Source organism: Camelina sativa, chromosome 8, assembly GCF_030686135.1.
Source record: "Camelina sativa cultivar CO46 ecotype springtype chromosome 8, ASM3068613v1".
In the NCBI taxonomy this organism is placed as follows: domain Eukaryota; kingdom Viridiplantae; phylum Streptophyta; class Magnoliopsida; order Brassicales; family Brassicaceae; genus Camelina; species Camelina sativa.
Genome location: NC_141887.1, coordinates 12,349,360 through 12,493,538, shown reverse-complemented (window position 1 = coordinate 12,493,538; position 144,179 = coordinate 12,349,360). Strand labels below are relative to the sequence as shown.

General features: G+C 39.3%; 5 protein-coding genes, 2 long non-coding RNA genes, 7 other non-coding genes and 2 pseudogenes across 18 annotated transcripts; 6 read left to right on the top strand and 10 right to left on the bottom strand.

The window, feature by feature from the left end:
• Positions 1-2,895: 2,895 nt before the first annotated feature.
• LOC147940003 (small nucleolar RNA R71) lies at positions 2,896-3,002 on the top strand. The gene has a single exon (XR_015564788.1). It is a non-coding gene; the product is annotated as a small nucleolar RNA R71 (small nucleolar RNA).
• A 9,289-nt stretch (positions 3,003-12,291) lies between these two features.
• LOC147940002 (small nucleolar RNA R71) lies at positions 12,292-12,398 on the bottom strand. The gene has a single exon (XR_015564820.1). It is a non-coding gene; the product is annotated as a small nucleolar RNA R71 (small nucleolar RNA).
• A 6,869-nt stretch (positions 12,399-19,267) lies between these two features.
• LOC147940001 (small nucleolar RNA R71) lies at positions 19,268-19,374 on the bottom strand. Its single transcript, XR_015564817.1, has one exon. It is a non-coding gene; the product is annotated as a small nucleolar RNA R71 (small nucleolar RNA).
• A 26,739-nt stretch (positions 19,375-46,113) lies between these two features.
• Positions 46,114-46,680, bottom strand: LOC147940000 (uncharacterized). The gene has a single exon (XM_087461106.1). The coding sequence runs from the start codon at positions 46,678-46,680 to the stop codon at positions 46,114-46,116; it is 567 nt and encodes a 188-aa protein (XP_087317232.1).
• Positions 46,681-60,946: 14,266 nt separating this feature from the next.
• On the top strand, positions 60,947-62,736 carry LOC104707126 (uncharacterized). Of its 2 annotated transcripts, none has more exons than XR_754557.3 (5): positions 60,947-61,426; positions 61,543-61,733; positions 62,029-62,158; positions 62,294-62,347; positions 62,466-62,736. It is a non-coding gene; the product is annotated as an uncharacterized LOC104707126 (long non-coding RNA). The 2 variants fall into 2 exon arrangements; XR_754558.3 differs by having other exon boundaries at positions 60,978-61,426; positions 61,865-62,158.
• Positions 62,737-70,117: 7,381 nt separating this feature from the next.
• LOC147939999 (uncharacterized) lies at positions 70,118-72,577 on the bottom strand (annotated as a pseudogene).
• An 8,773-nt stretch (positions 72,578-81,350) lies between these two features.
• On the top strand, positions 81,351-83,344 carry LOC104707125 (basic leucine zipper 63). The gene is made up of 6 exons (XM_010423403.3): positions 81,351-81,776; positions 82,022-82,127; positions 82,321-82,432; positions 82,519-82,594; positions 82,677-82,802; positions 82,880-83,344. The coding sequence occupies exons 1-6, from the start codon at positions 81,489-81,491 to the stop codon at positions 83,150-83,152; spliced, it is 981 nt and encodes a 326-aa protein (XP_010421705.1). The 5' UTR covers positions 81,351-81,488; the 3' UTR covers positions 83,153-83,344.
• Positions 83,345-89,420: 6,076 nt separating this feature from the next.
• LOC104707124 (sec-independent protein translocase protein TATA, chloroplastic) lies at positions 89,421-90,948 on the top strand. The gene is made up of 2 exons (XM_010423401.3): positions 89,421-89,833; positions 90,641-90,948. The coding sequence occupies exons 1-2, from the start codon at positions 89,528-89,530 to the stop codon at positions 90,773-90,775; spliced, it is 441 nt and encodes a 146-aa protein (XP_010421703.1). The 5' UTR covers positions 89,421-89,527; the 3' UTR covers positions 90,776-90,948.
• Positions 90,912-94,592, bottom strand: LOC104707123 (uncharacterized). Its single transcript, XM_010423400.3, has 3 exons — positions 92,361-94,592; positions 91,761-92,213; positions 90,912-91,581 (listed from the first exon to the last, which is right to left on the bottom strand). Exons 1-3 carry the CDS (start codon positions 94,209-94,211, stop codon positions 91,129-91,131), a joined length of 2,757 nt encoding a protein of 918 aa, XP_010421702.1. The 5' UTR covers positions 94,212-94,592; the 3' UTR covers positions 90,912-91,128.
• A 2,641-nt stretch (positions 94,593-97,233) lies between these two features.
• Positions 97,234-98,734, bottom strand: LOC104707122 (uncharacterized). Of its 2 annotated transcripts, none has more exons than XR_754556.3 (3): positions 98,317-98,734; positions 98,107-98,222; positions 97,234-97,728 (listed from the first exon to the last, which is right to left on the bottom strand). It is a non-coding gene; the product is annotated as an uncharacterized LOC104707122 (long non-coding RNA). The 2 variants fall into 2 exon arrangements; XR_015564041.1 differs by having other exon boundaries at positions 98,084-98,222; positions 98,317-98,683.
• A 4,681-nt stretch (positions 98,735-103,415) lies between these two features.
• Positions 103,416-104,711, bottom strand: LOC147939998 (uncharacterized). Of its 2 annotated transcripts, none has more exons than XM_087462200.1 (2): positions 103,866-104,711; positions 103,416-103,759 (listed from the first exon to the last, which is right to left on the bottom strand). In XM_087462200.1, exons 1-2 carry the CDS (start codon positions 104,365-104,367, stop codon positions 103,680-103,682), a joined length of 582 nt encoding a protein of 193 aa, XP_087318326.1. In that variant the 5' UTR covers positions 104,368-104,711; the 3' UTR covers positions 103,416-103,679. The 2 variants fall into 2 exon arrangements, with proteins under 2 accessions (XP_087318326.1, XP_087318325.1); XM_087462199.1 differs by having other exon boundaries at positions 103,848-104,703.
• A 405-nt stretch (positions 104,712-105,116) lies between these two features.
• Positions 105,117-108,306, top strand: LOC104707121 (receptor-like protein kinase ANXUR2 pseudogene; annotated as a pseudogene). The gene is made up of 2 exons (XR_015564040.1): positions 105,117-105,376; positions 105,481-108,306. The product of XR_015564040.1 is annotated as a receptor-like protein kinase ANXUR2 pseudogene (transcript).
• A 6,405-nt stretch (positions 108,307-114,711) lies between these two features.
• LOC147939997 (small nucleolar RNA R71) lies at positions 114,712-114,818 on the bottom strand. The gene has a single exon (XR_015564858.1). It is a non-coding gene; the product is annotated as a small nucleolar RNA R71 (small nucleolar RNA).
• Positions 114,819-130,704: 15,886 nt separating this feature from the next.
• Positions 130,705-130,811, top strand: LOC147939996 (small nucleolar RNA R71). Its single transcript, XR_015564946.1, has one exon. It is a non-coding gene; the product is annotated as a small nucleolar RNA R71 (small nucleolar RNA).
• Positions 130,812-134,413: 3,602 nt separating this feature from the next.
• On the bottom strand, positions 134,414-134,520 carry LOC147939995 (small nucleolar RNA R71). Its single transcript, XR_015564803.1, has one exon. It is a non-coding gene; the product is annotated as a small nucleolar RNA R71 (small nucleolar RNA).
• A 3,749-nt stretch (positions 134,521-138,269) lies between these two features.
• On the bottom strand, positions 138,270-138,376 carry LOC147939994 (small nucleolar RNA R71). Its single transcript, XR_015564836.1, has one exon. It is a non-coding gene; the product is annotated as a small nucleolar RNA R71 (small nucleolar RNA).
• Positions 138,377-144,179: the final 5,803 nt, after the last annotated feature.

Genomic DNA, 144,179 nt, shown 5'->3' with positions numbered 1-144,179 from the left:
TTTGTCTCCTCACATCTCTTTAAAACTCTGCATAGATTAGTAAGACAAGAAGAAAAGGAATCTCCATAGACAGAGAAGTCATCCATAAAAACTTCAACCACATCCTCAATAAGATCAGAGAAGATTGACATCATGCACCTTTGAAAGGTAGCTGGAGCATTACATAATCCAAATGGCATCCCCCTATATGCAAAGGTACCATATGGACATGTGAATGTTGTCTTCTCTTGATCATTGGGATGAATAGGAATTTGGAAAAATCCAGAATATCCATCCAAGAAACAGTAATGAGTATGATTGGCTAATCTTTCCAACATTTGATCAATAAATGGAAGAGGAAAATGATCTTTCCTAGTAGCAGATTTAAGCTTCCTATAGTCAATGCACATTCTATGTCCTGTTATGGTTCTAGTGGGAATTAACTCATCATGATCATTCTTTACTACAGTGATTCCTCCTTTTTTAGGGACACAGTGGGCTGGTGAGACCCAAGTACTATCAGAGATAGGATAGATCACACCAGCTCCAAGCAATTTTAGAATCTCCTTTTTGACTACTTCCTTTAGGTTGGGATTAAGCCTTCTTTGAGGTTCAATACTAGAGTAGGATTCATTTTCAAGGTGGATTCTATGCATGCAGAGACTAGGTGAAATTCCTTTAATGTCATCCAAAGTATAACCAATAGCTTTTCTAAATTTCCTTAGCTCAACAACTAGCAAATCAAGCTCTTTCCTACTCAAGTTAGCATTTACTATCACAGGATAAGTAGAGTTCTCACCTAAAAAGACGTACCTTAGCCCAGAAGGGAGAGGTTTTAGCTCTACTTTTGGTGCGTTCAGTTCAGACCAGTCGTCTGTGTGGGATTCGGCAGTGCACTCGGTCGAGTAGTGTTGGCGCTCGGCCGAGTGTGTGCTCGAGTGGGTGGTCGAGCTATCCGTATCTGCTGTTTGAACTGCCCAAACTTCCTCTCTTAATGCTGGTAACCCCTCAAAAACCTATGGATGGTGTGATTCTTCACAGGAGTCCAATATATCTTCATAGGCCTTAGTTTCTTCATGGATAAACCCTTCCTCTCCACTTTTGGTCAAAACAGTTCTAAGGTGATCTTGTTCTGCTAGCTCTTCCATCAATTCTCTTGATAAGTTGTCCAACTCTTCAACCCAAAAGACTTGTCCTCCAATTGTTGGTTTCTTCATAGCCTCTACAATGTCAAATGTCATTTTGAGGTCTTCTCCCAAGTTGAGATCAATCTTCCCTTGTCTCACATCAATTATTGCTCCTGCTGTAGCTAGGAAAGGTCTCCCCAAGATCAAAGGATCTTTTGGTTCTTCATCCATTTCCAAGACTACAAAGTCTGTTGGGACTTCCACTGCTCCAACTCTAACTGGTAGATCTTCCAAAACACCATGTGGTAATCTTATTGATCTATCAGCTAGGATTAGGGAGATGTTGCATGGCTTATACCTTGTAAACCCTAGGCGCTTAGCAACTGATAGAGGCATTAGGCTTACTGAGGCTCCCAAATCACAAAGGCATCTATTGAAGGTTAAGGGCCCTATAGAGCAAGGTAGAGTAAAGGAACCAGGATCTCTTAGCTTTTGAGGGTTCACTTGCTTTTGGATTATGGCACTACACTCATGGCTGAGAATCACCATCCCTTGAACTTCCTTGATCCTTTCCATCACAGCATCTTTCAAGAATTTTTGGTAAGGAGGAATCATCACAAAGGCATCTATTAGAGGCATCTTAAGCTCGATCTCTCTAACTTGTTTGTTAAACAATGCCTTGTATTTTTCAACCATCTGTTTCTTAAATCTTCCTGGGAAAGGTAGTGGAGGCTTGTAAGGAGGAGGAATGAACCGGACTTCTTTTTCTTTGGAGGTAACTGGATTGATTTTCTCCTGAGAATCAGCTCGATCGGGTACTCGACCACCTACTCGGTCGAGTGAGTGGTCGAGTGGTACATCGAATTCAATGGTGTGTTCATCCTGAGTTTCTTCCTGTTGGAAACCCTCCCCTTCCTGAATTCCACTGTCCTCAGTGTTGGGATGTGCTCCTAGCCATGTTGGTAAGATTCTTCCACTGCGAAGATCGATAGCATTGGCAAATTCAGTAGTTTGTACAATGGCTGTGCCCTTGTGGTGGTCATTCTTTGAGGCAGAAGCGTGGTGGTTCTCCATAGTCGCAATCCTGGATGTCGGTGTGTCAAACTTGGCATGAAGTTCACTGTAAATATCATATATCCTCTTGTTCAGCTCAGCAATCCTGTTTGTTGTCTCAATCTTGCCTTGTGTTTGTCCAATCAACAACTGTTGCATCACTGCTCTTAAGTCTTGGTCCTGGCCTTGGTTAGTCGGAAACCCTGGTGGGGGACACAATTGGGGCTGGAACACTTGGTGTTGTTGCTTGGGGATGTAGTTTTGTTGCTGTTGAGGTTGTTGAGGTGGATAGACCTGGTCTTGAGGGTTAGCCACATTGGTGCTCCTATAAGAGAGATTGTTGTTTTTGAAACCTCCTTGGTTGTAGCCTTTGAATCCTCCCTGGTTTTGCATGTAGCACAACTCAGCAAATTCAGACTCCCCCTCTTGAACTGGAGCTTCCTCTTCACCAATGAAGTGAATGGACATGGACTGGCTGAGGAGTATCTTGTCAAGCTTCTCATTGACCATCTTCAAATCCTTCTTATACTTGTCCTCTTGATCAGTTGAGGAGCTCTTTATGGTCCTATCATAATCCTCATTATAATTGCCATCAGATTGAGCAAGATTCTCAACTAATTCCCATCCTTCTTCCATATTCTTGTTGAGGAAGTTGCCATTAGAGGCTGTGTCAAGAAGCATTCTTATCTTGGGAAGCACTCCTCTATACAAGGTGCTTAGAAGTGACTCATTGCTGAAGCCATGGTGAGGACACTGAGTTTGGAATCCTTTAAACCTCTCCCAAGCTTCACAAAAGCTCTCATTATTCCTTTGAGCAAACCCAGAAATCTCATTCCTCAGCCTAGCAGTCCTTGCATTGGAGAAGAACTTGGCCAGAAAAGCTTTCTTGCATGCATCCCATGTGGTGATAGCTCCAGTAGGAAGAGTCTTCTCCCAAAGTTGAGCTTTGTCTCCAAGAGAAAATGGGAAGAGCCTTAATTTGAATCCATCTTCACTCACTCCATTGATCTTAGTGAGTCCACATATTCTGTCAAACTCATCAAGGTGATCTAGTGGATCCTCCATTGGCAACCCATGAAACTTGTTGGCTTGTATCATTGAGATCAATCCACTCTTGATCTCAAAGTTATTGTTTGCTATTGAAGGTGGCACAATTCCAGCCCTTTGGTTGTGGGTATTGGGTGCATCTCCTGCACCAATGTGCCTTGGTCTTTGCTCATGGATAGCTTGTTGCTCCATGATGTCTTGACCTTGTTGTTGTTGAACTACTCTTCCTTGCTTATGTCTCAAACCCTTTTGTAGCCTGTGGATGTTGTCAATAGGCTGTTGAAGACTGTCTTTGCCTTTTGACCTTGTGTGCATCAACAAACTCTACTACAGACTCGAACAGGTACACGGTCTAGCGTAGGCTCGAGTGGGTGGTCGAGTCGACTGGGAAGTAATGGCTAATTGTATCCGGCTTCTGGCTCGATCAAGTGCTCGATCACAGCTCGGTCAAGTGGTGGTCGAGTAGGTGGTCGAGTGGGTACCTGAAACACAAAACAACCAAGCAAAGGAAGATTTGAGTTCAGTAACTTCACAAGTGTTTAAACAAACTTAATCTTAGACTAATAATGATCCTAAATGTCACAAAACACACTCAAATGGGCAACGGCGCCAAATTGAAACTGACTTTCTTTGTGGTGTGTGAATGAATGATGTATGGAATGATGATGTATGGAATGAATAGAAGTCAGGGTGTTTCAATTCCCCTTATGCAGTTGCAGTATAAGAGGTGTCAATCCTATCTGAGTGATTGTGAATAATTAAGATGTGCATATGAGTCTAAGTCAAGCCAATTGTAAAGATTGTTTGTCACTAACAATCTTAAAATGAGATATGAAATGCAGAAAGTAAAAACAACTAGAACAAGATACTAAATGCAAACAGAACAGACAAATTAAAGCTATAATGAAACTAGAACAGAGATAGACACTATGCTAATGAACTAATGCAAGACAAGTAATGATCAGGAAACTAAATGAATGCAATGGAAATGAAACAGGAATGAAACAAGACAATCACAAATCAAAAACACCAGTTCTAGGGATGAACTCGAGCAACACTCGACCGAGTGTACGTCGAGTACGTGGTCGAGCTAGACTTAAACGTGAAAACAGAGCAACACAAGAAAAACAGAGCAATGCAAAAACTAATCAAACAACAAGCAAGCAATGATATTTAGACTAAGATTTCAATAAACAAAGAAGGCCTTGAGGAGGGATTCATGGGCTGAGCTAATCATTGTGGTTATCTAACTTGGTCAACAAATCTCAAGCAAACTTTGAGCTGATCTCTAGACATACTATTCTAAGACATGTTTAATCCACTCTCATAGCAAGAAACAATCAAACCTTTGCATTTCTAGACTTGTTCTCACAAAGTAAAGAATCTACACAAGCAGGCATTAAGCAATACATCTCAAACCAAACAAGACTTCTAATCTCTTAGCAAGCCTAATGGTAAGCTGTAGATCTAGCCTTATCTATGCTCCTTAGACATTGGTGTGATGCTAAGATGCTTGAAATCAAACCCTACCTTCTCAGATATAGGATCAGCATTAAGATCATCTAGCCTAGAAGAGATCTACAACAATCAAGCTTGACCAAATCAAACAAACCACAAGATCAACCCAGCCTAACCCATCCTCAAGGTCCTAAGCAAACTACTCACAAGAACACATGGTGAAATATGTCAAAAACCCAGAAAATAATGAAACTTGCATCATTAGAAAGATGAAACAGAGATCTACAATGTTGATGAAGAAATAAAACTCGAAATCTTAATATTTTGAAAGTTATAAAATACAAAAAGTCAAAGTAGTCAACGGCTCGGTCGAGTGGCTGGTCGAGCTGGCTTCTCTCGTTCATTTTCCACTCGGTTGAGTCCTCCTCAGCACACGGTCGAGTGGTGGTCGAGTGGTGCGGTCGAGTTGGACTCCGGACCTTGATTCTACAGCCTTAACTCTCTTGTTTTCTCCTGAGGATTGCTTCACTTCTCCTCAGCATTGCTTCCATGCTCCTTAAGCTCCAAAATCACCTGTTTATGCATGAAAAGATGCAAATGCAATGAAACTATACTCTAATGCATGATTAGTCCTAAAGCTACACAATAATGGCCTAAATGGATAGCAAAAGATGCAAAAGTTGTGAATAAACTAAGGGAAAACAAGGTAAAATATATGAACATCAAGTAACGTCTAGCTCGCTACTAGGGTGACCGCTTCAAGACGTTGTAGCTTGTTGTTGGCTCATGCTGGTTACCTTTGTGGTTTCAGCATGGGAAGTAGTTGGAATGGAACAGATTATCCAGGGCCCAGAGGTAAAAGAGTCTAGGGTAGTCGAGTAAATTCCTTGATTATTCTAGTCGTCTTTGTGATGTATAGGTGAAAGAGTCTAGAGTATTCAAGTTACCCTTGTTGTATTCTAGTCGTCTTTGTTTGTCGCATAGGAGTAAAGAGTCTAGGTTAATCGAGTCGAGTCTTGATTGAACTAACCCTCTTTGCTTGGTTGTTTGTTGATTGCTTACGCTATTGTTTCTGTTGCGTAGCTTTGATTGCTTGCCTTGCTTGTTTTCCTTGCTTGTTTGGGTAGTCGGGGTGGGGAATCGTAAAAGAATGTTTAGGAAAGGGGTACCCAGGCTCACTGAGTAATCTTAGATTACTCATGATAATTATTTGTCTTGCAGGAAGTCTAGGAAGAGTCTAGAGCTGGAGCAAACTTTAGGGTACCAAATAGGAATTTTCTGTGTTTTTGTAAAACCCTATATTTTCCTGAGATGTATTCTATGAAAATAGCCGACTATTTATGTATATTGCTTTGATAACTTATTTTCCTATGTAATAATTTATTAAAGTAATATATTCGGTTTTGGGGAAACATGACAAGTTGCATTTGATACATTGGCCTTGTCCGGGCCAACACAACGCGCCAGGACCGCGAGGGTTGCAAAGCCTAAGTGAACCTCGGTCACGGGCGGAGTCGCGTCCAGGAAGGACTGGTCGGGAAGCTGCAGCTTCCGTCCCTCGGCCAGACCACCCGGCTGCGGTTCCCATACGTGACGTTCCCGCGGCTGTACGTGTCCTCGTCCGGGGCATAGGACGGTTTGGGGGCGTTACAACGGTGGTATCAGAGCGGTGTTTTGAACCCGCGGGTACTTGTGCTTTTCGATGTTTTATCGAGTAAACGCGTCGCAAAAACACAATTAGATTCTGGTTCTTTGCTTGTCTATTTTTGAGTGTAAACCTTAGAATGGACTAGTAACTTACCTACCCTTGTGTGTGTTTAGATGTCTTCAGGTGAATCAGGTTGCAGGGATGGTTAAGGAGGAGGGTGGCCGAGACATCGGGATGGTTCAGGAGGAGGGTGGCCGAGACATGGGGTCACGAGAATCATAACGGTTATTTGTCGACCGAATCAGAGAGCAGTCACGAGCCGATCGATCCAGATACTTAGAGTGTTGACGGACTACTGGACAAGAATGATGCTAACACGTCTATTGAGACCGATCCATCTGAATGCCTAGAAGGGTCGGAGGAGGTGGAAGTGGATCAGGATGACCAGACAGTGGTGTTGGAGATTGGAGAGCTGAGTCGTATCCAAGTTAGGATGGACGCGCAAGGAAACTTTCAAACTGTTCAGTTTGGAGACCATGGAGGAGAAGATGTCGAGATCACAGATAAGTTGTAACATCTTCTGTTGGACCTTGTAGAGGATCAGATTAACGGTGCCAATGCCTTGGACTACATGAGAGAACACCCGGAGGTGATTGATAAAATTCTCAACTTTCTGATCGAGGTATATCCAACAAACGAAGCTGGTGGTGACGAAGTGACACTGGAGGAAGCTGATGGAGTTGGTGGTGATGGAGTGGTACCGGAGACCGAGAATGAAAGACACTCAAGCGATGGGGACTCTAGGTCCTATGAACTAACGTCGTTGGAGGATGAACACGTAGAAGTGATTGAAGTGTAATCGGAGGAAGAACAAGTGGAGGTGATCGTGGTGTCATTAGATGATGAGGATGGCATACCAACCCTAGTGATCGAGCTGAGGAGTAACTAAGACTATGTGCCGCAAGACCCAATACCGAAAGCCGAACCAACCATGGAGCTAAGGGAAAATGCTAGTCCAATACGCTGTTCAGACCAAGTTGTGCTGGAGCTAAGCAGTTCAGACCGAGTTGTGCCGGAGCTAAGCAGTCCGATTCGAGCCATACCATTGCGGATGGTGTTGCCGCAGCCAGAAACCGATCAAGAGGAAGGAGGGTTGCCGAGTTATGGAAGGTGGGATACAAGGACGTTTGAGGCGGAACTAAGCAATGAGACGTCGTTAAATCGCTTAAGGGAGATGGAGGAACTACCAAGAAATCCGATGGCGGAGAGGATCGATGAGATAGTTGAGTTAAGGAAGTTGAACCGAGAGTACACAAGGTTTGAAGAAGGAGAAAGCAGTACTAAGAAGCTAAGGACGACCGACCAAGAGGAGCTGTCTAGAGTGCAGCCGGACGCGCAGTCCGTGACTCTGCAACCAAGAGGCCGACTAAGGACCAGGGCCACTACTCGGAAGAGGGTGACTTACCCTGATCGCGTTCAAATCAGGAACCAATACTACTGTGACGTGTGTGAAGGAGTAGGACATTGAACTAAGGATTGTTGGAGAACGTCGCTACGACAAATGTTATCCCCTGAGCATGTTGTGTGCATTGAGTGTGGGACGCGTGGGCACTTTGCCTACCATTGTCCAAACCAAGTTGTCCAAGCAGAAACGAATCCGCTAGACCAAGTCGTGCGTGCGGGAGAGAACCCATCAGGTCAAGATGTTCGAGCCGAGAACGAGTCTAACCAAACCGGAACCTCATCGTCTACTGCCCCAACCTCAACCGTGCCTCCCACTGAACCGCAACCTGAGGAGCTGGCCATGATGTGTGTGTGCACTTGTGAGGAGTGTAGGAGCCGCCAAAACCAATAGGATAGTTGGGGAAAAGAGAAGTTTTCTTTTTGGGCTAAGTGTAAGGGTCGGATAGGTTTTTCCTTTGTGTAATCCGCTAGACTTAACCTTTAGTTGTGTTGTTGTCTAGGATCTGAACCCTGTAAAGTAGAAGGCTAGGTGGAGGAAGAGCTCATCTATTTTTCCCTTTGAGGTGTGAAATATTTGTGTAATCTCTAGCCGCGGATATCTACTTGTTTGTGTGTTGCTTGCTAATCTTGCTTCTTCAATTGCTTGCTTTGATTGTTTTAGCATCTTGTAGGTTTGCATAGGTAATTATTCGTAATTAGCTTGCAATGGATTAACGTAAGACACCAAAGACTAAGCGCGATCAGACAAGTGAAGGAGTTCGAAGAAGATTCAACAGAGGAGAGGCGCGTCGATTTAGTTTGAGAGGGAGCAGTAATAAAAAAAAAAAAGGATTAGGGCAAATCCTTAGAAAAATTGAGCAAACAAAGGGCGAGATCAATCAAAAAGGAGCTTTGCAAATCAATCAATAGTAGCAAAGTGAATTGCGAAGAAAACCCAACAAATTGCGAGCAAGAGAGTGCAAGAAGATAATGCATGGCCAAAGAAAATCCACTAAGTGCGGACAAGGAGGGTGCAAGAAAATAATGGTTGGCAAGGAAGATAAAGCATTTGTATGCTATGTGACCAAACCAGTGAGGTTCTATTGGACCAAACTAGTTAGGTGGACGAAGGAGAAGACGAAATATGGAGAATGACCAAGGAGATCGTAAATGGAGCCAAACGATGAAGAAGAAGAAGTCGTTGATTTCTACCAAGATCATTTGACCAAGTCCATGATTAAGTTAAATCAAGGACATGGAAGTTATAAAATGAGGAGATGGAGACCAAGTAGACCGAAGTAGTCAATTTATCGGACAAGGACATAGAAGTTGAAGGAGCCGGAGAAGTAAAGTTGTATGGAGTGCGGAGCCAGTAAATCAGAGAATGCCAGATTGCATGTTGAACGTACCAAGTAGTCAAAGTAAACCAAGTTTTACGACAAAGAGAAGAAGTCAAGATCAAGCTGAAGAAAGAAAAGGATGGAGACCAGGAGTCTAAGGAAGTAGACGAGTCGCGGTACAACAAGAGAGCAATCTTAGTACCAAAGAAGCTAGAATGTGGAGAGCCAAGCAAATGCTGGAGATGAAGAAGCCTTCCATTAAGCGCTAGCCTTTTTAGAGCGCTAGTCAATGGCGGAAAATGATCAAGTACATGACACAGTGAGCAGAAGCCAAGGAAGTCGACGAAGTCAAATAGCGGTATGAGAAGTAACAAATACTGGTAGCAAGTCAAGGAAATTATTAAAGACCAAAGAAAGGAGAGGAAGTTCAAGTTTTCCCGGAGCATTACCGCGAAAGGAATGATATAACGGTGATAATGATGGTAGTAAGATGAAGCGCAGATGACAAGAAGCATCAGCACCATATCAAGAGGAAGAGAAGAATCCAGAATTCGAGGACGAATTCTTATAAGGGGGGGGGGAGAATGTAATGACCCTCACTAAGAGTAAAAATCCAAATAAAAATTTTGGAGAAAAAGACCCGGAAAAGACTTAGCAAGAAGGAGAAGAGAAAAAAAAGAAGAACGACCGAAGGAAGTCCGAAGAAAAATCATGAAGTTAGAAGATGTGCAATGGCCGGTGGTCAAGAGGCTAAGTCCAATAGGAAGTCGAAGAAGAAGAATGGCCAAGTCAAAACAACAAAAAGGCCAAGGTATGGATGGCACACACATATACAAACGGAGACGGTACGTACGGATGTACATGGACAGAGACGGTACGGACAAACGTATATGATCAGAGACAGTACGGACAGACGTACATGATCGAAGACGGTACAGACATATCGGACATACACGGACAGAGATGGTACGCATAGATCAGATGTGCACGGACAAAGACATCGCGGACCGAGTAAATACGAAAAGGAAGGACACATGCGGTATGGAGACAGCACGGAATGGGAAGTTGCAGTACTGACGGGAGAGTTGCGGTACTAATGGGAAGTTGCAGTACGGACAGAGACGTAGCGGACGAGACGAAGAATTAGCGGACGTAGCGGACAAGGCGCACGACAAATGCGGTACTTGCACGGAACCACGGAACCGACCAGACATCATTGCGGAATTTGCGGAGCGGTTGTCTAGCGGCTCAAAAGATAATTTATCTCATGAAATCAACCAATAGAATTTCATGCAATCTTGAAGAGTAATCATTGTGTTGTTGAAAACAGAAAGAGGAAACATAATCATTATTTCCTAAGGAGTTGGCCAATGAGATTTCATGCACCAAAAGTGGGAGAGAAGAGAAGATTTTCTATTAGGAATCAACAATTCCGAACTCATGCAAGAGGAAAGGAGATTCCTTGGGTTAGAAGTGACTTGCGCGCCAAGTGTTCGCCCAAAAGGAGTTGAGAGAAATCAACCGTGTGCTAGCCATGCATTGGCGAGTAGCACTGCCCAAATTATCTGTAAAAGGAAGCCATCCCTTCTCATTTTGCTCATTCTCAGCTCAAGAGAGAAAAACCACAAAAACTCTCTAAGTGTTGCTCTCTCAAGAAGAAGGAAGCCGCCAGAGCTCTGGACGCGCAGGAACACTGTCCGGACGCCGAGGAGAGACGCAGTTGGAAGCTATTGGACGCGAGAAGGAAGTTGTCTTATCTGTGGTGCCGTGAATTCCGATCATCAATCTGCTGAATCGCTGTGAGTTCTGTGGTAGTTTTGTGTGGGGTGCTGTATGGATCCTATGGACCATGTACGTACCCATTGCTTGCTGCATTTAGACTAGGTTAATGCTAGAACTAGTTAGATGTTGCATGTGTAATATGGTAGGATTCATGCTAGATTCTTGTTAATCACATAGAATTTTGCTAGGAATCACCATGCATGTTGAGAATTGGAGAATTGAGCCGCATATTTTCATGATGAATTTGATGCATTTTAGCAAATTTGGCTTGCTTAAAATTTGGACCATGGACTTGCATGCATGATTAAATAGGTAGATTTTTATTTGCAATTTTAACTTGCTTAAAAATCGAATAGGGAGGTTGCATGCATGTAGAACAATCTAGGGTGCTTGAATTTTATTTCTTGCTGCTTGTTGATTTTTGTGTGATTTTCTTGCTTGCTTGCTTGATTTCTTGCTTGAATTGCTTGTGTTGTAGTACTAATCTCTTAGCATATTTATTAACTCTTTGAGTTGTAGTACTTGTCTTAGCTAGTCTCTTGAATTATATTAGTTATTATTCTCGAGTCGTAGCTAGGATAGAGTAGTCAATCTTCTGTTTCCAAGTGTAGTTTGGTTGTCTCGCGAGAGTTCTCAATGACCACTCGTGCGGGACAAAGTCACGTCTAGCTCGCTACTAGGGTGACCGCTACAAGACGTTGTAGCTTGTTGTTGGCTCATGCTGATTACCTTTGTGGTTTCAGCATGGGAAGTAGTTGGAATGTAACATATTATCGAGGGCCCATAAGTAAAAGAGTCTAGGGTAGTCGAATAAATTCCTTGATTATTCTAGTCGTCTTTGTGATGTATAGGTGAAAGAATCTAGAGTATTCAAGTTACCTTTGTTGTATTCTAGTCATCTTTGTTTGTCGCGTAGGAGAAAAAAGTCCAAAGGCCTATTGACAACATCCACATGCTACAAAAGGATTTGAGACATAAGCAAAGAAGAGTAGTTCAAGAACAAGAAGAACAAGTAGTCATGGAGCAGCAAGATCACCATGATCATAGACCTAGACACATTGGTGCTGGGGATGCACCTAATACACACAACAAAAGAGCAGGTATTGTGCCTCCTGCTGTGGCCAATAATAATTATGAAATAAAGAGTGGATTGATCTCCATGATACAAGCCAACAAATTTCATGGGTTGCCAATGGAGGATCCTCTAAATCACCTTGATAAGTTTGACAGAATATGTGGACTCACAAAAATCAATGGAGTAAGTGAAGATGGCTTCAAGTTAAGGCTATTCCCATTTTCCCTTGGAGACAATGCTCATCTATGGGAGAAGACTCTTCCTACTGGAGCTATAACCACATGGGATGCATGCAAGAAAACTTTTCTGGCCAAGTTCTTCTCCAATGCAAGGACTGCTAGGTTGAGGAATGAAATTTCTGGGTTTGCTCAAAGGAATAATGAGAGCTTTTGTGAAGCTTGGGAGAGGTTTAAAGGATTCCAAACTCAGTGTCCTCACCATGGCTTCAGCAATGAGTCCCTTCTAAGCACTTTGTATAGAGGAGTGCTTCCCAAGATAAGAATGCTTCTTGATACAGCTTCAAATGGCAACTTCCTCAACAAGAATGTGGAAGAAGGATGGGAATTGGTTGAGAACCTTGCTCAGTCAGATGATAATTATAATGAAGATTATGATAGAACCATAAGGATCCCCTCCACTGATCAAGAGGACAAATACAAGCATGATTTAAAGATGGTCAATGAGAAGCTTGACAAGATTCTCCTAAGCCAGTCAAAAACCATTCACTTCATTGGTGAAGAAGAAGCTCCAGTCCAAGAAGGAGATAGGGAGTTTCATGAGTTGTGTTATATGCAGAACCAAGGCGGAGGATACAAAGGCTACAACCAAGGAGGAGGATTCAAGCAGAACAACCTCTCTTATAGGAGCACCAATGTAGCCAACCCTCAAGACCAAGTCTATCCACCTCCTCAGCCTCAACAACAGAACAACTATGCACCCAAGCAGCAGCAACAAGTGTTCCAGCCCCAATTGTGTCCCCCACCAGGGTTTCAGACTAACCAAGGCCAGGAACAAGACCTAAGAGCAATGATACAACAGCTGTTGATTGGGCAAACCAATGGGAAGATTGAGGCAGCAAACAGAATTGCTGAGCTGAACAAGAGGATAGATGATATTTACAGTGAACTTCATGCCAAGTTTGACACACTGACATCCAGGATTGTGACTATGGAGAATCAACAAGCTTCTGTCTCAAAGCATGACCATCACAAGGGCAAAGCTATTGTGCAAACTACTGAATTTGCCAATGCTATCAATCTTCGCAGTGGAAGAGTCTTACCAACACGGTTAGGAGCACATCCCAACATTGAGGACAGTGGAATTCAGGAAGGGGAGGGTTTCCAACAAGAAGAGACTCAGAATGAAAACACCGTTGAATTCGACGCACCACTCGACCACTCACTCGACCGAGTAGGTGGTCGAGTACCCGATCGAGCTGCTTCTCAGGAGAAAATCAATCCAGTTACCTCCAAAGATAAAGAAGTCTGGTTCATTCCTCCTCCTTACAAGCCTCCACTACCTTTCCCAGGAAGGTTTAAGAAACAGATGGTTGAAAAATACAAGGCATTGTTTGACAAACAAGTTAGAGAGATTGAGCTTAGGATGCCTCTAATAGATGCCTTTGTGATGATCCCTCCTTACCAAAAATTCTTGAAAGATGCTGTGATGGAAAGGATCAATGAAGTTCAAGGGATGGTGATTCTCAGCCATGAGTGTAGTGCCATAATCCAAAAGCACGTGAACCCTCAAAAGCTAAGAGATCCTGGTTCCTTTACTCTACCTTGCTCTATAGGGCCCTTAACCTTCAATATATGCCTTTGTGAGTTGGGAGCCTCAGTAAGCCTAATGCCTCTATCAGTTGCTAAGCGCCTAGGGTTTACAAGGTATAAGCCATACAACATCTCCCTGATCTTAGCTGATAGATCAATAAGATTACCACATGGTGTTTTGGAAGATCTACCAGTTAGAGTTGGAGCAGTGGAAGTCCCAACAGACTTTGTAGTCTTGGAAATGGATGAAGAACCAAAAGATCCTTTGATCTTGGGGAGACCTTTCCTGGCTACAGTAGGAGCAATAATTGATGTGAGACAAGGGAAGATTGATCTCAACTTGGGAGAAGACCTCAAAATGACATTTGACATTGTAAAGGCTATGAAGAAACCAACAATTGGAGGACAAGTCTTTTGGGTTGAAGAGTTGGACAAATTATCAGGAGAATTGATGGAAGAGCTAGCAGAACAAGATCACTTTAGAACTGTTTTGACCAAAAGTGGAGAGGAAGGGTTCATCCATAAAGAAAACAAGGCCTATGAAGATATATTGGACTCCTGTGGAGAATCACACCATCCAGAGGTTTTTGAGGGGTTACCAGCATTAAGAGAGGAAGTCTGGTCAGTTCAAACAACAATTACGGATAGCTCAACCACCTACTCGAGCATACACTCGACCGAGCACCAAGACTACTCGACTGAGTGCATTGCCGAGTCCTCCACAGACGACTGGTCTGAACTGAATGCACCAAAAGTAGAGCTAAAACCTCTCTCATCTGGGCTAAGGTACATCTTTTTAGGTGAGAACTCTACTTATCCTGTGATAGTAAATGCTAACTTGGGTAGGGAAGAGCTTGATTTGCTAGTTGTTGAGCTAAGGAATTTTAGAAAAGCTATTGGTTATACTTTGGATGACATTAAAGGAATTTTACCTAGTCTCTGCATGCATAGAATCCACCATGAAAATGAATCCTACTCTAGTATTGAACCTCAAAGAAGGCTTAATCCCAACCTAAAGGGAGTAGTCAAAAATAAGATTCTAAAATTGCTTGAAGCTGGTGTGATCTATCCTATTTCTGATAGTACTTGGGTCTCACCAGTCCACTATGTCCCTAAAAAAGGAGGAATCACTGTAGTAAAAAATGATCGTGATGAGTTAATTCCCACTAGAACCATAACAGGACATAGAATGTGCATTGACTATAGGAAGCTTAATTCTGCTACTAGGAAAGATCATTTTCCTCTTCCATTTATTGATCAAATGATGGAAAGATTAGCCAATCATACCCATTACTGTTTTTTAGATGGATATTCTGGATTTTTCCAAATTCCTATTCATCCCAATGATCAAGAGAAGACAACATTCACATGTCCATATGGTACCTTTGCATATAGGAGGATGCCATTTGGATTATGTAATGCTCCAGCTACCTTTCAAAGGTGCATGATGTCAATCTTCTCTGATCTTATTGAGGATGTGGTTGAAGTTTTTATGGATGACTTCTCTGTCTATGGAGATTCCTTTTCTTCTTGTCTTACTAATCTATGCAGGGTTTTAAAGAGATGTGAGGAGACAAATCTAGTCTTGAATTGGGAAAAGTGTCACTTCATGGTTGAAGAAGGGATAGTTCTTGGTCATAAGATTTCAGAGAAGGGTATTGAAGTTGACAAAGCAAAAATTGAAGTCATGGTTCAACTTCAACCACCAAAAACAGTCAAGGACATAAGAAGCTTTCTTGGTCATGCTGGATTTTATAGAAGGTTCATCAAGGATTTCTCAAAGATAGCTAGGCCATTGACAAGGTTGCTTTGCAAGGAGACTGAGTTCAACTTTGATGAAGATTGCTTGAAGGCTTTCAAGGAGATCAAGGCTGCTTTGATATCAGCCCCAATAGTCTAAGCTCCAAACTGGGATCTTCCATTTGAGATTATGTGTGATGCTTCAGATTTTGTAGTAGGAGCAATTCTGGGACAGAAGAAAGATAAGAAGCTGCATGTTATTCACTATGCAAGCAGGACCTTGGATGAAACTCAAGAAAGATATTCAACAACAGAGAAAGAGCTTTTAGCAGTGGTCTTTGCCTTTGAAAAATTCAAAAGTTACTTACTAGGGTCCAAGGTAATTGTGTATACCGATCATGCTGCTTTGAGGCACATCTACTCAAAGAAGGATACAAAACCAAGGTTGTTGAGATGGATTCTGCTTCTCCAAGAGTTTGACATGGAAATAGTTGATAAGAAAGGGATAGAGAATGGAGTAGCTGATCATTTGTCCAGAATAAGGATAGAGGAGGAGATTCCAATCGATGATTCAATGCCTGAGGAGAAGCTGATGCAAATAGGGACAACTCGGCCTCCAACTCGACCGCCTACTCGAGCATGCACTCGGCCGAGTATGTTTGGGCACACGATCGAGCAGGATGAGATGGAGGAGTGGATGGCACTTGAAAGTGAAGATCTACCTTGGTATGCTGACATAGTCAATTACAAGGTGTGTGAAGCCCAGCAGATATGGACCCTTATAAGAAGAAAAAGCTCCTCGAGGACATCAATGGGTACTATTGGGATGAACCTTACTTATACAAAAAGGGATCAGATGGGTTGTTTCGGAGGTGCATAGCAGAAAATGAAGTTGAAGGAGTGCTAGGGCATTGTCATGGTTCTACTTATGGAGGCTATTTTGCAACTTTCAAGACAGCCCAGAAAGTCTTACAAGCTGGTCTATGGTGGCCTACACTATTCAAGGACACTCACAAGTTCATCACAAAGTGTGATGCTTGCCAGAGAATGGGAAATATCACAAGAAGGAATGAGATGCCCCAAAACCCAATTCTTGAAGTTGAGATATTTGATGTGTGGGGAATTGATTTCATGGGACCTTTTAATCCTCCTTCAAATGGGAATGTCTACATATTAGTGGCAGTGGAATATGTCTCCAAGTGGGTAGATGATGTTCATATATTTTACCTTGTTTTCCCTTAGTTTATTCACAACTTTTGCATCTTTTGCTATCCATTTAGGCCATTATTGTGTAGCTTTAGGACTAATCATGCATTAGAGTATAGTTGCATTCCATTTGCATCTTTTCATGCATAAACAGGTGATTTTGGAGCTTAAGGAGCATGGAAGCAATGCTGAGGAGAAATGAAGCAATCCTGAGGAGAAAACAAGAGAGTTAAGGCTGTAGAATCAAGGTCCGGAGTCCAACTCGACCGCACCACTCGACCACCACTCGACCGTGTGCTGAGAAGGACTCGACCGAGTGGAGAATGCACGAGAGAAGCCAGCTCGACCAGCCACTCGACCGAGCACTGGTCGAGTTGACCGAGCCGTTGACTGCTTTGACTTTTTGTATTTTTAGGGCTTCCACCTCACCTCCTATATAAGGCCCTCGTACCTGCAGCCACCAAAGAGTCCAGCTTTTGAGAGAGTCTAAAACCTAGTTTTTACCTTTTTTAGATTTATTCCTTTTGCACTTCTTTTATTTTAGATTTTGTACTTGTTTAAGAAAGAAAGACTAGATTCTTGTATTTTGTTTGTTTCATAACTTTCAAAATATTAAGATTTCGTGTTTTATTTCTTCATAAATATTGTAGATCTCTGTTTCATCTCTCTAATGATGCAAGTTTCATTATTTTTTGGGTTTTTGACTTATTTCACCATGTGTTCTTGTGAGTAGTTTGCTTAGGACCTTGAGGATGGGTTAGGCTGGGTTGATCTTGTGGTTTATTTGATTTGGTCAAGATTGATTGTTGTAGATCTTTTCTAGGCTAGATGATCTTAATGCTGATCCTATATCTGAGAAGGTAGGGTTTGATTTCAAGCATCTTAGCATCACACCAATGTTTAAGGAGCATAGATAAGGCTAGATCTAGAGCTTACCATTAGGCTTGCTAAGAGATTAGAGGTCTTGTTTGGTTTGAGATGTATTGCTTAATGCCTGCTTGTGTAGATTCTTTACTTTGTGAGAACAAGTCTAGAAATGCATAGGTTTGATTGTTTCTTGCCATGAGAGTGGATTAAACATGTCTTAGAATAGTATGTCTAGAGATCAGCTTCAAGTTTGCTTGAGATTTGTTGACCAAGTTAGATAACCACAATGATTAGCTCAGCCCATGAATCCCTCCTCAAGGCCTTCTTTGTTTATTAATATCTTAGTCTAAATATCATTGCTTGCTTGTTGTTTGATTAGTTTTTGCATTGCTCTGTTTTTCTTGTGTTGCTCTGTTTTCACGTTTAGGCTAGCTCGACCCTGTACTCGACCTACACTCGGTCGAGTGCTGCTCGAGTTCGTCCCCAGAACTTGTGTTTATGATTTGTGACTGTCTTGTTTCATTCCTGTTTCATTTCCATTGCATTCACTTAGTTTTCTGTTCATTACTTGTCTTGCATTAGTTCATCAGCATAGTGTCTATTTCTGTTCTAGTTTCATTATAGCTTTAATTTGTCTGTTCTGTTTGTATTTAGTATCTTGTTCTAGTTGGTTTTACTTTCTGCATTTCATATCTCATTATAGGATTGTTAGTGACAAACAATCTTTACAATTGGCTTGACTTAGACTCATATGCACATCTTAATTGTTCACAATCACTCAGATAGGATTGACACCTCTTATACTGCAACTGCATAAGGGGAATTGAAACACCCTGACTTCTATTCATTCCATACATCATCATTCCATACATCATCATTCCATACATCATTCATTCACCACACCACAAAAAGAAAGTCAGTTTCAATTTGGCGTCGTTGCCCATTTGAGTGTGTTTTGTGACATTTAGGATCATTATTAGTCTAAGATTAAGTTCGTTTAAACACTTGTGAAGTTACTGAACTCGAATCTTCCTTTGCTTGGCTGTTTTGTGTTTCAGGTACCCACTCGACCACCTACTCGACCGAGCTGTGATCGAGCACTTGATCGAGCCAGAAGCCGGATCTAAATAGCCATTACTTCCGAGTCGACTCGACCACCCACTCGAGCCTGCGCTCGACCGTGTACCTGTTCGAGTCTGTAGTAGAGTTTGTTGATGCACACAAGGTCCAAAGGCAAATACATTCTTCAACAGCCTATTGACAACATCCACAGGCTACAAAAGGGTTTGAGACATAAGCAAAGGAGAGTAGTTCACCAACAACAAGGTCAAGACATCATGGAGCAACAAGCTATCCATGAGCAAAGACCAAGGCACATTGGTGCAGGAGATGCACCCAATACCCACAACCAAAGGGCTGGAATTGTGCCACCTTCAGTAGCAAACAATAACTTTGAGATCAAGAGTGGATTGATCTCAATGATACAAGCCAACAAATTTCATGGGTTGCCAATGGAGGATCCACTAGATCACATTGATGAGTTTGACAGAATATGTGGACTCACAAAGATCAATGGAGTGAGTGAAGATAGATTCAAATTAAGGCTCTTCCCATTTTCTCTTGGAGACAAAGCTCACCTTTGGGAGAAGACTCTTCCTACTGGAGCTATCAACACATGGGATGCATGCAAGAAAGCTTTTCTGGCCAAGTTCTTCTCCAATGCAAGGACTGCTAGGTTGAGGAATGAAATTTCTGGGTTTGCTCAAAGGAATAATGAGAGCTTTTGTGAAGCTTGGGAGAGGTTTAAAGGATTCCAGACTCAGTGTCCTCACCATGGCTTCAGCAATGAGTCACTTCTAAGCACCTTGTATAGAGGAGTGCTTCCCAAGATAAGAATGCTTCTTGATACAGCCTCTAATGGCAACTTCCTCAACAAGAATGTGGAAGAAGGATGGGAATTAGTTGAGAATCTTGCTCAATCTGATGTCAATTATAATGAGGATTATGATAGGACCATAAGGGGCTCCTCAACTGATCAAGGGGACAAGTATAAGAAGGATTTGAAGATGGTCAATGAGAAGCTTGACAAGATACTCCTCAGCCAGTCCAAGTCCATTCACTTCATTGGTGAAGAAGAAGCTCCAGCTCAAGAGGGGGAGCCTGAATTTGCTGAGTTGTGCTACATGCAAAACCAGGGAGGATTCAAAGGCTACAACCAAGGAGGTTTCAAAAACAACAATCTCTCTTATAGAAGCACCAATGTGGCCAACCCTCAAGACCAAGTCTATCCACCTCCTCAACCTCAACAACAGCACCAAAACTACATCCCCAAGCAACAACATCAAGTGTTCCAGCCCCAATTGTGTCCCCCACCAGGGTTTCAGACTAACCAAGGCCAGGAACAAGACTTAAGAGCAATGATGCAACAGTTGTTGATTGGGCAAACACAAGGCAAGATTGAGGAAGCCAAACAGTTTGTTGAGTTGAATCAAAGGCTCACATCACAGTACAATGATCTGAACATGAAGTTTGAAGGTCTCAACTCCAGAGTGAAGTATATGGAGAGCAACATTGTCTCTACTTCAGCTCCTAAACCCAACCAACTCCCTGGAAAAGCTGTTGAAAATCCAAGGGAGTTCACTGCAAAAGCCATTCATATCTCTGATGAGGAAGTCACTGAGGACAGTGAAGTCCAAGTTTGGGGGAATTCATTAGTTACTGAAGCCCCAAGTGACGTTTGTGCAAAGCAACTGGAGTCCGTTATTGCACTCGACCAAGTACTCGAACAGCCACTCGACCGAGTGCATGCTCGAGTGGTCGATCGAGTTGCAGACTCAGAAGCTGTCAAGCCTGCTAAGTACATTCCTCCTGCTTACAAGCCACCTCTTCCTTTCCCAGGACGTTTCAAAGCACAAAAGATTAAGGAGCTTAAGGAAATCATTGAGAGAAAGGAGATGATGGCTAAGCAACAAGAAGAAGAGAGGGTTTTAAAGGAAGAAGCTGTGGTTGAGGAAGTGTTGGCCATACAAGAGATCACCATTGCTTACCAAGAAGAAGAGAGAGGACCTGCCTTGGAACAGTATGATCCATATCCTCTCTACAAAGATTTTTTGCTTGATTTGTCAAAGAAGAAGGCTGAAGCTCAAGATGAGAAGGATCTTGAGGACCTTGGAGGAGTTATCATTCCAATCAAGCTTAAGGATCCAGGACCATTCTATCTGCCTTGCACACTTAGCTATCTCCACTACAACCAATGCCTTTGTGATTTAGGAGCTTCAACAAGTGTGATGCCATACTCCATAGCACAAAAGCTTGGGAGAACTGATTTCAAATCCACCAACCTTCATATATGTCTAGCTGATGGGTCAAACAAGGAGATAGTTGGAAGGTTGGAGAATGTCCCAGTCAAGATAGGGAAGGCAAGGGTTCACACTGATTTTGTGGTGTTGGAGATGGACAAGGAACCTGAAGATCCAATCATTCTTGGAAGGCCATTCTTAGCAACTGTTGGAGCAGTTATTGATGTCAAAGAGGGTCTTGTGACCTTGAACATTGCTGAAGATATAGCCATGAAGTTTAACATCTATAACCCAACCAACCTTCCTACCATTGATGATCAACCTTTTACTATCAAGGACAAAGGAGGTCAAGAAGGTTCAAGTGGTGAAGCAACTCCAAAGGCTAAGATCTCCTCTCAAGATGATTCTGTGGAAAAGCTTAAGAGGTCAGTTCAAGAGTTGACTAGTATGGTTGAGGATCTTCAAGTTAAGCTGAACAAGAGGTCCTTAAGGAAAGCAAGACCAAGGCTCAAAATCAAGAAGAAATATGGTTTGTGTGTTAAGGGTGAGGAGATCAAGGATCAACTTCACAGTGATCAAGAGGTTCCAGGGAGGATTTCATCACCTCCTTGGTATCTAAACCAAGTCTAAAAAGGACACCAAAGTCAAGCTTAGTGACTTTAAACAAGCTCACTAGGGAAGAAGTCCCTAAGGTATCCTTTGTAAATATGGTTTATTTTCCTTGTAGTTTTGATGTGTTTTCTTTTATGTTTGTGTTGGACAGGCCTTTAGGTGAAAATATAGTTGGGTAAGGAGTGATTTAGACTTGGAGAAGGAGACTCGCAGGCCCACTCGACCTGCCCACGAGAGGTACTCGACCGAGCTAGAAAGAAATTAAAGCCCATTTGATCTTCAAATCGCTAGAACGATCAAGTGGAGGGAGGAACAAGAAGAAAAATTTTGAAATTTCAAAATTTGGTCAAGGTGCTCGACCGTGTACAGTCGAGTGTGGGGTAGAGTGGCAGCAAAAAGCAGGTCAAAGATTCCCATTTCAAATTTGAATGGTATGGACGCTCCACCCTTGTCTCTTTGTCCCCTTAGCTTCTCTATATAGACCTAGCATGAGATTATACCTCTCACATTCTCTCATTTGCTCAAAACAATTGAATTCAAGTTTTAAAGTCTCTCTCATAGCTTATCTTTTGCTCAAGCTTAGTTCTTTCAAGTTTTTGGGTCACTAACCTATTAACTTTGAGCTTTGAGTCTATTCCCTTCAGTTCTTTTTGAAAAAATGTCTTCAAGAATCACTAGGAAGTCTCAACAAACCGCTGCAACCTCCATGGAACGTCATGATGCTAGCCTTGAATCAAGAGGAGAAGCTGGAAGGGCCACTCGACGCCCCACTCGATCATGCACTCGACCGAGTGGCCGTTCGAGCAGCCGGTCGAGCCAGATGTCGTGTCCAAGGAGAGAGTCAGTTGAGGAAGATCCTGAGAGGACTGAAAGTGAAGAAGAAAGGGAGCCAACTCTTAGTGATTTCATGAGGAGAAACAAGGCCAAAGGGAAGAGGCCAGCAGTTGAGGTTGAACAAGAGGAGAGTGAGAATGAGAGTGAGGAAGAAAGTGAAAAAGAAGAGATAGAGGATGATGGAGAAGCTGAGTCTTGTGGGTTGTCAAAGAGGCAACTTTATGATGCTTTCATGAGAATGGAGTTCTTAGGGACCAGATATCCACACAAGGAAACCATGGAGAAGCTAGCCATTGGTGAAGATGTGGAGTATCTCTTTGAGAAGAGCAACCTAACCAAGTTTATGGGGCTTTGCATGGAGGGCTACAAAGAAGAGAGTTGTGAGTTTCTAGCCACAGTCAAGTTGCACACATATGCAAGGAAGGATGCTGAGTTTGGAGCTGGTCACATTGCTTTCACAATCAAGGGGAAAAGGTATGAACTTTCAATGAAAAGATAGCCAATGTGTTTGGTTTTGAGGTTGGGAGCAATAGGAGTTTGATGATTCCAAGAGAAGAGCTCTATGCTGTGTGGGAAACCATTGGGGACAACAAATACTACTCATCCTCCAATTCCAAGAGTTCAAGGATAAGGAGCCCAGTCCTAAGGTACTTCCACAAAGCTCTTGCCAACACCTTCTTTGCTAGGAAGGAAACTGGGAACATTAATGAGGGGGAGCTAAAGATGATTGATTTGGCTCTCAATGGAGTCATTTTTCAAGCAAGAAATGGTACCATCATTCTTGGGAGCACTGTGGAGACTGACCTAGCAATGGTGCTCATTGACCACATGATTTACTTGAGAAGTTGGGTAGGCAAGCTGGAGAATAAAGGATCAAGAGGAGCACTAACCATTGGAGGCATCATTACTCCAATCCTACAAGCTGCTAAGGTTCCACTTAGAGGAGAAAGGGTTTCACCAAGATGGATTGACTCTAACTACCTCACCTCTACTCTCATCCTAGCCAAGGAGATGCATCAAGGGAATCACAATTTCAACTTTGAACTTCCAACACTTGTGAAAAAGCAACTGATTTTGCCTAACCAAGAGCTCACCACCATTCAAGAAGGAGCCAACATTGACTTTTGGCCAGCTGAGGAGCATTTGTTTGATGGGATAGTTCAACCTAGAGTTGATGAAGCTGGAGATGTGCAAATGGCTGATGGGGAGGAGCAATTTTACTTTGAGGATTATGAGCTCAACCCAAGAGATAGTAGAGGAGTGAGGGAGGCTACCAAGAGATTAACTCTTTTGCAAAAATGGAACAAATGGCATGGGAAGAGGTTTGATAAGCTGAAGAAGAAGGTGACCAACATGGCTAAGTCTATCAAGGGCTTAAAGAAGGAGATTGCTGAGTTGAAGAGTGGGAATTCTTCACCTACACCATCAAGCCCTTTGAGGAGGAGTAGCTCAACTAGAGCACTTTCTAGAGTTGCGAACCCTGTGGAACCAGCTAGGGCTTCAATGTATGAGCCAAATCAGAGGAAGAGGAGCTCAAGTACCCGAGAACAACCATTTTCAAGATACTCGACCGGGTCACTCGAGCACCCACTCGACCGAGCACCTCTACTGCACTCGGCCGAGTTCCAGCCCAGATCACCCTATGGCTTCCCACCTCCAGCTGCTTATCCAGGATATCCAGGTTACCCTCCCATCCCACCCCAGTACTTCATGGATCCAGCACTCTACCAGCAGTTCTACCAGCAGCAAGGTCAGAATTTTGACACTCGTGGTCCAGCTCGACCCCCCCCCCCCCACTCGAGCACGTACTCGACCGAGTCCCGGTCGATTCCCATCGTCGAGCTGCCCCAATCTCCACCTCCAAGCCATCAACAAGACCCCAACTACTCCTATGACAACATGCAGATGGATGTGGACGACTACTTCCACAATCCCTAAGGTACCACTATCACCTTCACTTGTAGATATCATTGCATTTGACATTGTGTTTTGTGATTTGTTTTTAATCTTGAATCCTCAATCAAATTTCTTTCACACACGGACAGTGTGATTTAAGTTTGGGGGAGGGTTTGAGATAGCATTTGATATTGTGTTTTGTGATTCTTATTTCAAATTTTTAGCATCACCATGTTAATACTTGCATAACATCTAAGGCATAGAAAAACCCTAAAAATTTGAAAATTTTTACAAAAAATCTTTATAAAAAAGAGTGTTCATGTAGTTTGCACTGCACATTAGGATCTTGTTTAGCATGTTTCATGTAGGATTGTATAGTATTTGCATTAGGGATCTATGATGAGTATTCCCTTGTTAGCTTGTTTATTCACTAGACTAGGATCAATGCCCAAGTTAATAGTACTTTGATGCTAGTTGAGTGGTTAGAAGCATAAGATTGAACCAAGCCTTGAATTCCTACATTGCATTTGGTCTAAATTGAAGGATGTTGAGATTTGAAACCATTTCCTATTTATAAGAACCTAATATTGACTTTCAATTATCAATGTGTGCATTGTTTTAAACTCATGGATACCATATACATATTTGGATCATCTTCTTCCTTTTTACCACTCTTGTTGATCCAAGTAGCTGATTTCCTCATTAAGAATCAGTTCCCCTACCCCTAAACCAAACCTTCTTACAAGCCATGTTTATTCTTGTGTGTGTGAGGCCTATTTTTGGGATTGAGCTTGGTAGAAAGTGTTAGGTTTGAACTGACAAGAGTAAAACCTTGTGTAGTTCTAGTTTGCATTTTTCAAACTAGATAGGACTAGGTGGTTCACTTGTTGGGTTTGGGACTTGGCTGTTATGAAAAGAAAAGAGGAAAAGAGAAAGAAAAGGTTAGAGTCTTTAGGAGGGGAATATTTTTAAGTAAAATCAAAGTCTAGTGAAAGAATGGGAAGTATGATATTGTGTAAAGATGGTTTCAATCAAAGAAAATAAAGAAAGAAAAAGAAGAGTATAGCAAAATGCTTTTATGTCTTATGAATAAGAAGAAAAGAAAACCATAGCAAATAAGTAAGAATCTCCCATTTCACTAGAAAGATCAAATAAGAAACCTCTTCTAAGACTTTAAAATCAAAAGAGAAAAGGGTGAAAGAGAAGAGAAGAAGTTAAAGGGAAGCACTAGGATCAATTGGGTTTAGATTGATAGGATAAACACTTTGGGTGCCTTTGGGTAGACAAGGTTTTGTTCTTGTATGTGTCTAAGTGTTCTTACCTTTAGCATTCTTCTAAAGCTCAATCCATCATTGTCTCTAAATCTTTTACTACCAAGCCAAATGAGTTTAAGCATTGCATATAATTGATTCATGTTCTTGATTAATGAATGTTAAAGGAAATGGGTGATTTGAATACATGTGGACATCTAAGGCTCAAATCAGTAAAGGATGTGATATGCTTGTCTAAAATCTTTAAGTACAGCTCATTCAACTTGCATCATAGTACTAGTAACTTGGACATTGATTCTAGATGGTCTATTTGCAAGCTTTAGGAGCTGAGATCCCACTTTCAAACCTCACCTACCTTCTTATGTCTTGTTCATTTGCTTGAGGGCAAGCAAAGACTAAGTTTGGGGGTGTTGATGTTCATATATTTTACCTTGTTTTCCCTTAGTTTATTCACAACTTTTGCATCTTTTGCTATCAATTTAGGCCATCATTGTGTAGCTTTAGGACTAATCATGCATTAGAGTATAGTTGCATTGCATTTGCATCTTTTCATGCATAAACAGGTGATTTTGGAGCTTAAGGAGCATGGAAGCAATGCCGAGGAGAAGTGAAGCAATCCTGAGGAGAAAACAAGAGAGTTAAGGTTGTAGAATCAAGGTCCGGAGTCCAACTCGACCGCACCACTCGACCACCACTCGACCGTGTGCTGAGAAGGACTCGACCGAGTGGAGAATGCACGAGAGAAGCCAGCTCGACCAGCCACTCGACCGAGCACTGGTCGAGTTGACCGAGCCGTTGACTGCTTTGACTTTTTGTATTTTTAGGGCTTCCACCTCACCTCCTATATAAGGCCCTTGTACCTGCAGCCACCAAAGAGTCCAGCTTTTGAGAGAGTCTAAAACCTAGTTTTTACCTTTTTTAGATTTATTTCTTTTGCACTTTCTTTTATTTTAGATTTTGTACTTGTTTAAGAAAGAAAGACTAGATTCTTGTATTTTGTTTGTTTCATAACTTTCAAAATATTAAGATTTCGAGTTTTATTTCTTCATCAATATTGTAGATCTCTGTTTCATCTCTCTAATGATGCAAGTTTCATTATTTTCTGGATTTTTGACTTATTTCACCATGTGTTCTTGTGAGTAGTTTGCTTAGGACCTTGAGGATGGGTTAGGCTAGGTTGATCTTGTGGTTTATTTGATTTGGTCAAGCTTGATTGTTGTAGATCTCTTCTAGGCTAGATGATCTTAATGCTGATCCTATATCTGAGAAGGTAGGGTTTGATTTTAAGCATCTTAGCATCACACCAATGTTTAAGGAGCATAGATAAGACTAGATCTAGAGCGTACCATTAGGCTTGCTAAGAGATTAGAGGTCTTGTTTGGTTTGAGATGTATTGCTTAATGCCTGCTTGTGTAGATTCTTTATTTTGTGAGAACAAGTCTAGAAATGCATAGGTTTGATTGTTTCTTGCCATGAGAGTGGATTAAACATGTCTTAGAATAGTATTTCTAGAGATCAGCTCAAAGTTTGCTTGAGATTTGTTGACCAAGTTAGATAACCACAATGATTAGCTCAGCCCATGAATCCCTCCTCAAGGCCTTCTTTGTTTATTAATATCTTAGTCTAAATATCATTGCTTGCTTGTTGTTTGATTAGTTTTTGCATTGCTCTGTTTTTCTTGTGTTGCTCTGTTTTCACGTTTAGGCTAGCTCGACCTTGTACTCGACCTACACTCGGTCGAGTGCTGCTCGAGTTCGTCCCCAGAACTTGTGTTTATGATGTGTGACTGTCTTGTTTCATTCCTGTTTCATTTCCATTGCATTCACTTAGTTTTTTGTTCATTACTTGTCTTGCATTAGTTCATCAGCATAGTGTCTATTTCTGTTCTAGTTTCATTATAGCTTTAATTTGTCTGTTCTGTTTGCATTTAGTATCTTGTTCTAGTTGGTTTTACTTTCTGCATTTCATATCTCATTATAGGATTGTTAGTGACAAACAATCTTTACAATTGGCTTGACTTAGACTCATATGCACATCTTAATTATTCACAATCACTCAGATAGGATTGACACCTCTTATATTGCAACTGCATAAGGGGAATTGAAACACCCTGACTTCTATTCATTCCATACATCATCATTCCATACATCATTCATTCACCACACCACAAAAAGAAAGTCAGTTTCAGTAGAGGTTATTGCCAGCCCTACTAATGATCACAAAGTGGTACTTAAACTTTTTAAGACCATAATCTTCCCAAGGTATGGAATTCCAAGGGCTGTGATTAGTGATGGAGGAACACACTTCATCAACAAGATCTTTGAAGGAATGCTAAGGAAGTATGGAGTTAAACACAAGGTGTCTACAGCCTACCACCCCTAAACAAGTGGACAAGTTGAAGTGTCAAACAAACAAATCAAGGCCATTCTATCAAGAATAGTAGGAGCAACAAGAAAGGATTGGTCTAGTAAACTTGATGAAACACTTTGGGCCTATAGAACAGCTTTCAAGACACCTATAGGAAGAACCCCATTCCAACTGGTCTATGGCAAGTCTTGCCATCTCCCAGTTGAAGTTGAGTACAAAGTCCTATGGGCAATCAAACTTTTGAACTTGGATCTAGAGACAGCACAAGCTAAGAGAAGCCTTGAATTGCATGAGCTTGAGGAAATCAGATTGGAAGCTTATGAAAACTCCAAAATCTACAAGGAAAGAACTAAAGCCTTCCATGATAAGAAGATTCTCATCAAAGATCTACAGGCTGGAGACCAAGCTTTGGTTTACAATTCAAGACTCAAGTTATTCCCTGGGAAGTTGAAAAGTAGATGGGGAGGCCCTTTTGAGATAAAGGAGATCCTACCATTTGGAGCTGTCACACTTCTCAACAAGGATGGTAGTGAGTTCATAGTCAATGGTCAGAGAGTTAAGAAGTATTTGGGAGAAAAGGAAACACCTGAGAAGTGCACAATGCTTCTCCAGGATGCTCCTCAAGCCTAAAAAGGCATCAAAGTTCAAGCTTAGTGACTTTAAACAAGCTCACTAGGGAGGAAGTCCCTAAGGTATCCCTGTACATAATGATTAGAATTTTGTTATTTTGATATTTGTTTTGGTGTTTTCATGGTCAGGGAAGCAAGGGAGTTTAATTGGAAGAAAAAAAGGAGATTCGCGGTCCAGCTCGACCCCCACTCGAGCACGTACTCGACCAAGTCCCGGTCGATTCCCATCGTCGAGCTGCCCCAATCTCCACCTCCAAGTCATCAACAAGACCCCAATTACACCTTTGACAACATGCAAGAAGATGTGGACAGTTTATTCTCCAATCCTTGAGGTACTACTATCACCTTCCTTTGTAAATACCATAGCATTTGATGTTGTGTTTTGTTTTGTTTTTGATTTTGAATCCTCTTACAAATTTCTTTCACACAGAGGACTGTGTGATTTAAGTTTGGGGGAGGGTTTGAGATAGCATTTGATGTTGTGTTTTGTTTTCTTATTTCAAGTTTTTAGCATCATCATGTTAATACTTGCATAGCATCTAAGGCATAGAAAAACACTAAAAATTTGAAATTTTTTGCAAAAATCTTTATAAAAAAAGAGTGTTCATGTAGTTTGCATTGCATAATAGCATCTTGTTTAGCATGTTTCATGTAAGATTGTATAATATTTGCATTAGGGATCTATGATGAGTTTTGCCTTGTTAGTTTGCTTGATTCACTAGACTAGGATCAAGACCCAAGTTAATAATACTTTGATGCTAGTTGAGTGGTTAGAAGCATAAGATTGAACCAAGCCTTGAATTCCTGCATTGCATTTGGTCTAAGTTGAAGCATGTTGTGATTTGACACCATTTCCTACTTATAAGAACTTAATATTGACTGTTAAATATCAATGTGTGCATTGCTTTAAACTCATGGATATCATATACATATTTGGATCATCTTTCTCCTCTTTACCACTCTTGTTGATCCAAGTAGCTGATTGAATCATTAAAATCAGTTTCAAATACCCTTAACCAACCCTTCTTTCAAGCCATGTTTATTCTTGAGTGTGTGAGGCCTTTTTGGGATTGAGCTTGGTAGAAAGTGTTAGGTTTGAACTGACAAGAATAATGCCTTGTGTAGTTCTAGTTTGCATTTTCCAAACTAGATAGGACTAGGTGGTTCACTTGTTGGGTTTGGGACTTGGCTGTTATGAAAAGAAAAGAGGAAAAGAGAAAGAAAAGGTTAGCGTCTTTAGGAGGGGAATATTTTTAAGTAAAATCAAAGTCTAGTGAAAGAATGGGAAGTATGATATTGTGTAAAGATGGTTTCAATCAAAAAAAATAAAGAAAGAAAAAGAAGAGTATAGCAAAATGCTTTTATGTCTTAAGAATAAGAAGAAAAGAAAACCATAGCAAATAAGTAAGAATCTCCCATTTCACTAGAAAGATCAAATAAGAAACCTCTCCTAAGACTTTAAAATCAAAAGAGAAAAGGGTGAAAGAGAAGAGAAGAAGTTAAAGGGAAGCACTAGGATCAATTGGGTTTAGATTGATAGGATAAACACTTTGGGTGCCTTTGGGTAGACAAGGTTTTGTTCTTGTATGTGTCTAAGTGTTCTTACCTTTAGCATTCTTCTAAAGCTCAATCCATTTTGATGAGAGAACCTTGATATTGATAAGCTCCACTCTAAAGAGAGACCATCATTGTCTCTAAATCTTTTACTACCAAGCCAAATGAGTTTAAGCATTGCATATAATTGATTCATGTTCTTGATTAATGAATGTTAAAGGAAATGGGTGATTTGAATACATGTGGACATCTAAGGCTCAAATCAGTAAAGGATGTGATATGCTTGTCTAAAATCTTTAAGTACAGCTCATTCAACTTGCATCATAGTACTAGTAACTTGGACATTGATTCTAGATGGTATATTTGCAAGCTTTAGGAGCTGAGATCCCACTTTCAAACCTCACCTACCTTCTTATGTCTTGTTCATTTGCTTGAGAGCAAGCAAAGACTAAGTTTGGGGGTGTTGATGTTCATATATTTTACCCTGTTTTCCCTTAATATATTCACATCTTTTGCATCTTTTGCTATCCATTTTGACCATTATTGCATAGCTTTAGGACTGTTCTTGCATTAGAGTTTAGTTGCATTGCATTTGCATCTTTTCATGCATAAACAGGTGATTTTGGAGCTTAAGGAGCATGGAAGCAATCATGAGGAGAAAGCAAGAGAGCTAAGGCTGGAGAACCAAGGTCCGGAGTCCAACTCGACTGCCCACTCGACCAGACACTCGACCGTGTGCTAAGAGAGACTCGGCCGAGTGGGAGGAGCACAAGAGGAGCCAACTCGACCGGTCACTCGACCGAGCACCAGGTCGAGTTGGTCGAGCCGCCTGGCTATTTTGTCTTTTAGCGTTTTTAGGGCTTCCACTACTTTTTCTATATAAGGGCTTGTACCTGCAGCCACCAAAAGGGCCCAGCTTTTTAGAGAGTCAAAAACCTAGTTTTTACCTTTTTTAGAATTATTCCTTTTGCACTTTTATTTTCTTAGATCTTGTACTTCTTTTAAAGGAGAAAAAGACTAAATTTTTCAATATTGTTGGTTTCATAACTTTCTTAATATTGAGAATTTAAGTTTGGTTCTTTCTTCAATATTGTAGATCTTTGATTTATCTTTCTAGTGATGCAAGTTTCAATATTTTCTGGGTTTATGACTTTATTGTTCATCATGTATGCTTGTGAGTAGTTGCTTAGGATCTTGAGGATGGGTTAGGCTGGATTGTGTTTGAGGTTTGTTTGATTTGGTCAAGCTTGATTGTTGTAGATCTCTTCTAGGCTAGATGTTCTTAATGTTGATCCTATATCTGAGAGGGTAGGATCTGATTTCAAGCCTCTTAGCATCACACCAATGTCTGAGGAGCATAGATAAGGCTAGATCTAGAGACTATCATTCGGCTTGCTAAGAGATTAGAAGTCTTGTTTGATTTTTGACATATTTCTTAATGCCTGCTTGTGTAGATTCTTTACTTTGTGAGAACAAGTCTAGAGATGCATGAGTTTGATTGTTTCTTGCCATGAGAGTGGATTAAACATGTCTTAGAAATATATGTCTAGAGATTAGCTCAAGTTGTTTGAGATTTGTTGACCAAGTTAGATGATCTCAATCATAGTCCAGCCCATGAATCCCTCCTCAAGACCTTCCTTGTTTATTGATTTCTTAGCTTACATCCTGTTGTTTGATCGTTGTTTGATTTGCTTTTGGTATTGCTCTGTTTTTCTTGTGTTGCTCTGTTTTGCGTATTTGTCCAGCTCGACCCTGCACTCGATCAGCACTCGATCGAGTGCTTGCTCGAGTTCCAACCCAGAACTTGTGTTTATGATTTGTGTTTGTCCTGTTTCACTCTAGTTGCATTTCTGTTGCATTCATTTAGTATCTTGTTCATTACTTACCTTGCATTAGTTCAATACTTGCATTTCCATAGTTTTTATTTCTGTTTGTCATAATCATTCTGTTCCATTTACATTTAGCTCCTAGTTCTTGTAGTTTTACTTTTTGCACTTTCCATTTCATCATAGGATTGTTAGTGACAAACAACCATTACATCTGGCTTGACTTAGACTCATATGCACATCTTGATTGTTCACAAACACTCAGATTGGATTGACACCTCTTATACTACAACTGCATAAGGGGAATTGAAACACCCTGCCATCCATTCATTCATAAGTCATCATTCCATACATCATCCACAACCACAAAAATAATGTGTTTCAGTTCATGATCCTCATTTATCTCAAGTGCTACCTTGTATGCAAATATTTCATCGATGTCGACATCTTTTCGGTTCCATTTTATTCCAGACATGATATAATTGATTGAGATCTCATTATTATCAACACCTTCAGGTCCTTGAGACTTATCTATAGAAGAAGGGGTCATATGGCCTTTTTAGGAGATGCATAGCAGAAAGTGAAGTAGAAGGAGTTCTAAAGCACTGTCATGGTTCAACTTATGGAGGCCATTTTGCAACATTCAAAACTGCCCAAAAAGTTATACAAGCAGGATTATGGTGGCCAACTCTATTCAAAGACACTCACAAGTTCATTACAAGCTGTGATGCTTGCCAAAGGATGAGAAATATTACAAGAAGGAATGAGATGCCCCAAAACCCAATTCTGGAAGTTGAGATATTTGATGTTTGGAGAATTGACTTCATGGGTCCTTTTAACCCACCATCAAATGGCAATGTTTACATATTGGTAGCTGTGGACTATGTCTCCAAGTGGGTTGAAGCTATTGCAAGCCCCACCAATGATCACATGGTGGTCCTTAAGCTTTTTAAAACAATAATCTTCCCAAGATATGGAGTTCCAAGGACTATGATCAGTGATGGAGGAACTCATTTCATTAACAAGGTTTTTGAGGGAATGTTGAAGAAGTATGAAGTTAAACACAAGGTATCTACAGCTTATCACCCTCAAACAAGTGGGCAAGTGGAGGTCTCAAACAAGCAGATCAAAGCAATTCTATCAAGGATAGTGGGAGCAACAAGGAAAGATTGGTCTAGCAAACTTGATGAAACACTTTGGGCCTATAGAACAGCTTTTAAGACTCCAATAGGAAGAACACCATTTCAACTTGTTTATGGAAAATCTTTCCATCTTCCTGTTGAAGTTGAGTATAAAGCTCTTTCGGCAATCAAACTTTTGAATCTTGATTTAGAGACAGCCCAAGGCAAGAGAAGCCTTGATCTGCATGAACTTGAAGAGATAAGACTAGAAGCTTATGAGAGATCCAAAATCTATAAAGAGAGAACAAAAGCCTTCCATGACAAGAAGATTCTGGTTAAAGACCTCACTGCTGGAGATCAAGTTCTAATTTTCAACTCAAGGCTTAAGTTGTTCCCGGGAAAGTTAAAAAGCAGATGGGGAGGCCCTTTTGAAGTGAAAGAGGTTTTACCATTTGGGGCAGTGACACTTCTCAACAAGGATGGTAGTGAATTCACAATCAATGGACAGAGAGTCAAGAAATAATGGCCAGAGGAGAAACATGAGGTAGCTGAGCTATGTTATATCCAGAACCAAGGAGGTTTCAAGCCCTACAACCAGTTCAATCCCAACAATCTATCTTATAGAAGTACAAATGTGGCCAATCCATAGGACCAAGTCTATCCACCACAACAAGCACAGCAACAGCACAATTATGTGCCTAAACAGCAGAATCAAGGTTACCAGGATCCAATGTGTCCCCCATCAGGGTTTCAGACCGCCCAAGCCCAGGAACAAGACTCAAGAACATTAATGCAGCAGTTGTTGCTTAATCAAGCCACTGGTCAGATGGAGACCTCCAAGAAGTTTGCTGAGATCCACCAGAGGATAGATTCCACTTATAATGATCTAAACATCAAGTTTGAAAGCCATAACTCAAAGGTTAAATTCATGGAGAGCAATATGGTTGTACTGCAGCTCCAAAGCCTAATCAACTGCCTGAAAAAGCAATTCAAAACCCAAGGGAGTTCACTGCCAAGGCTATCTATGTAAAAGAGGATGATGTCACTGAGGACAGTGAGGTTCAAGATGGAGAGGGTATTCAACAAGTTTCAGCTTAGAATGAAGTAGGAACCCAATCAGAGAAGGCACTCGACAGTGCACTCGACCCAGCACACGATCGAGCACTCGATCAAGTGACTGATCGAGTCACTGGTCGAGTAGAACCCATCGAGTCTGTTGAACCTACCAAGTACATTCCTCCAGCTTACAAACCGCCTTTGCCATTCCCAGGACGTTTTAAAGAACAAATGATTAGGCAGCTCAAAGAAAAGATTGAGAAGCAGGAGTTGATGGCCATTCAACATAAAGTGACTGTTGAGAAGAAGAAAGAGGACAGAGGCCCAACTTTGGAGCATTATGAACCATATCCACTCTATAAGGGCATGTTACTTAACTTATCAAAGCAGAAGGCCAAGAATCAGGCCAAGAAGGATCTAGAGGACATGGAAACAGTTGTTGTTTCAACAAAGCTTGAAGATCCAGGCCCATTCAACCTGCCATGTTGACTAAACTATATGCACTTCAACAAGTGTTTATGTGACCTTGGAGCTTCTCTAAGTGTTATCCCCTTCTCAATAGCACACAAACTAGGATATGAAGAGTTCAAGCCAAGCAACCTCTACATTAGTCTTTCTGATGGCTCTAGAAGGGATTTGATGGGTAAACTGGAAAGCTTTCCAGTGAAGATAGGTGAGGCAAGGATACCAACTGACTTCATCATCATTGATATGGAACAGGAGCCTGATGATCCTATCATCCTTGGAAGACGATTCTTAGCCACAGCTGGAGCAGTGATAGATGTTAGAAAAGGTATAATCAGTCTGGACATTGCTGATGGGTTGACTATGAAGTTTGACATCAAGAATGCAGCAAACCAACCCACCATTAGAGGCCAACCTTTTGTTATAGAGGATAAAGCTGATGCTGAATCACTGAAGGAAGACAGGGACTGTAAGATAAAGGTTTCATACAATGAGGTAGCTGTTCAAGACCTCAAGGATTTTGTTCAAGGGTTGACTAGTTTGGTGAAGGATCTCCAAGTAAAGCTCAACAAGAAGTCTGTAAAGAAGGGAAGGCCAAGGATTAAGATCAAGAATAAACAAGTTTCAAGTGTGAAGACTGTTGTGACCAAAAACAAGAACCATGGTGACCAATTTGAACCAGGGGGACCTCATCACCTCTCTAGTCACCAACCCAAGCCTAAAGAGGAATCAAAAGTCAAGCTCAGTGACTTTAAACAAGCTCACTAGGGAGGAAGTCCCTAAGGTATCTTTGTATATAAGTTTAATTTCCTTGTGTTTTTGATGTTTTTCTTTTATGTTTGTTTTAGGTAGGCTTTTACATGAGGCTTATAAATGGATTTAAGTGAGTTTGGACTCATGGAGAAGGAGTTTCAAGGCCACTCGACCAGCCCACTAAGGAGAACACGATCGAGTGCCCAATCGAGCCCAAGCCCACTCGATTCACTCTCTTTGCCCACTCGATCGAATGGAGGGAGAAAAGATTTTGAAATTCAAACTTGGTCGACCACTCGACCACGTGGGGTCGAGCATGTGCTAAGGTGAGTCAAAGATTCCAATTTTGAATTTGAAAGGTATACACGCTCCACCCTTGTCTCTTTGTCCCCTCCACCTCTTTATAAGCACACAAAATCGCCCCTAGCTCTCCACACTCTCTCATTTGCATAAAAATTTCAAATTCTTGTTAGAAATTTCTTTTAGAAGCTCAAAGCTCAGTTCTTTCTATCTTGTTGGTTTACTAACCTATTGATTTTAAGCTTTGAGTTTATTCTTACAAGTTACTTTTGAAATGGCTTCCAAGAAGAGTGGTGATGCACAAGAACGAGCTGCTACTCGCTGAGAAGCTGCTAAGCTTGTAGCTGCAAGTTTCCCTGAATTCCAAAAGGTGACATATGTTCTAAGAGAAACCGGTGAAAGCACTCGACCAGGCACTCGACCACGCACACGGTCGAGTGGTCGGTCGAGTGGCTCGTCGAGTAGGAGAATGCGGCAGAACCAACCTGAGGAAGAAGATTGGGTCATGAGTGAGGAGGAGGGCGAGTTGGTGTTCAATTTTTCTGAGCATATGAGGAATATTTCAAGAGGAAAGAGGCCAGCTGAGGAACCCCACAAGTTGAGGAGCCACATCAAGAAGAGAGTGATGAAGAAGAGATAGAAGAATATTTTGGGAAGTTTTCCACAAGCGAACTCTATGAAGCCTTCATGAGCATGAAGTTCCAAGGGACAAGATATCCACACAAGGAGACTATGGTGGAACTTGGTATAGCTGAAGATGTGGAGCTTCTTTTCAGCAATTGCAACTTAACCAAATTCATGGAGATGCACATGGAAGGTTACAAAGAGATGAGCTATGAATTCTTAGCAACTCTCCAAAAGCATAGCTATGAAGACTAAATGGAGCAAGAAGAGGGGCCAGGATACATCAATTTCTCCATCAAGGGCAGGAGTTATGAGCTTTCTATTGCAGAGATTGCTGAACTTTTTGGGTTTGACATGGGAGCTGGTAACCATATTTACATCCCAAAAGAAGAACTGCAATCTGTATGGCAAACCATTGGAGAAGATAGGCCATATTCCTCCTCTAATACCAAGAGTTCCAAGATTAGAAGCCCAGTCTTAAGGTACTTCCACAAGGCTTTGGCAAATACTCTCTTTGCTAGAAAAGAGACTGGCAATTTGAATGAGGGAGAGCTGAAGATGATAGATGTAGCACTTTACAGCATCATCACAACAGCAAGAGATGGGACCATCATTCTTGGGAATAATGTGGAAACAAACCTTTCTAAGATCCTCATTGACCAATTGATCAACTACAGAAGTTGGGTCAGCAAGTTTCACAAGAGGGGCTCAACTGGAGTCCTAACCATTGGAGGCATCATTACTCCAATCCTTAAAGCTGCTAATGTCCCACTTAGAGGTGAAAAGACCAAGTCAAGATGGATTGACATCCCATATCTCACCTCTACTCTCATTCTTCCCAAGGAGAAGCATCATGGGATGTACCTGTTCAATTTTGATCACCCAATAATAGTAGGCAAAGCCCAATTTGTGCTGCCAAACCAAGGAGCTACATCAATATTTTAACTCTCTGCCTTTCCTTCATTTTTTCTGTATTTTTAATCTCTTCTGTAGTATTCATCATGCTCGGTTTTACTCTGAACTCACTCTATTTACTGCTACTTTCACTTTTCTTTTTTTGTTGCCCATACTCCCTTCTGTAGATTCCTAAACACTAGAAAACCAAAAACAAAAATTAAAAAAAACAACAAAGATCCTAAAAATATTTATAGTGATACCTTTGGGACTTCCTCCCAAGTGAGCTTTTTAAAGTCCTCAGTGTTGTAAACTAGAGAAATCGAAGGAGGTTTTTTCTTTTCTTATTAATGAATCAATCGAATGTTACATATATATATAGGGCATAGACAAACCCTTAGTACAAACCGACTTAGAAAAGGAAATAGGTAAAAGGCCTTCGGTCATGGGCCGTAAACACTAGGACATACATGGGCCGTGTATGGGCCGTGTATGGGCCGGTTATGGAAATCCACCATCCATGTTTTACAACACTCCCCCTTGGAAGACATAACCGTGCAAATGCTAGGAAGGATCTCTGTAATGTGCTTGGGGGTGCTGCCTTGTTAAAACCTTACCAGGAAAACCCACTGGGACAAAACCATGGTGAAGGAAAAAAGAGTACAGCAGCATTACTCCCCCTGTTCCAAGCATCCCAAGAAGTCCTTAAGTCTTCTTATTTTAGTCCTTAAGTCTTCGCATTCCAATCTGGTGCGTGAGCTTCTTGAATGTTGATGTCGGTGGTGACTTGGTGAAGAGATCGGCTGAATTGTCGCAAGACGGAACTTGTACCACTCGAACTTCTCCGGCCTTTTGTAGTTCATGTGTGAAGAAGAACTTGGGTAGGATATGCTTTGTCTGATCTCCCTTGATATAACCTTCCTTGAGCTGTGCGATGAAGGCCGTATTGTCTTCATATATAATAGTCGCTTCCTCGTCATCGGCCATTCCACAATCTGATCGGATGTGTTAGAGTCATCGACCTCAACCACACACACTCTCGGCTGGCTTCATGCATAGCTAGGATTTCGACCGCAATGGTATATTTCATCGAACGCCATGAAATTATTGTACCACCGTGTGTAAACACGTAGCCGGTTTGAGACCTTGCATTATGTGGATCTGATAGATAACCTACATCAGCATAACCAACTAAACCTTCTTTGTTATAGTTAGTATAATATAAACCCAAATCTAACGTTCCTTGTAGGTAACATAATACATGCTTAATACCGTCCCAGTGCCTTTGGGTTGGACAAGAGCTAAATCTAACATAATACATATCTGGTCTAGTGTGGCTAGCCAAGAACATTAACGCTCCTATAGCACTGAGGTATGGCACTTCTGGACCGAGAATCTCTTCATCGTCCTTCTTTGGACCGAATGGATCATTATAAAAATCAAGGCTTCTTACAACCATTGGGCTAGTCAATGGGTGAGCTTGGTCCATATTAAACCTCTTGAGTACCTTTTCAGTATATGCCATTTGATGCACAAGGATTTTATCATTTATGTACTCAAGCTGCAACCCCAAACAGAACTTAGTCTTACCTAGGTCTTTCATATCAAACTCTTTCTTGAGATATTCAACTATTTGGGCGATTTCCCAGAGGTTCGTAGGATATTCAAATCATCCACATATACTGCTATGATCACAAACCCTTTGTTTGCAAACTTCTTTATAAAAATACATGGACTGATGGGTCATTCTTATACCCCTCTTTGGCTAGGTACTCACTTAGTCGGATGCCAAGCCGGTCATGCCATAAAGTGCATTGTTCATTGAACATTTTATTCATTGCCAAATTAGCCTTTATCATATTAATCTTAGCATGGTAAAAACCAGTAAATAATGCGGGTATTGTCTCTAGGATTTTCTTAGATCCTTGGGTGATTTCAATAATGCATAGGAACTCTTGGTTTTTTTCACCCTGAGTTTCAACATGTAGACCATTCAAATGAATGTCTTTTAGACTTAATAAGCTCCTTTTGAGCTGGATGAATATAAGGCATCACTTAGTTCAAGATGTGTGCCTGGACGTAGCCTTCAATTTAACTTGCTATACCCGCTATTGTGCTAATATTGGCATTTTTCAAAAATGAGATTACGCAAAATATCTCTTATCATTCAAAATTGCGTGGCTTGATCCACTATCCACCACAATTATATTCTTGTCCTCAGCCATTTCTCAATATGGACAAGAATTTATGTTTTAGCCATAAAAGCATAACAAATGCATATTTAAAGGTAATAATATTATTGAATTTAAACCAAAACAATAATCCAAAATCATAAGCCAATCAAATGCAAAGCATAAAACATAAAATTAAATCAAGACCACATCTGAGTTTAATTATCCTTTCTCGAGCAATCTGAAGTTTCATAATCCAATAGGTCATCCTTCTCATGGTTGAAATCACCTTCACCATCGAGATGAACCAGGTTAGCTTCTGGATTCGTTTTCAAATTCTCTTGATAGAGATCAACAAGGTGCTTAGGAGTTCTGCATGTCTTTGTCCAGTGGTTATCCATACCACATCTATGGCAAGTGGACTTGGTCTTATGTTGCGGTTTAAATATATCGCGACCTCTACCCCGACCTCGGCCAAAGCCGAATCGGTTTCCACGGCCTTGACCACCAAAATTGTGTCCTTGGTAACTCCCACGACCAGGACCACCACGTCCACTTCTCCCACGGCCACGACCACACTTGTCCCTATGGACATAGTTAGACTCTTTAGTCTCTTTCGGCTATTTAGGCTCTTTGGGATTTTCTTTGCCATGTCAACCTTGTGAGCTTCCGTTAATGGAGCTGTACCCGGAGGTCTCAAAGCACTATTCATCATCAATAGCTCATTGTTCTGCTCAGCAAGCAACAAACAAGAGATGAGGCTTGCAAACGTCTTAAACCCCTTTTCAAGATACTGTTGTTGAAGCAGTACGTTATTGGAGTGAAAGGTAGAGAATGTCTTCTCTAGCAAGTCCTCCTCAGTCACCTCGGTACCACATAACTTTAGGATTGAGACTATATTAAATAGCTCTGGGTTATACTCATCCACGGATTTAAAATCCTGGATCCTTAAGTTTTTCCAATCAAATTGAGCCTTTGGTAGGAACACCGTCTTTTGGTGTTGATGTTCATATATTTTACCTTGTTTTCCCTTAGTTTATTCACAACTTTTGCATCTTTTGCTATCCATTTAGGCCATTATTGTGTAGCTTTAGGACTAATCATGCATTAGAGTATAGTTGCATTGCATTTGCATCTTTTCATGCATAAACAGGTGATTTTGGAGCTTAAGGAGCATGGAAGCAATGCTGAGGAGAAGTGAAGCAATCCTGAGGAGAAAATAAGAGAGTTAAGGCTGAAGAATCAAGGTCCGGAGTCCAACTCGACCGCACACTCGACCAGACACTCGACCGTGTGCTGAGAAGGACTCGACCGAGTGGAGAATGCACGAGAGAAGCCAGCTCGACCAACCACTCGACCGAGCACTGGTCGAGTTGACCGAGCCGTTGACTGCTTTGACTTTTTGTATTTTTAGGGCTTCCACCTCATCTCCTATATAAGGCCCTTGTACCTGCAGCCACCAAAGAGTCCAGCTTTTTAGAGAGTCTAAAACCTAGTTTTTACCTTTTTTAGATTTATTCCTTTTGCACTTTCTTTTATTTTAGATTTTGTACTTGTTTAAGAAAGAAAGACTAGATTCTTGTATTTTGTTGGTTTCATAACTTTCAAGATATTAAGATTTCGAGTTTTATTTCTTCATCAATATTGTAGATCTCTGTTTCATCTTTCTAATGATGCAAGTTTCAATATTTTCTGGGTTTTTGACTTATTTCACCATGTGTTCTTGTGAGTAGTTTGTTTAGGACCTTGAGGATGGGTTAGGCTGGGTTGATCTTGTGGTTTATTTGATTTGGTCAAGCTTGATTGTTGTAGATCTCTTCTAGGCTAGATGTTCTTAATGCTGATCCTATATCTGAGAAGGTAGGGTTTGATTTCAAGCATCTTAGCATCACACCAATGTCTAAGGAGCATAGATAAGGCTAGATCTAGAGCTTACCATTAGGCTTGCTAAGAGATTAGAGGTCTTGTTTGGTTTGAGATGTATTGCTTAATGCCTGCTTGTATAGATTCTTTACTTTGTGAGAACAAGTCTAGAAATGCATAGGTTTGATTGTTTCTTGCCATGAGAGTGGATTAAACATGTCTTAGAATAGTATGTCTAGAGATTAGCTCAAAGTTTGCTTGAGATTTGTTGACCAAGTTAGATAACCACAATGATTAGTTCAGCCCATGAATCCCTCCTCAAGGCCTTCTTTGTTTATTAATATCTTAGTCTAAATATCATTGCTTGCTTGTTGTTTGATTCGTTTTTGCATTGCTCTGTTTTTATTGTGTTGCTCTGTTTTCACGTTTAGTCTAGCTCGACCTTGTACTCGACCTACACTCGGTCGAGTGCTGCTCGAGTTCGTCCCCAGAACTTGTGTTTATGATTTGTGATTGTCTTGTTTCATTCCTGTTTCATTTCTATTGCATTCACTTAGTTTTCTGTTCATTACTTGTCTTGCATTAGTTCATCAGCATAGTGTCTATTTCTGTTCTAGTTTCATTATAGCTTTAATTTGTCTGTTCTGTTTGCATTTAGTATCTTGTTCTAGTTGGTTTTACTTTCTGCATTTCATATCTCATTATAGGATTGTTAGTGACAAACAATCTTTACAATTGGCTTGACTTAGACTCATATGCACATCTTGATTGTTCACAAACACTCAGATTGGATTGACACCTCTTATACTACAATTGCATAAGGGGAATTAAAACACCCTGACATCCATTCATTCCATACATCATCATTCACCCAACCACAAAAAAGAGTCAGTTTCAGGTGTCCGTATCTGTTTTTCAACGCTGTCCAAAGGTCAAGAGGATCTTCAATAGTGAGGTACAGGTTTTTGAGACTCTCAGCAAGGTGATGGCGAATATGCATTATTGCCTTGTATTTGTTCTTTACAGAACATTCGTTATCATCCTCAATGCACTCACAAAGATCCTTTGATTTAGATTGATCTTAGTGTCCAATGCCCATTGCAAGTAATTATCTCCAGAAACATTAAGGGCAGCATGGGAGAGGTTGTTGAGCTTTGCCATCTATAAAATAGAAAAACATGCATCCGATTAGCATGCGGTATTTAAGACCGAACCATGCAACAATTTAGGTCATGCGGTATTTGAGACCGAACCATGCCAATCACTTAGGGTCATGCGGTATTTGAGACCGAACCATGCCATGCTTATTTATACTCAAATTTTTGTGGTTTAACATGCATGAAAATACAATCCTAGACAAATTCTAGTATGAACAGGAAATATGCACAAATTTCAGGTTTTAACAATTTTCCTTTTTCTTAGATAAAATTTCCTTTTATTAAATTTTCCTTTTTCTTTAAACAGGAAAATGAAAAATTATAGGGAGATAATAATTCTGTAGGATTTCCGATTTTAAGATCTAATTTTAGGGTTTTGATTTTAAACAAAACAGCCAAGAACAATCGGATTAATATTTTCGATTTTAGGTTTCTAGTTCTAAGGTTTTCATGCAACAAGCAAACAATCAATATCAACCAAATTTTAAACATATCATAATTAGTGTAATTGCAAACAATCTAAGCAATCCTAAACCTCAAACAATCACATTTTAAAGTTTTAGGGTTTTAGGATTTCAAAGCTTAGGGTTTTGTTTGTTGATTGTTTACTTGTAGATTTTAGGGTTCTTATAGGATTTAAGTCCAGATTCGATACATGTATTCTTATAAGGTTTGATTATTTACCTTACACCGTTTGGGGTTGACTGGAATTGATCCGGGCGCTAAAGACCTCGGAGCTAAAGACGTTGTTGCATGGAGATTCATGGAGTGTAGTAGGTTTTACACAGTGACCTAGTTCAACGTTGCTTATGCTTCTTTTACGACAAGATATCCTTCTGCTGCCAAGTATCTTGAAGAATCTACCGAGAAAGAAAGATGGGCAAGATGTTGAAGAATCTACACAAGCACTTGTGTTAAATCGATGAACAGCGTATTTAAAGATGCAAGGAGGTACTTCTTAATACCCATGCTTGATGCAATACTTAAAAAATCTCTAAATGGTTTAATGATCATCAGACTATAACGGATTGGTACACCATTTACAATGAACCATGCTTCCTTCTTTTTTTCTATTTATGCCATTCGAAGAAGGAGCATCCACATTCCCATAAGCTTGTGGTTTGGGTCACTTGGCATGTGTAAAATTTGCTTGAATTGTGGATGCTTCTCAAACAAATCCCTCTCATAAATAGTCAATGGATGCTTCAAGCCTTCTAGGATTGTCAAAGTTTCATAAATATGACACATTGTTGATAGCTTGATTTTCTTGTTGTACTCACTAGGAGTGAAGTGCATTTCTAAAGGTTACATCGTTTCTGTTTCCTCCTCTGATTCCTACAACAAAACCAGTTTTACTTAGTTATACCAGTTTTATACAAACAAATTGTACCCATTTCTCCTAGTTTTACACCCACTAGTTGTACAAGTTCTGTTAGTTTTACAAACACTAGTTGTACCAAGTGTTACCAGTATTACACAGACTAGTTCTGCCAGTTTTACCTATATTTCAAAAATCCTATTCAATTCCAAATGACAAATCCTAGTACTTACACTTGAATCAATGTGGTCACTTCCACTTGTACGCCTTGTCGAGTCAGTTTCCGAGTCCGAACTTCCTTCAATATCTTCTTCTCCTTCTACGTCTTCTCCTTCTCCGTCTTCTTCTCCTTCTCCGTCTTCTTCTCCTTCTCTGTCTCCTTCTCCTTCTCCATCATCTTGTTCTTCTCCATTACTTGAATCCATAGAAGTGGATCCCTCGTTATCTACTCCTTTTTCTCCTTCTTCTTCTACTTTTTCTCCTTCTTCACTCATAACAATGGTTGGTTCCGGAACAGGAATAATTTGCCCAAAGATCGAATCTCTCTCTCCTCCTATTGCCGCCGACATCGAACCCGAATCTCCTTCTTTTTCCTGATTTGCGTTAGTTGCTTCTTTACCCACCAGAATTGTAGGTTCTAGAACCCCTCTTTCTTCTTCCACCGGAATAGTTTGTCCCAGATTCGAATATGTCCCACTCTTCTTCTTCAAACGAAAGCTACTTCTCGGCAAACCGCCTCTTGTTTTCACCATCTTTTTAATCGCTTTATCTCGTGATTGAAAGATGAAAACCCTAGTTCTACTTAGTTTCATCCAAATTGATTGATTTGCTCGAAGAAATAGAGAGGAGATAGCAGTTTTTTTTAATATAAAGTGTGAGTACAGTTTAATTTTTTTAGCTTTTTTTTTAAATTATTTCCGGGTTGTGGATTAGATCCGACTAGGGTTTGGTCGGGTGGATACTACCTAGGTTTTCTATGTAATTATCTTAATTATTCGAGAAGAACACTGTAAAACACCATCTTTCGATTTTTAAAAAAATCAAAAAGAAATTCGATTAAATAGAGGGAGTTTTGAAATTGTCAGAATTCTTTTAGGGACTTTTGAGATGAAAACTCATATCCAAATTCAGCAACCGGATAGCACAAAGCGCCTTGTACTCAACCTCCACAGGGAGGTGACATGCCTTACCATAGACAAACTGAAATGGTGTTCTCCCTATTGGCGTCTTGAATGCTGTTTTGTACGCCAAAGAGTCTCATCCAACTTGATAGATCAGTCTTTCTTCAAAACCCCAACAATCCTTGACAGAATACCCTTCATTTGTTTGTTCGAAACTTCAAACTGTCCGCTGGTCTGAGGGTGATAAACAGTAGACACCTTGTGCTTGACGCAATACTTTCTCAGCATACTCTCGAACACTTTGTTGATGAAATGAGTTCCACCATCACTTATCACTACTCAGGGTATCCCATACCTTGGAAAAATTATACTTTTGAACAACATCAGAACAATCTTGTGATTGTTGGTAGGACTGGCAATGACTTCAGCCCACTTAGAAATGTAATCAACTGCTACCAGAATGTAGACATTACCATTGGATGGGAGGGTTGAAAGGTCCCATGAAGTCCATACCCCAAACATCAAATATTTCCACTTCCAGGTTCGGATTTTGGAGCATCTCATTCCTTCTTGTGATTTTTCCCATCCATTGACAAACGTCACACCTGGTGATGAAACTATGATCGTCCTTGAACAAAGTTGGCCACCAAAGAACCGCATGAAGAACCTTTTGAGCTGTCTTGAATGTGGCAAAGTGGCCTCCATAGGTGGAGCCATGACAGTGCTAAAGCACTCCCTGGACTTCCCCGTCGGTTATGCATCTTATGAACAGACCATCATAAGATCTTTTGTACAGATAGAGCTCATCCCATATGTAGTGGTTGACTTCTCTGAAAAACCTTTTCTTTCTGTAAGGATCCATGTCATCAGGAACTTCGCAAGAAAACTTGTAATTCACAAAATCCGCATACCATGGCGCAGTCTCTGAAGTGATCACCATACATTTGAGTTTGAGGTTGTCAACCCTTGTATCATGTGGCCGGGGTGCAACTCGAGCTGGGTGTCGTCGTCGATTGAGCGGGACGTCGGTGAATTGAGTCGGGTATTGACGTCGCTCGGGTGGGAGATCTCACGTTCTGAAGTCTCTACCTCAACTACACATACCTCCCCCCCCCCCCCCCGTCTTAGGCAATTCCTCAAACTCTTCTAATCTGTCTATTTCTCTATGGGAATCAAGCAAGCACTTGTAACAACTGGTCTCCTCATGAAAGAACCCTTCTTCTCCATCCTTGGTCAAAGCGGTCTTGAGATGGTCCTCCTCAGCTAATTCCTCTAACAACTCATCAGCCAACTGATCCATCTCTTCAATATAGAACACTTGTTCTCCTATTGTTGGTTTCTTCAAGGTGTCCTTGATGTCAAACTTCATAGTGAAGTTGTTGCCCAGATTAAGATCAATCTTGTTCTGACATCAATGATGGCTCCAGCAGTCGCCATGAATGGTCTTCCTAATATCGAGGTTCTTTTGGTTCTTCATCCATCTCTAGAACCACAAAGTCGTTTGGCACTTCCACGGCTCTAATCCTGACAGGTAAATCTTTTAACATACCATGTGGAAGTCTCACTGATCTATCTGCAAGGATGAGGGATATGTTGCAACCTTTAAACCTTGTAAAACCCAACTGCTTAGCCACAAAGAGTGGCATAAGATTAACTGAAGCGCCAAGATCACATAGACACCTATCAAAAGACATAGATCCAAGAGAGCATGGTAGAGTGAATGATCCAGGATCTTTGAGCTTCTTGGGTACAATCTTCTTCTGAATGATTCCACTGCATTCGAGACTTATTACCACCATGCCTTGAACTTCTTTTGATCTCTCCATCACCAAGTCTTTTTTGAGGAATTTTTGGTAGTGATGAACAAGTGCGAATGCATCTAGCAATGGCATTCTCAGAAACTTGCCTCCCGCAACTTTGACAACTCCCGCTCGCTCGCTGGGATCTCCTCTGATATTATCGCTCTTTCCGTACTCCAGAGTAATGAAGCTATGGGTAGCTCCAGAATTGATCATAAAATGGGACCTAAACCCGCCCACCAACAAGGTCCCTGATGTGATTCTCCCAAGGAATCAACGCTCAAAGGTAGGTAGACTAATAATCCTAGAACTTCGATGGCTCGTGAAGATGGATGATAAAGCGTGAGACGAATCTTGAAAATCCCTGTGCCCTAGACTCTCTTATAACGACTCTTCAAACCTCAGCTAATGAATGGAAACATCAAGTGCTGTGGAATCACTTGATATACCGAAAACTCTTTGATGTAACCCACCAAGGAGAAAGAACAAGTTCAAAAAGAAACAAACGAGTTTACCACTCTCAAATAAAAGATAAAAGATTTCTTGGATTGATTAAATGATTTTTTTCAAATGAGATTACAAGTGTTTATAAAGAGATAGAAAACTTGGTCACAAAGCCAAATATTAATTATTCTTGAAACTAAAACAAAATAAAGATAGATAGTTGAATAAAGACCCAACTATTGGTGCATGTATCCTTGCCAAGGTGAGTTGAACTCTATTTTCATCACTCCTCTTTGACCACAAAATATTGTGATTATTTTGGGTTTTCTTAGGCTTATATTAGGCTCAAAGTAGGCTGGACTTGATAGACATCATCCCCAATAGAATTTCCCATGTTCTCTTTGGCCATAAGCTCTTGAATTGACCCATTAAGTGTTTCCTTGATCTTCTCTCTTTTTGACTCTTTGGTCCACCTTGCTGATAAGAAACAACATGGGCTGTACCAATTATTCACCTTAGGATTAGTAGAAATAACTCATGGTTGCCATACATAATTCTGGAAGCACCTGAACCAATTGGACCTAAAGCTCTTTAGGTGAATAACTAGATTGACCTCCTTTGGCAAATGAAGCGTAACTTTGTGGTTTGTTGGCCAAATCTTGTGTTCTTGGGCTTGCTTGAAATATAAGAGATCCATTGACATCCTCCAACATATTTCGTGTCGAAATTATTGCTGAGCTGGTCTGTGTAATACGATCTTTGGCTTAGACGTGAAACTGGAACTGGGATAGATTTACTGACTTGAAATATTCATATCTTTCACATATGAACTGATCTTAATGTGATTCCAAATCTCAGTGGTTCTGGAATGGATTAAGATTCTATAACAGTTTGTTTTATAGCTTGAGTCCTTCTGACTTGGTCGTAATACTTCGTTGAATGCTCGTAGGTCCAAATCGCGTAGCCATGAGTTCACCTGATTTGTAAAATGAATAACTCCTTCATCCAAACTCTGATTAGACTGATTCCACTTCGAGATATGCTCTAGATGAAATAAGAATGTATCCCTAATATTCGTTTGGCTGGAAGAATCGATCTTTGACTTCGTTCGTGTTAAAGAAGACTCAAGAATCTTCTTGGATGGTCTCATGATCATATCAGTCCCTATACAAACCTTATGTGCTAAGAACCTAATACTTTATTAAAGGTAAAACATAAAATCTGAACCTACTTAAATTCACAAGGTCTGGGTACCAAAAATTATATGTGTGATCGCCCTAGCATTGGTTCCACCAGTCTCCACTGTCGTGTACACCAGCGGCGCCTGCTCAATATGTGCCACCTACTGCACTCCAAGCTGCACCGCTACTACCGCCATATGTTGTAACTGTGGACACTTGGGCTTGATATGCCCAGGCTTCCTACAGTGATACCAAACACGAACCTGTGCAGGCTTGCCGCCCTTGCCAGAACCTCCATGATTGTGCCCGGATGTCCTCCTCAATCTCTGCCCTAGTCTCAACCAGCTTGGCACTCGTAACATAACTAAGCCATCTGCAGTGGACTTTCAAATCCTCACAAAGGGCCCTCATGAATCTCCTGATTTGAGCCTCCTCAGACTCCATCGCCCGACCTCCATAATTCAGAAGTCGACTGAACTCCACGTCCAGCTCTCGCACTGACCAAGTCCCTTGCGATAACTGAAGGAACTGCCCCTCCAGCCGGTCTAGTGCCTCACGGGGAAAATACTTGCGGTTGAACTCCTCTACGAAGTCAGCCCAAGTTATCTCCCTCTGCACCCTCCTGGCAGCCACTGATCTCCACCACAAGTGAGCATCACCAATCAGGTTGTGGACCCCTATGTCCACCCAGAACTCCTGAGGACATCTAAGAAACTGGAAGTTACGTTCCACTCTCGCCCTCCACGCATCTGCAATGGTAGGGTCTCAACCACTCGAAAACCGCTCAGTACCAATGTTACCCATCTCTCTCAGCATACTAACATAACGAGAATGAGCTCCTACATCCGTAGCTACTGGCTGCTGCACCTCCGCCGCCACTGGCGGTACTACCTGAGCCTGCATCATTACCACTGCCAGCAACCGCTCCAACACCTGTGCCAACGAGTCCGCAAGATCAATACCTCCCCCAGGGGCTCCATCTGCTGGGACTCCTACACCCGGAACCCTAGCATCACCGGCCAACATGACACCGACACTGCCCGCACTGACTCTCTCAGCGCCTAAGGTCCTATCGGTACCACCATCGACCACACTCATGGACCCCTCATGGAAGCATTGTGATTCGCTGACGCCCTCAGCTGTCACACTCTGGTCCATGGTATCACTAATCGTTGGGCCTCTGCCCCTACCACGACCACTCTGCGTCCACAACCACGAACATAAACAGCACCCTCTCTAACCATCTGCACAACCATGAACAGAAGGCTAAGCAAACATTCTAAACCGAACAAAAAAACATAACTCACTGTGGAATCACACTGTTAGCTCGAAGAGGATATTCTAGGACTCCATGCCACACACAATTGACTAACTCACATAATCATTCATAGCATGCAATCCCAACATCAACAACAGAAACCTAGTGAACTCTAACCTAGAACCGTAAGGGCTCTAATACCAAAATGAAATGACCCGACCCATTTTTTAAATTTAATAATAATAATTCAACTAGTGGTCCTATACCCACTAGCCGCCTAACCACAATCAAGCCAACAGCCGAAAACCCCCAACAAATACCATTAAACCAATAACCTATAATTAATAAACCAATAATTCAATAACAATAACAAACCACCAACAAAATCATAAAACATCAAACAAGCAACCTAGCAATGTTCTAATGACCCAACTCTAACAACCTAACAGAAGTCAGACTTCATTAATGAGCCACTAGAACATCCTCCTCTTTATCGCCTTGATTGCACGATCACACTTTGCTTTTACCTGCACTACAACACATATGAGATGCGTGAGTATTTTATAAACACTCAGTGAGGCAATCCTCCCATCGACAGGGCTATACACACAAGCAATTGAGATATCTTTACCATCAAACAACAATCAGCAACAAACAACAAACCAGGAAAACTGCATCGACCAACACCAACTGGGGTTGCATCGACCGACGCAAGCCTGCATCGACCGATGCAAGATCACCTGCATCGACCGACACCAACACTGCATCGACCAATGCATGCTCGACATTGCACGAAATCCCTAATTGCATCGATCTACGCCTCCACATGGCATCGACCGATGCACCTAGGTCAAATCGTGTCGTCCTCGCAGTGCATCGACCGACGCACATGCCGAGCATCATCTTCCTAGAAGCTCCTCGCTGGATCTTTGTCCCTAAACCACCAAAACACAATCCAATGCCACAAAAAAGCCTCTCAAATCCTCAAGTGACCCGTGACCCAATAACATTCTAACAAGCCAAGGAATCAACCACATAGCACATAATACACGAAAATCAAAGAAAATCTCAAGCTTAGATAAGCCATGGTCATGCACTCACCTTGCCAAAGAAGCTCCGACAACGATCCTAGCTACATATCTACACTCCTAGCAAGCTCCTACAACTCCTAGCAAGCTCCTACAACGATCCCAGCTACAGATCTCCTTAGGAACAGCCACAAATCCCTAAAACTCTCAAGAACAGTTAAGAATTTCTTCCTCTCTCCTCTCTTTCTCGAAAACGGCCAAACTCGGCCAAACTAACGAGTTTCTATTTTTATTCACAACCCTAAGGGTTTTCCTAACCCAAAACGTAACGTTTAACTTAACTCGCTTCGCGATAAACCAACCTTGCATTAACCGATGCAACACCTGCATCGATCGATGCACATCACAAAGCAGGATTCCGGTTTTTGGATGTTACAACTCCAGCCTGTACCACTGCCACTGCCATCTGCTGCAACTTGGGACATCAGGGCTTGATGTCGCTTGTCTCCCTAAAGTGGTAGCACACTCAGGTATTCACCCGATGCTTCATCACCGCCCGCTGCTCACTCCTCTGCAGACAGTTGACCATATTGTGGTCCATGCTACCGCACCTGTAGCATCCTGTACCACTCGGTCTTTGAATAGCCTCTCACTTCCTCTTTGTTCCCTTCACGAGCTTGCTGCACTTGCCAGAACCACCATGATGTTGGATCTTCTTCGGCTGAACTGCTGGACTGACTACCATCACATGAGATCTCATGTCCTCCTTAATCTCTGGTCTTGTGGCATAACTCCGCCCTCTACAGTGGACCCTTAAGCCATCTTGAAGCGCCCTCATGAACCTCCGAACCTGCGACTCCTCACACTCCACCGCCCGACCCCCATACACCAAAAGTCGACTGAACTCCATGTCCAGGTCAGGAACTGACTGAGTCCCCTGGTTGTCTATTGCCTCCATCTGGTCTATTGCCTCACGAGGAAAATACTTTCTGTTAAACTCCTCCATGAAATCAACCATAGTCATGTCCCTTTGCATCCTCCTGGTAGCCACTGACCTCCACCACACATAAGTGTCATCCGTGAACCCCTATGGCCACCTAATGCTCCTCAGGACACCTAAGACCATCATTAGCGGGCGTTTCTCAAGCCGTTGCTCAACTAAATTGTTTTATTTAAAATTAATAAAATAATATAAGAAGGAGAGAGAAACACAAAGAACGGTTCTCTAAATCCTCCCGGTAGAAACGATTCTCTACTTAATTCTACACATGTCACTTTTCTATTAGATTACACAATAAAATATTAATTTTTTTTTTTTTTTGAGAAATAGGGAAGGCAACGGCCGCTAATGATGCTCTAAGAGAATGGAACAATAGGGTCGGTACCACCCGAGAACTGAGCCATATCGATCCTACGTATCTCCCCCAGCATACTGATGTACTTAGAATGAGCTTCTAGTCCTACACACCTCTACCACTGCTGGCGGTGCTACCAAGGCCTGCAGAAGGCAACAACCGCTAATGATTCTCTAACACCTGCACCAATAAGTCTCCAATGCTGTCATCACTATCGGCCATCCCGACAATGACACCACCCCCACCGCCCCCACCGGCTCCATCAGTACCACTACTGGCCACAACCCCTGATCCCTCCTAAAACGCATGCGACTCACCGACGCCCTCAGCCATCATGATGTAGTACTTTTTTTTCAATTAAATTATCAGTCCACAATTTGCATTAATCTACTTACTAAGAATGCACAAAGATGCTCAATCTAAACTTAAACAGGAATAGGTTCTTTTGTAACAATCTTAACTAACAAACTGATTAACAAGACAATTCAGACAATGCAAACTCAAAGAAATAGAACACAACTAGAAACAAATTTAAATCAAGATTAAACAGGTGAACCTTGGGCAAGGTAATTGACTTGGGAGATAGCTAACCAATCCGAGATGTCTAAGCAACAATCAAGAATAATCCTATGGCTAAGAACACTTATGCAAATCTATCCATTTCCATGATAAAGATCCTATGCTAATCAAGTGATAATCAACAATTTCCAAAGGCAATCACAAGGTAAGCATGCATTATAAACAAGTCCAAATATCAATAAACACCCTAATCATCAATTTCCATTGGCTAGGAATGCAAAGCTCTTGAATAGTTTGGTTCAGGAATTTCATCAAACACCTTATAGGCATGGAAATCCTAATGCCTAGATTCAAGCTTGATCAAGGCTATCTAGCATTATTAACACTAAATAAGATAGGAAACACATAAATAAAGCCCTAGACATCAAAGATCAATCATCTATCTCCCTAATCTACCTAGCCCAAAGTTCTAAGGATCTACTCACTCATCATCATGATCACACATAGGAAAGAGTTTGATCTTTGTGAAATCATAACAAGAGATTATAGATTAGGAGAAATAAAGGAAAACTTGATATTAAAAAACTTAGAAGCACTTAATCATTCAACAAACCAAGAGTAGAAAAGCTTAAGAACCCTAAAAGCTGCTAAAACAAGAGATAAAACAAAGATAAGATGAAGGATAAGTCTCTCCTTAATAGGGTTAATGTATTTATAGGAAAATAGAAGGGAACCCGGGTCAACCCAAAACAGACCGGGTCAAAGCTAAAATAAGTGTGGACTGAGGCGGCTGTGGGATGGTCTTGGCCGATTGGTGAGGCCACTTGGCTCCATCGGCAATGACTTCGCCTATGGTGGTGGCCGCAGGTAGCTCCTGTCTGTGGCGTGGAGAGTTCAATCGGCCGACTCTTGGCCAATGGCCTTGACCGACGGCTTCAATCGGCCATCATTTGGCTGCTTCTCTTGACCGCTGGTGTCTCCTGTTCGTGGTCCAAGTGAGTTCAATCGGTTGGCTTTTGGCCGATGGTGGTGCTCGATGGTGTCCCACGGCCATGATTTGGCCGATGGTCTTGGCCGAGTGTGGCTCCTTTCTTCACTTTGGCTGTATATACGTTCACTCAAACATGTATTACTCTTTACACGCACATCTGATTGGCCTGAAATCACCTCCATTGCAAAGATTAATCAATTTAAAATTAACTTAGATGAAGAACTTTGGAACTAAATCCCAAGGAAAGGTCTTCATACAAGTCGATCTTTGAGGGACTGCAGACTGGTTCCAAATCATCAATCATCTTGTGTGCATCCAAAAGTGTGTCTTCCAGTATATTGCTAATTATTGACTTATTTGGATCCAAAGCACACTTTCCTTGTACATCTCTACTCCAACATCTCAGATAACAAACTTGATGCAAAATGCAACCTAGACAACTTAAATGCTCATGAATATGCACAAAACAATGAAGAATTATGCTCTAAAATTACATAAAAACACAAGATATCACATCACACTCCGATCCACTGTCTCACTAGCAACTGGGCCTCTTCCCCTACCATGAACACAACCGCGTCCACGACCACGACCTTTGCAACTTACCGTGGAATCTAATTGAAGCCTCGAAGATGATGTTCTAAGACCCCATGCCACACACAATTGACTAAATCTTATAACCAACTCAAGCATGCAATCACAAACATCAACAGCACAAGCTACAATGAATCCTAAACCTACAAACGTAAGAGCTCTGATACCAAAACGAAACAAGGACCATATGTTGTCGTTGGACAAAATAATGTATTCGCCACTTCCCTCCTATATTCTAAGTAACCTTTGACAATTTGTTGACCAATTTGTACATTTTTATCCCTCAAAAATAATAAATAAATTATTGAAAAAAAGAATAGAAAAAACATGTTGATCCCACAAACTCCAATCGGGACCCTATCCCACCAGAATCTTCGAGATCCTCTCCTCCACGGTTTCCCTCTTCCCACTCTTCCATTCCACTTTATTGGACTCCATTCGAGCTCAGATCCTATCCCGAAAGCAGAAGATTGAAGCTGAGGTGATTTATTATCCTTTTTCTTTCCATTATACTCGTTTATAGTATATAAGAAGTTGTTGTTGTTGTTGGGTTGTTCGTCCTTAATTTAAAAACCAATGCAATTAGGGTAAATTGTAGATATTTAATATTTACCTTGAATGCTCATTGGATTTATTCTCATTTTTAGTAATAGTCGATATGGGTCGGATTTTGTTGAAACTACGTGAATTTATATAGTTCAGTCGAACTGAATCATAAGGATTTTGTCCGAAATTAGTAGTGTCGATGTAGTACAGTTGGTAGATTTGGCATTACTATTAAGGGTACAACTTTTACTACTTGGTACAACTTGTATGACTAGGTACACCAGATACAACTTGGACAACTTGGTAATGCTATTTATATGACAGAGATTATAATGTGATTTTTTAATTGTATTTCAGGTGACAATGAATAATAATCGTCGGATAATCATTGTTGATGATCATGGGGGACATTATGCAACAACCGGAAATGAACTAAGATGGAAATCAAGAGGAAAAGTTCATCAATCTCTTAGAATGTAGACATCTATTGAGGAGGTCACTTATTCTGCATTGGTGAACAAAATATGCAGAAAGGCGAGGGTTGATGAAGATATGATTGAGCTGAAATTGAGCTACGTTCCAGAATTAGTGGATCCTAAGAAACCGATATATATACATGATGATGAAGATGTGATGTGTTATTTGTAAATGAATCAAGATCAATTCCAAGTTTTACATGTAGAACTCGTGAATGATGTTGAAATAATTCAGGAGCATGAGCAAAGTCGAGGAAGTGTAGGTTGTGCACTTAATGAGGAGTTGATTTCAAGTAGTACAGCGACAGATGGAAACATGATTTATGAAGGTGAGTCTTCTGAACGTCATGAGCTGGTGGATAATAGTGATGGGAGAGATGGGAAAATGACTCATTATGAAGAACGAGCAATAGTAGATAACAATGATATGCTTGAAGATGTTGAGGTCACACCAGTTGTAAATCGTGAATGCGATGATGGTATGAATTTGACTTTACGTCAAGAATTTGAAAGCAAGCAAGAAATTAAGGATTTAGTTGAAAAAGCTTTACATAAGAACTGTTTTGAGTTCTGTATTGTGAAATCGGATACTATGTTGTTTGTGGTTAAGTGTTGTGAGTTTAAAAAGGGTTGCAAGTGATCGTTAAGAGCTGCAAGGAATTGGAATTCAGACAGTTGTTTGGTTAGAACTTACAACAAGATGCATACATAAATGCGGTCAGATACAAGTACAATTTATTTTGTTGAATTGGATGAAGCTCGAAGGTTTAAGTACTTGTTCTTCGCCTTGGGAGCGTGCACTGAAGGCTTCAAAGCTATAAGAAAGGTGATCATTGTTGATACAACGAGTATTAAAAATGGATATGGTGGAGTACCACTCGTGGCTTCAGCTCAAGATATGGATCATCACCATTATCCAATTACATTTGGTGTAGTTGATGGTTAGAAAGATACAAGTTGGAATTGGTTTTTTAGGAAGTTGAAAATAGTTGTACCAGATTGTCCTGAACTGGTCTTCTGTTCTGATAGAAATTCCAGCCTAATAAAGTCAATAAGTACGGTCTACCCATTGGCTCACCATGGGTATTGTATTCATCACTTGTCCCACAGTGTTAAACTAAGCTACCAAATGAGCAGAAACTAGTCCCTTTTGTTAAGTCATTGATGCACACAAGGTGTTCAGAAGCAAAGCTCTTACCGGTTACTGAACTAAACAGCTATTTTCTGGAATATAGTGTGACTGGAGTTGATGGTAGTAGTTATGTGGTTGATCTGAGAAGTAAAACTTGCTACTGCAAACAATTTGATATTGACAAGTATTTGTTTGTTCATGTTATTGCTGCTGCCATGGAAGCAGCAAGGAACGCAGGAAATGAGATCCAATTGCATAAGTTGTGCAGTAAGTATTATTGGATGGAGTAGTGGGCATTAGGGTATTCATGACAATATATTCAGTTCCTATTATGTCAATGTAGATGGTTCCTGATGATGTATGTGCTAAGATTGTTCTTCCTAAGTTTTATGTCATAAAACGAAGAAGAAAACCAACAAAAATGATTCAATCAACCGGAGAACATGGACGCAGGAAAAAGAAAAATTTGAAGAGGAGTTGGTTTGATAGTGAAGGTTCAGGGGCATAATTGTTTCTTTTATGTAGTATCTTGTTTGGATAACTAAGTAAACCTTGTTTTCTTTATGGTACAACTTGAACAAATTGAATTTGTTATCTGTTATATTAACATGTGGTGATTTGTTTATGAATTAGTAGCAAATATAATATAAACTTTACTTAAAAAAACAGAATTTTTAGTTGATACATATATTTTTTTAAAAAATAAGTACATTTTTGCGTAAATTAAATAATTTAAAATTTATTATAGAATTCATTGTAATTAAAAAAACTATCAACAAAAATAATATAATAAAAATACATAGTTAATTGTACTTTAAAAAATTATTATAGAACTCATTGTATTTTAGATTTATCATTAAACACCTTATACTTTAAAGGTTACTTTGTCATTGTTAACTACATATAATTACAAAAGGTAAGAAAATAATTTTTTAAAAACATATGATTGCATGTACATGTGCAAAATGTACCGTAACTAACTAAAACCATGTTTGCAACTAAATTATTTAGTTTTAAACATGGTATAACTTAAGTATTTAAAAAAAAAATCAAAAGTCTACAACTTGCCACGATGGGTACAATTTCAGAACTAGGAACAACTTGTGCATTTTGACGGCTACACATGTACAATTTGGCGGCTGGCAGGAACACATGAGGATCATGTATTTGTTGTGTGAAATCAAATTTTTAAATTTTGAAAATTTTCAGTTGTGCAACTGAAGGGAGAAAGAAAAAGGAAAAAATCTCCCATCCTATTTTATAAAAAAGAATCCAAACGGATAACAAATTAAAAAAAAATCCTCTCATCCACTCTCCTAGTTTTAGGGTTTGCAATTTCTCGGGACCTTGGTCATCAAATTATTTTGAAATGAGTTGCGACTCTGGAGCATCGGGGATCTCATGTGGTAATTCCTCTAACCGAGTAAGGTTCTTGGCATTCAAAAAAAGTCACTTCAAATTTGACTAGGGATGATAACCAGAGAACGCTCTCCATCTCGCTCGACAATTGTTGAGATAATCTCTCGATCGACTCTCAACCTCTACCGTCTCTATTACTGTTGTGCGTATGCAGCACAGAGAAGGGTAAACACATTCTAAATTTTCTTGGATTATCAATTTTTCCAATTAATTCACAAACATGTGTTTTTGCAATTTCTAAATGTAGCTCGTGAACGATACCCATGTCTTTAAATGGGTTGATGAAGCATTGATGGATAAGGTAGAACAATTGGATTTTCAAGTGGGTGTTCTCGAAGAAGAAGTTAACATGATGAAGTTGGACAGGATGAGACATATGAAGGAAATTAGGAAAATGTGTCTATTCGTTTTATGTGATGTCTGCTAATTATAGGTTTTGGAATATGGTATAACTAAGTAAAACTTGTTCTTTGTACTGGTACAACTAAGTGAAAACTTTTTTGTGCACTATCTGGTTGTAATTTGTATCTTTGCCTATTGTTAGTATAAACTCTTAATTTAATAATTTCTTAAACACAACATAAAACGACATAAACACACACATGAACAAAGAGTTAACATATAAAATAACTCAAAGTTATACCGACCAAGTTGTACTTAACAAATATAGTTGTAACAAGTTTAACATTCCGAGTACTTAACAAAAGAGTTCAGATAAATTGACTCAATACAGCTTAATTTTTGCAACTCTTCAGCCTTGTGACAACGGGACTCCTCATGACCATGGTAGATCTCTTCCCCTTCTTGTTTATATTCTTCACCTTTTTAACTTGTTGAGCCTCTGCTGCAACGTCTTCTCCATGTGTTTCTCCTTCTCTTGTTTTCTTTTTTCTCTTGTATCTCACTAGACCTTTCACGCTTCCTTCAGCCTTTTGTTCCTTATCACCCAGTTCCTTCTTAGCTTTCTGCTTCTCAACATTCTCCTTCTCCGCCTGTTCTTTAACAGCTTGTTCCTTATCAACCAGTTCCTTCTTAGCTTTCTCTTTCTCAACATTCTCCTTCTCCGCTTGTTCTTTCTCAGCTTGTTCCTTATCGGCCTGCTCCTTATCGCCCTTTTCCTTCTCAGCTAGTTCCTCCGCAACTTCCTCATTATCCACTTGTTGGTCCTCATCATTCTCCTTCTCAGGTTGCTCATTCTCAACATTCTCAAAGATAGGTTGCTCCTTCTCAATTTCCTCATTTTCAACATTCTTAAAGATAGGTTGCGCCTTCTCAATTTGCTCATTCTCAGCATTCTCATGATAATGGTCTTCATTCTCAACATTCTCCTGATAATGGACTTCATTCTAAACATTCTCAAAGATAGGTTGTTCAACCGGATTCCCAAGTTGTCCCTTCTCAGACCCTAGTTATTCTTTCTCAGACCCAAGTTGTAGCATCTCACTCTCAGGTTGTACCTTATCCTTCACATATAATTGAACAGATTTGACCATAGCATCAAGGACATCAAATTTGTCAATGATATCCTTAAACCCTTTGTTCACTCGATCATCAAGTAGAAACAAGCTTACTGCAAGTTGTAACAAATTTTCCGGAGCCACATCATCCAGATTCACATTCTCCGGATTCACATCATCTTGATCCACATCAACATCATCCTGACCAACATCATCAAGATCCACATCATCCTAATCAACATCATCAGGCTCCACATCAGCATGATCCACATCATCATGATCCACATCACTTACTCGGGCCGCTATATCTAGGTTGTAAAGCTCTTCGAACCATATTGGCTTCCCTTTTTCAACTAAACGCTTGGTCCAACCATCAGCAACGAGATCATCCTCATCATTCCATCCAACATCTTCATCCATGATACAACCTAAAAGGTGTACCTCCCGAGTAGTTGGAGCTATGATAATATGAATTTCCTGGGAGTCAAAGAAATATATAGAAACACAATTTCAATCAACTCCATTGATACAAAAATAATGAATATGATAGAATTTACTTTATCATGGTTTCTAACCTTAGTTGTTCCAATTTGATCATAAATTTCCTTCAAAGAAAAACCTTTCTTTTTTTACTTGGTTTATACTTCATCTTGCACATCCGAGGAAAATTACGATGTGCATTACTAACAACTTCCCGAAAATTTTTCCTTAAAACAGGAATTGCTTCAAATATTCAATACTTAGTTGGATCACCCAGTTATACCAAGTTATACATTTAAAAATCTAATATGTACTGCCAAAGGAATTATGAAACTAGGAAAGACCCATTGTGTACCCACATCTCCACCAAAATGGCCCATCAAATGAAAGATTTCTTTCATGTTCTCATCAAACGCCAATCGACCCCAAGGGAAGGTTTTACACATATCAAGATCATCCACGGCTCTAAGAAAGAAAGGCTCCACAGAGGTTGCTTTCCTCCCTCCCTTTTTCTTCCCTATGATGATGCTACATAAGAAATACAATATTGTCATCTTCAAACGATATGTAGAAAGTTTCCTCATGGATAGTAGCTTTGCTTTGATATCCAACCTCAAAGTACCTCCCAACAAAGTTTAAAGTGTCAAACCTTCCTTTAAACATGGATACTTATGAAAATATAACCCATAAATGATTGACATTCCTCTGAGAGAATGCCGGATGGGTACACCATTGTCCATGAACCAACATTCATTTTTCTTCTCCAAACGCCCCATGCGAAGCAAGAGCATCTACATAGTATTGGATTCTTTGGTCATATGGAAGAAATGTTTGAACTATGAGTGCAATAGGAAGCAATCCAACTTGTCTTGTTGAAGATGACTTCCCTATAATTTCACCGCCATTGAAATATAACACTTTCCAGACAACTTGAAAGGCTTCCTATACTCGGCATACTCAAACTACATATTCAGAGGTTACATTACTTCGACATCATCCTCATATTCGTGTAAAACACCTATCTAGTTATACCAAGTTTTACTAAGTTATGCTTTTAAAAAACAAATTTCATAAAAAACAGTTATACTAGTTTCTACTTAATTGTTCAAAGTTTAGATACATACTGATGAATCCCTATCATTTGACTCAGTTTTATCTGAATCACCTTCTGAATCATCTCCACGAGTCTCTTCTTCTTCTACGATTTTATCTGTTTGATTCGATGGTCCAACAAAGCTTGGGTTCTTTGTACGCACCATTGCGATTCTTGCATAGACAAACAAAGAGAACAAAACCAATTAACATTTCCACTCAAATTCTAACCTACTTACCCAACATTCAATTCCATAACAAAATCAACAAAATCAATTTACCCATCATTCAATTGTATTCAACATTAAACTGAAAAAAACACAAACAAATTTCGACTTACCAAGACTCGAGTTATCACTACAACAAATATGAGCATTGATTGCAGAAAAGCATAGCGCAGTTTTCGGAAATGCTATCGTTGATAAAATTCTAAAAATAAATCTACGTAATAGCACTTTTTAAACGCTACACCTCAAAATAGATAAGCGGGAACCAAAAATCATTCTTTCCGCCAACACTTGGTAAAACTTGACTAAAAAGTAGTCTTTCTCCCACTTCACTTAGAAAATGTAGGCTCGAAAAAGAAAAAAGAAATATATTTCTCTTTCACAATCCATAACCCTAAAAAATCTAAATCTTATTTTCTCTTCTTCTCTTCTCTTCTTCATCCTCTTGACTCTTCACACCTTCTTCTTCTTTCTCCCTAGGGTTAAGAGTAATGAGAAGCTATGATTTTGGCTAAGCAGCCATGAGTGAGTTGAGAGAGAACGAATTGAAGTTGTGATGAAGTGTTTGAGCTTGTCGACGATGGTGGTAAAGGTTGGGTACGATCGACCGTACAAAGAGTGCCAACGAGTGTCGTGGAGGCTAGAGAGGCAGAGTAATCGTTGTGGGGAAAAGGTGGAGGAGGGAAAGGTGCGGTGCGACAGATTAAGATCTCGTGACTCTTCAAGGCATGGCAGAGGCGTCTCTTTCTATTAATATCGCCGAGTAAGTTTATGAAAGGGGATCTAGGGTTTTTATTTTAATTTTGGTTGATTGGAGTTTTAATTTTTTTTTTGTTCTTCCTTCACTCTCTCTCGATGTCGTTCTCGTAATCTCCGAAGGCGAAAGGAGCAGGTCTCGATCTCATTCGTTTGATTTTAGCTGCACCAGATGGGTCGATCCAAGTCTTTACGACGCCTGGGATACAAGCAAGCTCAGAATCGCCAGAAATCTAAACTACCCATCGTTCACCGTGGGAAGAAAAACCGGAGATGAAAATTACAGAGCAAGACTTCTTTCTTTTTCCTGATTGGTATGTTTCTGGAATTTTTGTTTTAAAAAAAAAACTGATGTTTCTTTGAATCTGGTTCAACATCCATGAATTTTGTTTGCGTTTGGGTAACCTTTTCCCTATAATTGATTTTTGACAATGTTGCTTTGCAGGCTTTGTATCATCTTTCTCGGTTTCAGTGTGTTCTTTGTTTGTGTTCTGTGTTGCGCTGGCTTGTGTTATTGGACTTGCTGTTTGCTGTTGTCTTCCATGTATAATTGCAATTATTTATGCTGTTGTCTTCCATGTATAATTGCAATTATTTATGCTTTTGCAGACCAGGGAAGATTGAAGAGATAGAGCTTCCTACTCCTAAAGTGGATGTGGTTATTTCTGAATGGATGGGTTACTTTTTTTTGTTTGTAAACATGTTGGACAGTGTCTTATACGCTCGTAATAAATGGCTTGTAAGTTTTACAGCTCCACTTTGTTACACGAGATTCTTACTTACCAAAACCAATTGTCAACAATTAATTATTGCAAGTTAATGTCATTGTTGTAATAACCATGAAAACTTCTTGGTCCTTTGCTTTTATGGATAGGTTGATGGTGGAGTTGTGATACCAGACAAAGCCTCCTTGCATCTTACGAGATAGGTTTGTGTTGTTGATTCCAATTGTCGCAGACGCAGATGGCTAACCTTCTATGAATTTGTGTACCCTTGTTTTTGTTTCTCTCGCTTTACTCATTATAAGACTCCGATTGAATTTGCAGGAAGGGTATCAGATTTGTGGAATAAAGAATTTGCAGATCTCTCAAGGTTCCATTGGTTTGCTGATTTTGGTGTTTCTATGGTTTTTGTTTCTTTGAAGGTATAAAGTGGTACCTAATGACACTTTGAAGGTTTAAAATGTGATTTTGCCTTAAATGTTTGGTATTTAGTTGGTTCAAAGAGAATCAATATGTAAACATAAAACTTAGTAAATCTTTGCATATGCAATCAATTGATGACTGGACCACATAATAAATTACATAATATTGTTTATTCTTTACCTTATTTATTTGTCACACCAACATTCACATGGATGATATTAGTGGTATGATAACACATTGTTTTTGTTTTCCTCTATTCCGTATCTTGGATCTATTTGTCCAAAGAACATAACAATAACATAAAAAGATACCATATTCCAAGAGTTCTTGTGATTTGGTACAAGAATCTAATATTTTAATTATGAAACTTTACTATATCAAATTATCAATGGCTTCGTTTGATGGTTAAATGGTTCAAAGGCAAAATGACCTTCAATGGATCATAGAAGGATCAACATTTTGACAATTTGTTTGTTTTGTTTTTATGGCTCTTACTACTTTTCTAAAATTAATATTTTTAGGGTATGATAGTTTTAAAAAAAAAGTAAATGTTAAATATTCATTAACATAATATGAGTATTTATACATGATAAAATTTCCTTATGTGATAGAACTATATCACATATTAATATTCTAAATATATATTCTAATATATCTTAATACCCTCTCCCAAGTTGGTGATCCGGAATTCTGAACACCGACTTGGACAATAAGTTCGCAAACACCAAAAAAAATAAGTTTAGTATGTATAGAAGATAGAAAATCAGTGGCTTGTCAAGCGGCTACAGATTAGAAGAAGTATAGTGGCGTCTTGTGGCTCTCTTGGAAAACAACGGTAACAGCGGCTTGTAGAAACGGTAGAAGATAGACGTGCGGCGGCTTGGTTTAATATAAAATTGATAAAATCTTTAGAAAATAGTAGAAGATAGCGGAAGCAACACCGACTAGTGCAACGGCGATGAGTAGGTGTAACATCCGCAAACCAAATTTGGTGATTTGGGGACGGTGTCGATCGACACCATGGGAAGTGTCGATCGACAGCAGCTTTTCTGGTTCACTGGGTTGTTTTAATTCGTCGTTTTGGTTTGGTTTGACTCAATTGCAGCTCCTAACCGATGTATATAAGGGAAAACTCGACCTAGATTGTGGAAAGAGGTTGTTTTGGCCGTTCTAAAGAGAAAAGAGAGAGGAAAGAGTGTTCTTGAAGGGATTTGGAGATTCTAAGCTGTTTTGGTGAGATCTGTCCCTGTGGAGTGGAGATCTGGTGCTAAGAACGAAGGGGAAGCTTTCTAAGGTGTTGGATTCGTTAGTTTGGGTCAGAAACTTTCTGCAGAAGATGTGAGTGCATGACCATGGCTGATCTAAGCCTGAGGATCCTTTGTTTTGCTTGTTTTGTGGTTGTTTGTGTTGTATTCTTGTGTCTTTGTGGTTGGATGTTGGTTAACATGAGTTTCCAAGAGTTTTAGGTGAGTTTCGGACTATTTGGAGGATTTGGGAAGCAGATCTTCGACTTTCGGCTTCGTGCAGAACGCGTTGCAGAGTCGGTGTCGGTCGACACCAATCTATTCAGCAGTGGCTGACATTCGTTTTTTCTGGTTTGTTTGTGTTTGGTTGTTATTTGTTAAACATTGGTATCTCAGCTGCTTGTGTGTATAGCCCAGTAGATGGGAGGATTGCCTCACTAAGTATTTGTGATAATACTTACGCATCTCAATTGTTGTTTGTGGCGTACAGGTATGTGACGTGTAATCATGGCGATGAGGAAGAGGATGATCTAAGGTCTCGGTTGTGTGTTGTTGGATATATTGTCTATGTTGGAACCTTGGTTAGATTTATGTTAGGTTGTTGGATAGAATGGTTAGGAATGTTGTTGTATTGATGTTTTATTGGTTTTGTATTATTGGTATGTTTTCTGTTGTGCTTAATAGTTATTGCTGGTTTAATGATGAGTTGTGGTTTAGGTTGGTTTAATTAAGTAGTATGGGATTCTTAATTATATATTGTATTTATTATTTTAAAAAAACTGGTCGGGTTGTTTCAGTTTGGTATCCTGTTGCTGGATGCATGATGTTGTGTGATGGAATTGAGTATGAGTAGTTAGTCAATTTGTTTGTGGTATGGAGTCCTAGCATCATCTTCTTCGAGCCTTCAATGAGATTCCACGGTAAGTTGTTTTACGTGTTGTTAGTTGTGTAGTGTTTTTTAGCTTCTGTGCGGGAAGTGCAGTTGGCTATTGACAAGTTGTTCGAAAGTGGTGGATCGCACCTGTATCAAGAAATACCGTTGGCGGTGATTTGTGAAAGTGGATGTCTTGGAAATGGATTTTCGAGAAGTTAAGATGGAGATTTATTATGGACTTTTGTGTCATGTGGAAAAAGAAATAGCTCGGGGGTTCTATAAAAGGAAAGTTGCGATAAATAGGAAGTTTCTAAAAATAAAAAGTTTCTATAAATGGAAAGTTCTATGAATAATTAGGACTTGTCTATTTTTAAAAAGGGGATGTGAAATGCCGGAGTGGCGGAAATGTTTAGAGGTTGACCTGAGGAGTGGTCACAGCTAAGATGATCAGTTCTCAAGGATTTTTGTTTTGATTGGTGGTGTCACGGTGTTAAGAGAATATGAGGGTTCTAAAAAAAGAAAGTTTTATGAATAGTTAAAGCTTACCTATTTATGGAAAGTGCGATTGCAAAAAAATAGAAAGTTTTATGAATAGTTAGAACTTGTCTATTTTTGGAAAGGGTGTGTGTGAACACCAAAGTGTCTGGGATGTTTGTAGTGAGGCATGGGCTTGGCCATGGCAGTGGTGTTTTTCTGGGAGAGAGTATGGTGTTGGTAGGACATTGAGATGTTCTACGTGGATCACGGGGGTGGTCCCGGTTGGTGAAATGCTTATAGACGTTATGACCGTTTGTTATAGGGACGGGGGTCCTGAACAACTCATGAGGAGGTGGGGGTTCTCCTGGAGGACGGGGGGTTCTCTAGATACTGATAGCTCGAGGGACTGCGGTCCTGAGGGTGGCAGAGGAGATAGGGATTCTCCTGAGGAGATGGGGGTTCTCCTGGTACCGAGATCTCGAGGGTGACGACCTGAGGGTGAGAAAGTATGGCTCAAAGACGGGGGGTCTAAGATTGTGATCGGTATGGCTTGAAGGTTGCGACCTAAGAGCAGATGAATTGGAGGCAAAAGTGTCAAGGACGTGGGGATAAGTTTGGTGACCGGATGCGGGTTTAGGAGATTGATGGGGGTTCAATCTCAGATTTCCTGTTGTGATCGGATGCGGATCTCGAGGTTGATGGGGGTTCAATCTCGGGGTTTCTATGTGTTGACCGGAGGGTCAGGTTTATGCTGGTCGGGAGGGCCAGAGTTGTGATTATTGGGAGAGTCTAGTTTGAGTTGACCAGTAGATTTTGGTTTGTATTGACCAGTGGGGTCAGGGTGGTTTGGACCAGTGGTGTCCTGGTTATGGTAGACTGGATGGTTGAGTGGTGCAAACCGTTGCGACGGTGGTTGGGTCAGTTTTGCGGTCGAGTAGCAGTGTTTTGCAGATTCGAGGATGAATCTTTTATTGGTGAGGGAGAATTGTAACATCCGCAAACCAAATTTAGTGATTTGGGGATTGGTGTCGATCGACACCATGGGAAGTGACGATCGACATCAGCTTTTCTGGTTCGACTAGGTTGTTTTAATTCTTCATTTTGGTTCAGTTTGATTCAATTGAAGCTCCTAACCGATGTATATAAGGGAAAACTCGACCAAGGTCGTGGAAAGAGGTTGATTTGGCCGCTCTAAAGAGAAAATAGGGAGGAGAGAGTGTTCTTGAGGGGATTTGGAGATTCTAAGCTGTTTTGATGAGATATGTCCCTGTGGAGTGAAGATCTGGTGCTAAGAACGAATGGAAAGCATTCTAAGGTGTTTGATTCGTCAGTTTGGGTCAGAAACTTCCTGTAGAAGAGGTGAGTGCATGACCATGGCTGATCTAAGCCTGAGGATCCTTTGTTTTGCTTGTTTTGTGGTTGTTTGTGTTGTATTCTTGTGTCTTTGTGGTTGGATGTTGGTTTACATGAGTTTCCAAGAGTTTTAGGTGAGTTTCGGACTATTTGGAGGATTTGGGAAGCAGATCTTCGACTTTCGGCTTCGTGCAGAACGCGTTGCAGAGTCGGTGTCGGTCGACACCAATCTGTTCAGCAGTGGCTGACCTTCGTTTTTTCTGGTTTGTTTGTGTTTGGTTGTTATTTGTTAAACATTGGTATCTCAGTTGCTTGTGTGTATAGCCCAGTAGATGGGAGGATTGCCTCACTAAGTATTTGTGATAATACTTACGCATCTCAATTGTTGTTTGTGGCGTACAGGTATGTGACGTGTAATCATGGCGATGAGGAAGAGGATGATCTAAGGTCTCGGTTGTGTGTTGTTGGATATATTGTCTATGTTGGAACCTTGTTTAGAGTTATGTTAGGTTGTTGGATAGAATGGTTAGGAATGTTGTTGTATTGATGTTTATTGGTTTTGTATTATTGGTATGTTTTCCGATGTGCTTAATAGTTATTGCTGGTTTAATGATGAGTCGTGGTTTGGGTTGGTTTAATTAAGTAGTATGCGATGCTTAATTATATATTGTATTTATTATTTTAAAAAAAACGGGTCGGGTTGTTTCATTAGGTTAATGATTTTAGAATAAAGATGGCGGTTGCTGAAGCCAAGCAATGACGACCGGTAGAAAAGAAATTAGGTGACAAGAGTTTTCTGCTCTCCTACCATGATATAATTTACAAAGGCTTGATTTATTCATTAACATAATATGAGTATTTATACATCATGAGATTTCCTTATGTGAGAGAACCATATCACAAATCAATATTCTAATTATATATTATAACTAGTCACTGAGTATAATTTTTATTATTAATGCGAACCGTTGAGTATAGTTATAATTACTCAATATTAAAAGTATAAATATATATATATATGACAAATTTGTTTTATTAAGCGATATATAACTTATCTATGTCCTTTAACATTTTTTCACAATTAATTCTTTACTTTTTTCTGGTATACAGTTGTCATCTCTTGCATCTACTTTCTTCTCAAATTCTATTATCTCACTTATAATATATTAATTATGAAAACATATCATAACTATTTTCATCTTTTTCATCTTCTTATACTTTTGTTTTTATCAGTTGAGTGATCATTACTTACTAACGTAGACGTAAGAAGATCTTAGAGAATATACCCACTCTTTATCACAAAGTTTCTTTGACAATGTTGTACTACACGTAAATTTTGCTTCGTAGTAATGAATCCCATAATTGGACTCGTTTTTATCCATAAACTTCATATTATGAGATCAAATATTATATTTTATCTTAACTATTTGACAAAAGAAAAATTATGTTCACATATATAATTTTTTCTACTTAAAATAGTCTATTATATTTGTATATAATGTTCTTTTATTTGATTCTCCTAAATCTACAAACTCATAAAATTACTCTTAATTTTAAATATTTTTATTTATCCAAAAATAGAATTCATTTTCAATTTTAAATAAAATTCTACAATCTACCACTAATATTGTAATTGATTTTATTACAAATAGCTTTATTAAATTTCTTCTTAGTATTTTTTTACTTCGTTTTTGGTGTGTGTGATGTTCATAATCAGTTTTCTTTAATATGTTTTATTTCAAGTAACCTTATACATTTCTCTTAAATATATATATATTATTTTAAATTTTGAGCACTTGATTAATATTTTCTCATTTTTTAGATATACCTTCATTTAACAAATTTCACCATTTTTCAATTTTGAAACCGATAAATCACATAGATCACTCAAACTATATCAATTATTTTTTATATTATTTAAAATTTTAAATAATGATACTGTAACATTCGTGTACCAAATTGTGGGTTTTTGGGATAGGTGTCGATCGACACCAAGGGTAATGTCAATCGACACCAGCAATTTCTGGTTCGACCAGATTGTTTTAATTTTAAATCTTCAAATTGCAGCTGTTTGGTTTAAGTGGAACCCCAAACCATGGTATTTATGTGAGAAGTCGACCTGAGAGTTTCGGGAAAGCCACTTTTAGCTGTTCCAGAGAGAACAGGGAGAGAACAGCGAGAAGAGAGAGTGTTCTTGGGAGATTTTGGAGATTCTAGGCTTGTTTGGTGAGATCTGTTCCTATGGAGTGGAGATCTTGTGCTAGGAGCGAAGGAGAAGCCTTCTAAGGTGTTGGATTCGTCAGTTTGGGTCAGAAACTTCCTGCAAAAGAGGTGAGTGCATGACCATGGCTGATCTAAGCCTGAGTTTTCCTTTGTCTTGCTTGTTATGTGTTGTTTGTAGTGTTTTCTTGCTTGTTATGGTTGTTATGGGGTTCCTACGGTTTCATATGGCTTTTGGTTGAGTTTTGGATGGATTGGAGGTGAAGAGTGAAACGACCGCACCCGGATTTCTAATCCTTGGACAGGTTCCACGGAAAACGATCTCACCGGAACTCCATAATTCCAACGAGACAATCGGCGTAGAAATCGCTTCTTACAAAAACTTCCACCAATATGGGCTAGTTCCAACTAACCCATGCTCCGCATCCACAAAACACAGTCATACAAACGTACTTCAACACCCCAAGCACGCATCAGAGTCATTCGACATCCAACCGGCAAACCATTTGACTCCACCTTCCGAGCAAGCTTTGCTTATTCACGTATCACCAAACACCACCTCATCTAGTTACTGAGTCGCACAACAACCATCCCTAGCGACCGAGTAACAAGAGAGGTGGACTGGAATACTTTATTCCATCCATCCAAGAAAACCCTTTTCCGATGAAACCTTTGATTCACCATCTTAGCTTACCCCGCACTCATGAGCTATAACTTGGTTCTCCAACCACCATGACCTAACAACATAAGCCATAAAAGCTCCTGCAAGGTTCCAGCTCATATTGGGCTTGTTGACTCATCCAACAATACAATTTACAACATTATATACAATACAAAACCTCAATATCAACACTCGACTAAAATACAAGCTAACCGTTAGAAACGCAATCCCACCGTGGGATAAGTAGCAGTGGCGGATCTAGGAATTATTTTTACTGGGGTCAAAAACATAACTAAATTTTTTTTTCAAACATAAATACAAAAACATCTTACAAACCCACTCTACGAGTTTTCGTATCCTGAAATCTCTTCATCACATTTTCATTTGTAATAGATAAAAGTACATCTTTTTCAATGAAACCAACTAAACAATCATTCAAAATTGATCTCCAATCTGATTACACCGATGAGTCTTCACAATCTTCATCGCTGAAAAACATCTCTCAATAGTTGCAGTAGCAACCGACAAAATCAAAACCAACTTCAACAGCTTATACACCAATGGATGTGACATATTTTTTCAAGTTTCCACCAACATACGAGCAAGTTCTCCAACAGACTTCAAATGAGTAAATCTTTCATCATTTCGAACATTGTCAATGTAGATATCTAATTCTTGTTCAAGAGTTATGTACTCACCATGAGTAAAATCGTCTGGATAGAACTTAGATAACCTCATCAATGTATTCAAGCACTTCGACAATAGATGAGAATAGCTCAATCAAACGCAATAGAGTATTATAACGTTAATTCCAGCGGGTATTCCCTGGTCTATTAAGAGACACCTCTTGATTCAACCCTGTTCCAGTACTGATTTTCACCATTATTGATTCCTTCTTCAATCTTTTTCCTATAACTCTCTCGGATCATATCATTCCTCTTGCATAAAGCTCCCACCACATTTACCAACAAAGAAATCATATCAAAAAAATCTCCAACATCAAAATGTTTCTTTGCTACTCCCACAACTAATTGAAGTTGGTAAACAAAACAATGAACATAGGAAGCTGATGGGGTTTCCTTAGAAATTAATGCCCTTAGCCCGTTAAACTCATCTCTCATATTGCTAGCCCCATCATAACCTTGTCCTCTCACCTTTTTTATGCTCAATCCATATTTTGCAAACAAAGAATCAATCGCTGCTTTTATAGATGATGAAGTTGTATCACTCACATGCGTAATACTCATGAATCTTTCTTTGATCATCCCTCATCTATCAACAAAACGAAACACCACTGCCATTTGTTCTTTATCTGAAACATCCACTGATTCATCCACCAATAAGCCAAAAACATCATGACCCATTTCTTCAATAACAGATTTAACTAGCCCTTCTACAAAACAGTTCACTATATCTTTCTGAATCGTTGGACACATCATTTGATTATTCCCATGAGCATTTTCTAAAACAACCTTACTCACATCTTCGTTTTGTTCAGCAATGAATTTCAAGAGCTCCACAAAATTTCCTCTATTAACAGACTTTTCTGACTCATCATGACCACGAAAAGGTAGCCCTTATTGCAACAAGTATCTAGAAACATCAATTGAAGCATTCAACCGAACTCGATACTCATTCTTCGTAATATCAGCTTGCTTTTGAAAAGCATGTTTGATGGATTGACCTTGGTTCATAAAGTTTTCACACTTCGTTACTGCTTTTTTATGAAAGCCACATACATCATGCTCTGAAACTCTATAAAACTTATTCCAATAAGTAAAACCAACAGTGCTCCATGCTTCATTTTTTCCACCTTTACTAGCATTATCTCTAAACAAATAACAACATAGACAAAAAGCTGCTTCTTTCTTCACACTATACTCTAACCAGTTTTGAAACATATCAAACCAAGCAACGTTAAAATGCCTCATTACACCTCCTATGTCTTTTTGTTAAAAATTATGACCTCGGGGTTGGCAAGGACCTCTAAACCAAATATTTATGAATTACCTCATCTCTTTGATTTGGATGATAATCTTCTATTCTTTTTCGGTCAGCAGGATCCCATGGCAGATCGTATAAATTACTGCAAGATGGAGATGGATCTTTCCTTTTCAAAAACTTTCTCATTGTTTCCTGCATTTTCCTGAAATTAAAACAATTTCCACATGGATCCCGTCTTAACAAGTGTCCAGCTTCTACATTGTCGCTCTGGCCAGGTGTACGATTTAAAACGCGTTCCACATGGATGCAGCGGTGAAATAATCCGCACAAAAAAGCCGAGCCCAGTCTCGCATTGAGCTAGCAGGCGGTCAAGTTTGAATAAGCCAAGTTCTTACTTGCACACTCTTGCCGACCTCGGGGCACCCACAGGGTAAGCCGGACACCAGGGCCGCACCTAAAAGGTACGACGAGCTCATCTCAACTACCAACCTAAAACTTGGTATTCGAAACACGTAACAGGGTAAGCCGAGAGACGTCTCGCCCCGTAAAATACATCTCGAAACCAAGCAAAAAGCCGAGCAAGTCTCGCACTAGCTTGAGGGCGCCTGGACTAATAAGCCAAACTCCGGCTTGCAAGTTCTTGCCAACCCTAAACACCCACAGGATAAGCCGGACACAAAAGCCGCACCTAAAGATATGACGAGTCTGTCTCGCCTACCACTTTACTTTGGTAAAGCACAAAACCGAGTTCCATATGAAACATAAGCTCGCTCCCTCACGGCAACGTCCTCGCGCTTAACGCTCTCGCTCAACGCACTCGCGTTCAACACCTTCGCTCAACGCTCACGCTAGGCAACGTTCTCATGCTTGAGGACGCTCTCACGCTCGACAACGCTCTCTCGCTCGACGACGCTCTCTCGCTCAACGCCCTTGCGTTCGACACCCTCACACTCAACTCCCTTGCGTTCAATGCCTTTGCTCAACGCTCACGCTCGACGCCCTCACACTCAATACTCTCGCGCTTAATGCCCTAACGTTTGAAGCCCTCGCGCTCAACACCCTCGCGCTCGCCTACCTCACGCTTGACGCTCTCACACTTGACGCTCTCACGCTCGCCGCTCACACACGCTTTCGCGCTAGCTACCCTCACGCTCGACACCCTCACGCTCGACTCGCTCGCGCTCGTCGCACTCACGTTCGACGCTCTTGCGCTTGCCTCCCTTGTGTTTGCCACTCTCATTCATGGTGGCGACCTCTATTCTTGTTTTCAGTGAAGACCTACTCTCTTATTCTCGGTGGAGACCTCTACTCTCGATGGCAACATCCACTTTTCTACCTGGTGCAGACCTGCATTCTCAAGTTTGGTGTCGATCTCCACTCTCCAGCTTGGCGCTGACCTCACAACCTTCTCCCGCACTATCACAAGTGCCGAACTCAAATTGACGATCAAACCTCTTCTTGCCGCTCCCATGAGAGGACGTGGGATGCGAGCGCACAACAAAAACACCAATATTAGGAGCTGACCTCGGAGCTCGCTCCGATGGTAGGACAAGCGCCGACCTGGAATGAGGATTTCTGTCCGGGGCATCGCGCAGCGTTTCGCCGACCTCAATCCGCCGACCTCAGCTCCACCTTCCTCGCGAGAACAAACCTCAGCACTCATCAATCCTTAAGGGTCGACCTCTCTTCACCTCTCGACCCCGTTCGACGACAACGATCTCACTCTCGCCGACCTCAGTCTCATTCTCGGTGGAAACCTCAATCTCACTCTCGGTGGCGACCTCAATCTCACTCTCGGTGGCGATCTCAATCTTGACGACGACGATCTCAACCTCGACGACAATGATCTCCCTTTAAGCCGAGCTCAATCTCACTCGCGGCGCCGATCTCAATCTCACTCTCAGCGCCGAACTCAATCTCACTCTCGGTGGCGACCTCAATCTCACTCTCTCGCTCGCCGACCTCAATCTCGGAGACCTCAAACTCATTCGCCGACCTCAATCTCACTCTCGGTGGCGATCTCAATCTTGACGACGACGATCTCAACCTCGACGACAATGATCTCCCTTTAAGCCAAGCTCAATCTTACTCTCGGCGCCGACCTCAATCTCACTCTCGGCGCCGAACTCAATCTCACTCTCGGTGGCGACCTCAATCTTACTCGCCGATCTCAACCTCAACCTTGACGATGACGATCTCACTCTCGCCAACCTCAATCTCACTCTCGGCGCCGAACTCAATCTCACTCTCGGTGGCGACCTCAATCTCTCTCTCGCTCGCCGACCTCAATCTCGGAGACCTCAAACTCATTCGTCGACCTCAATCTCAAGCTCGCCAACCTCAATCTCAAGCTCGCCGACCTCAATATCAAGCTCGCCGACCTCGCTCAATTTCTTTGATCCTTGGTTACCAACTATGTGCGGCAACTCCGTCCTCAACCATTGCAGATCCATTATCATCACTACACTCTGTAAAAACGTGCTCAAGGGGCATAACATCTAGATGAGATCCACGCTCAACGCTCCACGCGCCAGGCGCCACGCTCCGCAAAGACGTGCTCAAGCTTCGCGCTACAGAACAACACACTCAACGCATACAACATCAGAACGAACTCCGAGCTCAACAAAAACTACCGCTTTAACCATCACCGCACAAAGTTAGATCTTCTTGAAGCAGTCTGGAACGCCTAATGCCGAGCAGGCATATGTTAAGACTCAAAGTACGCCCGCCGATCGCAGAAATACCTCGCTCGCCGGACTAAGGGGGGGACTATTGTTGGATATGGGCTTTGCCCCATATGCCAACTCGGCCCAACAAAGACTCACCAGAGATAGAAGGAAATTGGCCAATCTCGGAGGGTAATCTCGGCATTTCGCGTTGGGAACCCTAGGGAACCTTAGTTCTACACTCGCCTATAAATAACATCATACATTTATTGAGAGGAGGATCCTGACCCGCGGACAATACCTACAGAGCAATACTTTGCATCGAAAACTGCTATTGTCTTTCGTATAATTCGTTCTTGCTTTCAGTTCGTCACTTTAAGCTTACTAGTTCGTTTGTGGACTAACAAGCTCTAATCCGACTTGTTTTAAGTGACGATCTCACGTTCTCCCTGATTAATAAAAGAACTTGCTAACTCTTTCCCACAAAATCTTTATTTGTTTAAACTGTGTAAACCCCGGTACAAACAAACACGAACACAAAAACAACTCCATGGAGAAGGAGATGCTTACATGTATACATATACACGGCTCACCCCTCTCCTCCTTACATCATCACCAAACCAAGCTCTCCGCCTTTTATCTCTTTACCCAAACATTGATTGGGAAAACAGCCTATTCCCCCACAAACTATGTTACTTTATGGCATTCATACATGAAATTTTTACGTATGCCTATAACAACATAAACTTACGTAAAATTTGAATTTCATACACGAAATAAACAAATCCGGCGTAAACCCACAAATTTTCAAACGCCGTTAATGTTCCGTCAAAAATATGCTGACTAAGTGCCACATGGACATAAAAAAAAAATTTGACATAAATCTTACCTGGTCTAGGTTCGAACCAGCAACATTAAGATGACACAAACAAAAGTAAAACCAACTGGGCTACCGATAACTATTGTTGGTAGATATCGAATATATGGAAAATAACAAAACTAAAAAAAAAACTCATCTGCTTTCTTCGACCTCTACATCTCTTAGTCATTCCCACCACCATTCATTCAACCCTAACTGGAGAAATTAACGAGAAACTGAGAGATTATTCTCTCAATCAAATTTGAATATCAATTTTTGTTTTTATTTTCTTTTTCCAAAATCTAGTTGATACAAATTTTATATGATGAACCAAAGAAATTTCAGTTCCAGATCCAATTCCAATCCATTGTATTTGATTAGAAGATCGAAGAGAAGAAAGTAAAGAGAGTGAAAAAGGGTTTTCTCGCATTGTTTCGATCCTAGATCAGTCACAGAGAAATCTAATAAACATCAAATCTCATAGATCTAAATCAAAGAATGAGTTCATCAACAGATTCTGACGAGGGTTTGCTCTTTCTTGTCCGAAATCGTTTCCTCGAGGTAAATCTATCGATCTTAAGTTCTCAACATAGATGTTAGTGTGAGCTTCAATGACTTTAAAATAACATACTAATTATTTGGAAATTTTTGTCTATATAATTTATTTCTTCGGGGTAACATCGTATGTTGGGGTGACTCATTCGGTTTGATGTATGCAGTTATTTCCATAACAGCGAGGGTTCGAGTTCACGATAGATTGATTTGTTTTCTGAATTTTTTACTTTATTTTGTCGTATTATCCACGTGGCATCTTAGTCATCATATTGCTAATCGAACACTAACAGCGTTTGGAGATTTGTGGATTTAGGCCGAATTTGTTTAATTCATGAAATTCAAATTTTATTCAAATTTATGTTGTTATAAGCACACGTAAAAGTTTTGTGTATGAATCCGATAAAGTAACATAGTTTGTGGAGTAATAGGCCGTTTTCCCAACATTGATTCAACATAAGCCAACACATTCACTGACTATTACAAACACGAGCCAACCACAACAACAACGGTGATGGAAATTAGAACAATCATGACAAGCACTTTCTCTCTCCCTTACGATTACATAATCACTTTAATAACCGGTTCTAAATCAAATAAACAAATCCACGCAACCAAGAAAATACGATCCTCTTCACATGACTACCAAACTCACAAATCAACGACTCACATAACACCAACATACACAAGAGTTAAGGGGTAGGCGATACCTTCTCAACAACACCGGTTTGTCCTCCGGTGAAGACGTGACACGTGAAGACACAGGCTGTGCACAACGAGAATCTCGCGGTTCACAAACAGCGGCAACCAACACGAACAACATAACATGGCTTGATCCCTCTCTTCCTCTCACGCCAACACCACCTTGCCCCTGATCGCTTCTCTCATGACCCCCACCGTAGCTCTTACTCTAACACCAAACCGAACTCATCCCCTCTGTTCCTCATACCACCACCAAGCTTCTCTCTCTCCTATCATCTCTCTGGTGGCAACGACTATTGACCCCAGATGAATAGAAAACCCGAGACATAGAGTGTTTTTCTTTTTTAAAGGAACAATAGGGTTTTTTCTTGGTTTAATCCGAAATTAGCTAAACCAACAATTAATAAAACCAATAATTAATTCGACCCCCATTTATTGGTTTAATTAATTAATCAACCAACATAATAAACCAATTCATATTAAATCGGCTTCACTCTCATTCCTGACATAAACTCAAATCTTCTATTATTGTGGAGCACCGGTGTTACAAAGAGAAACGAGATTTGACTATCGGCTTCAAATAGATCGCGACTGCGGAGTTAGTGTCGATCGATACCAGGTGGGTATCGGTCGACACCAAAGAGTAGTATCGATCGACACTGAGAGATAGTGTCGGTCAACACTTGGCTACTGTCGGTCGACACCACCCTTTTTAGCGAGCATATTATACTTGTTTTCCTGGTTTGTTGTGTTTGCTTGATGATTGTTTGACATTGGAATCTCAGTTGCTTGTGTGTATAGCCCAGTAGATGGGAGGATTGTCTCACTGAATGTTTATGACAGTACTCATGCATCTCAATTTGTGTTTGTGGTGCAGGTAAAGGCAAAGTGTAATCGTGGAATCAAGGCAATGAAGAGGAGGATGTTCTAGTGGCTCGATTGGTTGTTGTCTAGTTTGTGTAGGTTGCTAGAGTTGAGTCCCTAGAATGTTGTCTAGGATTGCTGGTTCTTTGATTTATGCTTGATTGGTTTATTGGTTTAATTGTTATTGAATTAATTCTGAATATTTGGCTATTGGTTATTTCATTGGTTTAATGGTATCGTTTATGTTATCTGTTGTTGTTTGTTTGGGGTTAGGTTGTTTGTGAGTATGGGACACTAGATTATTATTTATTATTATGAAAAGAAAAAACGGGTCGGGTCATTTCAAATATGCACCAAATTCTTATGCTTTTAATCGGTAACATAAATTTATAATTTAACACTAACAAACATAGTCTCAAGTTTTAAATACATATATATATATATATATATATGTATATATATTCATTATAATATACTATAATTGAAAATAATAATATACATCAAGAGTTCATGTTACAGACTTTAATCGATAACATGAATTTATAATTTAACACCAAGATTTGAATAACCTCTTGATTTGAAAAATCTTTAAAATCTTTGTGTTTGTTTAAAAAAAAAACTCTTATTTTTTTTATCCTAATAATTGTAACTATTGAAAGTAATCGTTGTTCCATTAAATATATGATAGCTTTATTTTCCCATTTTCTAGCTTTTTACAAATATTTACACTATTACTATATGTTATGATAACTTGTAGTTATATGTAAATTCATCGTATTAAGTGTGTATTATTATTTTCTTTGGCAACAAATGTGTGTGCCATTTGAAAATGAAAAAAATACAATTTGGTAATGATATATTATTATAGCCGTTATTGAATCGAAACTGCATTAGAAGAAGATTAGAAAGAAAATAACTGATTCAAATCAAAGAAGACTGTATTGGATCGTTGTACTTATCTCCGGAACAAGAAGATGACAAAACCCTTGGCCGATGAAGTTCGAAGAAATCCGACTGTAACGCCCCAACCGCCACCTCTTAATAGGCCCCATGTCCAATCCGAGTCCATGGGCCCACTTTCCTTAATGGGCCTCATGTCCTCTCACTAGGCCCGTGAGCCCATCTATATCCGACGGCCGGTTTGCTAAGTTCGGGAGTCTTTAAAGAATTGTTATCGTCCCTACAAATCACCACATGGTATTTCTCTGTGTTTTAGTTATTTTCTGGATTCATGCGACTTAGATTGTTTTACAAGCATGCAATCCATTTAAACCACTTAAGCATATTAATGCAACAAGTTTGATTACGAATGCAATCCATTTTAAGCGATTTAACTCATTTAAATCCTTTAAGTTCAATTAAGCATGCAAGCTAACCTCATCCGATTTTACGCAATGAAAATTGCTAACAAACCTCGCAATTTAATCATGCATGCAACCGGTTTTAAGCAAGAGATATTGCTAGTAGATTCGCTAAATCTCAACATGCATGCAATCCTCTTAACCAACTTTTAAGCGTTCTAATTTTACTTAAAATGCATAAATAAGCTATAATCCAAACGAATCACATCCCAAAAACACTAACTAGGAAGCCCAATGTAAATCATAGCGGAGACTTTAAATCAATTTTTTTTATTTAGCGTGCCTTGGTTTTTATCTTTTTAGCCCAAAGTAAACATGATCTCCTTGTTAGTGCAGTGGATCTAATGAAAGAGTTTCATGTTATAACAGCAAAAACCTCTTTCTACTCTTGTTGTGGACTACCTAGTGGATAAAATTGCATGTATATATTACAGATGGTTCAGCCATGTTAACTTATAAATCCTTGTTTTTGAAAGAACTAATATGCTCAAATTGTAATATCCTAATAGTACTAATAGTCTTGCGGTTGTAATAATTTAGGGATCGAATCCACAGAGACTCTAGATGCACAAAATAGACTTAATGATCTTTCAATTATGCTAAACAGAAATTGTAATTTAAATAGCAATGCAAAAACGAGTTTTAGAATTTCAGACATAATAAAAGCTAGGTCTAATGATCTAAGGAAATTGTGGAATATCAAATCAATCAATCAGGATTTAATCAATTAAACCCATTCTTGAACTATAAACAGAATGGCAAAGTAAATCAGTTCTCACTGCAAATATTATATAAATTCCAAAATCAGAAAATCAAATCTCTTTGCAAATTCTAATAATCAAGTCAGCCTTAAAGTTCAAGTTTAGTTTGTTCACAAAATTACAAAATTACAAAATCAAATCTCTTTGTAAAAATCAATTTTATTTATCTAAGGTTTTTGTCAGGAAAATCAATTATATTCTCATATGAATTTATTTTTCTATGTTATTAATTCTAGGTGATCAATCATGAATTAAACAGTGTAAACAACCAAAGATGAAGAACACAGAAGAATATGAATTCAGAGAAGCTTCCTAATCTAATAAACCATATAATCACTAATGAGAATCCTTAAACCTAATAACTGAATTACTCAGACATCAGTGCAAAAACACATATCAAAATCGAATAAATTGTATTAAGAAATAGAATAGAGAAGTAAGGGAGTTCGGAATCTCTCTCAACAGGGTTGAGTTCTGAATTGTCACTCCAAAAGCTCTCTGGATCTCTTTCCCTCAAAAGTTTGCAGGAAAATAAAGCTTGAGGGTTTCTAAGACCCTAAAATCCTATATATATCTCTAAAACACGACACAAGCTTAATATTACAAACAAGGAAAACTTTGGGGCAGCTTTGCAAAACTTCAGAACTTTAGAAACTCGGACTTGTCTTGATGTGCATAGTGCTTCGATCGATGCCAACAACCACATCGATCGATGTAGTCTTCTTAACTCGTTTCCAAACTTCACATCTTCAGTCTCAATGCTCGAATATGCTCCAAATCTTTCTATTTTGCTTCATTATGTTCACATCCGTGTCAATAGATACATGATCCTACAAAGACTCAAAAGCAACCTTAAAAACAAATCAAAAGACTCAAAAATTACACTTATATCATGATTAAAAATCGTAAAAACAAGACGAGATCAAGTAGATTACACTTATATCATGATTAAAAATCGTAAAAACAAGACGAGATCAAGTAGATTACACTTATATCATGATATATCAGGAACCTTTTCCCAAAAAGTAGATTACTTGAAAGACGAGATCAAGTCTTCTTTTCTAAAAGAGAGACAAACAATTCAAGTCACGTGGACAACTATAATTGCATAAATAGTTTTTGCTTGTGTTATTCGTCAGACGTATATGAGAGACTATAAACAAAAAAACGTTACATTGTTTATGTCTTAGGCTAGCAGAGAGAATATGAGGAGTTTAAAGTTAGGATCAACGTTCTTGTCGCTAAAGCATACAAACTGCTTGGTGATGGCTGGACAATGGAGGATTTTTCATCTCTGTCTGGTATTACCAATTATATCCATAATATTGTTTTTGGCCGACAATAAAGATAGAGAAACATACACTTGCAAGTGTTATTTTTTTTCGTGAAAAGAGATTTCGGTATTCTGTATGCAAACCTGAAACTAAAAGGACCCACGATAATATGCAACTTGAACTTTTGAGAGATTCTTATCCAAAATTGATAAGTTTAGTACATTTCCCTAATCTAACTTCACATATAAAAGATTATATATTATGTTTCTCTCGGATTTATCCTCGTTTATAAAATGCAAATAGAATATTATTAAATGGATCCACGAAATGAAGTAAGTTAATGAAAACAATACAAACCAAATGGAAATGAGAAGTGTTGTATTTGGATATACTATATGTATTATATTATGTTGTAAATATTGTAGCGACAAAATATATATATATATACCTTTTGCCTTTTGCCAAAAATTTCAAAAATTTTTGCCACGTCAGTCTGACTTGGATTTGACCCGAAAAGCATTGGACAACTTGTTATTTTATCCAATAAGGCAAAAACAATATTATTATTATTACGTGTAGTTTGGTGGTAGCATCAACAATATTACTTTAAGCTCCTCATAGTCTCCTGCTTCCATTAACTTATACCAATATTTGTTTCTATAAAGAGAAGCCCCACGCCATCCGCTTCCAAACGAGGAAACATATTTTTATTCGAAATGATTTTTTTTTTTAAATTGTGTAAACTATAAGGAAGTGAATTTTTTGATAATGAGATTATATTTAAAATAATCTTAGTTATAATCAGTTGTTATTTGTTGACCTTGTTAACTAAAAGAGAGAAAATATGACTTAAAACAGAATTAATCAAAAGGTTTAGATGTGAATAACCTGATAATTATTCTTGTTGGGGGCTTGGGTGTAATAACCTGATAATTAAATATCTTACAAAAGAAAAAAGAATTAAAAAAGAACATATGTTAAAATGAAAAGACTGCCCAATCGGATAAGAAGAAACTGTAAGGACTAAAGGAGAACTTGAATTGAAACCAAAAGAAGAAATTTAAAAAAAAAAAAAAAAACTAAATAAAGAAAAAACAACAAACTACAAAAATATGGAAAAAGATTTCTCAATCGAAGAAATCTCCGGTGACCATCATCGGTCTGCGGTGGATGGAACGACGGTGATGAATCGCAGTGCCTCCGAATGGGCATTCCATCGTTTCATTCAAGAATCCTCCGCCGCCGCAGCCGCAGGCGACGCTAATGCCGGAGAAACATCTGCGACGGCGTCTGGTGTTTCCGTCTCTTCTCCTCCGAATGTTCCGGTAGATTCAGAGGAATACAGAGCGTTTCTGAAGAGTAAACTCAATCTAGCTTGTGCTGCTGTCGCCAAGAAAAGGGTACAGCTCACGCTTCATTTTTAGTATCTTCAGAGTTTAGATAACTCACTTGAGCATTAAAAAAAATAATCAAATCTTTTGTTCTGTCGAATCGATCCACATGGTTTGGGATTAAGTTGATGAGTTCTTCCAAACTCAGAACACTAAGCTTGTTTTGTTCTTTTTGAATTGGGATATGGTTTGAGTTTATGAGCCTTATCTTCTCTCTCAAGTGATTTTGTGGTGTTATTATTGAAACTTGATAGGGATCTTTCATCAAGCCTCAGGATACTACTTCTGGTAGATCTGACGATGGAGGAGGAGCATATACAACTAATACATCAGAACAAGGCTCTCTAGCTTCTTCCAAAGGTTTTACTTACTATGCTCTCATGGTTTTTGAATTTGGTTACTCTCGTTTGCTTCTTATGTAGTTTTAGAAGCAATGACGTGAGTTGATTCTTGTACCTCTATGAGGAGCCTTTTTAAGATATGTTTTGTTTGTTTTCAAGATTCTTGTAAAAATGCTAACGGACTAAACTGTATGGTTTTTCTCATTTGTCAGTTTCACCAATGATGAGCAGTGCTATAACAAGTGGATCTGAGCTCTCTGGTGGTGAAGAAGAAGCTGATGGTGAAACTAATATGAACCCTACAAATGTTAAACGCGTCAAAAGGTAATATATTTACATCCTTTCTTGTCTTTAAACATCCACTGAGAAGACAAAATCTTGATTAGAACATAAACATCTGTTTGTTACAGGATGCTCTCTAACAGGGAATCAGCTAGACGGTCCAGAAAAAGAAAGCAAGCACACTTGAGTGAGCTAGAGACACAAGTATGTTAATCTCGCCGGCCTTCTTATTCTTTCTCCTTATACCTTATTTAGCTCACTTGTTACAATCTCCATCTCGTTTTAGGTTTCACAGCTGCGTGTAGAGAATTCAAAGCTCATGAAAGGTCTCACTGATGTAACTCAAACATTCAATGACGCAGCTGTAGAAAACAGAGTTTTGAAAGCCAATATCGAGACCTTACGTGCAAAGGTAATATCCATTTTCTTCTCTCTACGGAAACTCCGCTTATACAAGACTGTTGAAAACATGTTTATATTTTTTTAAAGGTGAAAATGGCTGAGGAGATAGTGAAGAGACTCACAGGTTTCAACCCAATGTTCCACACTATGCCTCAGATTGTAACAACTGTCTCCCTTCCTTCAGAGACATCAACTTCTCCAGATACAACAAGCAGCCATTTGACCGCGCCAGAGATCGTCAGCTCGGGCAACAAAAGCAAGGCTTTGATCGGGTGCAAGATGAACAGAACAGCTTCCATGCGTAGGGTTGAGAGCTTGGAACATTTGCAGAAACGTATTCGAAGCGTTGGGGATCAGTAGCTACTAAGAAGAATCTTGATTTGTAACATTATCAAGAGAGATATTGAGACAAAATGAAATGTTATATGTTTTGTAAAGAATTGTTTTCAGATTTTTTAACTACTCATTCTTCTTGTTTTAACCCATTTCTTCGTTGAGTGTTTGTGTTGAACTTCTAATTTTTTTTCATTTGCAAGTATATTACTTTGTAAATTTAGTTACCTTTTCTAATTTCTGTTAAGATTTATAAGAATATCCTACTAATAATAATATGGTACCATAAATAATAATAATATAACCTATGTGGTTAATACTTACATCACAACTTTTGATTAAGATATAACAAAAAAAAAAAATCTCGATAAGAGTATTATTATTATCAATTATGATATCATGGTTAATCAGATAAGAGAATATGCATGTATTCTTTAATTCAAATTTTAAATTATGTTGTTATTTATTTTCTTGGTTATAAATCTTATACGATTAATTTTAATCAAAGTTAAACATTTTTTTTTGATGAAATGTGTAATTTATATATAGTAAACGTGGCTATACATTGTGTGGGGAAGACTCAAACAGTTCAGCCAAAACAGAGCAGCCTAGAACGGAGGTTTACAAAGAAAGTAAAACTGAAACAGCTTAAGAACATATCATTGTTGCAGCTCGTCCCAGCGAACTTGCAGGCCATGAAGCTTCGATGTTGGTGGTATCTTTAGAGAAGTGATACGGTCGGTAATGGCTTTGGTAATAGTGCCAACCAAAACGGTTGTTGTGTGAAATCCTTGGCCATGATCCCGTTCATTACTCTCTATCCAAACCATGTAGGGAGTAGTTTGGAAAACCATACGGAGCAGTGTCATGTCTTTATAGCTGTAACGGTTTGAGCACAATGAAGCTAAGGTTCTTGACCAGTCCGGGCTGAGCTGGCGGCGTAGCAACCGATGGGTGAGCTCGGACCAGATGGTGAAAGAAAAAGGGCAAGCGAAAAATAGAATATCAAAGTTAAATATTCCATCTGCTATACAGATTAATTAAAATTTATAGCAGATTAAACATTTTACTTTGGTTAAAACTGAGCGTATAAGATTTAGAACCTACAAAAATAAATTTATCATAATTTGAACCAAAAAAATACATAAAATACTCACATTTGAATGAATTCACCAAAATTGTGGGAATATTGTCTTTAAAAGTGAAGAATCTTGACTTCGATATGCCACACATATTTGAAAGGCTTGAGGTCTTTTAATGGTAAGTAAGAAATGTGAACAACAAACATTTTTATTTAGTGAACTAATTTTGTTATTTATGTAAAAGATTATGAATCGTAACTAATATTTTTTTAAAATTTACAGGCATATAGAGTCGATTTTTAAAGTTTACAATCCATATAATATCTTGCTGATCAAGTAAATAACATATATCACTATTTATGAAGTAGTTATTAGTAAAACTATTTTCATCTCCTTTCTGAAATTAATCTAGTAATCTTCTACTATTAGATCAAATAGATGTCACTGTTTTGGAATATTCTTCCATTTGTGCTTAAAGATAAATTGTGAGTTATATGAATCATGACTTGGTTGTTTTTTTTGTAAAGATTTTTCGATAAGGTTTGAAGGTTTGTTCAATTTTAATGTAACTTGTTTTGCATAAGTTAAAAAAAAAATGAAGATGGGATTAAAATTTTATTGGAATTCTATTGATATATTGATGATTTTTTTTGGGGATATTTATTGATTTGGGTCTTTTTTGGACCAAATTTTTTAAATTAGGACTTCTTATCTAGACTCTCAAATATATGGTTTAGATAAAATTTCAGTTTTACCTTCTCTGTCTTTTCCTTCCTTTCTCTTCAGGACACAACAATAATATTTTTTTCTGTCGTCGTTGTTTCTTCGTTTCTTCTTCTGACCAAAACCATGGCTTCTCACCTTCCCATCAACACCATCTCCGCTACTTCCAACATCAATTATTTGGCCTCCAAAATACAAAACCCCTTTCAACCAAAATTATGGCTTCTCTGATTCAATAAATCCAAAACCATGGCTTCTCTGATCCATTAAACACAAAACGTCTCTCAATCTCTATTTTGTTTTGCATGAAGAAAGTTAAACCCTAAGGAGATACTATCTAGTGAACACAAGGGTTTCAAATCATAAATACTACACCAATCAAAATTCCTCTTCGATTTTTATGAACCAAATGAAGAAACAACCGAGAAGGAAGGAGATAATCGGACCTCACCATTCACATCGGTTGGTAGGCGGGAGAGAAAAAGTCGTGAAATAGAGAGAATTGTTTACAAAGGTAATTTTGTCTTTTTATAAATATTAAAATGTCTAATTCTGTGAGTCTTGGACGATTAGTCCTAAACTCATAATAATCTAAGAAAAAACCTTAATTCTGTAATTGATCCTTTCTTTTTGCCATCTTTTTAATCCATTACACACGATATTTGTAATGTAATCCCATTATCTATTGGTCTTTGTTTTCTTTTTTTTCAATTCGATTTATTGAATGGTTGTTATCATATAATTAGGGATGTCAAGTTGGGTAAACCAACCCAAACCAACCCAAACCAACCCATAACCATAGAGATTTAGTATTTAATGGATAATGAGTCAACTCAACTCATTAAGCAAATGGTTTGGATCAACCCACAACTCATTTAGCTCAATGGATTAATGGGTTAAATGAGTTGATCCATTTTATATCATAATCAGAAATTTAGACCTTGTGTAATTTTATAAAGTCATCAAAGCTTGTGTAATTTTACACATAAACTGTTAATGATAAACATGATAAATGTCTCTAATTATTCAAATTTTGACAACCAGAAATTTTAAACAATAATAATCCAGAAAACAACACCACCAACTTCCTTAATCTTCTTCTAAGCTGTCTTCTAAGCTGTCTTCCTTAATCTCATGATTGGTTCCACTCAGTCGTTAATAATACCTGCAACAAGAACAAAAGAACTCCATATATTAGCCCTAAATCTATAATCTTGAGGTACTTTAAACTAATCACATTGTCACTCTCGACTCGATCCAAGACCAAAACTTCAAGAACGGGATAGCTTGACGTATAATCAGCTTGAAGTATAATCAAAAAACCAAATTAGAGACAAAACAACGATACTTTAGCTTTCAATCTATATAAGCAAGAAGAAGACAAATGGCAGCATCTTAAGAATCTCACAAGTAACATATGGAAAAAATCAGCACCATATAAGCTCACTTATGTACCTCTCTAAAGAATGTTATAGGCTGTTGACCATCTTAAGAATCTCACAAGCACCTAATAGAAACTAATCCATATACCAAAACCCAGTTCACATAATCTCACCAAACAAAAAGAGGGATAACTGCGAGAGATAATTGAGAGATCAAATATCAATACATTCACATGATATGTAACTTTCACCTATGAATGATGGCGGTTTTAGACTCTGGTCCTGTAGGGCAGGAAGTATCCACAGAATTTGGATCCGATCGAATAAGAACTGTCTCGTCATTGTCATCTACAATTTATAAGAGAAAATTTAAGTTATTTAAACTAATCCAAGTAAAGCAAACTAATAAAATATAGTATTTCTTACCTTCATCATCCACCTTGTAACCATGTATCCAAGAACGGGTACATAACAGAGCCTGGACATTGCTTGGAAGAAGACGGCTCCTGTATTTGCTAATCAAATGAGCTCCAATACTAAAGATAGACTCAGCAGCTATGGTGGTTATGGGAATGCTAAGAATGTCCATGGCCATGTAGGTTAAGGCACCAAAACGATGTTTGTTTTCCCTCCAATAATGCAACACATTTACATGAGGATGACTTTTCATCTCTAACTTTGGTTCCTCTAAATACATACGCAAAGCTGACTTGCTTTCTTCAATATAATCTGGGACATCATCCAAATCAAACAAATCCTATTTCATTACAATTTAAACACATTAGAAACTTAAACGGTTAAATCATGTATCATTACAATTCAAATAAATCAAACAAACTTAAACTTACAAGTACTGAAACTTACATCTTGTACGTCTAAGCTTCCTCGACCTCTTTTAGGAACATAAGAATCTGATCTTGCAGAACTCACAACTGGAGTCAGAGGAAAACTTTTTCGATATTCTTCAAAGAGTTTATAAAGCTCACTCTCAAGGTGATCAATCTTTGCTTGTGAACTAAATGGATCAAGTTCATCATAACAGCGCTTCAAAAGTCTAAATTTCATTCTAAGATCTAGAATAGCTCCCAAAGCAATTATAACATTGTACTGCTCCCAATATTTATCATAGTTCATGATTAGAGAGATGATATATAAGATGAGGCTGAAATATGATAAATATTGGGAGCAGTACAGTGTTATACTTGCATTGGGAGTTGTTCTAGATCCTAGAATGAAATTTAGAATTTTGAAGCGTTGTTATGATGAACTTGATCCATTTAGTTCACAAGCAAAGATTGATCACCTTGAGAGTGAGCTTTATAAACTCTTTGAAGAATATCGAGAAAATTTTCCTCTGACTCTAGTTGTGAGTTCTGCAAGATCAGATTCTTATGTTCGTAAAAGAGGTCGAGGAAGCTTAGACGTACAAGATGTAAGTTTTAGTACTTGTAAGTTTAAGTTTGTTTGATTTGTTTGAATTGTAATGATACATGGTTTAACCGTTTAAGTTTCTAAAGTGTTTAAATTGTAATGAAACAGGATTTGTATGATTTGGATGATGTCCCAGATTATATTGAAGAAGGCAAGTCAGCTTTGCATATGTATTTAGAGGAACCAAAGTTAGAGATGAAAAGTCATCCTCATTTAAATGTGTTGCATTATTGGAGAGAGAACAGACATCGTTTTGGTGCCTTAACCTACATAGCCATGGACATTCTTAGCATTCCCGTAACCACCGTAGCTGCTGAGTCTTCCTTTAGTATTGGAGCTCATTTGATTAGCAAATACAGGAGCCGTCTTCTTCCAAGCAATGTCCAAGCTCTGTTATGTACCCGTTCTTGGATACATGGTTACAAGGTGGATGGTGAAGGTAAGAAATATTATAGTTTATCATTTTGCTTTACTTGGATTAGTTTAAATTACTTAAATTTTCTCTTATAAATTGTAGATGGCAATGGCGAGACAGTTCTTACTCGATCGGATCCAAATTCTTTGGATACTTCCTGCCCTACAGGACCAGAGACTTAAAACCGCAACCATTCATAGGTAAAAGTTTCATATCATGTGAATGTATTGATATTTGATCTCTCAGTTATCTCTCTTTTTGTTTGGTGAGATTATGTGAACTGGGTTTTGGTATATGGATTAGTTTCGGTTAGGTGCTTTTGAGATTCTTAAGATGGTCAACAGCCTATAACATTCTTCAGAGAGGTACATAAGTGAGCTTATATGGTGTTGATTTGTTCCATATGTTACTTGTGAGATTCTTAAGATGCTGCCATTTGTCCTCTTCTTGCATATATAGATTGAAAGCTAAATTATCGTTGTTTTGTCCCTGATTTGGGTTTTTGATTATACTTCAAGCTGATTATACGTCAAGCTGTCCTGTTCTTGAAGTTTTGGTCTTGGATCGAGTCAAGAGTGACAATGTGATTAGTTTAAAGTACCTCAAGACTATAGATTGGAGGGCTTATATATGGAGTTCTTTTGTTCTTGTTGCAAGTATTATTAAGTCGACTGAGTGGAACCAATCATGAAATTAAAGAAGATAGCTTAGAAGAAGATTAAGGAAGTTGGTAGTGTTGTTTTCTAGATTATTATTGTCTAAAATTTCTGGTTTTCAAAATTTGAATAATTAGAGACGTATATGATGTTTATCATTAACAATTTATGTATAAAATTACACAAGCTTTGATGACTTTATAAAATTACACAAGGTCTAAATTTCTGATTATGATATAAAATTGATCAACTCATTAAACCCATTAATCCATTGAACTAAATGAGTTGTGGGTTGATCCAAACCGTTTGCTTAATGACTTGAGTTGACTATCCATTAAATACTAAATCTATATGGTTATGCGTTGGTTTGATTTGTTTAACATGATATGATATTCATTAAAATATTATAAATAAAAATTCGGAAGATAATATAAATATATTATACTATTATTATGTATATCTTTACTTTACCTTCAAAATTATTTCATTTTAAATGATTTTTTTATTTACACATTTTAAATTTTAATAATGTGGACTAAGACAGATTAACAATAATTTCTACTAATATTTCATTTTATATGAAAAACAAATATTTTATTTTATTTTAGCTGGGAAACTATAGAATTCAGGATTGCATTGGATAAAAGCACAAAAAAAAAAAAAACAGATAGCTTTAGAACCAGAAGAACAATAAAAAAAAATCAGTAGCAGCAATGGCGACATCTGTTGCGACTCTATCTTCTCCTCCACCAGTATCTCTACCTCTCTCATCATCTCGCTCTTCCTTCTTCTCCAATTGCTTCACAGTGCCGACCCGACAAAACTACCGTTCTTTGGTGGCGATTCGACGCAGAATCCGACCGGAACAGACGAGAAAGCCACTGACTTGTAATGCCCTGTTTGGTCTCGGTGTGCCTGAGCTCGCTGTGATTGCTGGCGTCGCTGCCTTGCTTTTTGGACCTAAGAAGCTTCCTGAGATTGGCAAGAGTATTGGTAAAACCGTCAAAAGCTTTCAACAGGTTTGTTTTGTATGCAAATCTTAAGAGTTTTCTTATTGCCAATTACTGTGGAAAGCTTGTTGATTATTGTTGAAATTGATGTGTGTTTTGGGAATTTTATGCTACAAGTGCTTAGTTATTGTATGAGTTGTGTGTCTGGATTTGTGAGGATGATAAAAAAAGAAGACTCAACATTTTTATGAGATTCTAGTGACAAGTCATGTAAAAAGCTTGTAGTTTGTTGTTGGATTGTGTTTTTGGGCATTTCTATGTTTCAAGTGCTTACTTCTGTCTGGATTTGTGTGGAATTGATAAGAATACTCAGAAAAATTGGGAATATAACTTCACTGTATATTGTATATATCAAGAATAAAACATTCCTTCGCATATAAGCATTGAGTTCATTGATAACTTTTTTTTTTTTTTTTTGGGCAAAGAGTTCATTGATAACTTTATACTCTGGAGTTTTCTTGTGAAAAGGCATGTGGAAAAGCTTCTCATGATTAAAAGGTCTTAGGAAGGAATGTGTTTTTGGGACTTTACTATTTCAAGTGCTTAATCGATAAGAACACTAAGAAAGAATGGAAACAACTTTGCTATATAGAAAATTATTTTGCTTTTAAACAATAAGTTTATTGATAACTTTGCTGTATAGTACAGATGTAAACATGCTGTTATGTTTGGTTAATACTTTCCAAATATCCAATCACAAGGGTTGCTTGTGATTTTGTTTTCTGATATATATAGCTTCTTGTTGTATGATTTTAGTGTTCCTTTTATCATTTTACTTGCATTGATGAAGCATTGTGCGTGTTTTGAATAATGCAGGCTGCAAAAGAGTTCGAGTCTGAGCTTAAGACGGAACCTGAAGATTCTGTTACAGATTCATCTCCAGTAGCAATGAGTAACAAAGAAGAGGAGAAGAAAACTGAGATTTCTTCCAGCTCAAAAGAGAATGTATGAAGATGAGAGACTTTAGTGTTCCCTGTAGCTTACAACAATTTTATGTCATGAGTTTTAGATCAAATACTCTTTTTAAGAAACGAAACAGCCTTCCGATGAAAAGTGTAATCAGTTTGTGTTTGAATCCATAACTCTCTTTAAGTGAAAGCAAATCATTTGCAGAACCTATAAAATAAGTTCATGATGCACATTAAGTCAGAGACCAAGGAAATACAGATAACTCAATAGACTGTGTCAAATTAAGACAAAACAGAATACAAAATTCCTCTCTAAGTTCATGTTTCTGGATTATACAATTAAGTTTAGAACCCGAATCACTGAAGCACAAGACTAATTGTCTATCACTCATTTGTTCACTGAACAAGCTTCCGTCTCTTCATCCTCTCTAGTGCACCTAGTTTCTCGGCTGCACCGTCTTCTCCATCTTCTTCACCATCTCCGTCTCTCTTTCTGGCGAGCCCTCCAAAAACAGCAGCAGGGACTTCTTTCTGTGCGATCTCCACTTGGTCTTCCCCATCAGACTCATCATCACTCTCATCGGGAAGCTCGATGTCTTCTCCATTCCCAGTCACTGGTTTCCCCGCATTCTCGCCAGACTGTGAGATGACTCCTGCGCTGACAAACCCAACTCTTCTTCCGCCATCCTTCATTGCCTCTGTGTTGGTACTCGTTGTATTCAAAAGCTGCCTCTCTAGAGCTGCCATTTCGTCATCCTGTAAGCCTGCTTTCTTCAGCTCGTCTTTTGCCTCGTCCACATCTACCATCTTGTCCTTTTGCATCATGTTCTCTGGTAGAATGAAATGAGTCTGAAACAAAACGATCAAATATATAGTCAGTTTGCAACTCCAAGTCAATAACTACAGTAAATGGATTCTCAGAGTTGACAAAAAAGTGTTGCTTCTCTGAGAGCTGGAAGAAAATGGAGACTCATGCAAACACACCTCAAAGTATTATGCTTTACCCACCAGGGATCAAAGAGACTAACCTGACTGTAGCTTGCGGAAACACTTCGTTTGATACGGAGCATTTCTCTGTAGGTATCCTCATTTCCGTGCTGGACCTCGAATTCATGCCACTTGTTCCAGAACTCAGGGTCGGACCTTGGGTCTGCAAACTGAGAGGCATACTTGTAGAGTGCACGAGCACGATCAATTTCTCCCAAGCTTCTCTCCAGCTCTGCAAATTTTATGCACATGATCTTCACATCCTTGTGAGGAAGCCCAGATTCAATTGCTTGCTCATATATCTCCCTTGTTCTAGGAACACCAAATATCTCTGCGGCACGAGAAATGTATATCTCATACATCTCCAGCTTCTGACCTTCTGGAACCTTTTTGGTTGCTTCCTCATAAACCTTCATGGCTCGCTTGGCCAAACCATAATCCTCTTCTAGCTTAGCATACTGAAGGTATAAGGTCCTGACAGCATCAGATGGAGCCTGAAAGAAAGATAAATCACAGGTTAGATCACACACAATATCACCACATCAATAGACAAGCAGTTAACTTAGGTGCTTGTTTGATCAGATATGTGGTCAGACAAAACAAAAACCAGCCAGCATGGATAAAAGGATAGATGAGCTTACCATTGAAACAGCATGTTCAAACAGCTCTCTAGCCCGCTCCAGCTTTGTCTTGCCGTATCTTTTGACAAACTTTGTAAGATAGGTTACCCATATGTCTTTCACATGAGGATACTTGAATATCTTGACACCTCTTTCATACACCTTGAACGCATCTTCAAAGTACTTATTTTCCTCAAGAAGGAAAGCATAATTCAATATAATCTGAGGCGTAGCAATTCTCAAATCCAATATTTTCTCATAGACTGCTCTTGTCGATTCTAAAGTCCCCAGACTTTCCTCTAAATCAACATAAAAGGACCAAAGCCTCAAGGATCTATGCAGCTTCATCTGGACAGGTTCATTGCCATCAGCGGCAACTCTCCGCCTGACTTCTACTGTAGGTACAGCTGTAGCACGCCTCATCAGCTCTAATGCTCCTTTGAAATTCTTGTGTCTCAGCTCCAACTCAGCCCACTCACACCACACACTGGCGAGATGATCTACGTTTTTGTAGTTTACCTGGACTGCTTTGTCAAAAATCACTCTTGTATTGACCAGGTCTTTGTGGTCTTCATACAACTTGGCAAACGCAACCCACAACGTGTGAGGCTTCCCAACAGCTTTCATAGGATCCACAGTCCTCACTGCTTCTGTGTATGTGAGAATCTGCTTTGCTGCGTTTCCCTCAAATATTCTGACTCTGCGATGCCATTGCTCAACATTGTGTGGATTTTGCCTAAGGAGCACACTGTTTGCTAGTGCAGGTCTTCTGTTCATCAGTTCTTCCAAGCGAGCTAATCTAAGATCAACATCGTTATCATCATTCAACCAAAACCCATTCAGTATCTTCCTCTGCAGCTCTTTCACCGACAGATTAAAATTGAGACGGACATCCTCATCATCGTCCTCTACGCCATTCTCTTCATTGTCATCTTCTTCATCACTTGAACTCATCATCTCCATCCTTTTCGCAACAGTACTTTCCTCAAATCTAGAATAAACATCGAATATAACACTGAAATCTCTCACAGTAACCACTTTCATCATACCTTCCTCATAGATATCCCTAGCTTTCTCAAGCAAATTCTTCCTAATGTAATAATCCGCAAGAGAAGTCCACAGCATTCCCACTTCATCGGTGAACTTCCTAATACCTCCTCTAATGATAGCATCAACATTAAGACCCGAAATGACATTGGCATGGTGCACAAGAAGCTCACACAACTCCATCCACAGTTTATGCTTGGTCTTCCCTTTGATAGAATAAAACTTGTCATCATTCAACACAGAGGCCAATCTCTCAGCTGATTCTTGCCAACGCTCTGATTTGACAAGAAACTCGATAAACTCCTCAATATGACTAGGATCATACATAAGATACCTCCTATAAACCCGAAGCGAAGTCTCGATAGGAATCCCATCCTGACTCACAAACACAAGATACGGTTCCCAGATCCTATCATGTTGCGTAACAGGTAACGCACAGAGCGCACGGTCGAAATTTCTCCTAGTACGAGTAATCAGTCTCTGAACAGTAAGAGTCTGAAGATACATAACCCAGATCCTAGGCATCTTATGCATAGTAACAAGAGCTCTTTCAAAAGTATTGTTGAGAGAATCATACTGAAGATGAGTAACAGGCAAATTCCTAACGATATCGAGCCGTTCTCTAAGATAAGCATACCACAACTTATAGCTCCCAGGAAGAGCTTTCAAAGCTCTCTCGTAGATAATGAAACGCTTCTTGAACGGCGACTCAGCTTTAGCAATCAGATACCTCCACCACAGCTTCAAACTGAACGGATTCCTCAGAATCTCTTCCTCGTACACAAGATCCTCCTGAGAAGGATACAAATCTTTCGAAATCGCCATTGGATACCAAATCACGATTTGAGGCGTGAAGATGTTTTTTAGGGTTGGGAAAGGAGAAATAAGGATAGTGTGTTTTTTCGTGATGATCAAAACTAAGGGAAAAAATATGTGACGGCGGATTTAGGGTTGCAGATCTCGGTTTTGAGAGGTTGAAGACAAGGACATATTCGACATTTAGTATTTTATTAAGGCTTTGAATGATTGTACCGTATGGTGTAAACTGGATAATGCATATCAATATTTTGGTATGCAAAACATTGGACTATGGTATGGAGCAATTAGTATAGAGTTTATATTAGTATGGAGCTTTTGAGGAGCAGAATGAAAAATGCAGACCAAAATGCAGACCAATAGTGAATTTACTATGGTATGGAGTTGTACGCTCAAATGCATACTAGTATGGAGATTTTTAGTATGCAACAATGCATACTGGTATGCAATGATGAATGGTAAATTAAATGCAGACTAGTCCAATTTTAGTCTGCTTTAGAGCATATTGTACAACCATTCAAAGCCTAAATCGGAATTGTTAAAAAAAAGGCAAAATAAGGTCGGTCAAAAATCGTAATTGGGTCAAGGAGATACAAAATCTGATTTGTGACTACGTTTAAACGAGGCAGTTAAAAAATTATGAGTAGTTGTAAAAGAGATGATTAAAAAGAAAGCGGTTAGTAATAATGGATAGAAAATATGGTATAGTATAAGAGAGTGGTTGAGTATTTAGGTTGATTGGTAACATTATAACGGTGGAATAGTACGAATTATATTAAATTATGAAAAGTTGAAAATTAATTGAATTCAATAATAAAAATATGGAAGATAAAAATTTTGTAACATGAAAAATTAATAAACCAATAAATTATAATGAAACCTAAAAAGTATAGTTACAATATGAATATCATATATATATATATATATAAGTTTTAAGGTAGAAATTATGAACGCTTAACATACTGAAATTTGTTAAATTTTGGTTATATAGTATATAATTTAAATTAAAATGCATTTTTTAAAAATAAAAATACAACTATTCAAGTAGCTATTGAAATAGCAAAAATTACAAATATTTATATTGTAATGTACATTAAAATTTAAAGTTTATAGACAAATTAAATATTTAATAATAATAACCAAAAGACATATTAAAATAATACAAAATAGGTTACTATACAACCACCAAAAACAAACGTACCATATAGAAGGAAGTTTGCAATCACTCTTTCAACCACCCAAAATCTATGTTAAACACTCATTCTAATCACTAAACCCAACCACTCTTATGAACCGCTTGTTTCAATTGACATTTTGATTGGTAGTTACTGGAACGGTTCGTTTCCAACCACCGCGTTTAAATGCAACCAATCAAACCCACAACATACAGATTAGAACCACACTAGACTATGCTATAAAGACGTCCAAGTACATATATAGTATATTAGAGTATTTACAGATAAAAACCTCTCTATAAATTAATATTTTTAAAATTCATATTCGCTATAAATTAAGAGAAATACTCTAAAATAGCACTAAAACAAGTCTTTTTCCAAACTTAGCACACATTCCATAATTTTCCAAAAATAGCACTATTTAACCAATTAAAATATTTAAAATTAATTTTTAGAATTTTATTTTTTAGGTTTGGGTTCTCAATTTCACATTCATGGTATAATTTTAGAGGTAGGGTTTAGTATTTTGAATTTAGGATTTAATTTTAATAGATTAATCGGTGCTATTTTTGGAATTTTAGAGATGTTGTGTTAATTTTGGAAAAAAAACTTATTTTTGTGTTATTTTTGAGAATCTCCCATAAATTAATAAAGTTTTTGGTTCTAAGATGGACCAGTGTAAAAAATAACATAATTTGATAAAATAAAGATAATAGGTTTTTTAAAATTCATATGTAAAAATATGGTCTTATCAATATCATAAATTAATAATTATATAAACTATATATATATATACAAAAAATTTGTAAATTATTACTCTATTTGTTGTTTGCCTATTTTTAAGTTTTCATTTTTTTTTGTCAACCATTGGGCCACAACTGGCCGACTCATTAGCCAAATTCCTACATTTGTAGGAAGCGGGACTCGATCCCTGGTGTGATGGTGCCTTCTACAAATGAATTTACCTCCTGTCACTGAACTAATGTCACTTCACTAAGTTTTCATTTTTATTGGAGCTGATCTCTAATCTTTCTCATTACATCAAAAAGTTTTTGTGTTGTTCTTCATAAATCGAGTCATAGACGCGATATTTGCTTCCTTACGTGTAACTAGTTATAAAACTACCGCAATATCTTCTTTGATTTCATCATTATTATGAAAAATAGTAGCAGCAATTTCTTCTGAACTTCTGACATTTATCACTTTCACCAAGTTAATCTACTAAACTATTAGCATCCATCCTATTACGATAACCAAGAGTTGAAAAAATTCTATAAAAATGTGAATTACAACAAAAGTATCTCCGTTTATAATTGAAAATTTTCAAAACTATGAAAATAAAAAAATCTCTTCATTAAAATTTTTAAAACTATCTATAAATTAATAAATTAAAACCTTTATACACTACAAGAAAAACTGTCTAAAGCCACAAATTTTTTTGCAGCTATGCTCCAAATCTTGTGGCTATATTGCCTATAGCAATGGAAAGACACAAAAAAATGTGGCTATAGCGTTGTAGCTAATTGAATTTTGTGGCTATCCATGGTTACATTGCCACGACGTAGCCATAACAGAGTTTGTAGCCAATAGCCACGAAATCGCCACAAAACTGTTTGTGTCTATAATAGCCACAGTTTAACCACAAAATAATTCGTAACCATTAGCCATGACATGTTACAAATATGATCGTAGATTAAATCCACAAATTGGCGACGAGTAAGGTAATGGCTATAGTATCCACAACTTAGCTACAAATAATCTGTAACTATTTGTCACAAATTGGCCACAACAAAACAGTGGCTAAGTCAAAAAATATACTAAAAAAAAACTATTGGGAAATTAAATTAATTTGCTAATAATATAAAAGCAATTAATCTTATTAACACCATAGAGTTTTATATCCAAACTACACAGGTTTAAAGATACAAAAAAAAAACATAAATGACAAATTACATAGATTCAAGTCCATTGAAACGACATATTAGTAGAGACCAAATTTAAATACTTCAACAGATATCAAAGTCATATTGGATAGGTTGATCGGAGAGGTGCGGTTGGGTGCTGCACTGGTTCTTGTGTTGGACCAACAGCTGAGTCAGCATGTGTAGATGGACTTGCAGTTGATGAAAGCTCCATCAGCACGTGGAGTCTTGACTTGTTGGTTTGAAGAGTAGTTACTGAATCTTCTCCGTTACGGCGTTAAAATCATATCCAAGTCCCGCGCAATCACATCTATGTTTTCTTCATTGAAGTTTCGACGAAGAGAAGCAGAAATAGACTCATTAGGATCATCATTTTGATATTGAAATGATCCAAGACCATAGATATGCCCTTTGTTTGTTAATTACCATCTAGAGAAAAAAAAGTCAATCAAAACTTGGTTAGCAAAAGAGAAGCAGCAAATTAAAAATACATTATCACACAAGCTTTGACAGAACATTAGATTATTAATAACACTCACATAAATAAAACACATTATCAAATCATAAGAGAACATTAGTAAAAGGAAACAAACAAATCTCACTGATCTTAATTATAAGACCACCACACGAAAACAATGATTTGCAGAGAGAGAGTTTTGACACATTCACAATCACAATCACAAATCTCAGTTGCTGAAGGTGGTACTCCACCAGCCTCAAGTGACTAAGAAAGCATAGTGTCAATAATAACCACAAACACAAAAAATGAGAAAGGTGGACAAACCATCTCATAAGCAACACACGTACGTTTTTTTTTTTGGCTCCTGAAACATTGCGGTGAGTGCCTAATCCATCTGGATCTGAGAGGTGGTGCAGTCCATGTGGATGTCTGGAAGTCCGGTTAGCTCCTTGCGAACATTCATCTGCAAATATGTTAAAGACTTGGTTAAATTGACAAGGTTAGGTTATATACAGATTTGAACCACACAAGATTATACTCATACAAAACCTTCTTACTCAGAGAAAGAGATCGAAATTCAGAGGTTTCGGACTTTTGTGAGACGGAGAACCGACGATCCGGGGTTTGAAATGTCCAGCGCGTCCCGCCTCTCGTCCAAGAAACCGTCAGGGAGAATGAAAGAGAAAGGGATTAGAGAAAGAAAGAGAGACTGAGGAACAAACAACAGAGTAATTAAAGATGAACTATGGCTAACTTGTAATACTACTCGTTGAGAGAGAGAGAGTGAAATCGGCGGACTAGAGAGAATCAGAGAAAGAGATGGGTTAATTGAAAAGTCTCGGGAGGCAAAGTAACCTAAGAGGGAAAAAACTAGGGCTTTCTCTATATTTTTCAATAGCCGCGACACTTTTGACGCTCTTTGGTGGGTCTGACTCAAATTTTGGCCCCAAATGTTTACCCGGGTTTAACTTTTTCACATAGCCACACAATTATTTGTGGCTATTTGCGGCAATATTTCAGTAAAAAAATAACCCGGAAATCAAAAAAGTTTTAGCGGCAAACTCGAATTTGCATAGCCACAAATAGCGTTAAGCCTGGTCGTGGCCAGTTTACAATTACACATTATAAATATTTTGGTGATAAGTTAAACTCAAGACTTTTGTTAATTAGTACATATTACATTACAGTAAAACCTCTATAAATTAATACTCTATAAATTAATAAACACTATAAATTAATAAATTTTGCTGGTCCCAAGTCGGGCCAGTGTAAAAATTAACAATATTCGATAAGATAATAAGATAATAATTTTTTCGAAATCTCCTTATAAAATATGGTCCCAATAATATCATAAATTCATAATTATGTAAATTTATATATATATATATATACTGATATAATAGTGTATGTTTCTCCTAAAGCTCAATTCTATAGAACAATTGTAATGTTGTATTTTCAACCTATAATAATATCTCTAAAATATTTTATAACATGTCATACAAATAATTAAAATTTAAAGTTTTAATTTTTAGATATGCATCATTTACAATTTGATAATTTGACAGATTATTAAAATAGGAGAATTGATATTATTATTCATAGATTTGAATTTATGTGTCTCTATGTGTATAAGTCAATTTGTCTATAATATTTGTAATTTATTGTAAATAGTGCTTTCTAAATATTACAAGTTCAATTCCTAAACCATAAAATTTATAACATCCGAAAGTTTAATCTTATTTTGCTATAGTTGTTCCAATTCATAATTTTTTAAAAAATAAACAATTAAAAATATATCTATAAATTAATAATTATTAATTTATACTATAAAATAATAATTATTAATTTATAGATAAATTAATATCACTATAAATTAATAAAATGTCTTAGTCCCAACATTAATAATTTATAGATGTTTTACTGTATATTGATAAGTCCACAACATTTGCTATATAATTTGAAATCTGGTTAACTATATAAGTTATTGAAAAAAATGAAATTTCGATGAATATGTTTAAAGTTAGACACCATGAATCCATGATCACTACGGCACCATCTATGCATTTGACGGTTGCATGCATGTAGTGTTTGTTTTAGTTAACAAAGAATATATGTTTACAAAAGATATCTTCAAACAATAAATTAAAGCACACACAAATAATCTTAATTGTGTAATTATTTATAGGAGATTGGTTTTAGTGAGTTTGGAGATGGGATGATCAAGAATTAATGTCACATGATCAGTGGAAACATGAATCACAAGTGAAAATTTGCACTTCTCCAAAAACAACTCGCTCATTGTTCTTTGCATAGAAAAAAATTAACTCTTATTAATCTTTTTAAAAATAACTCAAAACAGAGCTAAAATATTTATCTAAACTACCTAGGATGTAGTATGAGCGGTCACAAATCAAGTAACGTACGTGAAATTAGAAACTAACTTTCGTGTTTCATCAACTATAATGTAAGTAATGTATTTACATGTTATCATATTCATAGCATGAAGCAATAAAATATGGGAATTCATGTGCGTATTTCTTTATTCATGCATATATTTGGCTTCATATTGGGTTTCGTGGTGTTCTGTGTTTAGATGGTTTCTTCTCAAGTTGCAGCGTTGCTTCCTACGGTGTGTCATCTCTATGTTGCATAGGACAGTGAAACTAAATTTGGGATGCTTGGTTGCGGTTGTCCTGTGGCGGTGTTGGTGGAGCGGCTTCGTTGTTACGGTTTTTGGGTATTTATTTGTCAGTGGTTGGGACTTAGGAGTTTTTGCTCGTGGTCAAGGAATCGGCGGTATGAGTTTCCTTGAAAGAGGTTCTCTTCTTTGCTTTTTTTTGGCGCTTGAACAGAGTGCTCTGTTCAAGAAGGTTAAGTAGTCTATCTCTCTGTTTGGTTCCCCTTCCTTAGTTTGTGGTTGTTTGCTGCTCAATTTTCAACCTCATCTCAGCAATCGTAAGGGATATCTTCTTGGGCGTTTCACCTCTGTCTGGATTATCACGGTTCTCCTATATATCTCCTCTGTTTTGGCTTCGTCTTCGGTGTCATAGTTTGTTTCCTTACCTTCCTCTGTTTGTGGTTCTCTATGTCTTGGCTTGTGTTAGGCAGTTCGATCTTTCCAATCCAAGTAGTTTGTCTTGTTTAGGTGATACCGGAGAACGTGAGTGCGTATATTGCTAGTACGTAATGGTTTGAGTTGTGGTTGCGTAGATTGCCATCCTCTCTGCCTACTTCCTTTGTATCTCGTCTTCAGGGCCGTGCCTATGAGTTAAAAAAAGGCATTTGCCTTAGGCCCCTAATATTAAGATTTTATTGGTCTTCTAATTGGTTCCCAAATTTAAATAATTATTTGATATATTAGTAAAATATATATTTTCAATGTTCTTTTTCTTAAGTTTCAAAAATTTGTTTAATATATTAAAAAGTATCTCTATTTATCTCTAGTATTTTACAATATATACTTTTAAAAATTATTGTATTTTCGTAGATATAAAGTGTTAATTAAGAAAATAGATTTAAAAATTGTATAATATTATATATTTATAGTATATAACATAAAGTTTTATTTTCATAGATTAAAAACAAAGTACTAATTATCTATAATTTATTATAAAAAAATATATCTAATTTTAGTTATAAGTTATAACATTTTTGATCACGAAAATGTATAAATTTTTATTTTTTGCCTTAGGCCTCTGGGAGTCTAGGCACGACACTGCTCGTCTTTGCCCACTTGGCACAGCTTTGCATTTGTTGATGGTATGTGTTCTTTTAATTGTTGTTTGTGTTTCATTGAGAGTCAGCGCTCAACTTTCTAGGGTTACAAGCCAAAAAAAAAAAAAAAAAACTAGCAACTCATGAGGGTCGAACCTGTGAAGGGGTGCCAATATTAGTACAACTAAACCACTGGCCTAAAGAAAACTTTTTTGGGAAATGGCCGAAATTTTCTATTTATTATGCACAGCCGCAAGCGAATGCCCGGCTCTGGTTTCATTTCTATTTCTACGTACTTGTTTAAAATTTGAGCATACATATTTACTTTCGTTGGGGACTGATTAATGATCACGTGATGAGAACGAAAATGAGTCCTTGTTTTTATTCCCCTAAACCACAACCCATTTAATTATATGGAATTATAGAAACAAACGTATAATTTGGACAAACGGTTATACTATACAATTATTTCATCATATAATCACACGTAAATATGAATCTGTCAAACTCATTTTGTCTCTTTAGTTTGCAGGATTTACACCAAACACTTGTTTTTTTTTTTCTTGGAAGATTTTCAAAATTTTAAGTTTGATTTGTCTTCGATGAAACCATAAGTAAAACACGATTCATACTATGATTTTTGTCATAGTTAATGATAAGAAGTACTGAATTCATTCCAAATCATGAGCAAAGCATTTGCCACATATAGTGAGGACAGTACAAATATTTACCAATTCGAACTAGTTCTATGTCTATAGCAACAAATATTTACAAATTTTGGTTTTGGCTATCTTTTGCCACAAAATATACTTAACTAGGTCGTGGTTATATAGTTTTGAAAATTTTTGTGGCTACATGTGGCTATCTTGCCACAAATAATCACAGAAAATGTTTGTGGCTATATAGACACAAATTAGACACAAAAAGCCACAAATTTCCACGTTTTAAGATTGTGTCTCACTTGAGGCTAAAATTACATAGCCACGACATGTTTGTAGCTCATTTGTGGCTACGGACATTTTTCTTTGTAGTGATAATTTAATAAAATTTGATGGTCCTGATCTTGTTAATTTATAGAAGTTTTACTATAGTTCTAAATAAATCTCCGATTAATTGATTTCACGCTAGACGCTCTCTCACTGCCCAACTAATGCCTAGCTAGTTTTAAAACAAGGGTTTTAGCTAAGTATTATAAGTTTGTTTATATTGTAATATTACAACATTATCTTTACTCTAATTCATTCCCATAAGTACAATTATAGGATTTTTTAATTTATTTTTGAGATAATTTAGGTCCACTAGAAATTAAACCTTGGGCTCTGATACCATGTTAAATTTGGGTTTATTTTGGGCTTCCAACTAAAAACGAATTGGCAATTAGTGGATTGGCCCTAATCCTTTATATATTAATGATAGTTTTATCAAACTTCAGAGGTGAGACTTGGATTGTATCCCAACAATCTCTCCTTCAAACCAATGACCATATGTGAGATATTAACACGCCTCTTCAAGATGATAACTCCATCTCTAACCAATCCTACTTGGACCGATAATAAACCCCTTCTTGGGCCCCCATTATTTGGGTTAACAAGAGGCATGTCTGTATCCACTTTTCTAGGTCCACCAGAAATTAAACTTTGCACTCTGATACCATGTTAAATTTGGGTTATCTTGGGCTTCCAACAAACAAAAATGCAAAGAATCTCCTACCATTATTATTCCTAGCAATTTACAATTATTTTGCGAGGGATTTAATTCCTAACAAATATTGCAAGGGATTTGCAACGTTGACCATTTTGCGAAAAGCGAATTGCGAGGAACTGACTTCCTCGCAAATCTCTTGCTATATATAGTCGTTTTGCGAGGGATTAGCTAAATATATTTTCATCGCAAATCGATTGTTTTCTTGTAGTGTAACCATCGTAACAATTACACGACCATATATTAGAAGTTAATAATCCAGTAAATGAATAAGAAAGGGCTACATCATCTTTTCATCTTGTTCGCTTTTGTTCGCTTTGCACAAATATGTAGAGAGAACCATAATCTCTTACTCTCTCTATTTTTTTCTCCCAAAACTTTACTATCTTTTTTTGTTCAGATAGATCCTCGTAGTAGGATTCTTTCTCTGTCCTATTTCACCCACAAAAGTAAACAAAAAATAAGTGTTTTACGTTGAAACGTAAAGTCGCAACATCTACACTCATCAGTGAGATTGCATCAAAGAACATGCAACAGCTTGTGCCCAATGTCGTAATCTTTGCTTCACCTGTTGAGGATTGTCCCCTGCACAACTCAAATTCACAATGGTTAGTCGCTGCGTATTTACATATATGGACAATACAAATTCAAACCAGCATTTATAAGAAGAAACCTTGGAACTTTTGTTTACCCGGGCATAGGATCTTTAATGAATCCGAGTCGGTTTTTGGGCTACAAGGTATGCTGCTTGAGGAAGCAGAAGTAGAAGACAACGAGCCATCTCCTCCATTGCTGCTACGACTGCTACTAGGTGAAGGGAGAGGTGAAAGTTGCCTATTCACAGCAAAGTAAAGATCTAATGCTGGTAATGTGTTGCACAGCTTCTGTCCGGCTTCTTCATTGAAAACGAATCCTAACTCGATCGACCCTTTGAGCTCCCTTAAATCTTCATCAGTTAGATCCGATGGATCGTTATCGTTTTCAGAGACGCCTTTTTGCTTTTTCTCCTGAATCTTTAACATTTGACGACGCCTTTTTTCCCAAGCAACATCTCGTGGTGTCTCACGCATTGATAGTTGCTTAGATAGCCGTTGTTTCGGTTTATGTGGCGCCATTGTTCTAATATCAGGTTCAGGAAGCGATGGCGTTGAAGACGAGATTGGTAAGGTAAGGCCTGCTCTTCTCCTCACCATTTTTTTAATTAATCACTTTGAAGAGGTGGCTTGTAATGCAAGGCAGAGATTTTAGGCTTATAATTGGGAAATATACGGGGCAAATAAGGGCTTTTCGTTGATGATTTTCTTGACCTCTTTTCTTTCTGAGAATATCAAAGCTTTGGCTTTGCTTCTGGGTCTAAATGTATGTTCTTCATCTGATGGCCGCGTGCAACACCAATTTACGCGGCCAACAACGAAGCTTCGACGGGGTCGGGTTGATCAGAAAATCTTATGTATACCCTTTTTACCTAAAACTTTTTGACTACCCGACCACATAAACTCTTACAAAAGAGACTCAAAGGAGCTTTTAATGGAGATTTGGTAAAAGTAGTTTTCACCATTGATTTATCCAATGGATGGTCGAGCTATTTTCCTCCAATGTTTAAATTTGATACGAAGACTCATCCGATATAATTAGCGACCTTTCTTTGTTTAGGTTCTTCGCCCACTAAAACAAAACGAGTTTCATAATTATCTGACTGTAGAAGAAGAATATACATTGACCAGTTTTGTTAATTTTCCTATTTTAAAGATCAAGTCAAATTTCGGAATTCTAGTATCAAAATCTTGTTGATTTTCCTATTTTAAGGATCATATCAAAATTACAGGATTCTTCTACTAAGATGTTTGAAACAACATAATTTATAAGTTTCTATATTTGAAGTAAACATATTAAAAAAAAAAAAAGCTTATGACCTGAAAAATAATTAAAATCATGCATATGTATTAATTACGAGTTAAAAACCTCAAAAGTGTATATACGAATCACTTGTAACCAATTACTAAACATAGCTTTGTTCGGTTAATCCTCTCCTCCGTAGATTCTCCTACTACTTTATGTTTCTCTTTCCGACACAACCCGAAAAATGAGCAGTTTTTGTTTTGCTGGGGGCTTCTGCTTCTGTTTCCATGGCTTCGATCAAACATCGTTAGGTTGAAGAGAGGAGAAAAAACAAGCCTCCAGTTTTCTCTGCTGGTGCTTGAGGTAATGCATACATAGAAAAGTAAACTTCGTTTTTTTATCAATCGTTTCATGTACGTACGTACGACGTAGAATTCTAAAAAAAAAAACGTTTTTATATGTTTCAGCCATGAACGAGAAAACCCGGATTCTATGTTCTTTCCTCTGTTTCTTCTATGTTCTTCTGGTTTCTCCATCACAATCTAATGGTCAAGATTTCTCGTTGAGCTGCGGAGCTTCACAACCAGCTGATGATCAAGACAAGAAAAAATGGGAACCCGACACCAAATTCTTGGAAACGCCAAACACAGTTCATGCACAAGCTACTTATCAAGATCCTTCACTTCTCTCGACGGTTCCATACATGACAGCAAGAATCTTCACAGCTCCCGCAACTTATGAGATCCCTGTTAAAGGAGACAAAAGACATTTGCTCCGCTTACATTTCTACCCATCGACATACACAGGACTCAACATTGCCGACTCTTATTTCTCCGTGGTAGCTAACGATGTTAGCCTTCTCAGCAATTTTAGTGCAGCTATCACATGTCAAGCCTTAACACAAGCTTACCTTGTGAGAGAATATTCTCTTGCACCATCCCAAAAAGATGTTTTGAGCATCACATTTACTCCCTCGGATAAACATCCAAAAGCGTTTGCGTTCATAAACGGTATCGAGGTTGTTCAGATGCCGGAACTGTTTGATTCAGCTGCTCTCGTTGGGTTCTCAGACCAGACATCAGATACTAAGACCGCAAATCTTCAAACAATGTTTAGGCTCAATGTCGGAGGTCAGGATATTCCCGGAAGCCAAGACTCTGGCGGGTTAACCAGAACTTGGTACAACGACGCGCCTTACATATTCAGCGCAGGTCTCGGTGTTACCAATCAGGCAAGCAACAATTTCAGGATCGACTATCAGAAAATGCCGGTTTCTACCGCGCCAGCTGATGTCTACAAAACAGCTCGATCACAAGGACCAAATGGAGATATAAACATGAAATCGAATCTCACGTGGATGTTTCAAATCGACACTAACTTCACATATATCATTAGGCTCCATTTCTGCGAGTTCCAGCTTTCTAAAATCAACCAGAAAGTTTTCAACATTTACATCAACAACAAAACCGCGCAGGCGGATACAAACGCTGCAGATATAATCGCATGGTCAGGAGGGAAAGGTATCCCGACTTACAAAGACTATGCGATCTATGTTGATGCCAATAATGGAGGAGGAGGCGAAGAGCTTTCGCTCCAAATGACACCATCGACATTTGGTAAACCGGAATATTACGATTCACAGCTTAACGGCCTCGAGATTTTCAAGATGGACACAATGAAGAATCTTGCCGGGCCAAACCCGAAGCCATCACCTATGCAAGCTAACGAAGATGTTAAAAAAGAATTTCAAGGCGACAAAAGAATCAAAGCTTTTGTCGTTGGTTCTGCTGGAGGAGTAGCAGCGGTTTTACTTTGCGCATTATGTTTCACAATGTACCAAAGAAAGCGAAAATTCCCGGGAAGCGAATCTCACACATCGAGTTGGCTTCCTATATACGGAAACTCCCACACATCGGGAACAAAATCTACTATATCTGGTAAGAGCAACAACGGAAGCCATCTATCGAATCTCGCGGCCGGTTTATGCAGAAGGTTCTCATTGTCTGAAATCAAGCATGGAACTCAAAACTTCGATGAGTCAAACGTGATTGGAGTAGGAGGGTTTGGTAAAGTTTATAAAGGAGTTATAGATGGAGGGACAAAAGTAGCAATCAAGAAATCAAACCCGAATTCAGAACAAGGGCTTAACGAATTCGAGACGGAAATTGAACTTCTCTCAAGACTGAGACACAAACACTTGGTCTCTTTAATTGGATACTGTGATGACGGTGGAGAAATGTGTCTAATATACGATTACATGTCTCTTGGAACACTTAGAGAACATCTGTACAACACAAAGAGACCTCAGTTGACTTGGAAACGAAGACTTGAAATCGCGATTGGAGCTGCAAGAGGATTGCATTACCTACACACAGGAGCAAAGTACACTATCATACACCGTGATGTGAAAACAACTAACATCTTGATAGATGAGAACTGGGTTGCTAAAGTTTCAGACTTTGGATTGTCCAAAACCGGACCAAACATGAACGGTGGTCATGTAACAACCGTCGTCAAAGGAAGTTTCGGGTATTTAGATCCAGAGTATTTTAGAAGACAACAGCTAACTGAGAAATCAGATGTTTACTCATTTGGAGTTGTTCTATTTGAGGTCTTGTGCGCAAGGCCAGCGTTAAACCCTAGTTTACCTAAGGAACAAGTTAGTCTTGGAGATTGGGCGATGAATTGTAAACGTAAAGGGACTTTAGAAGACATCATTGATCCTAATCTTAAAGGAAAGATTAATCCAGAATGTTTGAAGAAATTTGCAGATACGGCTGAGAAGTGTTTATCTGATAGTGGATTAGATCGGCCGACGATGGGAGATGTTTTGTGGAATCTTGAATTCGCGCTTCAATTACAAGAAACTGCTGATGGACCACGTAACCGAACGCCGAGCCATGGCGGTGGTTCCGCGGATTTTGGTCGAGGAGGAGGAGCTGTGGCGCTGAACGTTGCCATCGAAGAAAACGACGTCGCTGATGACTTGTCGTCCCAAGAAAACAGTGGAATATTCTCTCAGATCGTAAATCCCAAAGGACGATAAGGATTTCGCAACCGATCAAAGTTTCTTTTTCTTGTATGTGAAGTAAAGAAAAAAAAAGTATGATGATTTGGTGTATTGTTATGTAATGTATAGGGGGAAAAAAGGAATATGGAGACAACAAGTAGAACTTCTTTCGTTTTGTTTTCCAATTATCTTGATGCTTTATTCATTAATTAAAAAAACAAATCACTTGTAAAATTATTTCCCTATATGGTGTTATATGTTATGAAGAACAATATTGTTTTTAGAGGGGGTATTCAAATGATATTTTGGAGAATTTGATGGGATTTAGGAGATTTTGGATTTTGAAAGTTTTTAGGATATTTAGGTGGATTTGTTAGTTTTTTCAATCTTAAAAAAAGAAAAATAGTTTGTGATTTGGTGAGATTTTAAAAGAATATATTGGGTGATTTTAAGAGATTTTTAGAACCAAAATGAAAAAATTGGATTCCAAACAAAATCATCTCGTGATGAAGTGAATAATTTTGCAGGGTCCTTGTTTTCAATTATCACCCTCTCGTTTTCATTCTCCATTCTTGTCATGACTATATCAATGGGAAATTCTCGAAAGTTGTTGATATCATCACTGCTAACATTTCCATTTTGGACAATGCGATCGAACTGTGCAGGGATTCATCATGTCTTCTACTCTCTAATGCGACTAAAAGAAGGGATCGTTTACTATTTGAATGCATATACCCAAACGCTTTTTCTGTTACATCCTTCTGTTTGTGTATTCCCTTGACTACGTATGTATCTGATAACATCATTATTTTACCCATATTAGCTATAGTTTTTATATGTATTTAGGAAAAGTTTGATGAGATTTCAGGTATAGAAAGTCTATTATCAAGTATTTCAGGTTTCAACAAGGTTTTACAGGTTTTAGAGCAATTTGGACCAAAAGACAAGGAAAACATGTTTCAGGAAAGATTCAGAGCTTTACAGTACGTGCAACTTTTGAAGAACTTTTACAACTCAAATTTCAACGTACTTGGTGTCTATGGAAATCTGAGAGAGTCATCTTCCTCCTCGAAGTGGAATCAAGTCAATCCGTTCACTCGGCAAGAAGTTATGCCCGATTTACCAAGACGTATTATTGAAGGCCTGACTAGCCACCATCACTGCGGCCCAATACAAGCCTCCTCCAAGGTCCAGAAGCCTCTTTCGCCGCCCCTTGTCTTGCACTTAAGAAGAGAAGACGTTTCTACCCTTATAAAAACCCTAACCCTAAACAAAACCCTATAAATACTCTTAAGACCTAGGGTTTTCAAGTGTGCATCTTCTACAGCTTTTGGAGCAGCCCTAGCCACGACCAGAGAAGCAGCCGCAACCTCTTGTCCCTATTGAAGCTTGAAGATCCACCATCTCTCTCTTTCTACTCTTTCTTATAATTTCATTCTTTCATTGCTTTTGGGATCAAGTTACTTTTGTGACAAATAGAGAAGTTTCCTTTGAACCCCTTTATTTATTGATTCGTTTTTGATGTTATACTTTATAACATCAATGTCTTTTCTTTGCATCATGAGCGAGTAGTTTACTTTGTTGGGTTTTATGGGGTGATTCAAGGGGAATTCATGGTTCGCTTCAATTAGGTTGTTAGATCTTATTTTTGGTTTTATATTAGAGTGCTTTTAGGACATCTTATTCTTAATGCATGTGATTGGATTGATCACCAAGTGCTGATTGATATGCTCAAATTTAAATCCTAAGATTTAAATCCAGATGACTAATCAAAGATCTAACATTAAAAACAACTTATGGTGAAGAACAAGAAAGATAATGAATCCAAACAATTAATCAATCTAATAATCAAACTTGTGGGAAAACTTCTAATTCGCCTTGTGGACACTGCATCAATCGACACTATCATTTGCATCGACTGATGCATAGCTCTGAACTCGTCTCCCAACTTCACAACTCAGCCTCAATGCTTGAATGTGCTCCAAATCCTCCTATTTAGCTCCATTATGCTCTTATCCATGCTAAATCCTATAAAACCTGTAAAGACTCTAAAAACACCAAAAAGACTCTATAGATAAGATTTATATTATGGCTAAAAACACCTAAAAACCATGATATATCAATTCCCCCAGACTTAGCTTTTGCTTGCTCTCAAGCAAATCAAGAACTTGATCTGTGGAAAAGGTTTGAAAACGTAGAAACTCCTTTTCTTTTTAAAGTATTGCCATGATCATCCAAACCATAATCCATATGCTTAGCTAATGTCACTATATTTACGCAAATCAAGAACTTAATCTGTGGAAAAGGTTTGAAAACGCGGAAACCCGTTTTCTTTTTAAAGTATTGCCATGATCATCCAAACCATAATCCATATGCTTAGCTGATGTAACTATATTTTACCATATTAAAAGCCTTGTTTAGTTCATATTTGGCATCATATAGAAGTGATTCCTTAGGTTTTATAACCATTTCTGTCCAAATATGCACTTAGGATGTTTAGAAGCATGCATTGCATACATTTGTGCATTTGGAGTATTATTAGGTGTTATGAAGATCTAAAAAGGTAAGGAAGAACTTGGTGTTATTTCTGGAGCTAAACAAGAGGACTGAAAGTATGAGGAAGGAAAAAGAAGGCACTCGACCATGCCACTCGACCAGGCACACGGTCGAGTACACGGTCGGATTCATAACGGACTCCTCAAAGATCGATTCGAATGAAGATCTTCCGTTGAGATTCAGCTTTAGTCTTGTTTATAAAAGTTGTAGAAAATCAAGTTTTCTTTCTAATGCCGGTGGTCGCAAGTCAATCGGAGCTGTCGTTCAAGAGTTGTCCCTGTTTTACTGAACCGATATCATTCCAGATCGAAGACTGGAGTTACTTGACGGACCAACCACTAGACCATGCACTCAAACGAGCACATGGTCGAGCACTTGCAGCCGACTCTCTATATTTTCTCTCTAGCTAACTAGGGCTTCTCTCTCTTTAATATATATATGTGTACTGGCACTTGTGGCCGAAAAAAAGTGAGACCCTGGAGACACCTCATAACATAGTTTTTGCCATTTTTAGCTGCTTTTACTTTATTGCATCATCTCTTAACTTTTTTAGGATTTTCATAGATTTGTAACCTTCATAACTTTAAATCTATTGAGTATTTGCTTTCACTTCTTTGAATTAAATTATTTATCTCTCTCTTATCTATCTGATCATGTCTGTTTTAGCAATTTCTGGGTTTGTGTTCTTCATTATGATTTTTAGATCTGATTAGTGGCTTAGGATCTTAGAGATGGGATATGTTGGTAAAGAGTTATGTTTATCTAGATTTTTTAAGCTTGATTGTTTATAGATCCTTTCTGGGTTAGCTGTGTTCTATGCTATCTTTGTTATGAGAAGTTAAGGATAGATCTTAGGTTTCCTTGCATCATACCAATGTTTAGGATGCTTGATCATGCTAATACTGGAGATTATTATGCCTAGTGATAACTCTCTATTTTACATGTTTTTAGCATCCCTTTTTGTCCATATTTAGCATTGTTTTTACCCTAACCTTAGTATTTTTAGGTCATTAACTGTAGGAATTCGCATTTAAGCCATTTAGGGTGTTGCATTCTTGCATTAACATATTTTGGATGAAAACAGGTGCTTTAGAGCCTAAAATGGGAAGAACAAGGTCAAATCCGAGCATGTACTCGAAGGAGCTATGGAGCAGGAAGAACAGTTCGAACCTCAACCCGATCGAAGAGAATCCAAGGGCAGGAAGAACAACCCGAGGACCTATCCGAGGAGTTACCCAACCACATTTTCGAGCACCGCCTCGAGCAGACCCTCAGGCAGGATTGGGCTGCTAGGGTTAAAGGGTTTCCATATATAAACCCCCTCTTCTTCCTTTCGCCCTAGCACGCCGTAGACACTCAAACCAGAGAGCGAGAGCTTCTGAGAGAGATCTTGAGAGACTCAAACACTTTTTCCACATTGTTAGGATTCATATTGTTATTTTCTTTTGATTTCTGCAATGAGATCTGAGTAGTGAAACAAAGTTTCTAGGGATGGGATAGACAATTTTGTGTTCTTGATCGGTTAGGATGTCTTAGCTTGGTTGTTTATGTTTTATAATTCCCTTCTAGATTGGTGTTCTTAATGCTATCAAGACCGAGAGGTTGAGATTATATCTAGGGTGTTTTACAATCGAGAGGTGTAGATGAAATGCTTGAATCAATCAATGCTAGAGATTTACTCACTTAGCCTAAGAGATTAGATGTGTAAGGAGTTTATTGACAATAATGAATCGGTTTGTATTGCCTGCTTGGTCATGTTTCTCCAACGAGAGTTGGGTAGGGGAGTGATCAAGGTTGATTGTTTCTATCACGAGAGTGTTTTAACAAGATTTTAGAGATTCATGGTCTAGGGAATATTTGCTTGAGGCATGTAGGACATTCATACTGGTCAGGAACGCTTAGGAGTCGATTACCCCATCCTTAGGAGCTTTCGCATTTTGATTGTTTACATTTTCATTCATAACTCGATCACTTACCCGAACAGGTACATGATCACCGACTTCGAGTACACTTTCGAGCTGTTCATACTCATCTTGTTTACTCGATCACCCCACCCGATCCTGTACTCGAATGCTTGCATCGAGTGCTTAGGTCGTGTGGTTCTTGTTTATTTGCTTTCTTTTGTTTATTTTAGGATTGTTAAATCAAACCATTGATTGCTTGGCTTGACTTGCATAGTTCTGATCATATCTCATCTGCTAGCATAACAACAATTTGGATTGATAACCCTTTGTACTAAAATTGCATAGGGAATTGATACCCTGGGTGAAAATCCTGTTATCACCTAGTCTAAGAGATTAGTTGTCTAGGGTGGTTTCTGACAAATAATGAATCTGGATCTTAATGCCTGTTTATCTATGTCTTAGCTAGTGAGAACTAGGTCTAGGAGTTTTTTTGACTTGATTGTTATTGCCATGAGAGTGGATTAGCAAGTTTCTGAGATCATTGTCTAGGGATAGCTTTTGTGAAGTTTGTTAAACAATCTGGCTAAGCTTAGCTCGACACCAACCAATTAATCCCATCTCTAGGACCTATTTGCTCATTGTTTGTTACTACTTTCATATATTTAATCATTTGTCATTGGTTATTTTGCATCTCTGTTCTTTGTTTTGCTTTTGTTCTTCTGTTATGCATCACTCAACCACCTACTCGACCATGCACTCGACCGAGTGCATACACGAGGGCCAATTTACTTCCTTGTTTATGTTCTGTTTCTTCTAGTTTGCTCTTTATTGCATTTGTTAGTAGTTTTCTCTTGCTTAGCATAGTTTATTGCACTAGATCTATGTTTACTTATGTATTAGTACTGTCTTAAGTTGCTTTAATCTTCTGCATTTCATTTCTGTCATTAGGTTGTTAGAAACCAATCATAATCATATCTTACTTCACTTGAATGCATTGATCACATCTTGACTGCTTACATATCACACTCTTTATGGATTGACATCCTTTATGCTACAACATCATAAGGGTATTGAAACACCTTGCATTCCACCTGACCATTCATCATCATCACTGCTTATGTCTTTGTTTGCATGTCATCATACATTCATTGCATAAGTAAGCCTAGAAAAAGAAATTGTTTCAATTGGCGTCGTTGCCATTAGGGTGTTTATATGTTCCAGTCGAGATTTCATTGTTTCAAGATTAAGCTATGTTACTTTTTATTCTATTACTCACCTCTTTCTTGTTATGGTGTTCTGTTTTGATTCTCAGGTACCACTCGACTAGGCACTCGACCGAGTACCTCAAAGCAAACGGTCGAGTGCATGTTCGAGCACCTGGTCGAGCACCTGCTCAGAGTCTCAAAAAAACAGAAGAAGAGGTGGAAATGGAACTCCCACAGGATCAGAATGGACCTCAAAGGAGAAGGAAGATTGGTGATAGTGATGCTCCCACTACTCATACTCAAAGATATGGGATAGTGCCTCCTCTTGTCCACAACACAACCTTCACAATCAAGACTAGTTTGATCTCAATGGTTCAGAGCAACAAATTTTATGGACTGCCTAGTGAAGACCCCTTGCACATCTTGATGAGTTTTATAGGACCCGTCACCTGGATCGAGTTGACCTTCGTGTACTCACTCGGTCAACTGATTGTGCATGCAAACACGATCCAAGGGCAGCCAAAACTTGAGTCCTTTCATCGACAACATCGACAGACCAAGGTTACTCCATCCACAACAAGTTCAACACCCGCAACCAAACAGAATTGAGGAGATAATGAATAACCAGAATGGTCCACCAGCTCTTCAAGCAAGGACCAACATTTGAGCAGGAGATGCTCCATCTACTCACACTCAAAGAAATGGCATTGTGCCACCTGCTGTTCAGAACAACAACTTTGAGATCAAGAGTAGTCTCATCCAGATGATACAAAGCAATAAGTTTCATGGATTGCCAATGGGTCCGAGGACCCATTGGACCATTTGGATGAGTTTGATAGGCTCTGTAGCCTAACGAAGATAAATGGGGTTAGTGAAGATGGATTCAAACTCTGGCTTTTCCCATTTTCTTTGGGAGACAAAACACACATCTGGGAGAAATCACTCCCCAAGGAGTCCATCACCACCTGGGAAGCATGCAAGAAGGCGTTTCTAGCCAAATTTTTCTCCAACTCCACAACTGCAAGGCTGCAAAATGATATCTCCAGCTTTGTTCAGAAGAGCAATGAGACGTTCAATGAAGCTTGAGAACGTTTTAAGGGATACACTACCAGATGCCCTCATCATGGATTGAGCAATGCTTAATTGCTAAGTACACTATACCGAGGTGTGGTCCCTAAGATACGGATGTTGTTGGACACCGCAAGCAATGGTAACTTCCTCAACAAGGATGTCGATGAAGGTTGGGATCTAGTGGAGAACTTGGCTCAATCTGATGGCCACTACAATGAGGAGTATGATCGCACTATGCGATCTACTGGAGAGGATGATGCAAATTACAAGAGAGACATGAAAGCCCTCAATGACATATTGGATAAGCTCCTTAGTCAGCAGCAGCATGTACATGCAATCTTAGAGGAAGAGCAGCATCTGCAACAAGATAGGGAGAATGCTCAGCTAGAGGATGTGAACTACATCAACAACCATGGAGGTTACAACAAAGGGTTCAACAACTACAAACCAAACCAGAACCTGTCATACCGTAACCCCAATGTTGCTAATCCTCAAGACCAAGTCTACCCATCCGCAGTCCAAGGGAACCAAGACCAGCAAAAGCCTTTTGTTCAATACAATCAAGGCTATGCTCCTAAGCAGCAATATTCTGGAAATTACAATCACCCAATTGCACCACCTGGTTTCCAACAACAGCAAGGTCCGCAAAAACTATCTCAAGAAGCTGATTTACGCGGACTGATTCAGCAGATGATACAGAGTCAAGCCTCAGCTGCAATGGACAATGCCAAACGATTCGCGGAGATGAGCAACAAGATAGATTCTGGATATAATGACCTAACTGCCAAGTATGACTCTCTCGACACTAAGCTGAGATACCTAGAAGGCCACCACAACACCCAACCACCTCCGAAAATAAACCAGCTTCCAGGTAAAGCTTTTCAGAACCCAAAAGATTATGCCACTGCACAAGCCATTTTCTTGATGATGATTTTGGGGACAACCTCACTGAGGACAGCGATGTCAAGATGGGGAGGATATGGATCACTATGGGATGAATGAGTATCGATACTACATATCCGAGTATGAACTCGAGCCTTCACCCGAGGAGACTGATCGAGTTGATGATCAAGCACTTGTTCGAGAATCACAAACCGATGAACCACCTGAGGCTAAACCCGATAACATACCCGATGATGGTGATCAGATGATCCATCGGGTATACGTTCAGATGACAGATCAACCTCAACTACCTACGGCTGAGGAAGGGGAATTAGAGGAAAGGTTTAGAGCTGCTCTTGACATCCAGTTAGAGGCGCTTGTAGAGCGTATGTCCAAGCGAAAAGCCCCACCTCCTAAGCTCTTGCCACCACACGAACTTCGTGAGGAAATCGTCAAGGAGACAGCTCAGCTAGAGATTGAGGTTAAGGAAGCTTTCAAAGAGATTGGTAATGCAATTCTGAGGAGTGTAGTGTGTTTAGATCCTGAAATGCGAATTGAGGAAAAATTAGAGGATCCCGGCTCTTTTACATTGCCATGTTCAATAGGACTTCGGATTTTTGACAACTTTTTGTGCGATTTGGGAGCTTCAGTCAGCATCATGCCACTAGCAGTTGTCAACAAGATGGGTTTTAGCAGTTTTAAACCGAGTAGTCTGTATTTGGTTCTAGCTGATAGAACAATCAGACACCCTAATTGTATTCTGGAAAACTTGCCTCTCAGGATTGGAAGAGTGGAAGTTCCCACTGATTTCATGATCCTCGATATAGATAAGGAACCAGACGATCCGCTGATCCTAGGAAAACCATTCTTGGCAACTGTAGAAGCAGTGATTGATGTGAAGTAAGGGTAGATTAGAATTGAGCATGGAGAGCACTTCAAAATGGAATTTGGCATCAAGAAAGGAATTCAAAGGCCAACCCTTGATGGTCAAGTCTTTTCCACCAAGAAAAAATAAGGAAGATTCAAGCACCACAAAGAAGTCGATACTACATTTGCTGTGGAATCTGGACAAGACCTGAAAAATCCATTAAATCAGCCAGCTACAGTGGAGAGGATTCCAGAACCTCTCCCTCCTAAAACTCGTGCTTAAAGAGCATGAAGAGTCAAGCTTAGTGACTTAAAACAAGCTCACTTGGGAGGAAGTCCCAAAGGTATCCTTTTATTTTGTTTTATTTTATTTTAATTTTATTTATTTTGTCTTATTTTAGATTTTTACATATTTATATTTATAAAAAAAAAAGATAAAGGAAATTTTGGGGAACCCGAGGCTCTACCCGAATCCGTACCCGATACACTTGATCGTGTTCCTACTCGGGTGGCGAGTGGAGTCCGAATTCCACCATCCCAATCCCACTCTCGGCGATGCCCAAGTAGCTAACCCTATATTATTTAAAGGGACTAGGACCCTTCTCCCTCAGCAGCACAAATCGATAAGTCTCTCAACCCTAATAGCTTTTTGCCTTCCTACTTTCTATTCTTCTCTCAAGGGAATCGAGAGCCTTTATTCTCTTGGATACTAACCCTATTAATCTCAAAGTTTAGCTTCTTCTCTTTTCAAGGATTCAACAATGGCTCCAAAGATGAAGACTTACCAAAAGAAGGGGAGCAGATCAACCTCCGCCGCTGCTAGAACCGGAGGTGATCCCATTGAACCTCGCGATTCCCAAGGAAGAGGAGACGTTCCACATTCCCAACCATTGGCTGGAAGTTTTGCATCCCCAACCCGATGCTCAACCCGACCATCCACCCGTGCTAGCACTCGAGCACCTGATCGGGTAGATACCCGTGTTCTCTCTCCCGACCCAGTAGCAATTGCAATCCGCCGGTCTCCTCGACATAGGGACCTGTCTACGTCCGAGCGAACCGTTACTGACCCGATGGAGGTCGATTCAGATGCAAAAGGAGGAGAACCATAGGAGATCCAATCTTCTAGGTTGAGAGGCAGAGCTGCAGTTGCGAGGGGAAAGAGACCAGCCCCTGAAAGGGCTAAGGAGGTAGCTGAGAGGGCAGAAGAAGAAGAAGATCGAGACCCGGAGGAGGAGAGCCATGACCGAGAGGAGGAGCAGAGAGAACGCACATGCCTGGTTTCGCGGAGGCTGAAACAGAAAGAGGTGGAGACTCCGACCAAGCTCTTTAAGGTCCTTCGTAAGATGAGCTTTGTAGGAACCCGCTACCCTCACAGTGAAACGATGAAACAGTTGGGAATCACTAGAGATGTCAAGTTCCTTTTCGACATGTGCCACATGGGCAAGATGATGCGAGCCAACCTTGAAGCCTACGAGGAGGAGACGATTCACTTCCTTGCCACGCTGCAGTTACACTTCTTTGAGGACCACCCGACCCTACTACCCGATGGGGGGATCGGGTTCATCACTTTCTCCGTGCGCAACAAGGAATACCGACTTACCTACAAGGAAATGGAGGAGCTGTATGGATTCAAGGCTGGGAGTGCTGAAAACATGGAAGTGAGCAAGGAGGAGATGAAGTCCCTATGGCTGACAATAGGAGACAAGCTTCCCTACAAGTCTACAAGCTCCAAATCTGCTCAAATAAGGAGCCCTGTTTTGAAGTACTTTCACAAGTCTCTAGCTTGCACCTTATTCACTAGGAAGGAGACTGGGAATGTGAATGATCATGAGTTCCAGCTGCTAGACATTGTCTTGTGTGGATTATTAGACAATGCTAGGGACGGTAGACCGCTAGTAGGGGATGTAGCGGACACTAGCATGATCTTTGTGTTGCTCGATCAGTTCCTCTATTTGAAATCTCGGGCGATGAAAACCGAAAGAAGAGAGGGAGCTGGAGAGATCTCCATAGGAGGATTGGTCACACTAATTCTGGTAGCTTGCGATGTGCCCCTAAAAAGGAGTGGTGCATGAGCCGAGATGGCTTGATATGGACTACCTCACATTGGCGAGATTCTTGGCTTATGAGAAGCCAAATGACATGTCACTCTTCAAGTTCGTTCATCCAGCAGTCAAAGCTACTCAAATGATTCTGCCCAACGTCGTGTGCACAAAAATCCGGCTAGGGGAGAACATCGACTTTGTGCCACCATTGGAAGAGCTGTACAACCCTGAGGAAGAATCCGCAGCTCAAGAGAGAGAGCCAACTAGGCAGAGACAGTGAGAAAACTCGAGGACTATGATTTTGAGGAGTATGTTTGCTCTCAAAAGCAACCAGATGGAGTGAGGGAAGCTCACAAGCGGATCAGATGGTTGAAGCGGATGAACAAGTTCCTGGCTAGGAAAGGGAAAGACCTTACTGACATAGTGAAGGTAATGGGAGGATAGATCAGGGATCTGCAAGACAAGGCAAGCTGTGACTCAGCTCCCACTTCGTCTTATACACCCACATGGATGGGGAGAAGCGGCCCACTAGGAGGAATCCGAGGATTGGCACCACCAGAGCCCCACAGGGCATCATCTTACGAGCCCCAAGCAGAGGAGGATATCACCAGACCTAATAGATCACGGAGAAGTCACTCGGATGCCTATCCGACGCCTAACCCGATGGGGTACATGATGCCCTATACGATGCCCCTGCCGAACACCCAATTGGGTGACCACTCAGGTACCTTCCCTATGCCTTACCAGATGCCATATCAGATTCCCTACTCGATGCACCCTGCAAGCGGCTATACGGGTGATCATTCCGGACCTCTTCCACCATACCTGTCGTATTACCCAATACCCTACCAGATGACCTACGCGACGCCTTACCCGATCAACCCCTCAGATGCTGGTCCGAGCAGATCGTCCGTGCGAATAACCGAGCTCTCTGATGAGCGAATCCTGGCACCTGCTGAAGCCGGTGACGACCCTGGCTACACCTTGGCGAGCATGGAGGCTGCCACAACCTTCTTCTTCACCAACCCATGAGGTACCACTTTCATCCAAACCATTGTTTATACCATTGCATTTTATTTTGTTTCATTTTGCGTGATTCTCAGATTTCTTTTCAGACTTTTATTTATACAAGGGACTGTGTAATTTAAGTTTGGGGGATGGTCTGAGAATGTATATAACATTGTGTTTTATTTTCTTATTTCAAATGTTTGCATAATAGTTTTGTTCATTTGAGTCTGCATCTATTTGCATAAAAAACCCAAAAAAATTTGAAAATTTTAAACTAAAAAAAAAAAACAAGAGTGTTCATGTAGTTGCATTTCCATATTAGGATTGAGTCTAGATTGCTTCATATAGGATTGTTGCACATGCATTTTAGGGAAAAATGATTAAAACTACCGTTTTTAAAGCCAAACCTTAAGATTGAAGCTATAGCCCTTAATCACAGTTCATTGTTGCTAGATCAATCTTTGGAAAAAAATGAAAAATCTTTGTTTAAAACCTTGTGTCTTTTGAAAGCTCCCTCCACTTGTGTGAAACTTGCTTGAACATCGCATCATCTCTATATTATTGGACTTAACCTGAACTTAAATTGTCTTGCTTATGGAATTTGAATACTTGCTCATAGTAACTCTAAGCTCGGGTTAACACTCCATTTTTACCAATTTTTTCATTTAACCCATTCGTTTTTCCCTACCCTTGAACCCAAACCTTTCTTTCAAACCTTGTTGTAAATTGTTGAGTGATACCTTTTGATTGTGCTATAGGTTGTGAAATCTTGAGAGTATTGAGAACGACAAAGAACTGGCTCTTGTTTTAGCTAAGTTTAGAATCATTTGGACTAGCTAATAGAATCGGTTTTGAAAAATAGGTGGTTAGCATGATCATTTGGGGTTGGGTTGAGGAATAAAAGAGAAAGTAAAGAAGAAAGTCCCTAAGGTTCGATTCAATTAGCTCTAAGTCTCTAAGTAAAGAAAAAAAGAGAAGAGAAAAAGATCTTGCTATAGTCTCCTAGAAAAGAAAAAAAAAAATTATATATATATATATAGGAATATTATTAGGAGTTAAGCAAAGAAAAAAAAAGAAAAAAAAAAGAGAAGAGCTAGATGTTTAAAGTTTAGACTTTAGGGATTATAAAAAAAAAACGGGGGGGGGGGGGGAAAGTTAAAATCAAGGATGTGAGTAATTTTATTCTAGGGGGTTTGATAAAAAAAAAAGAGTGAGTGAGAAAAGGGTAGATTATCAAGAGTTAAGCTTTGTATGCCCTAATTGTTCTCAATCTTAGATAGTTTTCACAACTGTCTAGCATTCCTTCTTTTGAGAGAAAACCACCCAAGGATATTGTTCGAAATCACCCTACCAAAAAGCCTTACCCTTGAAACCGATTGAGCTTGATTCACCTTCCACTTGCAAGAATTCGCCAAATACTTTAATGAATGTGAAAGAGATGTTCTTTGGAATCGCAACTCTTTATTTTTAGTTGGAGGATGAACTAGATCGATGCATGGTGATAAGCATAGAAAAATATTTGTAAGTATGTTGATTGATCTTAGCACCATTAAACTATCTTTAAGGACTATAGCTTGAATTTTTCGGTAAGCATCTTAAGGTTATGAGTCCCCACTTTCAAACCGTACCCTCTTACTTCCTTGCTAGAGGAATAGCAAGATTTAAGTTTGGGGGTCTGATGACTCTCTAATTTACATGTTTTTAGCATCCTTTTTTGTCCATATTTTGCATTGTTCATACCTCTAACTTAGCATTTTTAGGTCATTTACTGTAGGAATTCACTTTTAGAGCATTTAGGGTGTTGCATTTCTTCATTTGCATATTTTGGATGAAAACAGGTGCTAAAGAGCCAAAAATGGGGAAAAACAAGGACAACTCGAGCATGTACCCGAAGGAGCCATCGAGCTGCAAGAACAAGTCCGAACCCCAACACGATCGAGGAGGATCCAAGAGCACGAAGAGCAACCCGAAGATCCACCCGAGGAGTAATCCGACTTCACCCTCGTGTACCCCATCGAGTAGATCATCGGGCAGGTCTGGGAAGCTAGATCAAATGGGTTTCCATATATAAACCCCGTCTTCCCCTAGCTTGCAAAGTAGTACGCCGCAGACCCTCAAACCAGAGAGCTTGAATCTTTCGCTTAGCTTATAAGGTTATGAGTCCCATTTTTAACCTCTTCCTCCTACTTCCTTGCTAGAGGAATGGCAACAGTTAAGTTTGGGGGTCTGATAACTCTCTAATTTACATGTTTTAAGCATCCCTTTTTGTCAATATTTTGCATTGTTTTTACCCTAACCTTAGCATTTTTAGGTCATTAACTGTAGGAATTCACATTTAGGCCATTTAGGGTGTTGCATTCTTGTATTTGCATATTTTGGATGACAACATGTGCTTTAGAGCCTAAAATGGGAAGAAACAAGGTCAACTCCGAGTATGTACCCGAAGGTGCTATGGAGCAGGAAGAACAGTCCGAACACCAACCCTTTCGAAGAGGATCCAAGAGCAGGATGAACAATCCGAAGACCTATCCGAAGAGCAAGCCGAGCTCATCCTCGAGCACCTCATCGAGCAGACCCTCGGGCAGGACTGGGCTGCTAGGGTTAAAGGGTTTCCATATATAAACCCCCTCTTCTTCCTCTCGCCCTAGCACGCCGCAAACACTCAAACCAGAGAGCGAGAGCTTCTGAGAGAGATCTTGAGTGACTCAATGAAACTGATTATTTTTGTAGGTGGTGGTGAATGATGTATAGAATGATGACTTATGAATGAATGGATGTCAGGGTGTTTCAATTCCCCTTATGCAATTGTAGTATAAGAGGTGTCAATCCAATCAGAGTGTTTGTGAACAATCAAGATGTGCATATGAGTCTAAGTCAAGCCAGATGTAAAGGTTGTTTGTCACTAACAATCTTATGATGAAATGGAAAGTGCAAAAAGTAAAACTACAAGAACTAGGAGCTAAATGCAAATGGAACAGAGTGATTATGACAAACAGAAATAGAAACTATGGAAATGCAAGTATTGAACTAATGCAAGGTAAGTAATGAACAAGATACTAAATGAATGCAACAGAAATGCAACTAGGGTGAAACAGGACAAACACAAATCATAAACACAAGTTCTGGGTTGGAACTCGAGTAAGCACTCGATCGAGTGCTGATCGAGTGCAGGGTCGAGCTGGACAAATACGCAAAACAGAGCAGCACAAGAAAAATAGAGCAATACCAAAAGCAAATCAAACAACGATCAAACAACAAGATTTAAGCTAAGAAATCAATAAACAAAGAAGGTCTTGAGGAGGGATTCATGGGCTGGACTATGACTGAGTTCATCTAACTTGGTCAACAAATCTCAAACAACTTGAGCTAATCTCTAGACATATATTTCTAAGACATGTTTAATCCACTCTCATGTCAAGAAACAATCAAACTCATGCATCTCTAGACTTGTTCTCACAAAGTAAAGAATCTACACAAGCAGGCATTAAGCAATATGTCAAAAATCAAACAAGATTTCTAATCTCTTAGCAAGCCTAATGATAGTCTCTATATCTAGCCTTATCTATGCTCCTTAGACATTGGTGTGATGCTAAGAGGCTTGAAATCAGATCCTACCCTCTCAGATATAGGATCAGCATTAAGAACATCTAGCCTAGAAGAGATCTACAACAATCAAGCCTGACCAAATCAAACAAACCTCAAACACAACCCAACCTAACCCATCCTCAAGATCCTAAGCAACTACTCACAAGCATACATGATGAACAATAAAGTCATGAACCCAAAAAATACTGAAACTTGCATCATTAGAAAGATAAATCAAAGATCTACAATATTGAAGAAAGAACCAAACTCAAATTCTCAATATTAAGAAAGTTATGAAACCAACAATATTGAAGAATTTAGTCCTTTTCTCCTTTTAAAAGAAGTACAAGATCTAAGAAAATAAAAGTGCAAAAAGAATAATTCTAAAAAAGGTAAAAACTAGGTTTTTGACTCTCTAAAAAGCTGAGCCTTTTTGGTGGCTGCAGGTACAAGCCCTTATATAGAAAAAGTAGTGGAAGCCCTAAAAACGCTAAAAGACAAAATAGCCAGGCGGCTCGACCAACTCGACCTGGTGCTCGGTCGAGTGACCGGTCGAGTTGGCTCCTCTTGTGCTCCTCCCACTCTGTCGAGTCCCTCTCAGCACACGGTCGAGTGTCTGGTCGAGTGGGCAGTCGAGTTGGACTCCGGACCTTGGTTCTTCAGCCTTAGCTCTCTTGCTTTCTCCTCATGATTGCTTCCATGCTCCTTAAGCTCCAAAATCACCTGTTTATGCATGAAAAGATGCAAATGCAATGCAACTAAACTCTAATGCAAGAACAGTCCTAAAGCTATGCAATAATGGTCAAAATGGATAGCAAAAGATGCAAAAGATGTGTATATATTAAGGGAAAACAGGGTAAAATATATGAACATCACTTAGACTGATCAAGATTGATTGTTTTAATATCTATTCTAGATTAGATATGCTCTATGCTGTTCTTATATCTGAGAGGGTAAAGATAGATTTTAAGCTTTTTAGCATCACACCAATGTCTGAGTTGTTAAATAAGGCTAATACTAGAGATTATCATACTTAACTTGAGAGATTTGATTTTTAAGGTGATTTTTGACATTGATGATCTGAATCTTTAGTGCCTGCTTTTATATGTCTTAGCTAGTGAGAACTAGGTCTAGGAGTATCTGAGCTTCATTGTTATTGTCATGAGAATGGATTAACAAGTATTAGAATATCACTGTCTAGAGATAGCTCACTGTTGATTGAGATTTGTTGATCAGTTTAGGTGATTATAGCTTAAGTCCAGCCCATGAACCCATCCCTAAGACCTTCCTTGTTTATTGATTTCTCTGTTTGATTACTGTTACTCGCTTCCTGTTAGATTTACTTTTATTCTGTTCTGTTTTGGTTGTTGATTTTGTTTCTGTTCTTCGTATCATTCCACTCGACTTGTCACTCGATCGAGCATACGATCGAGTGCTTGCTCGAGCTCCTTTCCAGAGTTCTTGTTTATTTTCTGCATTTTTCTAGTTTCATTCCTGTTTCATTGCATTCACCCTTGTTTAATCCTTCAGCATTTATTGTCTTGCATTAGTTTAGTTCATGCTCTTTGAAACAAGTTTATATTGTGGTGTGAATGATGATGTATGCAATGGTGAGATATGAATGGAATGATGGATGGGTGTTTCAATTCCCCTTATGCTATTGCAGTACAAGAGGTATCAATCCTAAATGAGTGTTTGTGAACAATTAAGATATGCATATGAATCTAAGTTAAGACAAATGTAAAGATTGTTTGTCACTAACAATCCTAGGAAGAAAATGTAAAATGCAGAAAATAAACTACAAGAACTAACAACTAGATGCAAATGAAACTGAATGATTGAAACAGTGATAAAGCAAGAACAGAAACAGAGACTACTACTAATGAACTAATGCAAGATAATTAATGAACTGAAAACTAAATGTATGCAACTGGAATGAAACAAGAATGAAACAAGACAAACACAAATCATAGACACAGAGTTCTGGGGATGAACTCGAGCAGCACTCGACCGAGTGTAGGTCGAGTGGGTGGTCGAGCTAGACTAGACGCAGAAACAGAGCAATGCAATAAAAACAGAGTAATGCTAAATCCAATCAAACAACAAGCAAGCAACAAGATTAAGACTAAGATTTCAATAAACAAAGAAGGTCCTGAGGATGGATTCATGGGATGGACTAATCATTGTAGTTATCTAACTTGGTCAACAAATCTCAAGCAAACTTTGAGCTAACCTCTAGACATATTAATCTAAGACAAGTTTCTCCCACTCTCATGGTCAAGAAACAATCAAACCTATGCAATTCTAGACTTGTTCTCACACAGTAAAGAATCTACACAAGCAGGCATTAAGCAATACATCTCAAACCAAACAAGACCTCTAATCTCTTAGCAAGCCTAATGGTAAGCTCTAGATCTAGCCTTATCTATGCTTCCTAAACATTGGTGTGATGCTAAGAAGCTTGAAATCAGACTCTACCCTCTCAGATATAGAATCAGCATTAAGATCATCTACCCTAGAAGAGATCTACAACAATCAAGCTTGACCAAGTCACACAAACCACAAGATCAATCCATCCTAACCCATCCTCAAGATCCTAAGGAAACTACTCACAACAATACATGGTGATCAAAGTCAAAAACCCAGAAAATATTGAAACTTGCATTATTAGAAAGATTAAACAAAGATCTTCAATATTGATGAAAGGATGAAACTCAAATTCTCAATATCTTTAAAGTTATAGAACCAACAAAATATAAGAATCTAGTCTTCTTTCATAAGGAAGTACAAGATCTTAAAAATAAAAATGCAAAAAGAATAAAACTAAAAAAGGTAAAAACTAGGTTTAGGGAATATCTAAAAAGTTGCACACTTTGGTGGCTGCAGGTACAAGGCCTTATATAGGTGAGGAGGTGGAAGCCCTAAAAATAGAAAAAGTCAAAGTAGTCAACGGCTCGGTCAACTCGACCAGTGCTCGGTCGAGTCCATGGTCGAGCTGGCTTCTCTCGTGCACACTCCACTCGGTCGAGTCCATCTACCCACTCGGTCGAGTGCTTGGTCGAGTTGGACTCTGGACCTTGGTTCTTCAGCCTTAACTCTCTTGCTTTCCCTTCAAGATTGCTTCACTTCTCCTCAGGATTGTTTCCATGCTCCTTAAGCTCCAAAATCACCTGTTTATGCATGAAAAGATGCAAATGCAATGCAACTAAACTCTAATGCATGATTAGTCCTAAAGCTACACAATAATGATGAAAATGGCTAGCAAAAGATGCAAAAGATGTGAATAAACTAAGGGAAAACATGGTAAAATATATGAACATCAACACCCCCAAACTTAGTCTTTGCTTGCCCTCAAGCAAATAAACAAGACATAAGAAGGTAGATGAGGTTTGAAAGTGGGATCTCAGCTCCTAAAGCTTGCAAATAGACCATCTAGAATCAATGTCCAAGTTACTAATACTATGATGCAAGTTGAATGAGCTGGAATTAAAAATTTTAGACAAGCATTTCACAACCTTTACTGATTTAAGCCTTAGATATCCACATGCATTCAAATCAACCAATTCCTTTAATATTCATTAATCAAGAACATGAATCAATTCTATGCAATGCTTAAACTCATTTGGCTTGGTAATAAAGGGTTTTGAGACAATGATGGTCTCTTTTTTTTTTTTTTTAGAGTGGGGCTTGTCAATATCAAGGTTCTCTCATAAAAATGGATTGAGCTTTAGAAGAATGCTAAAGGTAAGAACACCTAGACACATACAAGAATAAAGCCTTGTCTACCCAAAGGTACCCAAAGTGTTTATCCTATCAATCTAAACCCAAATGATCCTAGTGCTACCCTTTAACTTCTTCTTTTCTCTTTTGGTTTTCAAGTCTTAGGAGAGGTTTCTTAATTGATCTTTCTAGTGGAATGGGAATTTTTTTCTTATTGCTATGGTTCTCTTTTCTTCTTATTCTTAAGACATATAAGCTTTTTGCTAAACTTCACTTTGCTTTCTTTTCTTTTCTTTAACTAGAACCATCTTAGATAACAATTTTTACTTCCCATCCTTTCACTAGACTTTAGCTTTTGCTTAAACTCATTCCCCTCCTAAAGACTCTACCCCCTTTTTTTTTTTTTTTTCTCTTTCTCTTTTCTTTCTTTTCTTTTCAAAACAGCCAAGTCCCAAACCCAACAAGTGAACCACCTAGTCCTATCTAGTTTGAAAAATGCAAACTAGAACTACACAAGGTTTTACTCTTGTCAGTTCAAACCTAACACTTTCTACCAAGCTCAATCCCAAAAATAGGCCTCACACACACAAGAATAAACATGGCTTGAAAGAAGGTTTGGTTAGGGGTAGGGAAACTGATTTAAAAGTGAAATCAGCTACTTTGATCAACAAGAGTGGCAAAAGGAGAAAGATGATCCAAATAAGTATATGGTATCCATGAGTTTAAAGCAATGCATACATTGATAATTAACAGTCAATATTAGGTTCTTATAGATAGGAAATGGCATCAAATCATAACATGCTTCAATTCAGACCAAATGCAATTCAGGAATTCAAGGCTTGGTTCAATCTTATGCTTCTAACCACTCAACTAGCATCAAAGTACTATTAACTTGGGCATTGATCTTAGTCTAGTGAATTAAGCAAGCTAACAAGGAAAAACTCATCATAGATCCCTAATGCAAACAGTCCGATATGATAAACAAAATACTTAAATATGCAATGCAAACTACATGAACACTCTCTTTTTTTTATAAAGATTTTTGCAAAAAATTTTCAAATTTTTATGGTTTTCCTATGCCTTAGATGATTATGCAAGTGCTAACATGATGATGATAAAAATTTGAAATAAGAAAACAAAACACAACATCAAATGCTATCTCAAACCCTCCCCCAAACTTAAATCACACAGTCCCTTGTGTGAAAGAAATTTGCTTGAGGATTCAAGACTTAAAACAAAACACAACATATGAAATGCTATGGTATATACAATGGGAAGGTGATAATGTTACCTCAAGGATTGGAGAAGAAACTGTCCACATCCTCCTGCATACTATCAAAGGTGTAGCTGGGATCCTGCTTTTTTGGCTACCACTCGACCCCACACTCGACCAGCACGTGGTCGAGCTCCTTGACCAATTTGAAATTTCAAAATTTTTCTTCCTTTTCCCCCTCCACTCGATCGTTCTAGAAGCTTTGGAAACCAAACGGGCCTTAATCCTTACCCAGCTCGATCGAGTACCTCTCGTGGCCTGGTCGAGTGGGCTTGCGAACCTCCTTGCCCAAGTCCAAATCTCTTCTTACCCAACTACATTCTTAATAAAAAGCCTGTCCAACAAAATCATAAAAGAAAGCATATCAAAACTACTAACAAATTAAACCATATTTACAAAGGATACCTTAGGGACTTCCTCCCTAGTGAGCTTGTTTAAAGTCACTAAGCTTGACTTTGATTTCCTTCTTAGACTTGATCTAGATACCAAGGAGGTGATGAAATCCTCCCTAGAACCTCTTGGTCACTGTGAAGTTGATCCTTGATCACCTCACCCTTAGCACACAAACCATATTTCTTCTTGATTTTGAGCCTTGGTCTTGCTTTCCTCAAAGACCTCTTGTTAAGCTTTACTTGAAGATCCTCAACCATACTAGTCAACTATTGAACTGACCTCTTAAGCTTTTCCACAGAATCCTCTTGAAGTGGGAGCTCAGCTTTTGGAGTTGCCTTATCACTTAACCCTTCTTGACCACCTTTGTCCTTGATAGTAAAAGGCTGGTCATCAATGGTGGGAAGGTTGGTTGGATTGTAGATATTGAACTTCATAACTACATCTTCAGCAATGTTCAAGGTCACAAGACCTTCCTTGACATCAATTACTGCTCCAACAGTAGCTAAGAATGGCCTCCCTAGTAAGATTGGATCTTCAGGCTCCTTGTCCATCTCTATCACCACAAAGTCAGTGTGGATCCTTGCTCTTCCTATCTTGATTGGGACATTCTCTAACCTCCCAACTACCTCTCTATTTGTCCCATCAGCTAGGCACACATGGAGTCTAGTAGATTTAAAGTCAGTTCTCCCAAGCTTTTGAGCTATGGAATATGGCATGACACTTGTTGAAGCTCCCAAATCACAAAGGCATTGATTGTAGTGGAGGTAACTGATTGTGCAAGGCAAGTAGAATGGCCCTGGATCCTTAAGCTTTATTGGAATGATCACTCCTCCAAGGTTCTCAAGATCCTTCTCATCTTGAGCTTCAGCCTTCTTCTTTGACAAATCAAGCAAAAAGTCTTTGTAGAGAGGATATGGATCATACTGTTCCAAGGCAGGTCCTCTCTCCTCTTCTTGGTAAGCAATGGTGATCTCTTGTATGGCCAACACTTCCTCAACCACAGCTTCTTCAATCACAACCACTTCCTTCAAAGCCTTCTCTTCCTCTTATTGCTTAGCCATCATCTCCTTTCTCTCAATGATTTTCCTAAGCTCCTTAATCTTTTGTGCTTTGAAACGTCCTGGGAATGGAAGAGGTGGCTTGTAAGCAGGAGGAGTGTACTTGGCAGGTTTGTCAGCCTCGGACTGTCCAGCTCGATCGACCACTCGAGCACGCACTCGATCGAGTGGCTGCTCGAGTCCATGGTCGATCTCAGGTGCGAGCTCCAATTGCTTGTTACAAACATCACTTGGGGCTTTAGTAACTAATGAATTCCCCCAAACTTGAACTGCACTGTCTCCAGTGGCTTCTTCCTCATGAACTTGAATGGCTTTGGCTGTGAACTCCCTTGGATTTTGGACAGCTTTTCCAGGGAGTTGGTTGGGTTTTGGAGCTGAAGAAGAGGCTATGTTACTCTCCATGTACTTAACTCTGGAATTCAGACCCTCAAACTTCATATTCAGATCATTGTATTGAGATGTGAGCCTTTGGTTTAGCTCAGCAAACTGTTTGGCTTCCTCTATCTTCCCTTGTGTTTGACCAATCAACAGCTGTTGTACCATGGCTCTAAGGTCTTGTTCCTGGCCTTGGTTAGTCTGAAACCCTGGTGGGGGACACAACTGGGGCTGGAACACCTGTTGCTGTTGTTTGGGGACATAGTTTTGGTGCTGTTGAGGCTGTTGAGGAGGGTAGACTTGATCTTGTGGGTTGGCCACATTTGTGCTCCTATAGGACAGATTATTGTTCCTAAACCCTCCTTGGTTATAACTCTTGAAACCTCCTTGGTTTTGCATATAGCATAACTCAGCAAACTCATTCTCTCCCTCTTGAACTGGAGGCTCCTCTTCACTAACAAAGTGAATAGACTTTTGCTGACTTAGCAAGATCCTATCAAGCTTTTCATTCACCATTTTCAGATCCTTCTTGTACTTGTCTTCTTGATCAGTTGATGATGACCTTATGGTTCTGTCATAGTCCTCATTGTAGTTCCCATCAGACTGTGCAAGGTTCTCTACTAACTCCCAGCCTTCTTCCACATTCTTATTGAGGAAGTTTCCATTGGAGGCTGTATCAAGAAGCATTCTGAACTTGGGAAGCACTCCTCTATACAATGTGCTCAACAAAGACTCCACACTGAAACCATGATGAGGACATTGAGTTTGGTATCCCTTGAATCTCTCCCAAGCTTCACAAAAGCTTTCATTACTCCTTTGAGCAAATCCAGAGATCTCATTCCTTAGTCTTGCTGTCCTAGCATTGGAGAAAAACTTGGCCAAGAAAGCCTTCTTGCATGCATCCCAAGTAGTGATTGCACCAGTAGGGAGAGTCTTTTCCCATAAATGAGCTTTGTCTCCAAGTGAGAAAGGGAACAACCTCAGCTTGAAACCATCTTCACTTACTCCATTGATCTTGGTAAGACCACAGATTCTGTCAAACTCATCAAGATGATCTAGTGGATCCTCCATAGGCAATCCATGGAATTTATTGGCCTGAATCATTGAGATCAATCCACTCTTGATCTCAAAGTTGTTGTTGGCAACAGTTGGTGGCACAATGCCAGCTCTTTGGTTGTGAGTGTTGGGTGCATCTCCAGCACCAATGTTCCTTGGTCTCTGAACCTGATCCTGTTGATCCATAGCTACTATAACCTCTTGTTGTTGCTGAACAACTCTCCTTTGCTTAGATCCTAAACTCTTGGTCTTGTTGTTGATGTTGTCAATAGGCCTAAGAAGATTGTCCTTTCCTTTAGACCTTGTGTGCATTAACAGACACATACGATTTTTGCTAGGCAAGCGACTGAGCACATGCTCAAGTAGGAGGTCAAGTCGACTGGAGAATGATGGTTATAGAGATCCGGCTTCTGGCTCGAGCAGGTGCTCGATCACGACTCGGTCGAGTGGTGGTCGAGTGACTGGTCGAGTGGTACCTGAAATGGAACTTCAACCCAGAAACAGAAGATTCGAGTACAGCAACCTCACAAGCGTATAAAAGAACTTAATCTTAGACTAATATGGATCCTAAATGTCACAAAAACACACTCAAATGGGCAACGGCGCCAAATTGAAACAAGTTTATATTGTGGTGTGAATGATGATGTATGCAATGGTGAGATATGAATGGAATGATGGATGGGTGTTTCAATTCCCCTTATGCTATTGCAGTACAAGAGGTATCAATCCTAAATGAGTGTTTGTGAACAATTAAGATATGCATATGAATCTAAGTTAAGACAAATGTAAAGATTGTTTGTCACTAACAATCCTAGGAAGAAAATGTAAAATGCAGAAAATAAACTACAAGAACTAACAACTAGATGCAAATGAAACTGAATGATTGAAACAGTGATAAAGCAAGAACAGAAACAGAGACTACTACTAATGAACTAATGCAAGATAATTAATGAACTGAAAACTAAATGTATGCAACTGGAATGAAACAAGAATGAAACAAGACAAACACAAATCATAGACACAGAGTTCTGGGGATGAACTCGAGCAGCACTCGACCGAGTGTAGGTCGAGTGGGTGGTCGAGCTAGACTAGACGCAGAAACAGAGCAATGCAATAAAAACAGAGTAATGCTAAATCCAATCAAACAACAAACAAGCAACATGATTAAGACTAAGATTTCAATAAACAAAGAAGGTCCTGAGGATGGATTCATGGGATGGACTAATCATTGTGGTTATCTAACTTGGTCAACAAATCTCAAGCAAACTTTGAGCTAACCTCTAGACATATTAATCTAAGACAAGTTTCTCCCACTCTCATGGTCAAGAAACAATCAAACCTATGCAATTCTAGACTTGTTCTCACACAGTAAAGAATCTACACAAGCAGGCATTAAGCAATACATCTCAAACCAAACAAGACCTCTAATCTCTTAGCAAGCCTAATGGTAAGCTCTAGATCTAGCCTTATCTATGCTTCCTAAACATTGGTGTGATGCTAAGAAGCTTGAAATCAGACTCTACCCTCTCAGATATAGAATCAGCATTAAGATCATCTACCCTAGAAGAGATCTACAACAATCAAGCTTGACCAAGTCACACAAACCACAAGATCAATCCATCCTAACCCATCCTCAAGATCCTAAGGAAACTACTCACAACAATACATGGTGATCAAAGTCAAAAACCCAGAAAATATTGAAACTTGCATTATTAGAAAGATTAAACAAAGATCTTCAATATTGATGAAAGGATGAAACTCAAATTCTCAATATCTTGAAAGTTATAGAACCAACAAAATATAAGAATCTAGTCTTCTTTCATAAGGAAGTACAAGATCTTAAAAATAAAAATGCAAAAGGAATAAAACTAAAAAAGGTAAAAACTAGGTTTAGGGAATATCTAAAAAGTTGCACACTTTGGTGGCTGCAGGTACAAGGCCTTATATAGGTGAGGAGGTGGAAGACCTAAAAATAGAAAAAGTCAAAGTAGTCAACGGCTCGGTCAACTCGACCAGTGCTCGGTCGAGTCCATGGTCGAGCTGGCTTCTCTCGTGCACACTCCACTCGGTCGAGTCCATCTACCCACTCGGTCGAGTGCTTGGTCGAGTTGGACTCTGGACCTTGGTTCTTCAGCCTTAACTCTCTTGCTTTCCCTTCAAGATTGCTTCACTTCTCCTCAGGATTGTTTCCATGCTCCTTAAGCTCCAAAATCACCTGTTTATGCATGAAAAGATGCAAATGCAATGCAACTAAACTCTAATGCATGATTAGTCCTAAAGCTACACAATAATGATGAAAATGACTAGCAAAAGATGCAAAAGATGTGAATAAACTAAGAGAAAACATGGTAAAATATATGAACATCACTCTTGTTAGTATCATCTCTGCTTTATTTACACTGTTCACCTTGCATTTAGTTTCTTATCTTAGTAATTTTACATTCTGCATTTCATTATTGTCATTAGGGTGTTAGTATAAAACCATTTTCATACTTGGCTTAACTTAGATAAGTGTTCACATCCAGATTGCTTGCATCTTACTCATTATGGATTGACATCTCTTATATTACAACAACATAAGAGTAATTGAAACCTCTTGCATTCCACCTGATCATTCATCATTATCACTGCTTATGTCTCTGTTTGCATGTTGCATTCATTCATAGCATAAGTATCATCTTCATCATCACACACACACACAAAAAAAAAGTTCAGTTTCAACTTGGCGCCGTTGTCATTTGAGTAACAACTCGAACCACCACTCGACCATCTGCACGATCGAGTGATTGCTCTAGCCACCAATTCAGATTCAATCGATCTTCAACTCGAGCTTGTGCTCGACCGAGTGTCAGTTCGAGCTAGTGATCGAGTCAGTTGATGCACACTAGATCCAAGGGAAGCCAGAATCTTCAGAGGTACCTTGATCATATCAACCGATTACCAAGAGACTTGAGGCAACAGAAAACCAGAATCCTTCAGGAACAGGAAGAACAATTGCTGATGGATCAACAAAACAACCAAGATCAAAGGACAAGGCATATTGGTGCAGGAGATGCTCCAAATACACACAACCAGAGAGCTGGCATAGTACCTCCTGTAGTTGCCAACAACAATTTCGAAATTAAAAGTGGGCTAATCACAATGATTCAGGCAAACAAATTCCATGGTCTACCAATGGAAGATCCTTTAGATCATTTGGATGAATTTGACAGGCTCTGTGGCCTCACCAAGATAAATGGTGTTAGTGAGGATGGCTTCAAGCTCAGATTGTTTCCCTTCTCTCTAGGAGACAAGGCTCACTTATGGGAGAAAACACTACCAACAGGAGCCATAACCACATGGGATGCTTGTAAGAGGCCTTTCTAGCTAAATTTTTCTCTAATTCTAGAACTGCAAGGTTGAGGAATGGAATTTCTGGTTTTGCTCAGAAGAACAATGAAACATTTTGTGAAGAATGGGAGAGATTCAAAGGATACCAAACATAATGTCCACATCATGGCTTTAGTAATGAGTCTCTACTCTCCACACTATATAGAGGAGTCTTACAAAAAAATCAGAATGTTATTGGATACAGCCTCTAATGGAAATTTCCTCAACAAGAATGTAGAAGAAGGATGGGAGCTAGTGGAAAACTTGGCACAATCTGATGGGAACTACAATGAGGACTATGATAGAACTGTGAGATTTGTCACTTCTGATCATGATGAGAAGTATAAGAAGGATCTAAGGGTTGTTCATGAGAAGCTGGACAAGATTCTACTCAGCCAGCAAAAGAATATTCAATTTCTTGGTGAAGAAGAGACTCCAGCTCAAGATGGGGAGAATGAATTTTCTGAGATTTGTTATATGCAGAACCAAGGAGGCTTCAAAGGTTATAATCAGTTCAAAAACAATAACCTATCCTACAGGAGCAACAATGTAGCAAATCCTCAAGATCAAGTCTCCCTCCTCAACAACCTCAGCAGCACAACACTTATGTCCCCAAGCAGCAACAACTAGGTTACTAGGCTCCAATGTGTTCCCCACCAGGGTTTCAGACCAACCAAGCCCAGGAACCAGATTTAAGAGCTATGATAGAGCAGTTGCTACTTTGACAAGCAAATGGGCAGCTTGAGACAGCAAAAAAGTTTGCTGAGATAAACCATAGGCTGGATTCTTCTTATAATGACCTGAATATTTAGTTTGAGAGCTTGAATTCTAAAATCAAGTTCATGGAGAGCAATATTGCTTCTACATCAGCTCCTAAGCCAAACCAACTACCTGGTAAGGCTATTCAAAATCCAAGGGAGTTTACCGCAAAAGCTATCCATTTCTATGAGGAAGCTGTCACTGAGGACAATGAGGTTCAAGCTGGGGAGGATTTGTCCCAAGATGAAGCTTAGAGTAATGGTTTTACTCAACAGATTGAAGCAGAAAAACCACACGGCCATGTACTCGACCACACACACGATCGAGTGTCTGATCGAGTTGCTCCCGCAGAAATAACACTCGACCAAGTTCTTGACCGAGCACACGATCGAGTTGCTCCCGCAGACGCTGTTAAACCTGTTAGATACATCTCTCCTGCTTACAAACCACCTCTGCCATTCCCTGGACGTTTCAAGGAACAAAAGCTGAGAACTCAAGGAAATAATTGAAAAGAGGGAAGTGATGGCTTTGAAACAAGAGGTTATCATTGAATTCAAGGAAGAAGAGAGAGGATCTGCTTAGGAATAGTATGCTCCCTATCCTCTCTACCAAGGCATGCTACTTGAGATATCAAAGCAGAAGGCTCAGAATCAAGACAAGAGGGATCTTAAGGAGATTGGGGGAGTTATCATCCCAACTAAACTTGAAGACACATGTCCATTCAATATGCCTTGCTCCTTTAGCTACCTACACTTCAACAAATGTTTGTGTGATCTGGGAGCATCTATCAGTGTAATGCCTTACTCTATAGCACAAAAGCTTAGGCACACTGAATTCAAGTCTAGCAACCTCTACATAAGTCTGGGTGATGGATCAACAAGGGATGTGGTTGGTAAATTGGAAAGCTTTCCAGTCAAGTTGGCCAAGGCCAGAATTCCTACTGATTTTGTGGTTATTGATAACTCTCTAATTTACATGTTTAAAGCATCTCTTTTTGTCTATATTTTACATTGTTTTTACCCTAACCTTAGCATTTTTAGGTCATTAACTGTAGGAAATCGCATTTAGGCCATTTAGGGTGTTGTATTCTTGCCTTTGCATATTTTGGATGAAAACAGTTGCTTTAGAGCCTAAAATGGGAAGAAACAAGGTCAAATCCGAGCATGTACCCGAAGGAGCTATGGAGCAGGAAGAACAGTCTGAACCTCAACCGATCGAAGAGGATCCAAGGGCAGGAAGAACAACCCGAGGACCTATCCGAGGACTTACCCGACCACATCTTCGAGCACCGCCTCGAGCAGACCCTCGGACAGGACTGGGCTGCTAGGGTTAAAGGGTTTCCATATATAAACCCCCCCTCTTCTTCCTCTCGCCCTAGCACGCCACCGACACTCAAACCAGAGAGCGAGAGCTTCTGAGAGAGATCTTGAGCGACTCAAACACTTTTTCCACTTTGTTAGGATTCATTTTGTTATTTTCTTTTGCATTTTCGATTCTATACTCTTCCTCTTTACTCTGTTTTCAATACAATGCAATTTTCGTTTATCTATGCTTTTGTGTTTTATGCAATGATATCTGAGTAGTGAAACAAAGTTTCTATGGATGGGATAGACAATTTTGTGTCCTTGATCGGTTAGGATGTTTTAGCTTGGTTGTTTATGTTTTATAAATTCCCTTCTAGATTGGTGTTATTAATGCTATCAATAGACCGAGAGGTTGAGATTAGATCTAGGGTGTTTTACCATCGAGAGGTGTAGATGAAATGCTTGAATCAATCAATGCTAGAGATTTACTCACTTAGCCTAAGAGATTAGATGTGTAAGGAGTTTATTGACAATAATGAATCGGTTTGTATTGCCTGCTTGGTCATGTTTCTCCAACGAGAGTTAGGTAGGGGAGTGATGAAGGTTGATTGTTTCTATCACGAGAGTGTTTTAACAAGATTTTAGAGATTCATTGTCTAGGGAATATTTGCTTGAGGCATGTAGGACATTCATACTGGTCAGGAACGCTTAGGAGTCGATTACCCCATCCTTAGGAGCTTTCGAATTTTGATTGTTTACATTTTCATTCATAACTCGATCACTTACCTGAACAGGTACACGATCACCTGCTTCGAGTACACTTTCGAGCTGTTCATACTCATCTTGGTTACTCGATCACCCCACCCGATCCTGTACCCAAATGCTTGCATCGAGTGCGTAGGTCGTGTGGTTCTTGTTTATTTTAGGATTGTTAGATCAAACCATTGATTGCTTGGCTTGACTTGCATAGTTCTGATCATATCTCATCTACTAGCATAACAACCATTTTTGATTGATAACCCTTTGTACTAAAACTGCATAGGGAATTGATACCCTGGGTGAAAATCCTGTTATCAATTTGGTGTCGTTACCATTTGGTTGAATTTGATACATTCAAGATTTCAGCACTTGCTAGATCAAGTTCTATTCTATACTTTGGTTAGTTACTGACTCGTTTACTTTCGTATTTGTTTGTTTTGCATTTCAGGTACAACCCGAGTACCCACCCGACCCGTCACTCGATCACCTGGATCGAGTTCACCTTCGTGTACTCACTCACTCGGTCAACTGATTGTGCATGCAAACACAATCCAAGGGTAGCCAAAAGTTGAGTCCTTTCATTGACAACATCGACAGACCAAGGTTACTCCGTCCACAACAAGTTCAACAACCGTAACCAAACACAATTGAGGAGATAATGAATAACCAGAATGGTCTACCAGCTCCTCAAGCAAGGACCAACATCGGAGCAGGAGATGCTCCATCTACTAACACTCAAAGAAATGGCATTGTGCCACCTGCTGTCCAGAACAACAACTTTGAGATCAAGAGTAGTCTCATCCAGATGATACAAAACAATAAGTTTCATGGATTGCCAATGGAGAACCCATTGGACCATTTGGATGAGTTTGATAGGCTCTATAGCCTAACGAAGATAAATGGAGTTAGTGAAGATGGATTCAAACTCCGGCTTTTCCCATTTTCTTTGGGAGACAAAGCACACATCTGGGAGAAATCACTCCCCAAGGAGTCCATCACCACCTGGGAAGCATGCAAGAAGGCGTTTCTAGCCAAATTCTTCTCCAACTCCAGAACTGCAAGGCTGCGAAATGATATCTCCAGCTTTGTTCAGAAGAGCAATGAGACGTTTAGTGAAGCTTGGGAACGTTTTAAGGGATACACTAGCAGATGCCCTCATCATGGATTCAACAATGCTTCATTGTTAAGTACACTATACCGAGGTGTTGTCCCTAAGATACAGATGTTGCTGGACACCGCAAGTAATGGTAACTTCCTCAAAAAGGATGTCGATGAAGGTTGGGATCTAGTGGAGAACTTGGCTCAATCTGATGGCCACTACAATGAGGAGTATGATTGCACTTTGCGATCTACTGGAGACATGACAGCCCTCAATGACAAATTGGATAAGCTCCTCAGCCAGCAGCAGCATGTACATGCCATCTCAGAGTCAGAGCAGTTTCTGCAACAAGATGAGGAGAATGTTCAGTTGGTGGTAGTGAACTTCATCAATAATCACAGAGGTCACAACAAAGGGCAAAGAACCTACATCCCCATTTACCAGACTATCACCTCAACCACTTTACACACTTCCTCCTCCCTCGATTTGATCTCAATGATGCACCAAGTACTGTCAGCTCAGAAGACATGCAATTCAAATTAATACAAGATTTGATGCTCTCGCCGAACGACTATCGACCAATTATCAAAAACTACACAACATGTTTGATGCTTTGAGCTCTCGAATTCAGATGCTTACAGATAAATCAGCTTCAACTTCAAAAATTCAGGTGTCTACGCTCGCAATAGCCCTACGGAGTGGACGAAACTTACCACCTCGGGAGGCACCACCAAACATTCCTGCGGACAGCAATTATCTGGATGGGGAGGATCTCCGTAAATTGCCCACTCCTACTCAACCACAAAGCCATTCCACAGAAAAACCTGAGCCTACACCCGATCATACCACCTGGATAGACGATCGGGTGGACATACCTGTAAGCCCACTACCTACATACAAACCAGGAGGAGAGAAACAGAAAGAGAGACGATTTATCCCTCTACCTTACAAACCACCCTTGCCATTTCCTGGACGGTTTCACAAAGAACTTCTTGAGAAGCACAAGGCATTGTTCGAAAAACATATGCAGGAACTCGAGCTTCGCATGCCTCTAATGGACGTTTTCACCCTGATACTCCCTTACAAGAAATTCCTGAAGGATGCGGTGATGGAACAAATCAAACAAGTTCAGGGAATGGTCATACTCAATCACGAGTGCAGTGCTATAATCCAGAGGACTACTGCACCTAAGAAACTGAGCAACCCAGGGTTGTTCACATTACCTTGCTTGATTGGACATTTGACGTTCGGAAGATGTCTCTGCGACTTGGGGGCATCAGTCAGTTTAATGCCTTTAACTGTAGCCAAATGTCTTGGATTTGAGCAATTCAAACCCACCGACATCCAACTAGTTATGGCAGATCGAACTACAAGGTTACCAAGTGGAGTATTGGAAGACTTTCCGGTCAAGGTAGGTCAGTAGACGTACTAACCGACTTCGTGGTTTTGGAAATGGATGTAGAACCAAGGGATCCACTTATCTTAGGACGACCATTCTTAGCCACCGCAGGAGCAATGATAGATGTGAGGAACGGTAAGATCGACCTAAAGCTCGGGGAAGACCTGACAATGCAGTTTGATATTCGGGAAACTATGAAAAAGCCCACAATCGCAGGGCAAACCTTATGGATAGAGGAATTAGAAAAACTGCGTGAGGAGGCGTTTGAGGAAGTAACAACCAGAGATTGTTTACAAACAGCGCTAACAAAAGATAGCGAGGAGGGATTCATACAGCAAGAAACAGAGCTCTATAAGGAATTGCTCGATACCTATCAGGAAATCATCGAACCAGAGTTAAGTGAAGACACGGGGGAGGCTGAAAAGGAGAGGATGATGTTTGACAACCGAAGCTTGAAAAAATCAGTTGTCCACCGAGCAAGGTGATCGAGCACCACTCCGAGTCGCAATTATAAGCCACTGATGATTGGTCCGAATCAAAAGCGCCTAAAGTAGAACTCAAACCTCTTCTGTCTGGGCTAAGGTACGTTTTCTTAGGACCTAATTCAACTTATCCAATTATAGTCAATTCTAGCCTGCCCGAGAAAGAGCTCAATTTGCTTTGCACTCAATTAAGAAATTTTAGAGGAGAAATAAGCTACACTCTAGATGATATCAAGGGTATATCCCCTGATCTCTGTACCCACTGGATAAACCTAGAGGACGAATCATATTCTAGTGTGGAGCCTGCGCGTCGGCTAAACCCGAACCTGAAAGAAGTGGTGAAAAAGGAAATTCTGAAGTTACTCGATGCTGGAGTTATCTACCCCATCTCTGATAGTACTTGGGTGTCTCCAGTGCATTACGTTCCAAAGAAAGGTGGAATGACCGTTGTCAAAAACGAGAAAGATGAGCTGATTCTAACTAGGATAATAACAGGTCATCGAATGTGTATTGATTATAGGAAGCTTAATGCAGCCTCAAGGAAAGATCACTTTCCCCTGCCTTTCATCGACCAGATGCTCGAACGTCTTGCTAACCACCCCTACTACTGTTTCCTTGGCAAAACTCATCATAGATCCCTAATGCAAATATTAAACAGTCCTTCATGAAACATGCTAACAAAATCCTAATATGCAATGCAAACTACATGAACACTCAAACCCTCCCCCAAACTTAAATCACACAGTCCTCTGTGTGAAAGAAATTTGATGGAGGAAGACTAAAACAAAACACAATATGACATGCAATGGTATTTACAAGGAAGGTGATAGTGTTACCTCATGGATTGTGGAAGAAGCTATCCACATCCTCATTCATGCTCTCCAAAGTGTAGTTGGGGTCTTGTTGCTGACTTGGAGAAGGAGATTGGGGCGACTCGACTATGGCCATCGAATGGTACTCGTTCGAGTGCGGGGGTCGAGTTGGATGCCGAGTTGGAAAATGCTGACCTTGCTGCTGGTAGAACTGCTGCAGGAGTGCTGGATCCATGAAGTATTGGGGTGGGAAGGGAGGGTAACCTGGATTGCCTGGATATGCTGCTGAAGCTGGGAAGCCATAAGGAGTTCTGGGTTGGAACTCGGCCGAGTGCATCTGGGGTGCTCGGTCGAGTGGCTGCAAGAGTGAACAGGTCGAGTGCCTCGAAAATTGTTGTTCTCGGCTACTTGAACTTCTCTTCCTCTGAATTGGCTCGTACATTGAAGCTCTAGCTGGTTCCACAAGGTTTTCATCTCTTGAAAGTGCTCTAGTTGAGCTACACCTCCTCAAAGGGCTAGAATGGCTTGGAAATGAGTTTGCACTCTTCAATTCAGCAATCTCCTTCTTTAAGCCCTCGATGGACTTACCATATTGCCCACCTTCTTCTTCAGCTTTTCAAACTTCTTCCCATGCCACTTGTTCCACTTTTGTAGGAGTGTCAACCTCTTGCTAGTCTCTCTCACTCCTCTACTATCTCTTGGGTTAGGCTCATAATCTTCAAAGTAAAACTGCTCTTCCCCATCAGCCATTTCTACATCTCTAGCTTCATCAATTCTAACTTGAGTTGTCCCATCAAACAAGAACTCATCAGCTGGCCAAAAGTCAATATTTGCTCCTTCTTGTATGGTGGTGAGCTCTTGATTTGGTAGGACAAGCTGTATTTTTCCAATTGTTGGAAGCTCAAAATTGAAAAGGTGATTTCCTTGGCTAGTATTAAGGTGGAGGTGAGGTAGCTTGAATTAATCCATCTTGGCATGAACTTCTTTCCTCTAAGTGGCACCTTAGAAGCTTGTAGTAATGGAATGATGATGCCTCCAATGGTTAGGGCTCCCATTGATCCTTTGTTGTGCAATTTGCCTACCCAACTTCTCAAGTATATCATGTGGTCAATGAGCACCCTTGCAAGGTCAGTTCCCTCTCTGCTTCCAAGGATAATGCTTCCATTTTTTGCTTGAAGGATTATGCTATTGAGTGCCACATCAATCATCTTGAGCTCACCCTCATTCACATTTCCTGTTTCCTTCCTAGCAAAGAAGGTGTTTGCTAAGGCCTTGTGGAAGTACCTTAGGACTGGGCTTCTTATCTTGGAACTCTTGGTCTTGGAGGATGAGTATGTGATGTTGTCTCCAATGGTTTCCCAAATAGCATAGAGCTCTTCTCTTGGTATGACCATGCTCCTCTCACTACCAACTTCAAAGCCAAATATATTGGCTATCTTTTTCAATGAAAGCTCATACCTTCTCCCTTTGATAGTGAAGTCAACATGACCAGGTCCAAACTCCTTATCCTTCTTTCTCTAGCAATGCATCTTGATTGTGGCTAACAATTCACAGCTTTCTTCTTTATACCCTTCCATGCAAAGCCCCATGAACTTGCTTAGGTTGCAATTCTCAAAAAGACATTCCACATCTTCATCAATGCCTAGCTTCTCCATGGTTTCCTTGTGTGGGTATCTAGTCCCCAAGAACTGCATCCTCAAGAAGGCTTCATAAAGCTGCCTTTGAGTTAAGCCACAAGATTCTTCTTCACCATCATCTTCTCCTTCTTCTTCTTCATCTTCTTCTTCACTCTCACTTTCAATCTCCTCTTGTTCAACCTCAACTGTTGGCCTCTTCCCCTTGGCCTTGTGTCTCCTAATGTGCTCCCTAAGAGTGAACTCCATCTCTTCTTCACTCTCAGTTCGCTCAGGGTCTTCCTCAGCTGACTGATGCCTCTCTCTCGCAACCTCACTCAACCGCCTACTCGGACCACCACTCGATCATGTGCTTGCTCGAGTGGTGGGTCGAGTGCTTCTTCCAGTTTCTCCTCTTGATTCAAGACGAGCATCACGACGATCCAGGGAGCTTTCAGCCGCTTGTCGAGGCTTCCTAGTAATCTTTGAAGACATTTTCAAATAGAACTGAAAGGAATAGACTCAAAGCTTAAAGTTAATAGGTTAGTGACCCAAAAACTAAAAGAGCTAACCTTGAGCAAAAAGATGAACTTGGAGAGAGATTTTAAACTTAATTTTAACTGTTTTAAGCAAATGAGAGTGTGAGAGGCATATAATCGAGTCAAGCTATATTTAAAGAAGCTAAGGGGCAAAGGAGACAAGGGTGGAGCGTCCATACCATTCAAATTTGAAATGAGAATCTTTGACCTGCTTTTTGCTGCCACTCGACCCCTCACTCGACTGCAAGTGGTCGAGCTCCTTGACCAAAGTTTGAAATTCAAAAAATTTTCTTCTTTTTCTCCCTCCACTCGATCATTCAAGAGAAATGGGAATCGAGTGGGCCTTAGTTTCTTGATAACTCGGTCGAGTACCTCTCGTGGGCCTGTCGAGTGGGCTCGCGAGTCTACTTCCCCAAGTCCAAATCTCTCCATACCCATCTACACTTTCACTAAAAAGCCTGCCCAACACAAACATAAAAGAAAAGAAATCAAAACTACAAGGAAAATAAAGCATATGTACAATGATACCTTAGGGACTTCCTCCCTAGTGAGCTTGTTTAAAGTCACTAAGCTTGACTTTTGATGCCTTTTCAGGCTTGGTTTAGAGACCAAGGAGGTGATGAAATCCTCCCTGGTACCACTTGATCAATGTGAAGTTGACCCTTGATCACTTCACCCTTAACACACAAACCATATTTCTTCTTAATCTTGAGCCTTGGTCTTGCTTTCTTCAAAGACCTCTTGTTAAGCTTGATTTGGAGATCCTTCACCAATTCAGTCAACTCTTGAACAGAACCCTTAAGCTTTTCCATTGAATCCTCTTGAAGAGAGAGCTTAGCCTTTGGAGTTGCCACTTCACTTGAGACCTCATGACCTCCTTTGTCCTTGATAGTGAAAGGTTGATCATCAATGGTAGGCAGATTGGTTGGGTTATAGATGTCAAACTCCATGGTTAAATCCTCAGAAATGTTCAAGGTTACAAGACCTTCCTTGACATCTATAACAGCTCCAACAGTGGCTAAGAAT

Bases quoted from the DNA above. Each gene is read 5' to 3' on its own strand.
- LOC147940000 (XM_087461106.1), bottom strand. From the start codon at position 46,680: ATGATCAATTCTGGAGCTACCCATAGCTTCATTACTCTGGAGTACGGA.
- LOC147939998 (XM_087462199.1), bottom strand. From the start codon at position 104,367: ATGGTGAGGAGAAGAGCAGGCCTTACCTTACCAATCTCGTCTTCAACG. The intron at 103,760-103,847 runs GTTTCTTCTTAT...TGAGTTGTGCAG, and splicing joins GGGTAAACAAAAGTTCCAAG to GGGACAATCCTCAACAGGTG.
- LOC104707125 (XM_010423403.3), top strand. From the start codon at position 81,489: ATGGAAAAAGATTTCTCAATCGAAGAAATCTCCGGTGACCATCATCGG. The intron at 82,128-82,320 runs GTTTTACTTACT...CTCATTTGTCAG, and splicing joins CTCTCTAGCTTCTTCCAAAG to TTTCACCAATGATGAGCAGT. The intron at 82,803-82,879 runs GTAATATCCATT...ATTTTTTTAAAG, and splicing joins TCGAGACCTTACGTGCAAAG to GTGAAAATGGCTGAGGAGAT.
- LOC104707124 (XM_010423401.3), top strand. From the start codon at position 89,528: ATGGCGACATCTGTTGCGACTCTATCTTCTCCTCCACCAGTATCTCTA. The intron at 89,834-90,640 runs GTTTGTTTTGTA...TGAATAATGCAG, and splicing joins CCGTCAAAAGCTTTCAACAG to GCTGCAAAAGAGTTCGAGTC.
- LOC104707123 (XM_010423400.3), bottom strand. From the start codon at position 94,211: ATGGCGATTTCGAAAGATTTGTATCCTTCTCAGGAGGATCTTGTGTAC. The intron at 92,214-92,360 runs GTAAGCTCATCT...TCTTTCTTTCAG, and splicing joins TTGAACATGCTGTTTCAATG to GCTCCATCTGATGCTGTCAG. The intron at 91,582-91,760 runs GTTAGTCTCTTT...GTTTTGTTTCAG, and splicing joins TTTCCGCAAGCTACAGTCAG to ACTCATTTCATTCTACCAGA.